The sequence below is a fragment of the Schistocerca americana genome, chromosome 6 (genome assembly GCF_021461395.2).
Source record: "Schistocerca americana isolate TAMUIC-IGC-003095 chromosome 6, iqSchAmer2.1, whole genome shotgun sequence".
NCBI classification, from domain to species: domain Eukaryota; kingdom Metazoa; phylum Arthropoda; class Insecta; order Orthoptera; family Acrididae; genus Schistocerca; species Schistocerca americana.
Window position 1 is genome coordinate 107552758 of NC_060124.1, and position 144179 is coordinate 107696936.

At 42.2% G+C, this 144179-nt stretch overlaps 1 protein-coding gene across 1 annotated transcript; it reads right to left on the minus strand.

The window, feature by feature from the left end:
• Positions 1-31819: 31819 nt before the first annotated feature.
• LOC124619996 lies at positions 31820-97098 on the minus strand. The gene is made up of 4 exons (XM_047146661.1): positions 97006-97098; positions 83762-83916; positions 36115-36340; positions 31820-32149 (listed from the first exon to the last, which is right to left on the minus strand). Exons 1-4 carry the CDS (start codon positions 97096-97098, stop codon positions 31820-31822), a joined length of 804 nt encoding a protein of 267 aa, XP_047002617.1.
• Between the last annotated feature and the right edge of the window lie 47081 nt (positions 97099-144179).

Below are 144179 nucleotides of genomic sequence, written 5' to 3' on the forward strand. Positions count from 1 at the left end.
GTGCGCTGATATGAAACTTCCTGGCAGATTAAAACTGTGTGCCGGACCGAGAATCGAACTTGGGACCATTGCCTTTCGCGGGCAAGTGCTCTACCATCTGAACTACCCAAGCACGACTCACGCTCCGTCCTCACAGCATTACTTCTGCCAGTACCTCGTCTCCTCCCTTCCAAACCGGGTAGCTCAGATGGTAGAGCACTTGCCCGCGAAAGGCAGTGCTCCCGAGTTCGAGTCTCGGTCCAGCACACAGTTTTAATCTGATCTGCCAGGAAGTTTCATACCAAAGACTTATCGAACATTTCTGCGCAGCCTGCCTCCACGCTGACAAAGTTCTCCCCCCCCCCCCCCCCCCCGCAACCGCCTTTACCGTTGTCTGTTCTTTTTTGCGGACTTGGTTTCCCCTTTTCTTGTGTCTGCTTCCCCTGGTGATGTCCCTGTCGTGTCGCGATGACTGTGCGGTGGCGGGATCGGTATGTGTCGGCAGCTTGTGGATGATACAGTCTGGAACCGCGCGCCCGCTACGGTCGCCGGTTCGAATCCTGCCTCGGGCATGGATGTGTGTGGCGCTTAGTTTAGTTAGGTTTAAGTAGTTTTAAGTTCTAGGGGACTGATGACCTCAGAAGTTAAGTCCCATAGTGCTCAGAGCCATTTGAACAATTTTTATCGCAGGTATGATTTAGTGTTTATGTCAGTGAATAGGTGTTATGACAATAGTTTGCAAAAAGTATAATATATTTTGTAGCAGCACCATGTTGCTATTGTGGTGTACGTTTGGGATGGGGTAAGAGGGGTGGGGGAAGAGAAAGAAAGCTCGAAACATTCGAGTACAGCGATCCATGGTGGCATTGCCTTCAGTAATGTATGCCAAGTGGAGTTAGTTAGTTGACCATTACACTGGTTGTTATACTGGATGGATAATTTAGCAATTTTCTGTCTTTCTTCATCTTACGTCAACGGTATTTTTGGAAGTCCTTCCCGCTCAAGAGCCTTTGATTTGTGTGTCGTCAAGTGCTGTGTAGGAAGAGATCAGGGTTTTGTCTCTTGTTTCTGCCGACAGAAATGTTTCCGGAAATTTGTTCTAGCTGAAATAAATGCACCAACATTTACACACATTTTTCGTGTGCATGATACTCTGAATCGTTCTCCCCCCCTCCCCCCGCCCCCCCCCCCCCTGCCCCGACGGAAGTTCGAGTCCTCCCTCGGGCATGGGTGTTTGTGTTGTCACTAGCGTAAGTTAGTTTAAGTTAGGTTAAGTAGTGTGTAACCTTAGGGACCTTAGCAGTTTGGTCCCGTAAGGTCTTATACAAATTTCCAGTTTTCCTCAGAATCGCTGCTGTATTGATTTCCAGAGGTGGTCACAATCTCGGCTGATCAGTCTGGACGCAGAACACTTTCTGCCTCCACGGAGAACAGCCCCACAGCCAACTACGCACACCCTGATCTGTCTGTAGCGGAAGTGAGCCTCCACACAAATGTGGAATCTCAACAGCCGCCGGATAGGGGGCCGCCCAGCGCCTCAGACGCCCCGGAGTCGAGAATCCAGCCGCGGAGGGGACGCGAGGCGGCGCGACGTGCCGAAGACAGCCCGGGGCCCATTTATACGGGCTGTCTCGGTGGCGCTTTTTTACCGCCGCTATCCGGCGGCCATCTGCAGCTGGCGCCAGCGGCCACCTCGTGAATAAAACACGCACGCCGGGCGGCATTCCACGCGGCTGGCCCCCAGTTATTCACGGGTCGGGATTTTATTCCAGGGGGGAGGGCGCGGCGCCATCGGCGGGCGACGGGCGCCAGAAGCGCGGCAGCGACGCGGGGTCAAGTTGTAACTCGCCGCCCGATACCATCTGCAGTTAACAGCGGTAGCCGCGCTCTTGTCCCCGAATACCTGTCGTCCCGCCCGAGAACCGGCCGCCCCAGCGGGCGGGCCCTTTCTGTGGCGCTGCCCGCCCGAAAGAGGTGACGCCGAGTTGGTATTCTGCGGACACTTGGCAGTTTTAGGTGGCGGACGTTTCGAACTATGGAAGCCGGGTTTCCACACCCAAAGAAGTGACGCCGCAGCAAGCTGCTAGACGGCTAGTACGACAGTGGTGCTCGTGCTGTTGTTTCCAGATTCTCCCGTGAAAATTCAGTGTCACTAATTTTCAATGTACACAGCTCTAAAGGATTATGGGCACATTACTTTGGGAATCTGCCATCTGAGCAACAACTGAGGATTGGATATGATACCTAATTATACCTCCATCTTTCATAAATTAACTAGAAATACAGTACCTTTACATCTTCGTGCAATTAAAATGGTTCAAATCGCTCTGAGCACTATGGGACTTAACTGCTGAGGTCATCAGTCCCCTAGAACTTAGAACTACTTAAACCTAACTAACCTAAGGACATCACACACATCCATGTCCGAGGCAGGATTCGAACCTGCGACCGTAGCGGTCGCGCGGTTCCAGACTGTAGCGCCTAGAACCGCACGGCCACTTCAGCCGGCGTGCATTTAAATAACAACTGAAATGTCCGACAGGCGTCGGTAACAAAGTGGTGACATTCATCCCGTCATCGCGCATGTCTTTCATTGGACTTTGACAGCTTCAGTAACTTGTATGTCCTTCCTGAGCGTTTGAATCCATCCGACATCTACCTGGCATGAGCCGTATAAGTCGACAGACGGCACTCTATGGTATCCGTTCCCATTTGTCAATGAGAGCCCTTGAGAGTTCTCAGAGGGTCTGTGGTCGAACAGGACCACCACAAACACAAGTGTTAAGCGTGTCCTACACATGTAATGTATTGTGAATACATAGAAAGAAGGATCCTTCATTGCATGATTACATGATAGCGGAACAAACGCTGGTAGCAGTTACTTCTGTAAAATACCTGGTAGTATGCGTACGTAACGATTTGAAGTGGAATGATCATATAAAATTAATCGTTGGTAAGGCGGGTGCCAGGATGAGATTCATTGGGACAGTCCTTAAAAAATGTAGTCCATCAACAAAGGAGGTGGCTTACAAAACGCTCGTTCGACCTATACTTGAGTATTGCTCATCAGTGTGGGGTCCGTGCCATGTCGGGTTGACAGAGGAGATAGAGAAGATCCACAGAAGAGCGGCGCGTTCGTCGCAGGGTTATTTGGTAAGCGTGATAGCTTTACGGAGATGTTTAGCAAACTCTAGTGGCAGACTCTGCAAGAGAGGCGCTCTGCGTCGCGATGTAGCTTGCTGTCCAGGTTTCGAGAGTGTGCGTTTCTGGATGAGGTATCGAATATATTGCTTCCCGCTACTTATACCTTCCGAGGAGATCACGAATGTAAAATTAGAGAGATTCGAGGGTGCACGGAGACTTTCCGTTAGTCGTTCTTCCCGCGAACCATACGTGACTGGAACAGGAAAGGGAGGTAATGACAGTTGCACGTAAAGTGCCCTCCGCCACACACCGTTGGGTGGCTTGCGGAGTATAAATGTAGATGTAGATGTTTTTTGGTGTTTAGGTAGGACCTCACCGCTGGCAATTCCATTACTTCAATGTCCAGGCTTCGCAAGAGATGCCTGGTGACGCCCACCACAAGGGCCCCGGCATTATTGTGCATGAGAAGGAATTCAGGGTCATCATCGGATGCAGCAATCACCACCTGGATCAATAAGATGTGTTAGATGTACTGCCTAGCAGTAAGGTGGCCATGGAACGACAAGATCCATGCGGCTGTCAACAATGATGCCTCACTCACACCAGCACGGAAAAATGTCAATTTCGTGGACAACATTTAGTACGTACCGCTCACCATGATGTCTTCCCGCATGCACACGGCTACCACTATGCTTCGGAGAAAATCTGGACTCGTCTGTCAACAATACGTCAGTGACGAAGTTGCCAGTTGATACGGAAACGGCAGAACTGAAGGCGACCTTTGAGATGTTGTCAAGCGGGGTACTCGAAGAGGACGTCCTTACAATCTAATACAGTTGCCCTTCGGAGAACGTTTCGCAGTGCTCGTGCCCTGGCTGTAACCGAAACTCAGAGATCGCCCGATATCGGGCTTTACGTGAACTGTAATACGTAGGCGATCTTTTCCAACTCGCCTTGTGTATTGACCTGCCCCCCTGTAGCACGTCCACAACCTACGGATGACAGATGAAGAGACATTGACATCTGCAGCAGCACAACATAAGGTTCATCCTTCTTAGATCCAACAGGCTGCCCTTGCAACTTGCACTTCATAAACATGTCCCACTGTGTGTGAGTGGTTGAATACAAGATTCACAAATGGCAACTGCTGTCTGCATTCCTCACTAGAGAACACTGCGACACCAGTACTCATTTCCTTCTGAGCTGCCACGTGATACTGTGATACATAACATAGCCGATAGATGGCGACTGACTTTATTGTCGTATACATTGAAAATGAAAGTCCCAAGCAATTCAATAAGACCTTGAGTGCCACCTGTATCAAAATAGATTGAACATACCGGACGTTCACACATTAGTGCCCCTAATACATTTGAGCAGTGTATTAAAATTTGAATTTATCTTTCAAAAATCTTTTAATGCCCAGACAGCATTTAGATAAGATAATTAAGACAAGATGATTACCTAGTTTCGGTTGTAAGTAAAATCATTTTCATATCACGCTTATACTAAATGCATTTGGTATATGCATGATCTGAAGATGGTATAAATGTAGATGTAAATGTAGATTTGATTTTATGCCTTTAACATATATTGCCGGATGCTGAACATGTTAACTTCGGGCTTGACAACATGTTAAGTGTTCTGCAATACGTGTTAAAGACATAAATACTTCAAATTTGCATAAAAGCCCGAAAACTGGGTTGTACTTAAATAAACAGTACAACAGTCAAATGACAGTGTGTTCCTTTAAAAAAATAATCATTTTAGCTTGGCAAAAAATAACATGAAAAACATTGTCACGAGTCCGCCAAGTGAGTAACTGAAAAGATGGCACAAATAGTCGACCGTGGCGTTAATGTAGGAACCGTCCGAGCATTTGCCTGAACTACGAGGGCATGCTGAAAATTAAAGCCCCCCAATTTTTTTTATGTGAGAACTCTTCTGGCTTTTTAAATAAAGAAACGTTACTAATATTTTGTGTCTTTATTCTTCATGCCTTAATCTTTACTTCTCAACGTAGTCACCATGGTGACGAATACATTTCTCCCAACGAGAGACCAGTTTGTTGACACCGTCACTGTAGAATGTTTGATTTTGATGACGGAGCCGCAACCTCGCCTCTGCTTGCACCGATTGGTCACCATCAAAGTGAAGTCGTCGGAGGACGCAGTTGAAGGAAGCAGGTGAAAATCAGACGGGGCCAAGTAAGAACTATACGGAGGATGACCGATGGCAGTGAAGCCAGGGAGTCGGATTATCGCAGACAACACAGCGCTTGTGTTTGATGTGACATTGTCACGATGAAGGAGAGGGTGCCGCATGTGTGGACACACTCTTTAAATTCGAAACTCGATTACAGCACGCTGTTTCTCACGCACCGATGCAGTTACGTTACACACTCTCAGGTTACACACTACAATTCGGAGCCAACGAGCTGCAGATGGTTGCATCTTCCAGCCACGAAGCGCAAAAGTCGATCGAGTACTATGCATGATATACACTACTGGCCATTAAAATTGCTACACCAAGAAGAAATGCAGATGATAAAAGGGTATTCATTGGTCAAATATATTATACTAGAACTGACATGTGATTACATTTTCACGCAATTTGGGTGCATAGATCCTGAGAAATCAGTATCCAGAACAACCACGTCTGGCCGTAATAACGGCCTTGATATGCCTGGGCATTGAGTCAAACAGAGCTTGGATGGCGTGTACAGGTACAGCTGCCCATGCAGCTTCAACACAATACCACAGTTGACCCAGAGTAGTGACTGTCGTATTGTGACAAGCCAGTTGCTCGGCCACCATTGACCAGACGTTTTCAATTGGTGAGAGATCTGGAGAATGTGCTGGCCAGGGCAGCAGTCGAACATTTTCTGTACCCAAAAAGGCCCGTACGGGACCTGCAACATGTGGTCGTGCATTATCCTGCTGAAATGTAGGGTCTCGCAGGGATCGAATGAAGGGCAGAGCCACTCGTCGTAACACATCTGAAATGTAACGTCCACTGTTCAAAGTGCCGTCAATCGAACGAGAGGTGACCGAGACCTGTAACCAATGGCACCCCATACCATCACGCCGGGTGATACGCCAGTATGGTGATGACGAATACACGCTTCCAATGTGCGTTCACCGCGATGTCGCCAAACACGGATGCGACCATCATGATGCTGTAAACAAAACCTGGATTCATCCGAATAAATGACGTTTTGCCATTCGTGCACCCAGGTTCGTCGTTGAGTACACCATCGCAGGCGCTCCTGTCTGTGATGCAGCGTCAAGGGTAACCGCAGCCATGGTCTCCAAGCTGATAGTCCATGCTGCTGCAAACGTCGCCGAACTGTTCGTGCAGATGTTTGTTGTCTTGCAAACTTCCCCATCTCTTAACTCAGGGATCGAGACGTGGCTGTACGATGCGTTACAGCCATGCGTATAAGCTGCCTGTCATCTCGACTGTTAGTGATACGAGGCCGTTGGGATCCAGCACGGCGTTCCGTATTACCCTCCTGAACCCACCGATTCCATATTCTGCTAACAGTCATTGGATCTCGACCAACGCGAGCAGCAATGTCGCGACACGATAAACCGCAATCGCGATAGGCTACAATCCGACCTTTATCAAAGTCGGAAATGTGATGGTACGCATTTCTCCTCCTTACACGAGGCATCACAACAACGTTTCACCAGGCAACGCCGGTCAACTGCTGTTTGTGTATGAGAAATCGGTTGGAAACTTTCCTCATGTCAGCACGTTTTAGGTGTCGCCACCGGCGCCAACCTTGTATGAATGCTCTGAAAAGCTAATCATTTGCATATCACAGCATCTTCTTCCTGTGGGTAGAATTTCGAGTCTGTAGCACGTCATCTTCGTTGTGTCGCAATTTTAATGGCAAGTAGTGTATAATAGATCAACCTATAATGAAATCAGAATAATTTAGTACCGTCAGTATGTAAATATTTGTGTATGTGAACTGTTATTTTTGCTGTTCTTGAGCTGTAATACGATGACATGTCCAATATCCCTGTGAAAGTGATCTCGAATGAATGAAACTAGTACCATTATTACTAAGCTTTCACAAGCAATCTTGGCTGACTCATTTTATTTGCGTTAGTTTAGTATTTCCTTTTTTATCTTTTTGGTAATTCTGCAATAACTGACTTTCACCCGAATAGTTAACCATTAAACTGAGACACACTCTCTCTCTCTCTCTCTCTGTCTTTCTCATATCAGTGACCTCAACCTAAAGTTAAAACATTATGGTGTTGATAACTCTTCCAAGTTGCACTCAGGTGCTACACTACAGGAAGGAAAAGGTGCTTTGACTTCATAGTAAATTATTTAGTTGAGTTCAAGACATTTGTTTCTTTATTTATACAATTAATACAAGAGATGAGTGACAATGTTCATTTTTTATGCCATTATGTAAAACATTATGAAGACAATCCGACAGCGCGTGCAATTGTTGTGTGTGGCATCTCACTAGCTCAGTCTGTAATTGTATGCTCGCTACTTCACTTACATATTAACTGCAACAATATATTTCGACGTATTTAAGTACAAGCTTCCATTAATCTAAGAGCATTTTTGCGTGCTCAGTCTTCTTGCTGATTTTAGCAAACAGTAACATTCATAAAAACATCTTATTCTATTATTACAGCAGAAAGACATCAATAGTTACAACACCGCAAGACTAGTATTTTACCAGTAGTCTAATAACTCTTAAAATACGTTTCCCTTACAGCGACAGTTTGTGTTTGGAATGTATCTACAACTACAATATTTATAACCACAAAATTTGTAGTTTCACAGCCATTTATACGAACGAGAACATAAAATTAGTAAAATTACGTTATTATAAATATGAATTACGTTGTTTCATTACGCTACCTCGAAGCATAATCGTTGTATTTTATAGGACGAAAAGCTTACCTAGTGCTCGGCACAGTTTGAAGGTTTCATTCCGACAGTTACGCGCTCATTCTTACAAGATAATTAATTTACAACGCTCAGTAAATATAAAATGGCAGTAGGTACTACTAATTGTATGACAAGTGTTCTTTCTATAAAAACACGCACTGGTATCAAATAAGTTTCCTAAAATAAAGATAAAGGCTTACTTTTTTTTAGCAGATTGTAACATTACACACTTACTTCAACCACAGAACAGATTTCAATGGACTTGCCATAGTTAACCATTACTCTACACGAATGGAAAAAGATTAGAAGTAGTGCTGTGGATTCCGGTGCCAGGAGATTTGAGGAAATCGAGAGGAAAATATGATGATTAATACTCTCCAGAATAGTTTTTCTTGAAGGATATTCGGCTTTTGCCGCGTGTTGTCGAAAAATAGACATGATCAAAAACATCCGTACCTAAACATATCATTCGTTAAAAAATACATAAAAATTTCATAGTCGCACTTCATCGGAGAACAGAGAGCAGCAAGAAGATTTTAAAACGGATTTATGCTAAGGCGCCACAAATAATGTTGATTAAATAAAGGAGAAAATGGATAACACGCGACAATCGTACGGAATAGTCGTATCATTAGGCCGAGACAAGCCAACAGTTCCTCAAGTAGAAGGAGAAAAGAGACCCAGCTGTTAAAATTATCAGTACAGACGTATCGAAAATATAGAGATACAGGGCAACTTTAGCTGCGTAAATCACGAGAAAATAGAAAACTTATAATAACCATATAAAAATTTACTGTCCTTTTTACCAAAATACATATTAGGTCCCGTGATGAACGGTTCGACAAGTATGTCCTAGTACTGTTTCTACACCTTTTAGTAAAAACAAACTAATCTGAGTGTGACAAATTATTCGAAATAAAAAGCTCAGTGCGAACATGGTCATCAACAGCAACTGATTTAATGAGTCTGTGGGAATTTAAGATAATGGAAACAATAAAAAAATAATTTGAATGTATATTGGGTTTTAGTAACTGTAAACTCGAAAGAAGAATAGCCTCGAACCGACAAATCATTTGACTCTGTAACTCAAATACAGCACTTTACTTCAAAATCATGAACACAGGTCAATATAATTTTCTGTTCACTGAAGTAAGGAAATAATTATATAAGACTAAGGAAAACTTGGAACTCCGCAGGAGAGTGACCAGATTAGCAAGGAATAACAGTGTGTCCGTTAATACGCCGGTACCGCAGAAATTCTTGCACAACAGTAACAAAATTTTTTCAAGATAAAGTGGTAAGCAAATGAATTACGATTATGACCCTTGTAGACCCAAACAGCTGATAACGACGTATATGGAATTTCTTCCTTTAAATGCTTCTTTCTCGAGAGAGTTTCTGCTTTATTACAGAAAACGAATAAAAGAGTTATACGATCTACAGATTGACAGTACAGATAATATGTAGCAAAGCAATAAAAATAAACTGAACTTATTAACCAGGACTGCTGTGCTTACGTAGATTTTTGCTATTGAACAGACAGAGTGGTCGCAGCAAATTATCAAAAAATTATTAAGTTAGTATCTATTGAGTACAACAGATACATAGGCATTTACAAAGAACATAATATGTTACGTAAATGTTAAGTTTTCCACCAGTGGGGAAAGGTAACTGTCTGTATAATATATCACACTTTCCTTGGCCACCCCAAATATCTTCTTGTCCAGTAGTAAAATAGAGCAAATGTTGTTTAGCTGCCACGGAGACATCAACCAGCTAGTTTCTTCTTTAGGAAGATATGACCAGCAGTACGTCATTTTTTATTCGGTGGTTTACTTCCTCTCCATCCAGCTGCACCCCATCTAGAAAAGCAGTGAGGTTTCTCCGCGAACAAAATTTCGAATATTCAACAGCAACCGAAACTCAGCGTTCTGTACATGTATGAAACCTGAAAGGTGACAAAATCAATCACCAACAAAATACAGACTTTTACAAAGCTGTGCTTATCAAAAATCCTGAGAGTATTCTAGGAGAACGCAATATCCAGTGAAGAGCTGTAGACCCGCACGAACGAGATTGCTGTGGATATAGAGACAAAGGCAAGAAAATGGAAGTGGATTGGACAAACGGTGCACTGCAACCAGATGTCAACAGAGAGGGAATTTCTGAATTGGAATACCAACGGCCACAGACGAAGAGGAACACCGAGGATAACATGCAAGAAGACAGTGGAGAGAGAAGTAACAGAAGTAGGAAGAACTTAGGGCAAGTGAAGGCAATGGTGCAAAATCGAGTCCACTGTTGACCCTTCGTCGAACACCAGTGTTCCAATTATTGGAACGTAAGTCAAGTAAGTCAATTACGCTAGTTAATGCGAACCATCCCCCCCCACCCACACACGCCTACGTCCGGTAAGTAAACAATCCGCTTAACATTTTTTTTTAATTTGCATCCGGTTCAAAAAGTTATTTGGGACACCTTCGACACCGTACCATTCCCAGCGGCTGTTCACTGTTAATAAGTGTAACGAGTGATTATTTTGCTTCACTGACCAGCAGCAGAGAAAATTTAATAGTCTCCTATGGAATGTATAGTATTGATACCACAAGGAAGCTTCTTTAAAAGCTTTTTCATTTTTAGACAAATATGTCCCTTTGTTACACCACTACTCACAATCAGCTCAGTTTCTTACGGTACCAGAGTACAGAGATGTACTGGTTTCGTGAATGATTGATCGAAAAGCTCAAATTATAGAGCGTTGTTAATGAAGTTTACAGTTCATGTTAGTGCTGGTCCGGCACGGATATTTAATCTGACAATATAGGTTGTGGTTCCATTTGTCGTACAGTCGTGTAAGATGACACGTCACGTAGTTACAACACAATACTTTGTAACTGCAGAACCCAAGGTTGGATGTCGTCTTATTTGTATCTGCGTACGCCCGAGAACGAGAAGTGTCTAACTATACACAAACATTAAACATGTCAAACGCAGAAAGGCACGAACACAATAAGCGTACGGGCAAGCGTATTACGTATTTTTGTAGCGCTAAAGCAGGGACCACAGTATACGGTGCCTCTACGAGTCATCTGCACATCTCCAACGTAGACGGTGTACGCCGAAGCCAGTGGAAGCTCTGCCGAAAGGAGGACTCTGTGTAGGGCTGTCGAATCAGGCGTTGGTTGTTTGGCTGCTCTGCGAGTGAGGCCTCCAGGCTTGCTGTGCTGGCGAAGCAAGGCCAACTTCACGAAGCTGCCGACACCTGCTTCACGGCGAAGCCATACACCGGCACTGCTTCACTCGCTGCACGCGCCTTCTCGAAATCCTCGCGGGAGAGCCTCCCTCACCTGTCAACAGCGGGAGGCAAAGTCAGTGGTGTGGAACATTCCATTTACAGCAATAAATGTACAGCCTGCAGCGGAGTTTGAGCTGACCGATTAAACCTGTCTACCAGACCAGGACGCGGTTCCAGAAGGTTTGCTTTTTGTGGGCAATTGCTTTTTCAGAAGTGCTAGTCACGCAGTGTATGCTGCAGAACTTAAGTGATAGCCAGGTAGTAGCGCAAGTAAAGTGAATTGCGCCTGAATAGCTCAGTCAAAGGTCTGGCTTCTAGTTCTGGTCCAGCCAGGAAGCCTCAACATTCCAGTTATATGGCTGTGCAGTAGTCTTTACCAAGTTGCTGTTATTTTCTATTTACATAAATGATCTTTTGGATAGGGTGTATAGCAATGTGCGGCTGTTTGCTGATGATGCTGTAGTGTAGGGAAGGTGTCGTCGTTGAGTGACTGTAGGGGGATACAAGATGACTTGGACAGGATTGTGATTGGTGTAAAGAATGGCAGCTAACTCTAAATATGGATAAATGTAAATTAATGCAGATGAATAGGAAAAAGAATCCTGTAATGTTTGAATACTCAATTAGTAGTTTAGCGCTTGACACAGTCACGTCGATTAAATATTTGGGCGTAACATTGCAAAGCGATATGAAGTGGAACAAGCATGTAAAGGCAGTTGTGGATAAGGCGGATAGTCGTCTTCGGTTCATTGGTAGAATTTCGGGAAGATGTGGTTCATCTATAAAGGAGACCGCTTATAAAACACTAATACGACCTATTATTGAGTACTGCTAAAGCGTTTGGGATCGCTATCAGGTCGGATTGAGGGAGGACATAGAAGCAATTCAGAGGCGGGCTGCTAGATTTGTTACTGGTAGGTTAGATCATCACGCGAGTGTTACGGAAATTCTTCAGGAACTCGGGTGGGAGTCTCTAGGGGAAAGGAGGCGTTCTTTTCGTGAATCGCTACTGAGGAAATTTAGAGAACTAGCATTTGAGGCTGACTGCAGTACAATTTTACTGCCGCCAACTTATATTTCGCGGAAAGACCACAGCGATAAGAGAGATTAGGGCTCGTACAGAGGCATATAGGCAGTCATTTTTCCCTCGTTCTGTTTTGGAGTGGAACAGGGAGAGAAAATGCTAGTTGTGCCCTCCGCCATGCACCGTGTGGTGGATTGCGGAGTATGTATGTAGATGTAGCTGTAGAAGTTCCACATCCAATTTTTATTCCCACCTGTCAGTTTGTGCAAAATTGCACGATCTGTTGAGTAGTATCCCGACATCCTTACCTAAAGCGGAGTCGGTCACAGTATGTAACAAGAGGCGGACTCTCCAGTATAAAAGGAGGCAGGGACCATTTTGCTGTCGGTAGAGAACCAGCAAGAGCAGAATGGATCAGTGAGGAAACTTTGGTGACTCAGAACGTACTCTAGTCATGGCCCCCGAGTAACAAATTCTTTGGAAACACTTCAACCCCACTCAACCTGCCCAAGTCGACTGTTGTGATTGTGCAGCGGAAACGCAAAGAAGCAATCACAGCTAAATCAAGACCCGGCAGTCGTATGCTGACGGATGGGGACTGTCGATCATTACAGAAGGATGTTGTGTAAAAATTCATGAAGTCGGTGGAAGGAGTCACTCGTGAGCTCCAAAGTGCCACCATTAGTCAAGCTAGTACAATTTCTGTGTGTAGGCAGTTAAGAAGAATGTGGTACAGAGGTCGAGCAGCTTCTCATAAGCCACACAGTGCCAAACGACGCGTGCGGTGGTGTAGAGAGCGAACGGTGCCTGCCATCATATCCCAACCGTGAAGCACAGAGGAGGTGTTTACCGTGGTTGACTAGTAATCGCCTTATAGCGCTTAAGAAAACGCTAAATGTAGAAGAATAGGAAGGAATTTTACAACACTGTGTATTGTGTACAGTAGAGGAACAATTTGGAGACTGTTTGTTTCAGCATGACAATGCATCCTGTCATGAAGCACCATCTGTGAGTAATGGTTTGCGGACAGTACCATTCCTGAAGTGGACTGGCCTGCCCACGCTCCCAAATTTGAACCCAATGGAGCATCTTTGGGATGAGTCAGACCTTCGACTTCGCTCCAGACCCAGCGTCCAACATCAGCACCTTCTGTGGTTTCGGCCTTTCAGGAATAATGGGCTACCCTTCCTCCACAGACATTCACACCGCTCATTAAAAGTGTCACCATCAGCGTTCAAGTCGTCTTAAAGGCGGGAGGTGCTCGCATCCCTTATTAGTAATCCGTTAATTGGTGTCCCAATAGTTTTGGAAAGGTCAACTTCGGTCCTTGCGAGAACGTGTAGAGCGAAATCGACACGTCGTTGTGCATCCTGTGGTGCAAGCTGCTGTACGATATAGATCTTGTACGGATACCGTTTGAGAATGTTTCGAAGCACCTTCCGTGCAGTGGACCACGGCATGTTCAACTGCCGTGACACAGCACGAGCATTGCCTGACGATCGAGAATTGCAAGCAGCGTTGTCTGCCATAGCAACGGCGATTTCATCAACCACCTGCGGTGCAACCAGTCGTCGGCCTCTTCCCGGAGCGATGCCCATTTTCCCAGATGATTCGAACTTTTTTATCATGCTCCGTACAGCAGGTGGAGAAAAAGCACCCTTCCGTAATCCTTTCAGCAGCTGCAGCATTACTGTTGTTCTGGTAATACAGCTTCACCAACAATGCTCTTTTGTCCAAGCCTATGTTGACACCTCAACAAGTGCCCTGTGACTAAGGTGAGTGAGACTATGAATCACGACGACTGATCGCGGCCATAGTTGGAACTGGACGCTGGTGCTGTGACGCATGGAAACCATGCACCACATACCCTGGCCATTAATGCTACCAAGTTTGGTACTCGTACAGTAATTAGTTACCTTGTTATAACGTGTTAAATAGAGAAGTTAAATTATAACCTCACAGTATTTTCTTCAAATCTGGGACCAGCCTCAATCCCAGTCTATTTACATGCGATGGCACTCCAGAAACAGTACGAGTAATTTTCAAATCCGACAAAAATGCTGCTGACACTACATTTGGTTGACGAGAAGGTTCATATTCGCGGTTACCTAAATGACTGGGCGCACGAGTTGTAGGAAAGACCTTGCAGAGATGATGAACAGTAAGCGCTGAAACACCAACATATCAAGTAACTTCATTGGCTGTATGATGTTCACACCCGAACACGAACGCCTGGCCCTTCGTCACGTCTCCAAGTTTATCCGTATTACTGCATTGAATCCACACAGCCGACTGGCACACTACTTCATTGTCGTGACACACATCAGAGGCGTTAGGTCCCATGATTGCCTAGTACCAGTTCACATCATCCACAAAGCTGCAAAGCGACCACTGTGTTTTTTAAAACGACTATCTCTACTTGAGTTTATGTATCCTGCAGCGTAATGTTTTTTCAGTAGCTTATATCCTTCTTGGATACTACATGAAGTAGATGACTACTAGCACAGACACTGCTGAGTCACATGATGACGACCACTTTTCTATAGCGTGGTTACTACCATTCCGAACACAATACAGCAACGTTTTCGCACAGCAATGATTCGACAAGTCTTTGGTGGATTTCCGGAGGTATGTGGAGCAGCTATGTAGCAAAGGTCTAGCAATTCCCGTAAACTACGGGTCTGTTGATTGCGGGTGCGAAACTGGCGCCCGATAGCGTCTCAGATGTGTTCTGTCTGGATCATATCAGGCGTATTTGGTGACCAAGAGATCAACGTCAGTTTACTGTCACGCTCCTCAAACCACTGTAGTACGATTCTGGCTTTGTGACACGGACAGTCGTGCTGCTGGAAGATGGCATCGCATGAGGGGATGCTGGTGATCCGCAGTCATGTTCACGTAATCCACAACTGCCATTGTGCCTTTGATTACTACTACAGATCTCATGAAAGTCAAGTGAATGTCCCCCAAAGCATGCTGCCCCCACCACTCTGCGTCCAAGGCGCGGTGCATCTTTCAATCAGGCCTTCACCTGAATTATGGCGAATCCTGATGAACAAGACACGTGATTCATCCAACCAGGCAAAACGTTTCCATTGAATCATTGTCCAAACTCAATTATCTCGTGCTCTCTGCAATCGTAATTGACGATGTCGTTGGGTCAACCTGAGGTCACGTAGGGATCGTGTGCTGTAGAGCATCATGTTTAACTGTGTGTGGTGCACAGTCGTGTCTGCTCGAGCTTTGAATTCTGCCGTCAGATCTGCCACACACTGTCCCTTTCCTGCTTCCGTGATGAGGCGTTGATACCCAATATCAGTCGCTTTCTTGCATTTTCATCGTCACGTTGTAACATTCTGCCTACTCCCAAAGTCGCTTTCGTCAACGAATTTCATCAGTAGCGGACCGTATCGTCATACACAGAAAGAGTAAAATGTATAATAAAATAATCGGAAATATGCAGACAATTTGATATGTCTGTAAAAGCACAACAATGGTAAACAAATACTTTATTTATGGTAATTTACTGAAATATTGTCCAGTAGCATGTCTGCAGACCTCAGCCAGTGTGGGATATACATTGTTTGAAGTGCGGTGGAATGAAAACGAATAATTGTCGTAACTGCAGAAATTTATTGGCCTGGATGACGAGATGTAAACTTGCCACAGAGATGACGCTAAAATTACATAACGTCCACATCAACAATGCATCAAACCATTTATGTTTGTCAAGAAATATTGCAAGCGGATTATTTCTGTATCTCTTTCATCATAAATTCAAATAAAATAATTGCAATGAACTCGCTTTCTTTTATTCTACAATCTGCCACCACAAAAGTGTAGTAAATTTGGCATTTATAGACGATCAAAATGGATCCAGGAAAGTACATATCCTTTGCAATCATGTAGTAGATTTCATTAGCAGCACAATACCTTTGACTTTAGTACCATTGTTGCCTATTCGTGATTAGTGATATGCTTCGGATGCATATGTGCATGATGGATTATTACTATTATTATTATTATCTGCCATATACTTATTTTGCAATGTTGTTATACTTTATGGTAGGAAAGTGTGTCAGAAAAACTGCTTTCGTCAACCTATCATTTATCTTGTTAAGCAAAATCAGTTTCTCTCTATTTTTAAATTTTAATTTCAAATTTCTGCCGTTACGCTAAAATATGAGTCCTTATCTCTGCGTGCTTGAGCAATATCGTTATAACAAGGTGTGGGGTAGGCTGATGCACTCACCATCACATTTTATTAAACATGACAATGTAACAAAAAAACTCGACAGCATCAGTATACATGCTGACCATATGGGACAGGACAGTTATTAATTATAACAATAATTGCAATAGTAATTATGATAAATTGGCGGGGTTGGTGGGAGGCCGAATATTTGAACTGATCGCGACAATAGTAACTGGCTATAGACAATGCGATAGCCAGGGCCATAGCGGGAATGAAACAGCTAGGTGCAGATGCAAAATAATAGCTAATGAGATAAAACTAGAAGTTTTTAGTGAAACAGAAAACTGTAACGACGGCAATTAGGAAGCAGGTAAAATCGGAACTGGAGAGTATTTTAATCGAGATCGAGGAGGAGTAAAGTTTTCATTGATGGACGTAAAAAGAGAAACAAAAACTATGCAAAATAGTGAAATTAATGAAACTGACGAAGGTAGCATTAGCAATGAAGTACGAAATGCAAACCTCAAACAGAATGTTGAGTGGGAATACCCAATCTTCAAACTGTAAAATAGACGTACAGGGATCGGAAATACACTCAACGAACAGTAATTTAGTATATTTCTTAAGTAAAAAGATGGAAATTTTACATGGGGAGACAGGTACATTGCATGAAAAATACTGATATTGGAAACGAAAATGTGGACTCATTAGAGGACAAAGCCGATCGCGAAATGAAAGCAGTAGATGAAAAACTTAAAGGGCATAAAAGCGAAGTTGTTACAGCACTTGCTCAGTCTGTAAACAAACTTCAGGAACAGACACCTGGCGGAGAGTAATACTAGCGAAAAACGAGTTGATGAAAAGGTAGGCAGCAAGGTGTATGAATGGTTCAAATGGCTCTGAGCACTATGGGACTTAACTTGAGGTCATCAGTCCCCTAGAACTTAGAACTACTTAAACCTAACTAACCTAAGGACATCACACACATCCATGCCAAAGGCAGGATTCGAACCTGCGACTGTAGTGGTCGCGCGGTTCCAGACTGTAGCGCCTAGAACCGCTCGGCCACTCCGGCCGGCAAGGTGTATAAAGTTAAAACAGATGTTGCTGGAAGAAATAAATAATTGGAGACTTTCATCAACATTTGACTTTTCGAATTGAAGGTCCGCGAGGTAGAAAAGTTAGAAACACTTCACAAATTTGAGAGACAATAGAAAACTTAGAAAACTGTCGTCAAATGCGGAATAGTTTTACGACTAGAGTGGCATGTTATAGGAATCGATACTGGAAAATTTGACCCAAAGGAATCTCTCAACCAGTAATTTTCGTGGTTTCATGTAGGAAGATGATTCCACAAGCATATTCTGGAGCTGACAAAATCAGAACTGCAGAACTGAGGCTTAAGGGAGACGAACGAAGCTGAGCTAATTGAGCTGTTGTGGGATGTAATGCTTTGGAAAAACATTAGGAAATATTTATAGCAATACGTACGTCACAGGATAGACAGATAGCAATGAAAGTGTATTGTGAATATCTATGCAGGAAATTAGAGCAAGTTAATATACCAGTTCCTGGGGAACATTTGACGGTGATAATGCTTAGAAAATTACTATGAAGAGCGAAGAGATATATCGTGTTGAGAATCATAATTTTGAAACATTTTTGAGAAAAATGGGGGATGCAGACAGTTGATACCGAAGTGCTGATAAATTTTTCATTGTTATTCTGGGGGGCTTAATAAATGGAACCAAAACCAAGAACATAGCTTACATATGACAGGAGTAAATAGAAGGAGAAGGGGAGGAAGCGATACATGTTAGAAGTGATCAGGAAAACAAGGAACTACAACAGTAACGAACCTCACTGTGTCGGGTATGAACACAGCTATGGAAAATTGTGGGAATAAAGATAGATGTTGTGGACTAGGTGGAGTAAACGACAGACAAATTGTAGTTCAAAGAAAGTTCAGTTTCCAAGAAGGAAAGACGAAAACAGAAATAAGAACTGAGGTTGCTGATTTAATGAGAGGGATTATCTTCAGTTGAGTAGCAGAAGGGAGAATAGAGTGGTCTGCAGCAATAGAAAAAGTGAGGACAAAGGTGAATTGACTTAAAATCTAGATGAAATAAATAGGGATTATGATATAAATGCCGTTAGTACCAGAGTAAATCTTTCCTCTTGTATGATGATGTGTAATGAGTGTTTGTCAGAAATGTATATGTTAATTGATGGTCTTAAGGAATATTCATAAGAAAGGGGAGAAGTAAAAAAAGGCAGGTTTGAAGATGTGTGGTTGGCAATATTTAAGAAACTGAAGACAATAAAGTAGAAATGGTAGGGTGTAAGGAATTTAGTGATAGCAAGGAATAGTCTGAAGTAGACATTGAAGAAGAAGGTAGGTAGAACAATGAAGTAGGATGTTATACTGACACTGGTGATGGAAATGAAAGACAAAATATACTAAACACGAAGAAGTTCAGATTACCTTGTGATGAGCAGAAAAATGAGATCAATATATTCTGGATTATGAAGAGAGCAGATCAGTTGGGCGAAAAAGATTGTTGGTGCATAGAATCTGTGTAAAAGGAGGAAGGAGGACATGAACCAAGACAACAAGAATATAAATACAATTTACAATGAAGTGTAAATAATATCACAGAAATGAACAGTGTAGTGACATATAACTGGATAACAGTGGCAATTAAACAGGATACGTTCATGGTGGAGACCCAAGGGTAATTATATAGAAAGCGGAATCCACAATAACGATTGACATTTATGTCTTACCAGAATGGATTTTGCCTGACAGAAGGAGTGAAATCACAGCACTGTCAGAAGCATTATGGGAACATTTAAAGAGAATGAAATTCTGTATATGCCTGTACTTGATGTAAGGTTGGTCACTGCTATAGGGAAATAGAGTAAAGTAATAATGATACAAGTTTACCTGACATTTGAGATTGAAGGATGTGAAGTAAAGTACCAATTTTTAGTGGTACTTGACTTATGTTGAAATATGGTTTTAGTAATGAACTTTATGAACATGTATAATGCGAAAATTGATTGTGAAAAGGAGATGACTAAATTTTAGTACAGTGTTGTTGAAGCACCAGCAGGGTTCAATAAAAAAGTAATGGATTTGGATAATCAAATAACTATTATGTAAGTATCTGTAATTATTATTATCTAGTGGAGTGTTATGACGACTATACTGACTCATACATTGAAAAGGTTAAATTATTAAAGGAGAAAGTAGATGAAATTCAAGACATTAGTGAACATTAGAATTGCGAGTTATATAATATATTAATTAACAATGACAAACTATTTTCTGATGAACTAGGGAGATTGAAGAATGTCGAATGTGAACTAAATATAGAACCACACATTTCATTTTTATAAGAAACAGAATGTATTTAAAATGGTACAAGCAGAAGGCTGAGTGAGGCAGTTGATCTCAGGAGGATTCACAGACTTTCTGAACCATATGCTTGGCAATCACAGGGCTCCAAGCCATGCAGTGTTCCTTTCCAATTCTATACCTTTCTACTGTGTTCTCCTTTCATTTCAGTCTCTTGAAATTATATTTCAGTATCATCACTCTCTTGCAAGTGAGATTTGATGGCGGTGTAGTACGTAATTAATTGTGTAGATGATGTTTTTAAAGTGTTATCAGAGTATAATGGAGGTCTTTTATGTCACTGAATTTTTCAGTCTGATTCAAATTTATCAATAGAAAAGGGTATTAATTCGTTATATTCATACATATAGTTCTAGATGTAAGATGCTGTTATTTTGTACATGTACCTTAAATTATGCACTTCAAATGAGCAAGGAAATGTTTACTCACTAAATCATTATATGTTTTATAAATGAAGTCATTATATGAGGTAAGATGAGGCCAAGGGTGCAGAAGAAAAGTTAATGATTAATTGTACATAAATTAGCTGTGTACAATATTTGATTACTAACTTTAACATTGGATTTTAGAAGATATTATGTTTCTGAATATAAAGGAGAAGAGGAAAGTAGAAAAATCGGAAACGTTCTTGATCAGTGTGATTTCACTTGATACAAAGTACATGCTGTAGTAAACACACTCTATATAGTGTGGTAAGACTATGTCAACATAAAAGTGCTGTGCAGTGCCGATTTGATTATGCCAACAGACATTAACTGTTGTAATTATCTATGATCTAACAAAATGATACTTTTTTTGCAAACTGAACGTTAACTGAATCGTTTATAATATCGTAAACCTGTATATAAACTAAATGTGTAGAATATTGGTCTCTGCAATTGCTATTCAAAGTAGGGTGAATAACTGAAATGACAAAGTTACACAAAATACAAATTATAGGGAATCTAATTTTGTCACCAAGGACTGATACCAACTTCTTTCAAATAAGATGAAATATTATTTGAAACAGTTGGCTAAAATGAATGATCTGCAGTAAAGGACAAAGTGGCAGACAAGTGCAAAAAGGAGGAGCTGAGGGAGGCCACAGCCAGGAGGCATCAGAAATCAGTGTTGGGCTTGAGTTGCATATTGAGCAATTAGTAAATGACGCAAAAATGATTTGAAAATGTAGAAGATAATTCCATTTAACTACACAGGAGAGTGAAAGGGTTGTCCATTGTGAGACATGACAAAAAAAGAGTAGACTAAAGGTCTGAGAATTAGCAGTAGCAATTGAAACTAACTGACAAGTATTTCCTATTTCAGAAACGTAAATACATAATTTTGTGTACACTTCTCATGAACAGTATTAGATAAGAAAGAGTTGAAAAAATTTTGTTATTTGTTCAGTATATGGAGGCCGACACAACACTTTGTCTTTTATTAACTTTTTTCAAAATATACTTAATTCAATTCACATCTGAATATGATATTAACAATTTGCAAATAAGTGACTCATTCCATTTCAAATACATGAATTACACTGATGCACTAGTTTTCACATGAAGTAGTGTTATGAGACTACAGCAACATTTATGTAAATGTTCTTGTATTTGAAATGATAGTCATTAGTCAAATACTTTGATATAAAAATAACAAACAAATGTTCTTATTTCAGACCTGTAGATTAACTGGTGTTTATTCTCATTTTTTTGGAAAATAATGTGATAAATAAATATTTCCACCTAAATATTCATGTGATAATATATAATGAGATGCATACAGTGATGTTCTCCTTTCGTTTATAGATATGGATTTTGAATAATTTGTTCCTACTAACATGCATTAACTTTGATCACATGTAAAGTTGTATGATTGCCATTCAGTTCCATAATTAATTAGTTTGCTATATTTATAACAAATGCATCATGCATGTGATATTTTTTGTACTTATTTTACTATGTAATATTAGGATCAAAATTTGCCATACAACACAGCAAATACACATTTCTAGGACTGCCTATAAAACATTGAAATATCAATGCTAATTATCTTCAGCTGGTGTCTACTCCTTAAATCACACCAAGTTTAGTATTGTAGTATTATATTATTAACTGGAGTTTTCCAACTAAGTATAATCTGTCAAACATATGTGTAATCTCAATTTTACTACATTAGAAGATAAATCCGCTATTTATTTGTTAAAGAAAATTAGAACACTGATTTACAGGAGCATCTGTAACATCTGAAACACTTATACACTTATGCACTGTCTGAGGCAGTTATGGCAATGGTTTGTCTCGAAAATTAATGCTAAGCCAGAGGGGTATGCATAATGACATAGTTCAGTTAAAACATCACCTTTCAAAATATAAAGACACAGCATAATTTTTTTGTCTTGCTTTTGGATTTCTTTTAATGATTTAGTGTGAAGTATTTTGATGTTTGTGCCAAAAATGTTAAAGTGTAACAAGTAAGACCATCTTACAAAAGCATGGAGAACTGTTTGCATAAACACTGTCATTTTCTTTCCGCGTACAGTTGCAACTGCACATCAGCAATACATTGAACCAATGATATTTGACAACAATTATAAACTGCAGCTTCCAATTTTTATTTCTGTATTTAATGCAGTGCAGTGAACTCGCTATCACCATAAATTAGTAGCAAATGTGGCAGTAGAGACGTTCAAAGTAGCTTCAGGAAAACATATAGTCATATCAATGAAATAGTAGATTTCTTTAGCTACACAGTATCTAGCAGCGCCGTTGCCCATGCATTATTAATAATGCACATTGAGTGCTTGTGTGCATAAATGTATTATTATTATCATTAATATTACTATTATTGTTATCATTATTATTTGTTTTATGCTTACATTTTGTCGTGTTGATACGCTTCGTGGTGGAAAAGAGTGTCTGGAAAATTGTCTTCGTAAGTCTTCCATTTTCCATGTTAAAAAGAATACATTTTTTGGAATCTGAAGCAGTATGAAAAAGTGGTAACTCGACAATGTTTCAGTTTAACTTCAATGTTTGTGAATACTGAAAAAGTTTTCTTACATGTTTAACATAATGCAGCAAAGTCATGAAAAGTTACTGTTTGTATTCTTTTACCGACCAGTTCCACGTAGAGGAGGTCGAGGTGGAATGGACTATCAGAAGAGAACTGTCTCGGTTATTTAGCCTCCTCTTGATTCCCTAGGATGCGCTCAGACTGACAGTCGTTTAGCAAACCAATGTCTTTAATGGTTTAGTAAGGTTGCAACTGTTGAAAAACCTGTATTTTTTTCTTCAGAATCAATGTTTATCCCACTTAAATCAGTATGTTCTTAGCTACCTTTGTATACAGCGCAGCTGGAAAAAAATTGTGTACTGAGTTTACCGAATATTTATTCAATAGATACAAGTACGGGTCTGAATGGTCTACTGGCATACTCCGTTCCTCCCCGTTCGTCTTTCATTCTTCATTTGACGAATTCTACCGTACGGTTTGCCGTGCTCGTTTGCAGATGGTACGTCATACGTGCGAAAAACGGCGAGGCGAAATTGGTCCACGAAAAACATGGAAAAAGCTGTTGAATCCGAAATTAATAAAAGATGACCCACGAAAAAGCGTAGAAACATTTTGTCGTGTCTTTGACTACTTTAAAACGATATGTAAAAATGAAAAAATACAATCTTGTTTCAACAACTGACAAAAATGCGGAAAATACCTGTTTGTTTTCAATACGGAGCAAGAGTTAGCACAATTCAAACATCATAACTATCTGAAAAAGTGACTATCAACCAACCAACAGCGAAGATTAGTATATGAATTCCCAGAACGATACGGATGCTGTCATTGAATAAATAAATAAATAAAATAAAGACGGTGCCCATACGTTATTTTATGTTATCTTCATTTGCAAATGTTATTACAAAAATGTTGTTCAAGATTTTCTCCAAACGTTAGGCGGGCAGTTTCGCCCTGGTCTCCCCTAAAGCCTTCTTCCCCAGCAAAATTCCTCCTATATCAGTGGAGGACATATTATTTCTTTACTCTGCAATCAGAGTACAATGAGGAGGAGATTAGTGTTTAACGTTCCGTCGACAACGAGGTCATTAGAGAGGGAGCGCAAGCTCGGGTTAGGGAAGGACGGGGAAGGAAATCGGCCGTGCCCTGTCAAAGGAATCATCCCGGCATTTGCCTGAAAGGATTTAGGGAAATCACGGAAAACGTAAATCGGGATGGCCAGAGACGGGATTGAACCGGCGTCCTCCCGAATAGAGTACAATGAAATAATCTATTCAATGTCCCTCTCTCTCTCTCTCTCTCTCTCTCTCTATATATATATATATATATATATATATATATATATATATGTGTGTGTGTGTGTGTGTGTGTGTGTGTGTGTGTGTGTGTGTGTATGTGTGTGTCTTTCCACATTTGTGGGAACAGAAAATATGGTGTCTGGTTGCTCTCAGAGGCAGAAACGACGGAGCCAGAGATATATGAAGCCACCCTCTCCCTTGACCACGCACACACATAAACAGACTCTCTCTCTCTCTCTCTCTCTCTCTCTCTCTCACACACACACACACACACACACACACACACACACACACACACACACACACACAACTAGAGGGCTGCTAGACGTGCAATTCTTTGGCGGTAGTGCTAGCGCCACTTCGCTGCGAAAATAAGACTTGCTGCGGGTCATTACTCATCAGAGATTTCTTTTGCAGGTGAACTAGAAATACTATTTTAACGATGTTGTTAATAGGCCATTAGAAGCTACATTTTGCACGAAATATTGCTGTTAGTTCTTTGCCTTATTGCGACTGGTGGACTCATCCTTAAGCATTTAAGGGTTTTCTTTCGTAGCTGAATTAGAACAGTTACTTTTTGCATGTCCGCTCACATGCCATTAGCAGTTACAGCTTGCTCGAAATATTGCTGTTCGTACTTAAGTGCACACACTTTAAGCGTTTTGAACCGAAGGTCACATACAAGATTATTTGAGGGACAGGCAATAGAAGTTGCTTTAATTACTGCGTAATAATTATTTGCGTAACATAGGATATGGTAACACAGAATAATATGCGCTTTCTCCTCAGTGTTTCAGAGAACTTGCCCCCTGTAAGTATTCGATATGAGAAATGACTGACAGAAGCAAATACCACAAATCAAATACCACAAATCAAATACCACAAGTCATTTCTTTCTCAAGGATATAGTCATTTTATATGAGGCGATTTATTATTCAATATTCGGTACGAAAATGTACTAAGTTCTAAAGAGCTTTTCGTGGAGAAGTGCAATATCTGTTAACCCACTGTGTCCTTTCTCCAATGGGAGAGCCTTTTAACAGCTGATTTAGGATGATGGATGCCATATTTTGTTAAAATTTGGCAGCGACAGTGTACGAAGATCTAATCATACAGTAAATTTTAACACCAAAATAGGACTATAACGTTTTTATTAGATTTTTGACGGAGTTATGCAACACACCCCAGGAATGTTTTCTAGTGAATATTTAAGTGGTATTTGGGGTGACATCTCATGACATTCTGGGAGGTGAGAGCTATCGTGCCCCCTAGCTTTCTCGACTGCCTCCCCTCCGCCCCCCTCAAGCTGCGGCCACTTTCTGGCCACTCGACTGCAGTGCCATTACAGCACAGTACGCCCAGCTGCAGTGTGAGCCAGCACGAGCTACCACTACCAGCAGGCCAACATGACATATCATGGACATCCTGATCGAAATGAAACGCAAGACATTTCAGATATTAATGTGATAAGAACAGTTTTTTTGGCAACATGTTAACATTTAAGATACTTGAAGGAAATGTGGACTGTGGCAATAGAGCTCTGTGCAAGCTGCAGACACTTGCCAGCAGCCCAGTTTATGCCTATCTCCTGTGCCCACCAACTTTCCTCGTGAATCAGTCTATATATAAGTGAAAACAGTATCAAAATCCATACACTACTTACTGAGAGTAGTCTTTATATACAGACAGGAAACAAGGGATGAGGGGGGACTTCACCATCAATCTGAATGAATGATTCGAAAGAGTTCTACCATTCAGTATCATATGGAGATGGGATCGTTTCCAAAGTATTCGGTGATTTTAATTTATCACAGTTCAGTAAATTTCCACAGAATATTTATAATTACTAGTATTTTTCCCATGGCTTTGCTGTGTATGCACTTGATACATATATTGAATACAACTCCTGCTCCCTCTCTCCATGTCCAACACTTTCTTTCTCTGTCTCTCCATTTCATCCTCCCACCTCTATCTGTCTCATTCCTCCTCCCCACTCTTTTTATTTCTCCTTCTCCCCCCTATATTTGCCCATTCCTACACACCTTCTCCCTAACCATATCTTCTTCCATTCTCCATCTGACCATATCCTATCTATATTGCTGTTAGATATGGTCATACTACACTTTCCACCTCCCTCATGCATCTCCTCCTCCTGCCCCCTCTCTGTCCATTTCTTGCTCCCTATCACTCTGTCCATAACCTCCTCCATCTATGTCAACATCTACCCTATCATGCTCATCAGCATGTGTAACCCATGCAACATGGTTCAATAAAGCAGGCTGATACTACACTCACAACTTGTTTGTTATGCAGAGCAGGCTACATATCAGGAGTTTGAAAATCATTTGTTTACCCCTTATGTACAGGCTGCAGTGCAAAGCAGGTCATAAAGCAGGCCAATACTATTCCAATGCTCTTCATGCAGGGCAGTCTAATGTCGGGGGACCATAAAACTGTTTCTTGTCCCTAATATGTAAGCTGACCTGCAAAGTAGGTTGATTTGGCAGGCCAGCACTATTCCTAAAATATGCCCGTTGTGTAGGGCAGCCTATACGCCAGGGGCTGGAAAAATACGTTTTTACCAGCATCTCCACCTTTATTCAAGCTAGGAGGTTATACATACCACAATGCTGATACTCATGAGGGCTGCTGTTTCTGTGCCAAATTTGGTTGTAATCGATCCAGGGATTTTGTAGGAGATCCCAGACATACACGCATACCTACACTGAACTTCATACATATGAATTAGTATTTAACTCGTTACAGTAGTTCCTGACATCAGCTTGAACATACAGACAGAATCTGTGGTGTGGGACTATAAAATGCATATGTATAGATAGAAAGAATACATGTAGATTATTGTTATTATTATTATTATTATTATTATTATTATTATTAAAAAATGCAGAGACACTGTCCATATCTTCCAAAGACGACGGGAGGTTCAAGGAAACTGAAGACTCACTTGACGATCACAAAGCTTTGTGTGGAGGGGTCTTCAACAGAGGGAAGAGAGTGTAAGAACATGACCAGAATGTGAGCATCTGCCACTGTCACACACAGACCAATTATGACATCTAGATCCAGGATGCTGTAATCGACACCTCTCAGAATTTCTTTCGCCAGGACAGGAATCGATGCTCCGAGGTGTGGTGCACATAGTGTGGGTACTGATTAGCGTCACTGCCGAGTATGCTGCGGGCCACCAGTTAAAACCTCGAAATTTCTTGAAATGTCATTGCAATTTCTGTATATAAAACGACTCATCATCACCCAGCCTAAACGCTAAAGACAGAAACTTGAAATCTGATGTGGGTATTCATCTTACACTGCAGGTATCGTTTAAGGATGGAATTTCAGAAATTCCAGCCCTGAAAGGGTGAAACAGAGTGCTAAAGGTTCTGCAACCAGAACCACGAAAATTGGTTTTTGGTTTCCCAGTCAGAAATTAAAAAAACGTGTTTCAGCAGTTTTGCAAATTCAAACCCTAAGGGGGAGAAAAAGAGGATAACACGTTTCATAAAAATAATATGAAAGCATTCTTAAAGCTAGGTCCATGAAAATTTGTATTTGTCTTCTCAGTTAGAAATAAAAAAATACGTGTTTCGGTGGAATGTCAACCATAAGGGGATGCAGTAGGGCATAAATGTTTATGAAATATTTGTTTATATTAAAACATTTCTAAAGCTGAATCTATGAAAACTGGTTATTGACTTCTCGGTTAGAAACAAAGCAATGCATATTAGGATACGAAAGTTTTTAAGGAAATATCACCACAAGAACTCAAAAGGCAGAATTAACAAAAACTTTCGCGTTTCGGTCAGAATTACATTCGGAAAAGACATTGCTTCTACGGTTTACTTAGCATGAAAATTTTAGAAGGTGTTGCAATTTGTGAACTAATTCAAAGGAAACTATTTAATAGTCACCACGACAAATCGGCTTTATCAGAAATGCATAGACAAAGAAATGGGCCTTTAATACATTACTTTTTGCTGTTTCGAAGTTTGTACAAACAGCGGCAGTCTCCGTCCAGGAAGTCAATTGTGTTCCAACTATACGTTGGGGTCAGTAATAAACATTCTTTGAGTTGTATGTAATGTGCTTCACCGACGACCCTACGTTCAGGTTTTGCTGTGACAATCGTAAATTTTGTCAATATACTACAGTTGTCATGTGACTTGTTGCAGGCAACACAGGAACAGGTTATGTAATTCATAAGTTCAAAAAGTAATACTCCGTAGGTTTTCCGACCGGCGTTTTCGTCTGTCGGAACCTCCGGGCTGACAGGCAGTAATCGGTGCATGAAAGCACTCACTAACGTTTGGGTCCCCCTGTAGGGAACATCTTCCCATGAAGATGTCTTTTGACTGTGTTTCATCACTGAAGGCCACCACAAATTGGAAAGGAACTTTGAGATATGTTTATGTTGGGCCATAACATTTGCATATTGTCGACAATATATCACGACCATGTTGTCCAGGAACATTGTGGCCACACAAATTGGGGCCACTAGTAGTACATCATGCTGGACACTACTGCCCAGAAATGTTTTCGGCAATATGTTTCTGGGCCAGCAGTTTTTCAAGGAGCCACACTTCTGCCACTGAATGGGGGAACACGAGGAAGTGGAAGTGAGTGTGGCTCTACTGCATTTAGGCCTACATCGCATAAGGGAGGGTCTCTGATAGAGACATGTCATTAGAAGCCAATGACATGTAGTAACATTAGAAAGTACATGTGATTGTGTTTCTTTATGGCTGGTGCTGGATACATACCTGAAACAGAATTTCGCAACACTCTTTGGACTATCTCGTAGACACAGCTGATAAAACCGATACAAATATACAAAAGGTGTACACCCGACTGGCAACCACCTTTCGGTTTTTACCTGCTGGTGAGTAATGTACCTCTTTAAAGCCTCGTGGTACCAGAAGGATGCTGTGGTTTGGGAAAATAATTGATTTCATTAAGGAAGTTTAAAATTAGAACACTTTTTTTTCCCGAGCACATACAGTTGCTTACACTATTATTTCCTATTTCAGGTGACAGCAGCTCATAATGTTACGGTTAGCGTTGCTGGCTCTCAAGCATGTGGCACCGGGTCCTCTCCCGGCCAATTCGGGGTTTTCTCTACTTGGGACTGGAGGTTTGTGTGTTGTCCTCATCATCGTTTCATAATCATCGACGAGCAGGTCGTGGTGCGAGTTAAAGTCTCGCTCCCGATGGCCGAACTCTCCAGAAGAGAACTCTCATCCAGAAAAGCCACAGGTACGTTTCTTTTCCTGCTTCAGATACATCTCGAGGTAGTATAAAACTCATGGTGTCTAACGCGAACCATGTGGACAAAAGGGCACCTGCACTTCCACTCTCCGTTTGCAACATTTTTGCAGCGGTTTTGGTATAGATTTAAAGACTTCGAAATTTTTTGTATGCTTCATCAAGCGTGAATCTGAGTTCATCGGCAACCGCTTGCCAGCTCTCTCTCTGTCTCTCTCTCTCTCTCTCTCTTTTTTTTTTTCTAGTTACGACGTCCGTTAGCTCTGGTCGTAGATGAATGGTATTTATGAAACTTACAGTTCTCTCGTTTTTCTGCTCCACTGTTGCACACAAAAAGCTCACGACAACAAACAACTACAAAACATGTAGCTATATACCATGATGAAAAGAACCGATCAGCTGTGAGATAAATCTTTATTTGTGATCCAACTAGTTTCGCGGTACTAGTGCCACATCTTCAGGAAGGCACATGATTTCATAATTTATTTCAGAAGATGACCCAACATTCTTGGCCCAGTTGTGGTCAAAATCTTCAGCCGTCAAGAGGTCGATGGTGCAATTTAAAATACGGCAGGAACGAGGGAACATCATCCCGATACGAGAAATCAAATGCGTAGCATCATTGCGACAACACGAGGCCTACTGTGACCACCTGGACGACAAAGTGTTCACTGCAGGCTTCATGTAGCCACAACGATGCTACGCATTTGATTTCCTCTATCAGGATGTAGTTGCTTCATTCTCCGTATTTTAAATGGCACTGCCGATCTCTTGACGGTTTGTCACCATTGAACAAAGAATTTTGGGTCATTTACTGGCTGTCGTTTGAAATAAACTATTGCCACGCGGGATCAGCCGAGCGGTGTAGGGCGCTGCAGTCATGAACTGTGCGGCTGGTCCCGGCGGAGGTTCGAGTACTCCCTCGGGCATGGGTGTGTGTGTTTGTCCTTAGGATAATTTAGATTAAGTAGTGTGTAAGCTTAGGGTTCAAATGGTTCAAATGGGTCTGAGCACTATGGGACTTAACATCTATGGTCATCAGTCCCCCTAGAACTTAGAATTACTTAAACCTAACTAACCTAAGGACATCACACAACACCCAGGCTAAGCTTAAGGACTGATAACCTTAGCAGTTAAGTCCCATAATGTTTCACACACATTTGAACATTTTTTAAATAAACTATTAAGTAAACATGTATCCCTCAATATGTGGCTCTAAAGCAACGAAGCTAATTGGATCATAAATAAAGATTTGTCATACAGCTGAAACGGTCTTTTTCATCATGGTACAGTTATATAGCAGTGGATGCCCACCATACAAAATTTGTTGCAGTGTGGCTATATGTACACGAGAAAATTTTCGAGCTCAGGTGAAACGATATTGTTTTGGCTCAGACATGTGATTGCAGCTCTGTCGGTGAGAGAAGTCAGAAACAAAAGTGCGAGTCTGACAGAAGCATTTACAGACAGGGAAAGATATAGAAAGTGCCTTGTAATATGAAATATTCTCTATCCTTGGCGGATAACACAGGCATCCCCTCGGCAATCCATTGGTAATTATGGTTCAAATGGCGCTGAGCACTATGGGAATTAACTTGGTTCAAATGGCTCTGAGCACTATGGGACTTAACTTCTGTGGCCATCAGTCCCCTAGAACTTAGAACTACTTAAACGCCACTAACCTAAGGACATCACAGACATCCATCACCGGGGCAGGATTCTAACCTGCGACCGTAGCCGTCGCACGGTTCCAGACTGTAGCGCCTAGAACCGCTGGGCCACTCCGGCAGCAGCAATATTGCCCAGCCATACCGCAGAATTGCCATCCAGTGTAGCCATCTACATTTACATCTACCTACATACTCCGGAATCCACCATACGGTGCGTGGCGGAGGGCACCTCGTACCACAACTAGCAGCTTCTCTCCCTGTTCCACTCTCAAACAGAACGAGGGAAAAATGACTGCCTATATGCCTCTGTACGAGCCCTAATCTCTCTTATCTTTGTGGTCTTTCCGCGAAATGTTAGTTGGCGGCAGTAAAATTGTACCGCAGTCAGCCTCAAATACTGGTTCTCTAAATTTCCTCAGTAGCGATTCACGAAAAAAACTCCTCCTTTCCCCTAGAGACTCCCACCTGAGTTCCTGAAGCATTTCCGTAACACTCGCGTGATGATCAAACCTACCAGTAACATGGCGGCAAGCTATCACGGCCATAAATGACGTAAAATGGTGCCCGTCTAAACGCACCTTTAATGAATAGGTTCACGCATCGACCACTGCCTCTCCGGCTGTGAGTTTTAATAGGAGGCGCAGCAAGTGTGCAGGAGAGGCGGCGACGGTACCTGGCGTGGGGGTGGTGTAGGAGGGGCAGTGCAGCGTGACGGACAGCCAGGCGGCCCTCTTGGGGCGGCACTGCGCGCAGGAGGCGAACGCCGGCGGGTAGTCGTGCGGCCGGCGGCCGGCGCGCCACGCGTGCACCTTGGGCACGTAGAACGAGTTGCACTGGCCGTAGCAGAAGCTCGTCACCACCGACTTGGACACGCAGCCCTCGTCGCGCACCTTCTGCACCAGCGGCTCCGTCCGGCACCAGTCCTGCAACGCCACGGGTCGCTTCGTCACACACAAGCACGCACAGTTTTGATCGTGCTATCGTGTTATTCAGGCAGCTGTGTACATTGAGCTTGTATTTTTGATTAATTAATAATGCACAAAGAAATCACAGACATTGGCTTCCAGTGGGTATTGACTTAAATCGATAAGGAAAGTTGAAAATTTGTGCCGGACCTGGATTCGAATTCGGTCTCCTGCTTAGTATGCAGATGCGCTGAACATTGCACCTCCTGGACACAGTGGTCATCGCAACTGCACAGACTACCCTATCACGCCTCCCGTCACAGCCAAATTCTCAACTCATCCACACGCCACTAGTGTATTGCACCTTGCTCATTAGCCTGATTACTTGCGGTATTTCGTCGATTCCCAAAAGAGTTCGAGCTTTGCCTGCAACTGCACTGAAGTATTGGCTGTCCTTGCCTTAATGTTATATGCATATATACGACGGTTGTCCAGAAAGTAAGTTCCAATCGGTCGCTAAATGGAAACCACAGCGAAAATCAGAAACATTTTATTTGCAAGAGTTAGCTACACTTTCCAGATACTTCTTAGTCGCCGCTCCGACTTAGACATTTGTCGGAGCGTTTCATGTGAACAGAGATGATACTCAGGACGAGCCAATTAGGGCTGTGTTGTGGGTGATAGAACACTTCCCATCGAAAAGGCTGCAGGAGCGTCTTCACTGCCCCTGCAGAGTGCGGCTGAGAATCGCCATGAAGTTGGAAGTGCGTGGCAGTTGTGTTAGGTGGGCTGCATTCATTAAGGCGAAGCGTCTCAGTGAGCCCTCCTACTTGGCGGGAGACATCGTTGTTCTAGGCACCTTTACTCGCTCACAGTGCGCTCACAACTGAAAAGAGCGTCTTGATACTAGAGACACAACCCAACACATCTGTGCATAGTTTCATCGGATTCTCACTGTGGTGTCCATTTTGCAACCGATCGGAACTTACTTTCTGGACAAGTCTCGTATATAAGGTGAGGATGACCAATGATTTATATATATATATATATATATATATATATATATATATATATATATATATATATATACGTGTGTGTGTGTGTGTGTGTGTGTGTGTGTGTGTGTGTGTATGTGTGCGTGCGTGCGTGCATGTGTGCGTGTGTGTATGTGGTGTCTGTGAATTTCGCTAAGTGGGATGACCTGCCTGCCTCAAGCTCTCGATGGTATAAATAGTCCTACTGTAATGGCAACCCCATGCGCCAGTTGGTTAGTTAGTTACATATTCCATAGACCATTTGAACGACTATCTTATAGAAATAATATGGTGCGAGTAAGTTTATAGGATATGTACACATAGCAATGAACACATTATTTTCTAGTCCTACTAACGTAATGACACACATAAACAAGTTTTATTTTTTATTTTCTTAACAGACTGCCAGTTTTTGAACAGAAAATCGTCCATGGAATAGAAGTAGTTGACCAGGAGAAATGATTTTAGGTTAGATTTGAAACTGCTTTGTATTTTATGTTACTAGACGAATTATTTTACATTTTTGATGCCGTGTGGTGAACTCGTTTCGGAGCCACTGACTTCTACAGTAATGTGTAATAAACGTCGCTTTTTTCTCTAGGGTAGTAGGTATGGATGGCACTTTCTCAAATTGTAGTCGATCATTTATGACGAAATTGACTAGAGAATGAGTATACTGTGATGGTTTAGATAAAATACCTAACTCCTTGAAGAGGAACGTGCAGGGCGACCACGGGAGAACACCAGTTATTATTTTTACTACTCGCTTTTGTGCAATCAATAATTATTGGCTGATTCGTTAGTTTCCAAGACTAGCAAATATATGATGCAAAATAGCTAACTTAATTGTTTCAGAACCTTCTTCTAGTTGACGTTTTCATCAATAAGTACACCCAAAAATTTGGAATATTTACCCTGTTTACCAGCTCTTGTTCGTGTGCTACTCAACTTTTGTTGTACAGGACTGAATATAGTGCGTTTTCTCAAAACTATGGGTGAGTCCCTTTTCATGGAACCACTTAATAATTCTTTGAAAAACATTATTGACAACTTATTCTGTTTCTTTCTCTCTAATGGGATCTATTATAACACTAGTATCATCTGCAAAAGGTACCAATTCTGTCTGTTGAACATTAAGTGGTGGAAGATCATTTCGTCATTCACATATATAAGGAACAGGACTGGACCCAAAAATGAGCACTGTGGGACTCCCTTTGACTACTTCTAAGTCACTAAAATTTTCTACCTTTCTAACAGTGTTTGAATTATTCAGCACAACTTTTTACTGCCTATTCTTGCTAAAAATGGGCATTTACCTTGCAATTTGCTGACCTTTAACTCAGTAATCATTTTCTATTCATACTTGCTGATCTTGGGTTCTTGCTTAACCACTGAGATTTTTTACCTTAAGGCTTTGTAGCATTGATTACGTTCAAGTTACAATTGTGAACAATACATCAAATGAAAGAGCAAGTCAAATTGTTTTGTTTGTATACCTGTGTGCATGCTATTGTCTATAGCTGCAGTTTACGTAGCACCTTTGCAAACAAAATTTTGCTATATGACGACGAAGATTATCTGCAGCATGTCGTCTTCAGCGATGAATCGACATTTCACCTGAACATAAATTTGAACACACGTAATTTGCGCATATTGGAGGTCATCTAATCCCCACGAGATGGTACAGTTGCAGCAAGACTCCCCTAAATTGAAGATTTTTTTGCCGTATCCTGGGACAACCTAGGCTACCTTTCTTTTTCGTAGAAGCAACTGTAATTGGTGTTTCTTCTCTTGAACTTTATTTGGCAGCAACATTGTACACCGCCTCACTGGTATAGATCAGTCAGTGATTAGTTAAAAGACATTGTAGCTGTCTACCAGATTGGTCGTAGGGGGCCAGAAGACAGAGCTTCCTGCACATGGTCTCCACATTCACTTGATCTGATGGCATGCGATTTTTGCCTTTGGGTGTTCATAAAGGATCGTGTGGGTGTGTGTACGTCTCTGCTACCAGCTGATCCATCCGACTTAAGAAACAGAACTGAAGCAGCAGTTACAGCAATTACTTAAAACACATTGATCAAGGTTTGAGAAGACCTTACCTATCTACTCTGTGTGTCCCATGTGACGAATAGTGTTCTCATTGAACACTTGTAAGTTAAACTGTTTGAGTCGCTGTTTCATGTGATTATTTGTAATCGTAAGTAGTATGCAATAAATGTTACAAAGCCTTAGACGCCCAATATTCATTTTGAAACACATCCGGTATTCATTTTGAAACACACGGTACATAAGAGGAGCATAGACAAACATGGAATCACTCTATTGTGAATACCGACAGAAAATAGGGAACTCCGCTGACATGAATACATTGACACAGGGGTCATTCATATGGCCTAGCGCCAGAAAACGAGTATCTCGGAAACAGGAAAGCTGGTTGACGCCTCACGTGCTACTGTAATCGACGATGTACTTTATATTGTGATGGGACAACAGTGACAAATTCATAGTTTTATTATCTGAAGTTTTATTATCTGAAGTTTTATTTTATGATAATATGGAGCTGTAAATGCTTTTAACAACCTCATGATACTCTGTCGACGAAACTGGTTGTTAAGTAAAGAATTATATCGGCATCTCGTATCAGTAATCATGACTTTTTTTTTTAAATACTGAAGTGCTGTGGGGTCCCCTCTCCTGAAAATATACCGGCATGACATATGTCTTTGTGGGGTGAAAAACTATAGTGTTTTGTTGTCCAATATTGTTTCAGTATTATGGTACCAATATGTAATCATTAGTGAATATGACCAGCGCCTGTCATCACATAATCTAACACTGACGCTTCTTCTTCCTGGTCCTTCCTTTGTGTTCGCCTTTTGCTCAAAGAAACCTATGAAGGAGATGAATGTCTCAACTTTCAAAACATTAACGTTCTTACGTCGTTACCTTCTTCAGGCGCTCCTTGTTCGTAATGGGCATTGCGCGATCATCTGTCTTGAGGAAAGCGTCTCCGTAGCCGTAGTATTGCGCCATTAGGCGCATGAGCTCCGTGCGGTTGACAGCCCTGCGTGCGCTGGTCCCTGGAGCCAATGTAAGTAACACCAGCACCAGAGCCAGCCAACCGAAACACGCCGTGGACGAGTCGCCCATTTTGTAGTCAGGCACGCCAACTCTGTAAAAGTGAGACAATGTCACGTCAAAAACGTCGGTCTGTGAAGAGTCAGCAGCCACACAGTGAAAAGACTTTGAACACAATCCAGTCATACACAGATTTTTGCTACTCTCACTATCAGTAAATTTCCTGTAGATCAGCTGAACAAGTGCTCTCCATTTCGCCTTGAGAGATAAATAAATAATTCACCAGTATAGCGAGACAGAGAATACTACTGTAACACAAAGAAGAATATTTTACTCATAATAGAGAATCGTGGAATTGTCACATACATTCAACTAAGACAGGTGAAGTTAAAAGCATGTTCAATTTATTAACAAAGCACTATAATGAAAATACATAGATTAAACTAAGACGAGTGAAGTTAAAAACATGTTCAGTTTATTAATAGAATACTTGAAACCAAAAAGTCACGAATGCAGCAGCCATAAAGTTAAGCCAGCATTAATTACACTTCTGTTACCGGAGCCTTTCATCACTTACTCCAAATGAATAGATAGAAAAATGAAAATATAGTATTATCAAAATTACTTGATGTCATTGCCTAAAGTGATTTTCAATCACTTTACACTGAAATACTTCAAAAAGCACAGTAGAACTCCATTATTCAGTATTTACAGAACTTTTGAATTAATTCTGAAGACACAGGAATAAAGTGTTCCAACACAGAAAGTGAAAAGATATTGCATGTCTTGTCCACACAGTTACAGTATGCATCACACGTGAGTCGTTGTTCGAATATTTTTATTAATAGTTGCAATTCGGGTTGTGAATGTTTTAAATGGCTCTGAGCACTATGGGACTTAACTTCTGAGGTCATCAGTCCCCTAGAACTTAGAACTACTTAAACCTAACTAACCTAAGGACATCACACACATCCATGCCCGAGGCAGGATTCGAACCTGCGACCGTAGCGGTCGCGCGGCTCCAGACTGTAGGGCCTAGAACCGCATGGCCACCCCGGCCGGCTGAATGTTTTATCCGTCAGTTCTGTCAGAGGTGTACTGCACTACGATAGTGATATCCTAGAGGTTTATTTATTTCTGTATACAACAACAAAAAATTCACAGTAAACAAAAATGCGAACTGCACTCTACCTTTAGCACAGAAACTGATCATTACAACTGGAGGGAATGCAAAGTTACATGAAATAAAATAAAACCAGATTGTTTTTTGCAAGATAGTTACGAGTAGCGACGTTAACTACAAGAACTGAAATACATTTTTCTTAATCCTTCCATGTGTTCCCAACGTAAACTTGGTTTCAATTGCGATTTTGTTAATCCCTGCAAAATACATGCAGTTGTAGCAACTTAACAGTGAAGAAATCAGGCCGCTAAAATACAAACGTCACATCTCATCAAAATGCTTCGATGTAAGACAAAAGAGTAAGACACTGACATTTTAAAAGACAAGAAATTATAAAAGCACCATTTATCGTTTTACTATTTCTCTTTATTTTAGACTAGCAACAAGATTCTGAATAGAGGTCTGTCGGCAATATGTAAATTTCCAATCGTCGGTTGTGGTTAATCGAATTCATAGATATTTAGAATATATTAAGTATAGAAGGTTAAGTTGAGCGATCAGACATCATCGTGATAGTTAAATAACGCACCAGTTCAGTTGCGGAACGGTGAGAAAAACAAATATCCTTGGTTCCACCTGAAGTTTTTTAGGAAAGCAAAAAAATTTTAAAGGTACTGGCCGGCGATGATTTCAGTCCTGCCTTTTCAGAATTTGAGCCTTTTTTTCTTCAACCAAAATGTCACGTTACTTGCCATGTAACATATGAGGTCATAAGAACCTAAGGTAAATCCCATTCTATACATACTCTGTTCGGTACACTATAAGATGAAACATCAGATAGTACGGAAAATGTAACCTCTCTCTCGTTATCTCAGCTGAATACAAGACAGAATATCATTAGTACCGAAAATGCTGAAAATGCTATTGTATACAGAAAAATACACTAGTGACTGCATAGGACTGAGATCAAGATGAATTTGTGAAATTTTCCACATAGAGAAAGAACAGCACCCGTAGGTAAAGCACCCATAGGGGTGAGTGGTTCACTGCTAATGTCATGTACCAAGCGTACAGCCGGCCGGTGTGGCCGAGCGGTTCTAGGCGCTACAGTCTGGAACCGAACGAGCGCTACGATTGCAGGTTCGAATCCTGCGTCGGGCATGGATGTGTGTGATGTTCTTAAATTAGTTAGGTTTAAGTAGTTCTAAGTTCTAGGGACTGATGACCTCAGAAGTTAAGTCCCATAGTGCTCAAAGCGATTTGAACAACCAAGCGTACAGTCGACGAAACGAAACTGTTCGCACTGAAAATGGCTAAGCCCCTCATCGGGCATTATCGGCGTGTACGGGCGTGTCACACATTGTAGCAACACTTCCGCCAAGTCAGGGCCCATGTTGGGTTGTAGCGGCCAAAGATACTAGTATAGGCATGCGAATTCAAATACAGAGATATGCAAACAGGCAAATACGGCGCTGCGGGCGGCAACGCTTATATAAGACAACAAGATCTATTACTGCTGCTACAATGGCAAGATTTAAGTGAGTCTGAACGTGGTGTTATAGTCGGTGAACGAGCGATGAACTGGGGATTTTCCCGTACGACCATTTCACGAGTGTACCGTGAATATTACGAATCCGGTATACCATCAAAACTCCGCCATCACTGCGGCCGGAAAAAGATCCTGCAAGAACGAGACCAACGACGACAGAAGAGAATCGTTCAAGGCGACAGAAGTGCAACCCTTGCCCAAATTGCTACAAATTTCAATGCTGGGCCATCAACAAGTGTCAGCGTGCCAGCCATTCAACGAAACATCTTCAATATGGGCTTTTAAAGCGGAAGGTCCTCTCGTGTACCCTTGATGACTGCACGACATAAAGCTTTACGCGTCGCCTTGGTCCGTCAACACCGACGTACCTTAATGACTGGAGAAACATATTGCTTGGTCGGACGAGTCTCGTTTCAAATTGTATCGAGCAGATGGACGTGTACGGGTATGGAGACAATCTCATGAATCCATGGACCCTGCATGTCCGCAGGGGACTGTTCAAGCTGATGGAGGCTCTGTAATGGTGCGTGGCGTGTGCAATTCGAGTGATAAGGGACACGTCTAGATGCGACTCTGACAGGTGATACGTACGTATCCTGCTTGATCGCCTGCATCCGTTCATGTCCATAGAGCATTCCGATGGACTTGTGCAATTCCAGCAGGAAAATGCGACACACCACACGCGTCTAGAATTGCTACAGTGTAGCTCCAGGAACACTCTTTTGAGTTTAAACACTGCCATTGGTCAGAAATCTCCCCAAACATGAACATTATTGAGCATATCTGGGATACCTTGCAACGTGCTGTTCAGAAGAGATCTCCATCCCCTCATACTCTTACGTATTTATGGACAGCCGGCAGGATTCACGGTGTTAGTTCTCTCCAGCAATATTTCAGACAATAGTCGAGTCTATGACACGTCGTGTTGCGGCACTTCTGCGTGCTCCCCGCAGTCCTATATGATATTAGGCAGGTGTACCAGTTTCTTTGGCTGTTCAGTGTAGAAACATTGAGTTAAGATTTCGTCAGGAGTTTGATATACAATATCCAAACAACGGAGTAATTGTGAGTCCACATGTTATCTAGCCAGCTTTCAAAATCAGCAAGCTGCATCAGCGGCCGGCAGCTCTGGTAGATTCAGCAACTGGCGCTTTCAAGTAGCTAACATTGTCTCCATACTCATAACGTTTGAAGCCACTGAAAGAGAAGAAAGTTGTAGCGGAATCATACGAAACAGAAGTGAAAGTTTTGTTCTTAAAAAAGGAAAAGATAAAAAAACACCATTAATATAATCTTCCAATCATTCGGAGTCACAAACAAATTTACTGAGAACAGCGCTGCACGTGTGCAGTCTGAAGAAGAAGACACTGAATGTATATTCTGTAGTGGTCGTTTCTCATGGCGAAATGGGCACAGGACATGCTTAGGCTGTTAAAGAATGTGAACTTGAAAAAAGAGCTTTTATATTCCCTGACTGTACTTTTGCACAATATGCGCGGAAAAATTGAAGAGGCATTAAGGAAGAGAATTTTATTATTTTACATTTATCACTTCTTATATAGCTCGATATTGTTTTCTCTGAGTGTACCATTTTAGGACACCATGTCTATTTTGATTTAAATTCATTTGTTCGCGCTTTTCTCAAATTAAAATGTGTCTTGTTTTAAGTAGCAGGAAGTCAAAAAATAAAATCTAAAGTACAATGGTTTCACGTAGACTTCCATTCAATAAACATATTGTTATATCAAATATTGTAATATAAAATAAATTTATGTTAGATGAGGGAAGTTTCACATCTGGGATGAGTCTAGTATGAGGTCCACCCACTATTCTCATCAATAACCTGCCTCATCCAACGAGGCATATATCCTATCGCCCAAGAGTCTCTAACTGTATGCAACGCGCGGTCCCACAGCAGGTCAGGTGTGCGTAGGGCGGGTGTTGGGCAGTATAAGTCTATCCGACGCTTCACTTTGGCCCACAAATTTTCAATGGTCGTTCTGACAAGCCGGTCGATCAAGCCGACGTCGACGTGTTGCGAAAACCATTGCTGAACGTGAGACCTGAGTTTCTCCTGGCGTATACAATTTCCAAACAACTTACGGGTATTCAGCCAGGTAATATTTTCAGCGACCGCCGATATTTCGACGGTAGTACACCACGCGTAAATATCGACGCTCGCTGAAAATACCCGCAAGTTGTTTGAATATTGATGAACGATTCGACACGTGTGAGCCGGCGAGTAGTCCAGCTGGAACTGGATCACTCCAATGGAATAGTCCATCCTCACACTCGGCACCGTAGTACTTTAATGATGGACGTATATGTCTCGCGGCAAGATGATCATGAATTCCACGAAGTATCCCTGTCCTATCTGATGACACCCTACTCCACCATGAGAATGTGAAACGGCCAAGATGCGAATGTTGTCCCACGTACTGCGTATCGTAAGGTTCTTCACGTGGCCGTAGCCCACGGACCATCACAGTACCCTTATTCACTGAGCTTAATATTGACTCACCTAAAAATATAAGGTGTTTGAGCCATGGCTGGCTCATGCTATGCGTTAGATTAAACCTTGGTTGCTATTCTGTGTTTAGTCTTCCGCGATTATCACGATTATGCTGTTGTCCTCTCTTTCCGCGGGTGGCAGCAGTGATGTATATCGATATCCGCACCTTGGACTGTCTTTGGCATGACGCTTATAGTTTCCAGCTAGGCTGTGTGGGCAGTTAGTCGGTTGGCGTGGAGCAGCGAGGAAATCTCCACCGCGCGTAGTTTGGTCTGGCCCGCTGGCGGCCTATATGCGGTGTCGGAGTGTGTGGTGCTTTTCCCATTGCTACAAGGTTCGTGGCTCACCGATCCCGGACATAAAAGATGAGTTTTGACTTAATCTACCAGCAAGTCACGAATGATCACATTGTGTCGTTTGGAGTTCGTTGTTGGCTGTTTCGATATTTCCATGAGCAACAACTTGTGTTTTCAAGTTGGCAAATTTTAGCCACCCTCCAGTGGTGTTTAACTTTACTTGGTTATTTGAATTGAAGTGCATCTGTGGAATCTACTGCCTTGTAGCCGTTAACGTTCCGGTTACCTGCCCTGGCCGTTGACGTAAATTCAGGCAGTGCATCATGTCACTGTCCAGCACGTTGCGTAGTTTGACAGCTCAGTGTATAATTGGTTGTGGGCGCCAATACCTTCTACATTGCTCCACTGAACTCCCTATTGTGTGTTGGTCGGGTGAAGCGGAGGTTATCTTGTCGGTGGGTCCATTGACTGTCTGTCGGTTGGGATGTCGTCGGAATGACAGTGGTTGGGCTGACTGCCTGTCTCACCTAAGCGAGTGTTAGTGTTTGAATTCCAGGCCGACCCTCGGAACTTCTGAAGGCCCTTGGGTGTAGTACCTTTTCTTGTTTGTTCTTGTTTTTTGTACTTGTATGGCTTCTAGCCGATTTTTAGATTAAAGTTGTTTTGCCCTTAAGGCGTCAGATGGTTTGGGCCTTCAGCCTAATTTAAGAACTGTTTTACCTAAAGCCTTTGGCATTTTTAAAATTAGTGTTATTGAGTTTTAAGTGTCGGGCCTTCAGCCGATTTTGAATTTCAGTTGTTTGCTCTTATGGTGCCAGATTCTTTGTGCCTTCAGCCTAATTAAGGCTTTGCCTTTTAAATTTCTGATTTTGGTTGAGATTTTAAGTTATTGGCTTTCAGTTGTTTTTAAATTAAAATGGTTTTGCCCTTAAGTCATGAGATTGTGGCGCATTCAGCCGCTAATTACGTTCCAAAACTAAAGCTTTGTTTTTTTTTTATTTTCTTGGCTCTTGTAATGTTTGATCAAATAAAAGGTTGTATGTTCGAGTGTAACTAACAGCCGCTTATTTTGGCTCCTTTTTACAACTTAAACTACCTGTCCTGTCCTCCAGTGGAAGCAGGGCATCTCAGTGGTGTTAGTCACGGTCTACATTGTATTAAGAGAAGCCAAGCCTATAAATTTTATGATCGTCAAAGACGGGCCTTTTATTAGCAGCAGTATGGGCTCTATGGCCTGCATCCCGTAAGCGGTTGCGAGCGGTTTGCGAGCAGCTCGGGAATTTGGCCTCTTTCTTGAGGTGTACGGCTATTAGAAACGGAAGTTCCATACAAGTCTCAACTAACACGTTGCCTTACTGAGGCGCTGAAACTTTTTCTAAGACTGACCCCCGAAGCCTACCAAATACCATCGCTTTACCCATTTCTGGGCACAGAAAGATTTGAAGACTGCAACTGACCGCCGCTTGAAGCGCGCTCATACAGTCATACTGGACGAGTTCTAGGAAGCTACCTCTCTTGGCCTGCATCTACCGAGACATTCTGGTAGTACATGTCTGTTTGTCATACCCGTAAGCAGAGCAGAGTGTCATCATGTTCGGTATACCTCGGCTGTATTCGTGTTACGCTTGCAACACATCAACAAACAATACAATGTTAAAAAGAAATATTGTGTCGGTGAGACGAACCCTGTTTATGTCAATACACTTCCACACTCTGAAACTCTGCCACGCAGCTAGCACTTATCTTCACAGATTTGTTCTTATTTTTTTTATTTCAGCGGAAGCATCTCGGCTTTTCAAAAAATGGTTCAAATGGCCCTGAGCACTATGGGACTTAACACTGAGATCATCAGTCCCCTAGAACTTAGAACTACTTAAACCTAAGAAACCTAAGGACATCACACACATCCATGCCCGAGGCAGGATTCGGACCTGCGACCGTAGCAGTCGTGCGGTTCCGCACTGAAGCGCCTAGAACCGCTCGGCCACCGCGGCCGGCTCGGCTTTTCAAACAGATAAAAGTAAGCATTATAGTGTATGTACAGCATAAAACAATATGCGTGTAAATATACGTAATCACGGTAAATCAAACGGGTCTATAAGTAAAATCATTACTATAAGAAGGGAACAAACATACTGGTAATCCGTTGTTTTCTAGGGCAGGCAACCACAGCCAAACATCGACATTTTTCCAAAGAAAATTCCGTACTGGCTGTATCAATGATTTTTATTAAATCTGCGACCGGTTTCAGACCACTTATCTGCGCCTGAGGATGCACCGATAAGTGGTGCGAAACCGGTCGCAAATTTAATAAAAATCATTGATACAGACACTGGTAATCGCCGGCCTTAGTGGCCGAGCGTTTCTAGGCTCTTCAGTCTGGAACCGCGCGAACGCTACGGTCGCAAGTTCGAATCCTGCCTACGGCATGGATGTGTTTTCTGTCCTTAGGTTAGTTAGGTTTAAGTAGTTCTAAGTTCTAGGGGACTGATGACCTCAGATGTTAAGTCCCATAGTGCTCAGAGCCATTTGAACCATTTTGAACTGGTAATAGGGTGGTACAAGTGGTTCTGCCAGCGTTGCTAGTGCTTGTTGCTTTACCACTGATGCGAGTTGTGCACAGCCGAAGACAGACGAGCTTATCAAGAGTTGTGAACAATTTTGTTCTTTCGGCTGTACATTCCCCTTATCTATGTAATAATACATCCAGTGGCGTGATGTGTAACAGAGACATTCAGTACAATATACAATGGACGACCTAAAAGTTCCCGTTTGACGGCGTTACTGCGGTATATATGCAACGTAACGCAATACCGATGCGGGTATGTAAGTACCGACATGCAGGCAAGTCATCAGTGCGACATTCATGTCTTTACGACGTGCGCGCGGCAAAAGGGGAAACGGACTATGGCGACGTTATTACCAAAGTCGTCCAAACAGCACCAACGTCCTGTTAAACTTTTGTTGGCTGACAAACCACAAACACTGCTAGACAACCATCGGAGAATGAAGAATGTGTTTGTCGAAAACCACCATTGTGGAATGGTGCGGTAAGGGATACTGCTGCTTCATGATATCGCAAACGTCGTAAAGCAGAAGTTACGCCAGTTCAAGTGAGAGACACTGGAGCACCCGCCCTATGGTACTGATCTCTCCCCATGCGATTCTTACATCTTCGGTATCTTAAAAAGGTCCTTGAAGGGTCGACGATTCTTTCACGCAGCCGGACACAGTGTTTTACCAAACGGCAATCTTCAACCTGTTGCATCAGTGGGGTCACTGCCTCAGTGCTCACGGCGATTTTGCCTCGTTGGCATACCGATACTGGAACGCAAACTTTTTGACCGGCTATTAGAGATGGACTATAAAAAGTATTTAAACAAGAAATCTTGTGGAAGATCCTTGTGTACTGTGTGAGATGCCGATGGCTGGAGAAAAGGGAAGGACAAGAAACTGTATTAAATGAGAATTAATTGAAACCCTCAGCTGCCGACAGGTGTTGTTGACATACCTCGATGGGGACAGCTAAAAAACTGCGCCCCGACCGGGACTCGAACCCGGGATCTCCTGCTTGCATGGCAGACGCTCTATCCATCTGAGCCACGGAAGACACAGATGAATAGTGCGACTGCAGGGACTTACCCCTTGCAAGCTTCCAGTGAGACATTCCCAACTGTCCGCAATCTACGTATGTAATGTACCTAATAGATATTTGCCCATCCACTCATAGTAACTTTTCTCGAAAGAACAGATACCATTGATGACCGTGCAGTCGCGCTATTCATCTGTGTCCTCGGTGGCTCAGATGGATGGAGCGTCTGCCATGTAAGCAGAAGTCGCGGGTTCAAGTCCCGGTCGGCCCACATATCTTCAGCTGTCCCCATCGAGGTATATCAACAACACCTCTCGACAACTGAGTGTTTCAATTAATTATCATTTATTCTAGAGAAGCTGCACGGTCATCAATGATATCTGTTCTTTCGAGAACAGTTACTATCTTCATTTGTATAGAAACTGTATTGCTCCTGCGGTAACTAAATATTGTCCGAAAAATGGGCAGGACGTGCAGCTGGCATGCTTGAATATCTTACGGCCAAAAACAATACTCATGGGAGGATCTGAAGGAATACGTCTGCTGGGCAGACACAGGAAGTGAAGGATGGACGAAATCCTGTAACACCCATTATATCTTTGGCTGCAATCGTAGGGGATGTAAAATGCTCAGTAGCACTCACTAATGGCAGATTGTGAGGTCGACTCGTAATCTTCACCATCGATAACGTAGCATAATTACAACTTCTACAGAAATCGGGTGGCAGTTATAAGACTCGTAGAACATGAAACGGAAGCAACAGTTGAGAAGGAGTGAGAAACTCTTGTAGACTATTTTATATATTTAGTATGTAGATTGAGCAAGCTGTAATGGAAATCAAGGAGAAATTTGGAAAGGGAGAAGGAACAACTTTGAAGTTTGCCAGTCACATTGTAATTGTGTCATAGACCGCAAAAGACTTAGAAGAGCAAATGCAATGAATGGATACTATCTGAAAAAGGTATTAGGTTGAATACAAACAAAGGTAAAACAACAGTAATGGGACGTTGTTGTCGTCGTCGTCATTGTTGTTGTTGTTGTTGTGGTCTTCAGTCCGAAGACTGGTATGAAGCAGGTCTCCGCACTACTCTGTGCCGTGCAAGGCTCTTCACCTCCGAATAACTACTGCAACCTGCAAATGTGAGGGGTACACATCGTAGAGGGAGACCAAGAGATCAATACAGTAAGCATATCTTTCTGAATCTGCTTCCTGTATTCATCTGTAGGTCTCTCTCTACGCTTCCCTCCAGCACTAAATTGGTTATCCCTTGATGGCTCGGTACGTGTCCTACCAATTGCTTTCTTCTTTTACTCAAGTTGTGCCACAAATTTATTTTCTCCCTAATTCTGTTCAGTACTTCCTCATTAGCTACTTGATCTACCCATCTAATCTTGAGCATTCTTCTGTAGCACCACATTTCAAAAGTTTCTACTCTCTCTTTGTCTAAACTGTTAACTGTTTACCTCCCCCCCCCCCCTCCCCATGTTTCACTTCCACACGTGGCTACACTCCATACAAATATCTTTAGAAAAACTTCTTAACACTTAAATCTATATTCGACGTTAGGAAATTTCTCCTCTTCAGAAACGTTTTTATCGTCATTACCAATCTAGATTTTATATCCTCTCTACTTCGACCAACATCAGTTATTTTTCTGCCCGAATAGAAAAACCCATCTCCTACTTTAAGTGTCTCGTTTCCTAATCTAATTTCCTCAGCATCACCAGACTTAATTCAACTACATTCTATTACACATGTTTTGTTTTTGTTGATATTCCGTACAACTGCTCTTCTGAAACCTTTCCTGTATCTGATAGAATTACAATGTCATCGGCAAACCTCAAAATTTTTATTTCTTCTCTCTGAACTTTAATTCCTCCTCAAAAATTTTCTTTGGTTTGCCTTACTGCTTGCTCAGTGTACAGACTGAATAACATCGGCGATGGGCTACAACCCTGTCTCACTCCCTTCTCAACCACTGCTGCCCTTTCACGCCCTTCAACTCTTATAACTACCGTCTGGTTTCCAAACAAGTTGTAAATAGCCTTTCGTTCCCTGTATTTTTGCCCTTTTAACCTTCAGAATTTCAAAGATGGTATTCCAGTCAGTACTGTCAAAAGGTTTCTCTAAGTCAACAAATGTATGTTTGCCTTTTCTTAAGCTATGTTCTAGGAAAAGTTGTAAGGCAAATACTGCATCGCGTATTCCTACATTTCTGCGGAATCCAAACTGCTCTCCACCAAGGTCGGCTGCTACCAGTTTTTCCACTCTTGTGCAAAGAATTCGTGTTAATATTTTGCAACAATGACTTAAACTTATAGTTCGGTAATATTCACACTGTCAGCAGCTGCTTTCTTTGGATTGGAGTTACCACATTCTTCATGGAGTCTGAGGTTATTTCGCCTCTGACATACTTTTTGCACTCCAGATGGAATAGTTTTGTCATGACTTGGTCTCCTAAGGTTATCGGTAGTTCTGATTGAACTAAAAGGCGATGCTGATAGTATTAGATTAGTCAACGAGGCACAAAATAGATACGATGACCAAAGTACACAGGATCGAAAATGCAGACTGGCAGTAGCAAGAAAAATATGTCTTTAATAGATAAATAAGTCTGAAGTGAGTCTCCTGTGGATACTAAATAGGCAAGAGCAGAACAGAAGGTTGTGGTTGTAGTGCTGCAGGCGAATGCTAGAGATTAACTGTGTGGATTGGATAACTAATGGGGAAAAAATACAGCACATGCTGACTAAAAATACGTATCGGTTGACTGGACACGATCCTAAATATAATGAAATTGTCAATTTTGTAATGGAAGGAAGCGTAAAAAATGTAGAGGGGAACCAAGATTCCATCAATACGGCATGGAGGTTGAGATGGATGTGGGTTTCAGTAGTTGTGAAGAGGCTTCCGCATGATGGACCTGCGTGGAGAGGTGCTTCATATAACTAGAGTCCACAACAACAACAAAAAGAAGCAAGCACAGTCATCGTAAATCTTATTACGTATATCCAATTGTAGGGCGTGTCGTGGAATATTAAAAACCAGTTCTCACAGCGAAGATCCTTAGTTTGGACGCACGTCCAATAAATCAGAGTAATAATGTGAAAAGAAGTCAGTATCGTAAAAGAGGCACACTGCAACGAGGATTCCAGAGCCACTATCGCCTTCGACATCTTAAGATCTCGTGACGTTAAGGAAGGGAGGAACGTGCAGAGAGATGTAAACATATCTTCATCTCTCCAGCTGAACCAGTAAATGGGACAGAAGAGGAAGTGAAATATATGGCGCCAGTTAACCTTTCACACGACGTACAGCTGCTAACGCAGTGTGAATGGAAGTGCCGTAATGGCGGATAGGACGTATATTTACCGAAATGGCTCCATTGTGAACGTCACGCGGCCGGGGACAGATGACTAAGACGCCCATTTGAGAGACGGAGCGATTGTTATTTGTGTTGCGTCGGGACGTGACGGCCGGGGCGGGCGCGGAGGGCCGAGGCGCATGAATGGACAGCCGGCCCTGGCCGTGACACCTCGCCCACCGCGTGACGTCAGCTGGGCGCGTCGCCTCTCGAGCAGCGCGCGTCAGCTGCGGACTCATCCTGCCAGGATAGCTGCGCTCCTGCAGCACGCCCGGCGGCGCCACGGTTTCCGCGTCGGTGCAGGATGAAAAAGCACTATACTTGCCCCCAGCTGGTAATTCAATACTACACGGCTAAGCGAACTGTGAACCTGTCCAGGGTGGCAGCACCGTCTTGTTTACATCTAAGAACAGAGAGGGAGGGTAGTCGGGAAGTAAGAGGGGGTATGTATAAGGTTCTACATCTACATCGACATCCATACTCCGCAAGCCACCTGACGATGTGTGACGGAGGGTACCTTGAGTACCTCTATCGGTTCTCCCTTCTATTCCAGTCTCGTATTGTTCGTGGAAATAAGGATTGTCGGTATGCCTCTGTGTGGGCTCTAATCTCTCTGATTTTATCCTCATGGTCTCTTCGCGAGATATACGTAGGAGGGAGCAATATACTGCTTGACTCCTCGGTGAAGGTATGTTCTCGAAACTTCAACAAAATCCCGTACCGAGCTACTGAGCGTCTCTCCTGCAGAGTCTTCCACTGGAGTTTATCTATCATCTCCGTTACGCTTTCGATATTACTAAATGATCCTGTAGCGAAGCGCTCTGCTCTCCGTTGGATCTTCTCTATCTCTTCTATCAACCCTATCTGGTACGGATCCCACACTGCTGACCAGTATTCAAGCTGTGAGCGAACAAGCGTACTGTAACCTACTTCCTTTGTTTTCGGATTGTGCTTCCTTAGGATTCTTCCAATGAATCTCAGTCTGGCATCTGCTTTACCGACGGTCAACTTTATATGATCATTCTATTTTAAATCACTCCTAATGCGTACTCCCAGATAATTTATGGAATTAACAGCTTCCAGTTGCTGACCTGCTATACTGTAGCTAAATGATATGGGATCTTTCTTTCTATGTATTCGCAGCACATTACACTTGTCTACATTGAGATTCAATTGCCATTCCCTGCACCATGCGTCAATTCGCTGCAGATCCTCCTGCATTTCAGTACAATTTTCCATTGTTAAAACCTCTCGATATACCACAGTATCATCCGCAAAAAGTCTCAATGAACTTCCGATGTCATACACAAGGTCATTTATGTATATTGTGAATAGCAACGGTCCTACGACACTCCCTTGCGGCACACCTGAAATCACTCTTACTTCGGAAGACTTCTCTCCATTGAGAATGACATGGTGCGTTCTGTTATCTAGGAACTCTTCAATCCAATCACACAATTGGTCTGATAGTCCATATGCTCTTACTTTGTTCATTAAACGACTGTGGGGAACAGTATCGAACGCCTTGCGGAAGTCAAGAAACACAGAATCTACCTGGGAACCCGTGTCTGTGGCCCTCTGAGTCTCGTGGACAAATAGCGCGATCTGGGTTTCACACGATCGTCTTTTTCGAAACCCATGCTGATTCCTACAGAGTATATTTCTATTTCCATTATCACTTCGAATAGGTCAAGTTACGACTGCGAAACTTGGGGATTGTGTGTGTAATTTACTGTGTATTGAAGTGGGAACCTAGAAACGACAGAGAGACTTCATCCTGCCGTAGCCCTCAGTGGTACACAACCCCACAATAGACCAAAGTTGTCCACCCACCCCACGGCCGCCCCACACCGAACCCAGGGTTATTGTGCGGTTCGGCCCCCAGTGCTCCTCCCCCTCCCGGCAACGTCTCATACCAGACGAGTGTAACCCCAAATATTTGCATTGTAGAGTAATTATTGTGTACACGTACGTGGAGACAGTGTTTGTGCAGTAATCGCCAATGTAGTGTAACTGACGTGGTATAAGGGGAACCAGCCCGCATTCGCAGATGGAAAACCGCCTTAAAAACCATCCACAGACTGGCCGGCACACCGGACATCAACACTAATCCGCCGGGCGGATTCGTGCCGGAGACCGGCACGCCTTCTCGCTCGAGAAGCAGCGCGTTAGATCGCGCGGCTAGCCGGATGGGCAACTTGGGGATGGTTTTAATCCCTCTCTACATATTCACCATTCAATGCGATACACTTTTACTAATGAGAGACGACTTCATAGAGACTTTGATTTTAGAAGTCTGCATATGGGTTGTTTAGAAAACATTTCAGTTCGAAATTACCCGTCGCCATTGTGGGAACGCCTCCCATACAACTGTACTCAGTTTCCTTCTCCATATAAACCAGTAAATTCATATTGTGACATGTACTACTGCTAGTTTTTGAATGGTAACTCGCTGTTAAGTCGAAAGCACTGAAGATGGCTATTTCTCCCTTAAATCCGGATATGCAAGAATAATAAAAAGACAATGGGATTGCGACTGATTGACGTGTTCCTTCACATCGGTTCCTGATTGAATCAAAGTGGGGCATTTCCCCTTCTCACCGAAAGTTAGCTAAAGGAGCTGCCCAGGAGGGCATTCTCCACAATCACTTTCCATGCTCGCATTGGGAGGTACATAGCGACTCCAGAAATTAGGTTACACATGTCATGCTACGCTAAGAATATTGCGCACTAAGAGTGGCGGATTGTCAGCGGAGTGTACCAGTTCCGGGCTTCTGAGGTACAGATAAATTGAGCATCATAGTGCGGGAATGATATGACGCGGCAGCTCGAAACGTACTTGAAGTTCCCAGGATAGTACGGTCATTGTGGGTGAAACGTCTAAATTGCATACAGATTCACCACGAAATTCTGGCTGTATACGGACCAAACGCAATGTCGCGTACAGTCGTAGTGAAATGATGTCAAACATTTGAACAAGGCCGCACAGACATAGGTGATTCTGATCAGTAAGGAAGGAAGATATTGCACCATGTGCTTTTCTTCTTTGTGGTAAGCAGAAAGATCATCTGGGGACAAAGGGATTTTCCGACGATGAAGGCGTTCACACGGCGTTCCTTGTACGGCTATATCATGAAAGTTTGGATATTTTTCGTCGTGGAATTGAACGACTGGTAAATCGTCTCAACCGTTGTATATAGAGTCTCTGTGTCACTTTGAAGAGTAGTGCAGAATTCAATAAAAGTTTCTTTGCTTCCCACAATAATGCGTCAGTTACTACAAGTCATCTCGTGATGATGATGATGTTTGGTTTGTGGGGCGCTCAACTGCGCCGTTATCAGCACCCGTACAAATTCCCAACCTTTGCTCAGTCCAGACTCGCCACTTTCATGAATGATGATGAAATGGTGAGGACAACACAAACACCCAGTAATCTCGAGGTAGGTGAAAATCACTGACCCCGCCGGGAATCGAACCCGGGACCCCATGCTCGTGAAGCGACAACGCGACCGCGAGACCACGAGCTGCGGACACGTCGTCTCGTGACAACACACAACACATTGTACATAATTATGGAAATGAATTTAAAAATGCTGGTAAATCGCATAATTAAAACAGATCCAGACAGTATTGAGTCCTCCATTGTGCTCATGACGCATTTCGAGCGAGCCGGCCGCTGTGGCCGAGCGATTGTAGGCGCTTCAGTCCGGAGCCGCGCTGCTGCTCCGGTCGCATGTTCGAACCCTACTTCGGGCATGGATGTGTGTGATGTCCTAGGTTAGTTAGATTTAAGTAGTTCCAAGCCTAGGGGACTGACGACCTCAGATGTTAAGTCCCATAGTGTTCAGAGCCATTTGAACCATTTGCATTTCGAGCGTAGCCCATCATCAGATGACCTGGTGACAACTAATAAAGTTGTTGTTGGTGTGACCTTCAGTCCAGAGACTGGTTTGATGCAACTCTCTCCATGCTGCCCTATCCTGTGCAAGCTTCTTCATCTCGACGTACGTACTGCAACCTACATCCTTCTGAATCTGCATTGTGTATTCATCTCTTGGTCTCCCTCTACGATTTTTACCCTCCACGATGCCCTACAATACTAACTTCGTGATCCTTTGATGCTTCAGATCATGTCCTACCAACCGATCCCTTCTTCTAGTCAAGTTGTGCCAAAATTTCCTCTTCTCCCCAGTTCTATTCAGTACCTTCTCATTAGTTACGTGGTCTATCCATCTAATCTTCAGCATTCTTCGGTAGCATCGCATTTCGAAAGCCTTTATTCTTGTCTAAACTACTTATCGTCCATGTTTCATTTCCATACATGGCTACACTACACACAAATACTTTCAGAAAAGACTTCCTAACACTTATAGCTATACTCGATGTTAACAAATTTCTCTTCTTTAGAAACGTTTTCCTTGTCATTGCCAGTCTACATTTTATATCCTCTCTACTTCGACCATCATCAGTTATTTTGCTCCTCAGATACCAAAACTCTTCTACTACTTAAAGTGTCTCATTTCCTAATCTAATTCCCTCAGCATCACCTGATTTAATTCGACTCCATTCCATTATCCTCGTTTTGCTTTTGTTGATGTTCATCTTATATCCTCCTTATGAGATACTGTCAATTCCGTTCAATTGCTCTTCCAGGGCCGGCCGCGGTGGCCGAGCGATTCTAGGCGCTTCAGTTCGGAATCACGTGGCTGCTACGGTCGCAGGTTCGAATCCTGCCTCGGACATGGATGTGTGTGATGTCCTTCGGTTATTTAGGTTTAAGTAGTTCTAAGTCTAGGAGACTGGTGACCTCAGATGTTAAGTCTCATAGTGCTTAGAGCCATTTGAGCTCTTCCGGGTCCTTTGATGTCTCTGCCAGAATTACAAAGTCATCGGTTATTTCTTCTCCATGGATTTTAATTCCCACTCCAAAATTTTCTTTTGTTTCCTTCACTGCTTGCTCAATATACAAATTGAATAACATTGGGGATAGGTTGCAACCCTGGCTCACTCCCTTCCCAACCACTGCTTCCCTTTCATGCCCCTCTACTCTTATAACTGCCATCTGGTTTCTGTATAAATTGTAAATAGCCTTTCGTTCCCTGTATTTGACCTTCAGAATTTGAAAGAGAATATTCCAGTCAACATTGTGAAAAGCTTTCTCCAAGTCTACAAATGCTAGAAACGTAGGTTTGCCTTACCTTAATCTAAGATAAGTCGTAGGTTCTGTATTGCCTCACGTGTTCCACCATTTAGGGCAGCACTTCTGATTACGTGTAAAATAGAAATATTAAAATGAAATAATAAAAGTTCAGTCAGCATTAATGTGCAGGAAGGTCAGTTTAAAATACAGTATAGTAGTACAAGGTATTCCATTTACAATAACATGATATAGAATCACATTTTCTGACTTGGTGAGAATTTCAGTAAGGGACATCAAATAAGATGCATAGTTTTTTTAAATCATTTTTTTTTTTCAAGTAAGGCAACCTCAATTAAAATTATTTCATTCTTACCAGCAGAGTTGTGCAAGAAAGTGAACAGTAAAATACAATGCGATACCACAGATTTAGCAGAACAAAAGCACTGTTACATGCCATCTTTACGTCTGCAGTTCACTAATAAAATTACACGTAGTCATTAAAAAGTCTACAAAACATAGCGAAAGTTAAACGAAAATAGCCGGATGGGGATTGTCTTTTCCTCTCCACAACTGAATCATTGAATAAATGAAACAACCACATACAATTGCTCGAGATCTGCCCCTTTATTAGAAGTTCTGGGTCTACCTCATTACTCACACATATTTCAGTTTCTTCTAGAATGTCGAGTACTCTGCCCTCTAGCGATAAGAGTTTACGTTATGGCTCCGTTAGCGGTGCCTCGACATAGTAACTGTAGTCAGCTACTGGTTAGGTCTGCTCTCTGTACACATGCTTTGCTTGACATTTGTACGGACATTACTCAACGTCATTGTCAATGCTTGAAATGAACTTAAATGGTATGTACTTGTGTTCTTCAAAAATGTATACAATTAGTTTCATCTGAGGTTCGTATAATCTCATTTATTGTATGATATCGTTATTTGCAGTTGTCTTTATTATTTGTCACCAAGACATCTGATGATGGGCTAAGCATAAAACTCGTCATAAGTGGAATAAAGGATTCAATACCATCTGGATCTCTGTGTTATTTATGCGACTTATCAGCATTTTAAATTCACTTCTTAGTTACTGTTATTATGGTGGCACACCTCTACTCCGATTTACAACATTGTACGTAGTCACGTGACCAAGATAAATCCTGCTACGGCAGCGTCAACACGTCGCTTTGTCGAGTAATCACTTGTAAATGAAAGTAAATCGTCGATATAACAAGAACCGTTTTGTCACGAATATCAGCGCCAGAGATAATCAAGTTAGCAAAGCGACGGTGTCCTGGAGGGACTGAACAGTCAGAACCCAGCCTAAAATAGACTGCTTTTGGATTGGCTTGGATAAAGTGTACACAGAAAGCTGTAAAATACCAAATAACTCTATGGTAAGTGCATTCTTCGATAGTTTAACCTTCTTGCTACTCATAGAAACCACTATCTTAACAGCTGAGTTACTTGTTATGTCAGATACCATGCTGCATGCAACCGAACTAGCAGCCGGCTGAGTACTGATACGTGCCCTATTGTTCCTTAAGGACGGAAATTGACGGAAAAACTGCAAACAATCCAACGCAGGACCGCCTACGGTTCTTAATAACCCGAATCATTTATAAGAAACTATCTGGTTTGAGTCAGTATCCGGCCACAAGAACGTAACGTGCAGCGAAGTTACTGGCCAGCATATGAAAAGCGTACAACTCACAACATCTGTAATATTCCTTCTCGACTGCCACAAATATCGATTTTTTTTTTTCGGTTAACTCTACGTAACGGGGATACTACTGTACAGGAACTTGCCGCTCATATATCTAACACAACATTCCACATCACCCATGGTTCCTTAATTCCACTCTCAGACTTCAAGGAAATTTTCACAATTAACAAGTTACGAGCATATCTCTTGATTACCAACTAAACCCTCGAAATTTTCCATTCCGTGTCTCATGATAGCAATAGAATGTACGAATTACTTCGACATGGCCTACGCCAATTCGGCGACAAACGTCTCTTGTTGACAATATTTCTTACCGTAAAGTGATAATGTGGTAATAGCTTGGAACGACTCTTCGTAGAATGTTCGCACACCAAACACTGTATGCAAGTCGTGTTATATCAACAAATGAGGTGGCGCATTGGTTACCACAATCGACTCTCACTTGCGAGGACGACGGTTCAAATCCGCGTTTGTCCATCCTGATTTAGGTTTTCTGTGGTTTCCCTAAATCGCTCCAGGCAAATGCCGGAATGGTTCGTTTGAAAGGGCACGTCCGATATCCTTCCCTGTCAGTAAATCAGTTCGAACTTGTGCTCTGTCTCTAATAACATCGTTATCGACCGCGCGCTAAACTCTACTATTTTTCGTATTGTGCTGTTCATTATCGGAGACAAAGCACATCCATCTGAATTGCTCTGAACGTGCAGGCACACTTTTTTGAGAGTGCGGGTTCATTTTTTCTCCCATTGCTCATTGGATTTCGTGTGAACTAAAGAGTAATGAAAAAGAGTTTAAATTGTCCATCTTGATCGCTATTTATATTTTGATTTTTTTAAAAATATCTACCGGAACGCGTTTCGGCCACAGCCAATATCACAATCTGTTAGATAAACAGCACAAATGAGGAGTAATATTTACATCAAATATACAATAATACTGTGGTATGGATAGTTCCGATGCCACAGCGTAGGTTGGCACTACGAGAGCGGAAGATCTTCGCCGACCACAGCGCCCTCTAGATGAGGCTGTGCAGCTCTACGAGCGCCGCTCCACTTTCGCCCTGTTCATGAAGAGCAGACGACAGAGAACCATCGCTTTAGCTTAATTTGCTATTGAGGCTTTCTTATCTGGACTTTGGCTGCACACCTACGTGCTCATCACCTAATGTTATGTAATCTGTTTGCCTATGTTTATACACTAGTAAACCCCTTTTACTTACTTGCAGTACCGACGTGTTTTTATCTCACCTGCTCCTACTCGCTTCCTTCATTCGGCCAGCCTTTAAGATTTCAGGAGCAGACTCATGCGCCGCCTTCCAGACTGGTTACAAAAAATATATTGTATCGAATATGACGAAGACGTACCACATTTAAAATTTAGATACATAGTAATTCGTCAGTTCACTTGTACCCTTGTCCGTTACTAGTGTTGTTTAACGAGGCAGTCTGCCTTAAATAATTGTGTGTGGTCGTTAGGTGACGTTAAATGCTACTGAACTTGTCAGCTAAAACAAATATGGGTACGTTATGGGAAAACGTTTAGCAAGAACTTCGGCCAATAAGTTTATTAACGAACTAGAGAACAACCTTTCTGAGTGAAATCCATAATTCACAGACTTATCTATTATAGAAGAAATGTTGACAACCTCATACTGCTCTTTAAAGGTGATAAGGACGTCTAGGCGAAAAGATGAGTGCAATGCAACCAAAAATTAAATTTACAGTAGAGCTCGAAAGACAGAGTAACATCAATATTTTCGTTCCAGTACTGTCCAAGAAAGGTGGCAAACATTTATTTATAGCGTTCAGATACAATTATAATCGTCGACTCTAGCCATCCTCGTAGATACAAATGTGCCCATTTTAGAGTAGCGGTCCGTATTACCTATACACTTCCATTTGAAAATGACAAAATGGAGAAATAAGGCATAATCATGGAAGTGGCGATATACACAGCAAGTGGCAATATATGCAGCTGTCAACACGGACAGTTATAAAGAAAAAAAAGGTTTTCGAAAAAAAACTCGAACTATGCAGTCAAGATAGTGGTGGAAAACGTATTCGCTTTGTGTTTTTTAACACTCATTGGTTGAACAAGTTAAACAGCGTGTTGGAGATCAATTTTTTCATTATTAACACCACTTTCCTGATTTTTTTTCAACTTAATAACGGAGATAACTTACAGCTATACGTGCTGTATCCTAGCCAATTAACGAGTTCCCCAAGGCCACACATAATAACAAGATTCTGCTATTATTGTTGTTGTTATCCTGAGTCCGAATATTGGTCTGATGCAGCTCTCCATGCTACACTACCATGTACAAGCCTCTTCATCTAAAAAATAACTACTGAATCTAAATCATTTTGAACCTGTTATCTGTATTCACCCCTTTGTCGCGATCTACAGTTTTTACCCTCATACTTAATTCCAGTATCAGACTGGCGATTCCTTCATGCCTCAGTATTCGGGAGGACGACGGTTCAAACCTGCTTCCGGCCATCCTGATTTAGGTTTTCCGCCATTTTCCTACATCGCTTCAGGCCAATGCCGAGATGGTTCTTTTGAAAGGGCACGGTCACTTCCTTCCCCATCCATCCCTAATCCGCTGGGACCGATGACCTTGCTGTCCGGCGCCCTCCCCCTAATAAACCAGCCAACCAACCATGCCTCAGTATACGTCCCATCAGAAAAACTCAGAGTTTTTGTTTCTTCTGTATAAAATTTGTCTTGCTAGCACCTTTATAAAATTATAATTGGTTTAGATTGCTCAAGTAATCATCTTCACCTCTATATTTTTCAGAGAAAATATTGTTCGTAAAAAGTTCAACCTACGTGCAATGTATAGTGGGTAACTAGTCGCATGTCGTACAAGCACGTACCGTCATGAAAACTAATGTGCATATTGTGATCGTACTGTTAAAGATACAAACAAAATCTACTAGGGGGCTCAACAGTATGCACACTAACATGATTAAATTTATGGTATAGAAAAACAAAATTTAACAAAATAAATAGAGAAAGAGTATTGGCAGTTTAAATGAAAATAATAAAAGAATTCCACAAGTGATAATACTGAAATGTGGGAAGATTATGTGATAATATACCGGGTGATCAAAGTCAGTATAATTTTGAAAACTGAATAAATCACGGAATAATGTAGATAGAGAGGTACAAATTGACACACATGCTTGGAATGACATGAGGTTTTATTAGAATCAAAAAAATACAAAAGTTCAAAAAATGTCCGACAGATAGCGCTTCATCTGATCGAAATAGTAATAATTAGCATAACAAAGTAAGACAAAGCAAAGATGATGTTCTTTACAGGAAATGCTCAATATGTCCACCATCATTCCTCAACAATAGCTGTAGTCGAGGAATAATGTTGTGAACAGCACTGTAAAGCATGTCCGGAGTTATGGTGAGGCATTGGCGTCGGATGTTGCCTTTCAGCATCCCTAGAGATGTCGGTCGATCACGATACACTTGCGACTTCAGGTAACCCCAAAGTCAATAATCGCACGGACTGATGTCTGGGGACCTGGGAGGCCAAGCATGACGAAAGTGGCGGCTGAGCACACGATCATCACCAAACGACGTGCGCAAGAGATCTTTCACGCGTCTAGCAAAATGGGGTGGAGCGCCATCCTGCATAAACATCATGCGTTCCAGCAGGTGTTTATCAGGTAGGCTGGGGATGATGCGATTCTGTAACATATCGGCGTACCTCTCACCCGTCACGGTAGCAGTTACAAAACCAGAATCACGCATTTCCTTGAAGAAAAAATGCCCGATAACGGTAGATGTGGTAAATCCAACCCATACCGTGACTTTCTGGCCTTGCAATGGAGTTTCCACGACAGTTCTAGGATTTTCGGTAGCCCAAATTCTGCGGTTGTGGGCGTTGACAGAGCCTCGGAGCGTGAAATGAACTTCGTCGGTCCACAACACGTTACTTAACCAATCGTCATCTTTCGCCATCTTTTGAAACGCCCACACCGCAAATGCCCTCCGCTCCGCTAAATCGCCAGGTAAAAGTTCATGATGCCGATGGATTTTGTACGGATAGCATCGGAGGGTACGCCTCAGTGCCAACCAAACAGTAGTGTATGGAATGCCGGTGCGACGTGCGACTGCACGAGCGCTGACTTCCCCGTGCATAGACGAACCCGCTACAGTCTCCATTTCTTCCTGAACTGTCTCAGCAGCAATACGCCTTGTTCTCGGTCAGCCACTACGGGTTCTATCGTCTAAACAACCCGTGGCTTCGAACTTCGAAATCATTCTCACCACAGCTGCATTTGTCAACGGACCTTTACCCGTTCGAATCCCCTTCCTATGGCGATAGGATCGTAACGCTGAACTAACCCATTCCCCATTCTGATAATACTGCTTCACTAAAAGCGCCTTTTCAGGTAACGTCAACATGCTGCGACTACTGGCGCATCTGATTCTCTCTCTCATTACAGCTCCTTTTATACACGATTGTCATGCGCTGTCACTGACGTTGTGCTGTCCGGCACCATCTGTCAGACATTTTGTGAACTTTCTTTTGGTTCTAATAAAACGCCATGTCATTCCAAGCATGTGTATCAATTTTTACCTCTCTATCTACATTATTCCGTGGTTTATTAAGTTTTCAAATTTATACTGACTTTTTGATCACCGGGTAGAACGCCATAAGTAAATTATGAAGTAATTTGACAAATAAACGATAATGAACTTTAATTCCCTCCTCAAATTTCCCCTTGGTTTCCTTTACACCCATCGATAGGTTCTGTATAGTCTCAAGGCAGAGCTATTGAAACATTCTGCGATCTAGATCCCGAGCAAGCGTGAAGTGTAAACCGTTAAGATTTTTAAATTTAGCTCTGCTGCCCAGAAGACAATTCCTGCAAACAGCGAGCACAGTACCTCGAGCTGCGCGCTGGGGCAGACAGTCTGGCGGGCAGAACTGCGCGGCAGGTTCTTCCCCTTCGCCTTCCGGACTGCTGATTTATCGGCGCGCTCGCCCGCGCTGCGCACCGCACCACGACCAATTGGAGCGTCTGGCCGGATGGCGCGACAGCGACACAAAAACCATTCCTCCCTCCCTGCTCCGCCTTTTGGGTCACCTATTCTCAGGAAGTAACAACTTGCCGCTATCACGAGAATACATGATTTAATTTTTCATCTCCTGGCTTTCTACAGATATTCACCTCAAGATTACTCTGCACCAGACCAAAACAGAATCTCTTTCGTTTTGGCTCTCTCTGCGTTACTGCTATATTTCTGGCAAGATAACCAAGTTAAGTGTGCACATTTATTTCGATGTAGTCGTGAGCTAATCGCATTTGTGTACAAATTACTGAGATTTTCCGGAGTGATATACCAAAACTGTGTAAGAATTAACCAACTTTGCATTTAATGAAGGCATGACTGCATTTTTGTCGTCATTATACTCGCATTTGACCGTCAGTTTAACTTCACTAGCTGTAACTGTTCTTTCCACTTTGCGGCCACTCTCAAATGGATGATTTAGTGCCTAAACACATGTTGTTTTTGTTGTTGTTGTTGTTGTTGTTGTTGTGGTCTGGTTTGATGCAGCTATCCATGCTACTCTATCATGTGCTTACTGCTTCAGCTCCCAGTAGGTACTGCAGCCTACATCCTTCTGAATCTGCTTAGTGTATTCATCTCTTGGTCTCCCTCTACGATTTTTACCCTCCACGCTGCCCTCCAATGCTAAATGATGCCTTGATGCCCCATAACATGTCCTACCAGCCGATCCCTTCTTCTTGTCAAGTTGTGCCACAACTCCTCTTCTCCACAATTCTATTCAGTACCTCCTCATTAGTTATGTGATCTACCCATCAGATCTTCAGCATTCTTCGGTAGCACCACATTTCGAAAGCTTCTATTCCCTTCTTGTCCAAACTATTTATCGTCCATGTTTCACTTCCATACATGGATACACTCCATACAAACACTTTCAGAAACGACTTCGTGACACTTAAATCTATACCCGATGTTAACAAATTTCGCTTCTTCAGAAACGCTTTCCTTGTCATTGTCAGTCTACATTTTATATCCTCTCTACTTCGACTATTATCAGTTATTTTGCTCCCCAAATAGCAAAACTCCTTTACTACTTTAAGTGTCTCATTTCCTAATCTAATTACCTCAGCATCACCCGAGTTAACTCAACTACATTCCATTATCCTCGTTTTGCTTTTGTTGATGTTCATCTTATATCCTCCTTCCAAGACACTGTCTATTCCGTTCAACTGCTCTTCCAAGTCTTTTGCTGTCTCTGACAGAATTACAATGTCATCGTCAAACCTCAAAGTTATTATTTCTTCTCCAAGAATTTTAATACCTACTCCGAATTTTTCTTTTGTTTCCTTTACTGCTTGCTCAATATACAGCTTGAATAACATCGGGGAGAGGCTGCAACCCTGTCTCACTCCTCCCCAGCCACATGTTAAACGTTGGAAAACCATAATTTTTTACTTGTGTGTAAGCACAGAATCTGCAACTTCAAAACGACCATGAAGTCATGATTTGTAATAGTGGTGATTGAAATTAAACAAACAATCGAAGACGAAAATATTGTCGTTCTAATATGTGGGCAGTCAAACGAAAACGAGACAAATGTAAATAAGTAAGTAAACACGCATTATTATTGCAAAAGTAATCGCCTTAAGTGTCAGTAAACGGTTCAAATGGCTCTCAGCACTATGCGACTTAAAATCTGATGTCATCAGTCCCCTAGAACTTAGAACTACTTAAACCTAACAAACCTAAGGACGACACACACATCCTTGCCCGAGGCAGGATTCGAACCTGCGACCGTAGCTGTCACACAGTTCCAGACTGAAGCCCCTAGAACCGCTCGGCCACTTCGCCCGGCAAAGTGTCAATAAATTTATCTCAATGCGAGACAAGACGGTCAGTGCCTTCAGGCAAAAATGTTTGCAGGTGCCTATGCCAGAGATAAGTCCCTGCAGTCGCACTATGGTGGCTCAGATGGATAGAAGCATGAGATCCCGGCTTCGAATCTCGGTCGGGGCACACATTTTCAACTGTCCCCCGTTGATTTATATCAACGCCTCTATGCAGCTAAGGGCATTCATTTCACTGTAATTTCATCCACCCATATGTTTTCAAGGTTGTTTAAACTATGCTGCAGAAGTTAGGCTGGGGGCCCTTGCACATCTTCCTCTCCCCATGCGATTTCTATATTTTTGAAGCCAGGAAGAAAGACACGCGTGGCCGACAATTTGCTACAGATGAAGAGGCACATGCCTGGGTACAATCATGCTTACGTACGCAGCCGGAAACATTTCTCCATGAAGGCATCGACCGCCTTGTCTCACAGCGGGATAAATGAATTAACAGTTATGGCAATTACGCTGGAAATAATGACGGCTCACTTACATTTTTCCTATCTGTTTCGTTTTCATTTGAGTACCCTTTAGAGTTCTACAACACTGTGAACACCGTATAAGAAAGACTTAGTAAAAGACACATTGTTTCATAAAGTACAAAAAAACTTACTTAATTTTAAGATGGTTGCCTTCTTGTAAACTTTATTTTCAGGGACAGACTGGAGATCAAATGATTAGCGTTTCAGTGTAACAGTACAAAGCATGAAGGAAAAACGCCATTTACATTGTCTGTATGAAAATATTACGAAGTGGGATTCTGATTAAGAAAAAGGGTTTGAATATTAGTTGTTTGTAAGAAGAGCGTGTTATACCACGTGGAAGAAGCACCAGCACACATCGAAGTTCGAGAACACTACGAGTGTGGCCTACTAAGACTTCAGTTTATTGTTGCGCGATATTTCTTCACCTGTTGTTCGGGATCGCACAACAACAACGCGAATATAGCCATACGAAATCTCATCCGCCCCACGTGACTAGCTCCCGAGAGGACAGACATACTTGGTGTAACATGTATAAGTGCAGATATTTTATATGTGGTATCTTAATATGTACACACATCAGTATCCAGAATGAGATGTTCACTCTGCAGCGGAGTGTGCGCTGATATGAAACTTCCTGGCAGATTAAAACTGTGTGCCCGACTGAGACTCGAACTCAGGACCTAGCTCAGTTGGTAGAGCACTTGCCCGCGAAAGGCAAAGGTCCCGAGTTCGAGTCTCGGTCGGGCACACAGTTTTAATCCGCCAGGAAGTTTCACACATCAGTATGTTGGCTTTTTTTTCTCTGTACCTAACAGTCTTCCCACAAACACGTCACAAACTTTTCCTGCACAGCCGCACCAGTAAGTGGACTACAGTTGTCACTATAGAGTAACCTTTTTGCATCCACGCGTACAGGGAAAATAAGACTAATAGCTTGCTCTTACCACATGTATTTGAAGATATTAACCAACCTAAAAATACACGACTTGTAAGTAGCTGTAATTATTAGTCTGCATATTACGTAAATACAGATGTAACGTTGTTCGGTACCCGGTCCTCGGTCAGCATAGAAACATCTACAGCTTGTATTCTTCGATCGGCTACACACCATCTCACATAACTTGAGTCAGGAAATGGATTTCTTTGAAGCAAGACAAGTACCCTCACAAACAGTGCGGCGACATCTGAGACATCCAGGGCTGTCAGCTAGGCATCCATTGTTGCAGCTTTCTGTGACGTGACAGCACAGAAAGAGGAGCGTCGACGGTGGCACGACCAGTGACATTACTGGACACCACAATAGCGTCACTACGTCGTAATTTGAGGGTACTCACAGTTCTGCGTACAACGTCATGATCGATTCATCCTCTTGTGTAGGCTCCGAGGATAAGTACCATTGCCAGATTGTATTCGTCATCGTCATAAGGGTCCAGCAAACTTATCTTCGAACACAACAATGACCTCTGGTGCCAATAGCGCGTAATTTGGACATTTCTGTTAATGTTACCAGCTGTGTTCTCTGTTAAAAGTTCCTGTGACGTTGATTTTAACAAGACAACAAAGAAAATATATTTTCCCGTTCTGTCTTGTCCTACCTTGATATCTGTCCGTCCGTTGCCCTATTAGTACGTTCCACACATATCCAAGGGAAAAAATTTGATCATGAGTCGCCGAGAGGCCAATAAGTCACCACTTGTCAGTCTCTATGGCTTATGAACTTTGGCACAGAGGTGAAGCATCAAGGAATGATGTGCTCATACTTGTCATCGAACATCAATTTGACACGGTGTCCAGCCGAGTTAGAGCCTCTGCTGCCGCCATAAATGGCACCTTGTGCACGCCAAAGCTACCTACAATTTCGTTCATGTATTCTTCTTATTACACTAAACTGAAGAGCCAAAGAAACTTGTACATCTGCCCCCTATCGTGTAGAACCCTCGCTAGCACGCAGAAGTGCTGCAGCACGATGTGGTATGGACTCGACTAATGTCCGAAGTAGTGCTGGAAGGATTTTACACGATGAATCCTGCAGAGCTGTCCATAAATCTGTAAGAGTACGAGGGTGGAGATATCTTCTGAACAGCACGTTGCAAGGCATCCCAGATATACTCAATAATGTTCATGTCTTGGAGTTTGATGGCCAAAGGAAGTTTTTAAACTCTGAAGAGTGTTCCTGGCGCCACTCTGTAGCAGTTCCGGACGTGTGGGGTGTCGCATTGTCCTGCTGGAATTTCCCAAGTCTGTCGGAATGCACAGTCCAACTGCACACGCCCCACACCATTACAGAGCCTCCACCAGCTTGAACAGTGCCCTGCTGACATGCAGGGTCCATAGATTCAAGAGGTTGTCTCCAAACCCGTACACATCCATCCGGTCGATACAATTTGAAACGAGACTCGTCCGACCAGGCAACAGTTTCCAGTCATCAACAGTCCAATGTCGGTGTCGACGGGCCCAGGCGAAGTCATTAATGGTAGACGAGTGGCCCTTCGGTTCCGAAAGCCTTTGTCGATGATGCTTCGCTGAATGGTTCGCACGCTGACACTTGTTCATGGCTCTTTATTGAAATGCGCAGCAATTTGCGGAAGGGCTGCACTTCCGTCACGTTGAACGATTCTCCTCTGTTGTCGTTGGTCCAGTTCGTGCAGGATCTTTTTCCGGCCACAGCGATGTCGGAGATTTGATGTTTTACCAGATTCCTGATATTCACGGTGCACTCGTGAAATGATCGTACTGGAAAATCCCCACTTCATCGCTACCTCGGAGATGCTGTGTCCCATCCCTCGCACGTTCAAACTTACTTACATCTTGATAATCTGCCATTGTAGCAGCAATAACAGATCTAACAACTGTGCCAGACACTTTTTATCTTAAATAGGTGTTGCCGACCGTTTACATATCTCTGTATTTGAATACACATGTCTATACCAGTTTCTTTGACGCTTCAGCGTGCATAAGCTCAATAAGTAAAATTTCCTGATATAATTATGTGTGTTACAATTTTGATGGACGTAAGTGGGCATCTTCGGTACAACATGCGCACTCAATTAACCGAGAGAAATTCTTCTCTTGTTCACTAGACGTTTGCACCTATGTCTTCATTTTATTTATGAACCACTGACGGCAGCACGCGCACTACAATTAATTTAGCACTTTCTACGGTATTTCGAATTGTATACACCAACAAAAGTTTGTATCACTCCTTTATTTCGAATTTAATGGCACAGAAAACAAAAATTGGCTCGGAACCTTGCTTATACTGATTTGCAATACACCCGATTCACCTGATTAGAAGAAATAAAAATAAAATCTCTAACGACAACATCGCTTTTTTCACACGGCGATTTTTTTTTTTTCACAGTACTCCTCAGCTTGATCGAATACAAACTTGACTCCATCGTGACTTACCAGCTACGAGACCATCGAGCTAGCCTGGTCCAAATTGTCCCTCCCTTCAATGCTGATTCTGCTTAAGTCGCACAGAGCATGTGGTCGATTTCAACGTCCAAAAACATGTCGTTTCAACCCCATACATGTTCCACTGGATTTATGTCCAGGGAACATAAAGGTCACTTTATTCTTATGATCCTAGCATGCTGAAGGAACGTGTTCGCAAAAACATCACGATGAGCAGGTGAGTTATCATCAACGAAGATAAAATTTTGATCAAAGCTTTGGCGATAATGTCACACTATTGACTGCAAAATCTCGTCCCTGTACTATAGAGCAGTGAGATTACCCTCAATAACCACGACAGGTGTACCTTGGCCCTATGAAATGCCACCCCAAAACACCATTCCACTACCACTTTGTTGCAGATGTGGGACACATTGTTGCAGGCGTTCGATGTTACCGGGTAGTCTCCAAACACGATGTCTGCTATTATCCGGGTACAATTAGTCCCGTCCGTAAACAACACTCGATGTGTACAGTCTGCATGAGTTTTTGCCCATCTGTAAAGAAGTCCATGGTGTTACGGTACACCTCGTAATGCTCGCCACGGTCGTTGGAAATGAAGGTTCGCATCGTGAAGTCGTCTCCTAATCGATTGATGTGATGCGTAACTTCCTGTAGATTCTTCGAACATTGGATTCAATTCCGGAACACTCAGAGCACGGTACCTTTAACTCAAAAATCGTAGATGTCGATCACCCTGTGCACCTGTCGAACATGGAGGGCCTGTACGGTGTAAGTCCTCAAACCCACCTGTCAATTGAGGGTGAAGCTGGTTCCTGCACGTGGTGCCCCTGCGTAGGTACTTGGAATCCATTTCCAATACTGAACTGAGCATCAGCATTCCAGAAACAAACATAAACTCAATTGGAACCTATTCCATGTTCGCACCACATCACTCTGACTCAGGTGAACACGTCGAGCAATTTCCCCTCGTTCACAAGCCTTTGAGTAGCGCGCTGATGCGAACCTAATCATTGGTCGCGATTGTGCTCCGTGGTGTGATGAAAGTTCACTTTACCACTCCACAAACGTCTCTCATTCATCTTACTAGTGTTTTACGTTGAAATGAAATGCCTCAGTCCTTTCGAGGGCAGCGTTCCGCCCATAGGAAACGCTCATGGTAACTCTGTGTATGTTTACAAATAACGTCAGGGGATATCTTTCGATCAGTACTGGAACAATCACGATAGTAACCCACCTGCGCAAAATACCCGGGTGATACAACACTTTTGTCGATGTTTATCCTAATTAAAATCAAGTACTATGAATTACGAGAATAATAATAGAGGAACTAGCTGGCTCCATATGTTGGTGCGCTACGATGGATAGTTTGCAGTTCGTGGACGAAATTATGAAATGAAGTAACAAATATGACCTAACGCTTTTACGGGATTTATAGATTTTTAGAAAACTAATGACTCAGTTTCAATGAAATCGACACCAACAGACCAAGAAAACACAGGACTGATTCAAACTATATGAGTTACACTCAAGTACGTATGCACTTCAACGCTACAGGACCCAGTGCACATCGGGACAGTGATTGAGAATCTATCCAGGGTTCCGGCAAGGATATAGGTTACAAACTGCAAATATTGCGAACTAGTTGATATCAATACGGCAAGCATGGACGCTTCATTACACGTGTTACCTTTATCTTCAGGCACTATAGCTATTGACAGTGGTACTTCGAACTGCCTGCACCAAACTGACAGCTGGTGCCCTGTCAGGAAACATTCTTCCCAAATACTAAGGAAGCAGCTGTCGCCAAAAAGATAGGTATACGAAGCTGACCGCGAAATGCTTATATGTAGCAACGCAGCTTGAAAGGGATCAAAAAGCAACGTAGAAAATCCTGGCATACAATGTAAATGTCGTGTGACTAGGGCCTCCCGTCGGGTAGACCGCTCGCCGGGTGCAAGTCTTTCGTTTTGACACCACTTCGGCGACTTGAGCGTCGATCGATAGGGATGAAATGATGATGATTAGGACAACACAACACGCAGTCACTGAGTGAAGAAAATCTCCTACCCAGCCGGGAATCGAACCAGGGCCCTTAGGATTGACAGTCTGTCGCGCTGACCACTCAGCTACCGGGGACGGACTTGGCATACAGTACGTGATATATGTAGGTACGTAGAAAGAGAGAGGAAAAAAGTAAACAACATCTGACCTATAATCAGACTAGCTTAACGCCTACTGCTTCGCTCGCGTAAATCGTACGGTCTGCACACAATTTTTTTCTTTAATCGAATTTGTACGTTGTTACGCCCATTAATCATGTGTAAATACACACATTATAAAAGCGTTAGTAGTACTTTATGTGGCTGCTAATCTTTGCCTGATTAAAGCTTTCTAATCAGTTTCATTTAATTTCCTACAGCGAGTTAACAAAGACAAATCGGATAAGTTGAACTGTAGTTACTAGCGTCAGTCTTACATCGAATACTGAACTCTCTCTCTCTCTCTCTCTCTGTCGTACACACACACACACACACACACACACACACACACACACACACACACATACACTCCTGGAAATTGAAATAAGAACACCGTGAATTCATTGTCCCAGGAAGGGGAAACTTTATTGACACATTCCTGGGGTCAGATACATCACATGATCACACTGACAGAACCACAGGCACATAGACACAGGCAACAGAGCATGCACAATGTCGGCACTAGTACAGTGTATATCCACCTTTCGCAGCAATGCAGGCTGCTATTCTCCCATGGTGACGATCGTAGAGATGCTGGATGTAGTCCTGTGGAACGGCTTGCCATGCCATTTCCACCTGGCGCCTCAGTTGGACCAGCGTTCGTGCTGGACGTGCAGACCGCGTGAGACGACACTTCATCCAGTCCCAAACATGCTCAGTGGGGGACAGATCCGGAGATCTTGCTGGCCAGGGTAGTTGACTTACACCTTCTAGAGCACGTTGGGTGGCACGGGATACATGCGGACGTGCATTGTCCTGTTGGAACAGCAAGTTCCCTTGCCGGTCTAGGAATGGTAGAACGATGGGTTCGATGACGGTTTGGATGTACCGTGCACTATTCAGTGTCCCCTCGACGATCACCAGTGGTGTACGGCCAGTGTAGGAGATCGCTCCCCACACCATGATGCCGGGTGTTGGCCCTGTGTGCCTCGGTCGTATGCAGTCCTGATTGTGGCGCTCACCTGCACGGCGCCAAACACGCATACGACCATCATTGGCACCAAGGCAGAAGCGACTCTCATCGCTGAAGACGACACGTCTCCATTCGTCCCTCCATTCACGCCTGTCGCGACACCACTGGAGGCGGGCTGCACGATGTTGGGGCGTGAGCGGAAGACGGCCTAATGGTGTGCGGGACCGTAGCCCAGCTTCATGGAGACGGTTGCAAATGGTCCTCGCCGATACCCAAGGAGCAACAGTGTCCCTAATTTGCTGGGAAGTGGCGGTGCGGTCCCCTACGGCACTGCGTGGGATCCTACGGTCTTGGCGTGCATCCGTGCGTCGCTGCGGTCCGGTCCCAGGTCGACGGGCACGTGCACCTTCCGCCGACCACTGGCGACAACATCGATGTACTGTGGAGACCTCACGCCCCACGTGTTGAGCAATTCGGCGGTACGTCCACCCGGCCTCCTGCATGCCCACTATACGCCCTCGCTCAAAGTCCGTCAACTGCACATACGGTTCACGTCCACGCTGTCGCGGCATGCTACCAGTGTTAAAGACTGCGATGGAGCTCCGTATGCCACGGCAAACTGGCTGACACTGACGGCGGCGGTGCACAAATGCTGCGCAGCTAGCGCCATTCGACGGCCAACACCGCGGTTCCTGGTGTGTCCGCTGTGCCGTGCGTGTGATCATTGCTTGTACAGCCCTCTCGCAGTGTCCGGAGCAAGTATGGTGGGTCTGACACACCGGTGTCAATGTGTTCTTTTTTCCATTTCCAGGAGTGTATATATATAACTCAAACGAATATTCCTGTACAAGGAATCGCCGTTAAACGTGCCGTCAATTTTTTCATCAGTAATGATTAGTCTGCGAAGTAACTACAACAGAAATAATTTTATAGATATATATTAGTCTTTCTGAAAGAATAGTATGTGAAAGATCCGTCTCTTTTTCTATGTAATTTTGACAAAGCCAATTTGTCGTAGTGATTATTAAATAGCTTTCTTTGATTTAGTTCCCAACATCCAACACCTAAGTTTTTCACGCTAATTAAGGCCTGACTGTACTTCTGACTGAAAAGGGATTCTGCTTTCTTTAATAATGATGTATTTAAAAAAAAGTATTTTTCTCCTACTTTTTCACACCCTTAGGGGCTGTCTTTCCAAAAATGTTGAAACACTAATTTTATTTTATTCGTGATTAAGAAACCAAATACCAATTTTCGTAGTTCTAGCTTCAAAATTGCCTTAATAGCGATATATTTTCAAAAAAAGGTTAATTCATTATTTCAACCCCTTAAATGTTAAATTCCTAAAGGATGCCTACAGTATAAGATAAATATACTCTCCAAATTTTAAGATTTCATCCTCTAAGGTTTGGGCGGGGTGACGATGAGTCGGTGAATCAGTCAGGACATTTCCTTTTATATTCGAATATAGAGATTTCCTTTTCTGTTCCACTATTGCAATAAAAACGACGAGTCAATATTGTACATTAGTGCATCTGACGCCAAGAAATATGTCACTCCACAGGAGACCGCAAAGATATATGAATTCACGATTTCCGCTGTCTATTTCGGATCTGATATACGCAGTCTACTAAATATCACAAATGCCTTCGATTCCGAACATTAATCAAAAGTATTCGCCGTTACTCTTAATACATTTATCTCACTGTGAGTCAATGCCTTCACGGAAAAATATTTGCAGTTTCCTGCGGAACCATGATTGTACTCAGGCGTGGAGGTCTCCATCCGAAGCAAATCGACGGCCACGAATTTCTTCAGGGCTGAAAAAAATATGTAAATCGGATGGGGAGAAATCGAAGCTGTATGAAGCACGTGTAAGGACTTCTCAATGAAACTTCAGCGGCGTAGTCGAAACAACAGGCATGCCAGATCCGGAAAAGTCAAGACGACCTCCTTTGACTGCAAGGGTCCGTTGATCATTGACTTTCTGGAACACTGCGCACAATTAATGCTCAGCGGCACGTGGACGCTTTGTAAAACTTGAAGGGAGCCATAAAGTCCAGACGACTAGTATGCTGAAAGAAAGCATCATTATGTTGCAAGATAAGGCCTGCCCACATGTCTCCAATGTTGTTTTGCGAGTTTGAAAGAAATAACTAAAGGAAGTTAACTGGAAGACAGTAACATTTTATTCTAAAAGAAGGACTCAGGCTCTCATTTGAGCCTTTCTAGAGATCACACTTATGCAGTGGTGACAGTGTTCTGGTGTTTACAGGCGGATTGTTTACCAAAAACACGTCACACTTTTTATCAAATTCAATGTCACAGAGCCTAAAGGAGCACCTAAATATATTTTAAACCATAATGGAAAGAGATGATATGTGCGATAATCTTTCCCTAGATAGTAAGTTACTTAATGGAGTTTTGGAATCTTCTCTGAACTAATACTCTGATTCCTTTCATTAAAGAAAGTGACAGAGAGAGAAATTGTTGATAACACCATCGCTCAGCTTCCCAAAACAGGTTGGAAATACGGTATCATCTAGTTGTATTGTATTACAAGATAAATACGTCGAAAACACAATTTATGCACGTCTGAAATGTTTAGAGTCTACGACATTCTCGTAAAATGTGTTCTGCCCAATTGCGAACCCCTGTGCTTCTTGCCGCAGCAAGCTTATCCCAACTTCCTAACAGTTTCACGCCACTACTTTCACAGCTTGCGACTGTAAGGCACACATGTGTCTCAGTGAATGGTATGAATGGATGCACAAGGCATGTCGCTGTATACCATGAGAGTATAATTTGGAAATTATCAGCCTTCCACTGAATTTCATGAGATAGAAGAATGAATAGAAGCAGCAAATAAAAGTGTACATAAATCTCATTCCAAGATGCGTAATACAACTCGAGAAAGCGGAATAAACTCTTTTTCGAAACACTGCAGGAAAAGATTTTGCGACGAAAGCAGTTTTGTTAGCTCCGTAAAATCTGTTTCATAAAGAAGATGTCGCCAAAGGGGCACCGAGAGTCTGACAAGACAAAATAAGAATAACGGCAACAGTTTTACATACGTAATAGCATATTGTAGTCCTTCAACAACAATAACATTATGAAAACTGAATGAAAAAAATCGTTTCTGGAGAGCAGCACACATTTTGACATATTATGGTACAGCGTGAAGTTATTAGATTCGAGTATACTTTGTCCCAAATGATTTAGCGTTTCCTCTCCAAAACATAAATAACGAAGTTCAAATTTGTAACAACTACGTCGTTTGGTTCTTTTTTGAATTAGTCTCAGATAGCTAGATCCACACTCTTCATTGTTGTTCGCATTACTGATACGAGGGTAATCCCAAAAGTAAGGTCTACTATTTTTTTGTAAGTGCATAGACCTGTTTATTTCTACAATGGTCTACATCAGTTTACAGGTTGAACATTTAGCTATTTTTAGACATAATCACCATTTCTGGCGATGCATTTTTGTAGACGCTATGGCAGTTTCTGTATGCCCATGTCATACCAGCTCTCCGCCATGCTCTTCAGAAAGTTCTGAACCTCTTCTTCACCTCGTCGTCGAAGCCGAATCGCTTTCCGGCCAAATATTCTTTTAACCTAGGGAACAGGTGAGACAGTCACTGGGCGCCAAGTCAGGACTATAGGGTGGATGACTGATTATGTTCCACTGAAACTGTTGCAGGAGAGCAACAGTTTGCAGAGCGATGTGTGGGCGAGCGTTGTCACGGAGAATGTGTACGCCCTTGCTCAACATTCCTCTTCTCCGGTTCTGAATTGCACGTTTGAGTTTTTTCGGAGTCTCACAGTACCTGTCAGAGTTAATTGTGGTCCCAGCGATTCAGCTCCGACGACGTCGTGAAAGAAGAGGTTCAGAACTTTCTGAACAGCATGGCGGCGAGCTGGTATGACATGGGCATACATAAACTGCCATAGTGTCTACAAAAATGCATCGACAGAAATGGTGATTATGTCTAAAAATAGCTAAATGTCCAAGCTGTAAGCTGATGTAAACTGTTGCAGAAATAAACTGGTCTATGTACTTATAAAAATATAGTAGGCCTTACTTTTGGGATTACCCTCATATAATAACGTTTCCTCCCTCAACTGTAATTGTTCTGTATTATCACCTACTGACCAATGTTGGCTTACATACTATTTTTAAAGGGTATCTGACATGCATGATGATAAGTCAGCAAGCTGTCTGGGTACATTATATGGTCGATAAATACAGTTCCTGATAAGATATGTGAAACACCCAGAAGACATGTTCAGATGTCGATGTAACTACGTACACGTACACGCCTACTGCGGATATGTAAATGATTAGACCTGCTGTTCCCTGTGAGAGGTAGAATGGCCACCAGAGTGCAATGGTGTTGTTCATGTGTAGAATTGTTTCCAGGTCAGGTATACCATAGAAGGGGTTTGAACAGCCTCAGATGTTGAACGATCACTGTGAAGAACACAGAGATGCCACATACCAGTCTGAAGCAGTGTTAACACCATAACACAATCGGCTGCGTTTGGAGTGGCGTGCCGGCCGAAGTGGCCGTGCGGTTAAAGCCGCTGCAGCCTGGAACCGCAAGGCCGCTACGGTCACAGGTTCGAATCCTGCCTCGGGCATGGCTGTTTGTGATGTCCTTAGGTTAGTTAGGTTTAACTAGTTCTAAGTTCTAGGGGACTAATGACCTCAGCAGTTGAGTCCCATAGTGCTCAGAGCCATTTGGAGTGGCGTCGTTTCCAGGAAGTACGGAGTGCTGATGAATGGCGTCGCTTTATGTTCTGCGATGAACCGCGGTTTTGCATTGCCTCGAATGACCATTGTAGGCGAGGCTGGCAGCAACCTGAAGAGAGATCCCATTGCCCCAAAGATGTGGAGAGACTTAGCGTTATAACCCCGGGCGTCATGGGGTCACTTCACGAGGTCCTCGAGATAGACAGGCCGTGGGACGCACGTCACAGCATGTGAAACTGCAGGGCCAGTGCTTCCAGCCGTCTCCGGCGAGAGCGAGAAACTATTTCAGACGAGTTTAATACACTCCTGGAAACACCGTGAATTCATTGTCCCAGGAAGGGGAAACTTTATTGACATATTCCTGGGGTCAGATACATCACATGATCACACTGACAGAACCACAGGCACATAGACACAGGCAACAGAGCAAGCACAATGTCGGCACTAGTACAGTGTATATCCACCTTTCGCAGCAATGCAGGCTGCTATTCTCCCATGGAGACGATCGTAGAGATGCTGGATGTAGTCCTGTGGAACGGCTTGCCATGCCATTTCCACCTGGCGCCTCAGTTGGACCAGCGTTCGTGCTGGACGTGCAGACCGCGTGAGACGACGCTTCATCCAGTCCCAAACATGCTCAATGGGGGACAGATCCGGAGATCTTGCTGGCCAGGGTAGTTGACTTACACCTTCTAGAGCACGTTGGGTGACACGGGATACATGCGGACGTGCATTGTCCTGTTGGAACAGCAAGTTCCCTTGCCGGTCTAGGAATGGTAGAACGATGGGTTCGATGACGGTTTGGATGTACCGTGCACTATTCAGTGTCCCCTCGACGATCACCAGTGGTGTACGGCCAGTGTAGGAGATCGCTCCCCACACCATTATGCCGGGTGTTGGCCCTGTGTGCCTCGGTCGTATGCAGTCCTGATTGTGGCGCTCACCTGCACGGCGCCAAAAACGCATACGACCATCATTGGCACCAAGGCAGAAGCGACTCTCATCGCTGAAGACGACACGTCTCCATTCGTCCCTCCATTCACGCCTGTCGCGACACCACTGGAGGCGGGCTGCACGATGTTGGGGCGTGAGCGGAAGACGGCCTAACAGTGTGCGGGACCGTAGCCCAGCTTCATGGAGACGGTTGCGAATGGTCCTCGCCGATACCCCAGGAGCAACAGTGTCCCTAATTTGCTGGGAAGTGGCGGTGCGGTCCCCTACGGCACTGCGTAGGATCCTACGGTCTTGGCGTGCATCCGTGCGTCGCTGCGGTCCGGTGGCAGGTCGACGGGCACGTGCACCTTCCGCCGACCACTGGCGACAACATCGATGTACTGTGGAGACCTCACGCCCCACGTGTTGAGCAATTCGGCGGTACGTCCACCCGGCCTCCCGCATGCCCACTACTGTATACGCCCTCGCTCAAAGTCCGTCAACTGCACATACGGTTCATGTCCACGTTGTCGCGGCATGCTACCAGTGTTAAAGACTGCGATGGAGCTCCGTATGCCACGGCAAACTGGCTGACACTGACGGCAGCGGTGCACAAATGCTGCGCAGCTAGCGCCATTCGACGGCCAACACCGCGGTTCCTGGTGTGTCCGCTGTGCCGTGCGTGTGATCATTGCTTGTACAGTCCTCTCGCAGTGTCCGGAGCAAGTATGGTGGGTCTGACACACCGGTGTCAATGTGTTCTTTTTTCCATTTCCAGGAGTGTAATTCCTGACTTGGGTGTTTAAATCCATGCAACTTCTCGACAGAACACGACAAAATAATGATCTTTAGTGGGTACCTTTCCAATTACAAGCTGATATTTCGTGTCCCCTGCACGAAGCCGAGCGTTCACGAAGAATGGCCAACAAGTGTGACGTCATAAGTACGTTGCAGGGCCCCTATATCTTGTTTTCCCCGGTCACTTCAGGTAACCGCTGAGAAAACTCCGACGGCTCAATGGTACGTCATAGAGATTCTGCGCCATCATATGTTACCTCTCACGCAACAGTATCGTGATGCCACTTTGCAACAGGACAGTGCTGGTCCACGTGCGGTACGTGTGTCTATGAACTGTCTGCGTTGTGTTGAGGTATTCCCGTGACTAGCACGATCCCCAGATTTGGCCTCGATACAACATGTTTTGTCATCAACTCCGTACTATTGCCAGTATTGAGATTATCATTGACAAGTTGCAACAGATGCGGACCACATTTCCTCGGGAGAGGACACAATGGCCTTATGACACTCTTCCCAATCAAATCGGTGCATGACGTTTTTTAAAATGTGGATTTGTAGTTTTTTTTTTCGTTTCCCTTTGCAGTTTGTGGTAGAGTTTAATTCTCTGGTCGAAAATACCGCTTAGACATTTTTGTTTAATTTTTCACGTGACTTGTAAGTAAAATTTGGCTTCTCTTCCATCATCATAAATGCGTTTATTGTTAGGATAATAATTACGATTTTTTCTCTTAATAGACGTACTGGATTCGCAGATGTACTCAGATGTGCCGTTAGAATCCCCCAGTCTCTAAATAAATTTTTCAAATTAACCTGATTGTTATTCTTACTGCACTTTTCTGTAGTTTGCAAATTGTGGCCGTATTTTGTGCTTTGATATTACAGATAAGGACTGACTCCACATTGAAATAAGTACGAGGCAATTGTTTTTATACACAGAACTCCAAAGGTATAACATGCTGCTGGCCTTCCCTTTGCTAATCTTGGTGTGCTCTTATCAATTCAACTGACTGTCAACATTCATCCCTGCAAATTTTCTGTTTGTTAGGCAATCTGTGGAATTATCATCAGCGGGTCAAAGCGGGTACAACGTCATACTAATCGACTCGCAAACAGAGCGAGGGAAAAACAAATCTATATGCCTCCTTATGAGCCCCTAAATTTTCTTACTTTATATTCGTGGTCCTTATGCGAAATGAATAGTGTTCGACCATTAGCCCACCCTACTGACGTTCTTACATGTTCGTTCCATTTCCTGTCGCTTTCCAAAGTTACGTCTAGATATTTAACCAACATGACTGTCTCAAGTAGCAGACTACTAACGCTGTATTCGAATATTACGGGACTGTTTTTCCTACTCCTCTGCACTGCCCGTCAGATCACTTACGTAGACAGAGAACAACAGCGGTCCTCTCACACTTCCCTAGGGCACTCCTGACAATGCCCTTGAACACTCGCCATCGAGGACATAGTACTGGATTCTATTACTTAAGAAGTCTTCGAGCCACTCACATATCTGGGAAACTACTCGGTGTGCTACTCCTTCGTTAATCGTCTGCAATGAGGCACCGTGTCAAACGCCTTTTGGAAATCTAGGAAATAGCCTACAGCCCTTCATCCACAGGGTTGCAGGATATCATGTGAGAAGACGGCAAGCTGAGTTTCACACGAGCGATGCTTTCTAAAACTGTGCTGATTTGTGGAAAGAAGCTTTCCCGTCTCAAGGTAATTTATTATATTCGTACTCAGGGTATATTCAAGAATTTTACCAAAAACCAATGTTAAGAATTCTGCGGGTCCGATTTTTTAGCGTTCTTATATATAGGAGACATCTGCGCTTTATCCCAGCGCTCGGCGGGAGATACGCGACAAATCCAGTAAGGGGCCAAGCCGTACAGCACACTTTGTAAAACCGGAAAGGACTCCATGCGGACCTGGCAACTTATTAGCTTTCAACTCTTTCAATGATGCCAATTGCTTTGTCCTCCATACCGGAGACTGCGCGATTGTCAAACGACGGTATGCTTGTATGGGCCTCCTGTGTGAACGATTTCTTACAAGCATAATTTAAAACTTCAGATTTCCTTTTGCTATCTCCTGTTGCGAACCAGAATGGTCAATGACTGGGTAGAAGCCTTCGACCCGCTGATGATAATTCCACAGATTGCGTGACAAACACAAAATTTGCAGGGATGAATGTTGACAGTCAGTTGAATTGATAAAGGCACACCAAGATTATTAGCAAAGGGAAGGTCAGCAGCATGTTGTACCATTGGAGTTCTATCTTCTGTGTGTAAAAACAAGTGCCTCGTACTGGCATATTATTTCAATGTGCAGTCAGTTTTTATCTGTTTTATCAAAGCACAAAATACGGCCACAATCTTCAAACTACAGAAAAGTGCATTAAGAATAACAATCAGGTTAATTCGAAAAACTTATTTAGAGACTGAGGGATTCTAACGGCACAGTCTGAGTATATCTGCCAAACCCGTACGTTCATTAAGAGAAAAAATCGTAATTATTATCCTAACAAAAAAATGGTTCAAATGGCTCTGAGCACTATGGGACTCAACATCGTAGGTCATAAGTCCCCTAGAACTTAGAACTACTTAAACCTAACCAACCTAAGGACATCACACCCACCCATGCTCGAGGCAGGATTCGAACCTGCGACCGTAGCAGTCCCGCGGTTCCGGACTGCAGCGCCAGAACCGACGGCCATATTATCCTAACAACAAATGCATTTATGATGATACAAGAGAAGCCAAACTTTACTTACAAGTAAAGTGAAAAATTAAACAAGAATGTCTAAACGGTATTTTCGACGAGGGAACCAAACTTTACCACGAACTGCACAGGGAAACAAAAAAACTAAAAAACCGCATATTAAAAAACGTCATTACATTTCACTCTCAAAAAACTCAATTTACAGAAAAGTATTATTTAAATAAATCAAAACATAGACTGGTAACAAGAATTGGGGTTGGAAAAAATTAAGAAATTAAACACCTCTGTCATTCCTCAAGATACTTTCGGAGGAAAATGTACTTTACTCGAAAACTGTATGCTCGGTGTCTGCAACGCAAAACGGTAACTTTCTTGCCTCATACAGAGTTCAGGGATTCTCAGTTTACTCAGTTCTTTTTAGCTACAAAAATATGAATGCGCAAAGAATTACATTTAGAACAAGCAGTATCATCGTGGTCCTGATTTCAGCGGAGAAATGTGTGCGTAGCGCACTCTGTGAGTAAAATGTCTGCATTCACTCGTAACGCGATGTGAACATATTGTGCAATATAGTTTTGAAGTACACGAGCCTTGTTAGTAATTATGCGCCTCCTTTTTGTAAACTTTTAATTAAGATTAGATCTTGTACTACTACGTCTAAAATCATTGAGGAACTGATTTTTGGATGAATACACGATTAGCTAACTAACTAGTTTTAGCTGCTGACAACTATTTATGCAGACTTATTCATCTCAATTATTGAACAACAGCCACTAAATGCTTACGAATTTTTCGTTAAGTACTCGCGATGGTATTTAATAAAAATTGTCTTTCAACTCTGAAGAAACATTTCACCCACTCGAGCATAATTTAGGCTAAAAATTAAACTATAGCAAAACGATCCTGGTAACACTCCGAGGAACAAACTGCGCCACAATTGGTTAAAGCTAGATGGTATCAAAGCTTAATGTCAATGTACTTAAACACACTGTGACTGACTCCGAGGCAACCTTCCGTTAGAATGTGCAGTTTGTTTAAAAGATGACAAAAATTTTCCAAGGCCTGCAGCTGCGGTACTTGACCCAAAGCAAGGTGATCAATGAGAAATTATGTTAATCAGGAGAAGTTGTATGTAAGTTCAGAGGAGACCAATTTCCTGAAAAAGTCATTACTGTAATGATGCAAATGCATGTTGGTTGCTGGATGGGAGTTTGGTGCAAGTTGCTTTGACCAGCCAGAATTGTAAGGTGTCTTAAAGACGCGGCTCGCCTCCATATTTTACAGATGCACTGATCTTAGACAATTTCAAATTTCAGGAAATATGCACTTTTGTTGATGGATCTGATTAAATACAGCCTTAAATTAGATAATGCAATGAATAAGCTACACTGTTTTTCATTGCATTTATTGGGAATCCTTCAGCTCTACTTGAACTTAAGCTTTTTACCAAATTGTTAATTCCTTTGGAAAAGTATTATTTAAATTAACAACTTTTAAAGAGTAACGTTAGAATGTGTTACAGAATATGAAACTAAAAAGCTAATTAATAGTGTTCCCGTACCACTCAAGTCATTCTCTTTATTTCTCCACCTATTCTGCCCTTGTAATCTCGTTTTGCAGCGTGTATATATTCACCAAACGTTTTCGGGCATTTGACCGCACAGTCATATTATTTAGACCAACGTTTCGGCCACTTTTGCAAACGACCTTTCACCAGAGCGATGCATTTACTGATGAGCCAGACGTTACTTGATGGTTATTGAATAATTTGAAGTTTCATTACATCACATGCCAAAACCTACACTTTAAAAGCTCGGCTGGACGACAATCCTCACTGGCGCAAAATCTCTAAAAGCCGAAGCCTACGTCACAAACGAATAACGAAGTCCCTTCGTAATACTGATAAATAATGTAAGTAGAACTAGCGTATACATGACTTACTTAGCGAACCATGCATAAGGAACAGAGGGAAGATACGACGCCTAAAATATCCAGAAACGACGAAAACTCTGCAAAAAAAGAGAGAGAGAAGACGATGGGTAGGACTTCTGCTCAGCTCGAGCCAAAGAATCTTACTTTCGAAAGTCCCTTATTCACATCGTTTCAGCGAATACCACCATTGAAAATTAACCTAGAAGCTGCGGAATCTGGTAGTACGTATTTAGCTGATCGTCAAGGATTCCGCCCATGCGTCGTGCCTTACCTGACTCGAGTATCGCTTTACAAGATCTGAACTGTCACTGGCCCAGATGTAAACGCACCATCTTGATGAAGGTAACTTGAACAGGGGCAGAAACGTTGACCAAATACTGAAGCACCGAAAAGTCACGGTCGGATGTCAATGTAAGTACGCACACGTACACGCCACTGGCGGATTTGTAATGGATTAGAGTTACAATTCTATGTGACAGATAAAACATCCAACAGAATGCATTAGTGTTGTTCTTGTTTATTGGTGTTATCACAGCTGTTGAGGTGTATAAAGGGACTTCAGCAGCGTCAGATGTTCTGTGATCACTGTCAAAGACGATAACATTCCGTATACATGTGTGAGACAGCGTTTTCAGCACCTTACAGAGTTTGGAAGAGGCTTAACTGTGGGCCCCATTTGGCTGTCTGGTCCAGTCGGGAAATATCCAGATTTCTGGGGCACTCAGATGTGAACTGGTTCGATGTTGGACTGCCTAGGAACGTTGAGCACGGTTATACTCGTCGTCAAAGTTCCGCTGATCATCAAAAGGTATGATCCCCGTGTTGTACATCGAGCTCACTGTAACCCCTTAACGTATGGGCCTCCTATCCGAGCACCAAGACCCTGCAAACTTTTGTGTCATCCAGGAGACTAGCAGTAGGCGCACAAGGGCATCAGCGTTCCACGCATAGGATGCCGTTAACACCACAACAGACACACATCTGGGTTTGGAGTTCTGCCGTGACCTGAAAGCGTTGAGTGCTGATGAATGTAGTCAGCGATGAATGGCGGCTCTGCACTACTCCGGATGACCACTTTCAGCGACTTATGTTGGCGATCGGGAGAGATGTCCCATACTCCCAGTATTTTAAAAAGTTAGAGCTATTACATTACTCAAGTTTGCCAAGATCGCTCGTAATTATTTTTGTTACATTACCGATTTCGAAAGAGCTACGCTGTCATCGTCGGATCTTGCAACATAATTAGATGTACATGTACTTGCACATCTAATGTTAATGTAGATCCGATGTTGACAGCGTAAATCTGTCGAAACCGGTAACAGTAATAAAAAGAATTACTAGCGATCGCTACAAACTTGATAATTCAAGAATATATAACCTACGGTATTTAAATTCCGAGAGCGTACGTTTCTAGAAGAGTGAAGCAATATTTTGCTTCCTCCAAAGTGTAACTCGTGAGAAAAACGTGAGTATAAAATTGCGGTGATTCGAGGTCACACGGAGGCCTACCAATAATCGTTCTCTGCAGGCACCATTCACGTCTGGGGGGGGGGGGGGGAGGCGACAGTGTAAAGGACAGTGTAAAGTTTATTTCAGTCACTGCTCTAGGAATTATTTAGTAGCTGTAGCAGATCAAACTTAATGGTCAATATAAACAGGCCACAAATATTTCTAGACCGTTGACTGCGTCAAAATATGGTGGGAACCAACGCACAGCGCCCGAGGAGGAATGGTCGGTGTTCAGGTATATGACAGGAACCATTATTCGAACAAGATAGTCCTGTAACCATGGAATCTATACTGCATACTTTAAGAGAGATGAGTACGTCTGCATTATCGATACCATGAGAGAAATGTCTTCTACTGCAAGCTATTTGCTTTCCATAATTTGAGAGCTGATAGTATGGACCAAAACAAGAAAAAAAAATTCCCGGTAGACATTGTGTCTAAAGTGCATACCTTGGTAGCTACGTGCACTAATTCATCTTCGTTAGTTTGAAACACACCGGTCCTATTGAACAAATGCTCATGCATTTTACGGGCCATGTGTACTGGACAATTTTTTCTTGTTTTTCGCAACACTACCTCCTCCTAAAATGTCGAAAGCAAAGAGCTTGCAGTAGAAGAGTTTTGTCTCACGGTATTGAAGGTTGAGAAGTGCTCACAGCTCTTCAGGTATGCTGTTTAGAGCCCATGTTTACTAGACTTTTGCCTCGAATAATCGTTCCTATCATATCCTTGAACACTGGCCATTTCTCGTGGAGTACCCTGTACTTCACTGCGGCTCCTACTCGAGAACATGTTTTGACGTAAGTCATCGACCAAGCGGTATTTACCTGCTATTGACGATGTCAATAAATCAGAAACTGGTAAAGCCACTAAATTATTTTATTGAATGAAATAAACCTTGTAGCGAAATTTTAAAAATAGTATTGTAACAGTCGTTATTTTTATAGCTGTTTATTTAGGCTACCAGTTTCGACTCCTCAATAGAGTCACCATCAGGCCCTGTACTGAAACCGACGAAAAGCCTCGAGTCGTATAAGTATGTAACAGGGAGCTAGTTTCTGCGCCTGGTTTTCGTAGAAGACTTCACCAACAGTGTGTGCTCTTCATACAAGTAACAACAGTGGAAAGCTGTAGTTACGTTAGTAAAGAGCACAGTCTTCTGCGGAAACCAGGCGCAGATATTGGTTCCCTTTTACATACTTGTTCGAACCGATGTTTTTTGTCGTTCATACTGCAGGGCCTGATGATGCCTACTGAGAATTCGAGTCTGGTAGCCCAAATAAAAGGCTGATGGGTGTTGCCGGCCAACAACTCGGTAAATATGGGAGTGACAATTGTACACAAACTGCCCTCGGCGGCTCTCGGGTTATAGAATTGGATATAGGTTAGCACACACTCGAAAGACCGACACTTTCTGATTGAGCATTCACGACGCACACTACGCATGCTCTGAACGGTTTAACAAACCTCAGCGGCACCCATCAAACACTAGAGAAGATCGCGAAGCGGCCTAGAGCTGGCGTTGCGTTTAGGCAAACAGGGCGCCGGCAGGTACTCACTGTGGAGTCGCTGGTGGCGGCGTGCCGGCAGCGCGAGCGGCCGTCCTGCGTCTGACGTCTGGGCGTGCGTCCGCGGCGGCGGGCGTGGAGACAGTGGCGGCCAGGCCGGCGGCGGCGGCGGCGGCGGCGGCGGCGGCGTCGCGGTGGAGGCGCCCCTAGCGGCCGCGCCAGCCCCGCCCCCAGACACACCTGGCCCCGGCTCTGGCTCTGGCGCCACCCTCAAGGTCGCCTGCCGAGGGGCGGCGGCACCGTGTCCCTCCTCTGTCTGCCACGGCACCGGGAGCGCGTCCGCTCGGGCACGCCGTGTAAATTGTAAAGCAGCCTCTAGATGGTCAATAATATTGTGCAATATTATTGTCATTCTGTCAACCTGGCCACGCTTTGCCGCTGCTCAGTCTGCTTAACTGGAAAAGAAAGAACAGAGAAATCACACGTTTCTAATATGTATGGCAGTTGGATACATGTCCTGATCTCCCGCTCTCCCCGTCTCCGTCTATCTCCCCTGCCCCTTTCTTTGTCTATATCCTCCTCCTTCACCTCCTTCTGTCCACCCCTCCTCCCTCTGTCTCCCCTCTCTTTCTGCTCCTGTCCTACTCTCTCTCACTCTCAGTCCATCACCTCCTCGCACCTTTCTCTGTCTGTCTCCTCCTTCAACCTCTCTCTTTCCATCACCTTCTTCAACCTCTCTCCCCCCCCCCCCCTCTGTCAGTCCATCACCTCCTCATACCTTTCTCTGTCTGTCTCCTCCTTCAACCTCTCTCTGTCCATCACCTTCTTCAACCTCTCTCTGTCTATCACCTCCTCCCCCTCTCCCTGTCCATCTTCTCCTCCCCCTCTGTCTATCCATCTCCTTCTGTCCCCTCTCTCCCCCCCCTCTGTCAGTCCATCACCACCTTACCCCTTTCTCTTTCTCCTCCTTCCACCTCTCTCTCTCCATCAACTCTCCCTCTCTCTGTCCATCTTCTCCTCCCACCTCTCTCTGCCCATCTCCTCCTGCCCCCCCTCTCTCTCCCCCTCTGTCGATCACCTCCTCACCACTTTATCTGTCCATCTCCTCCTTCCACCTCTCTCTGTCCATCACCTCCTCTCCCTGTCAATCTTCTCCACCCCCTCTCTCTGTCCCTCTCGTCATGTCCCCTTCCTCTTCCCCTCTGTAATCCATCACCTCCTCCACCTTTTTTCGTTCTTTTTCTCCTCCCCTCTCTATCTCCTCTTGACCCCTCTCTCTCTGTCCATCTCCTCCTTCCTGTTTTATGTCAATTTTCACCCATCCCTTTATCCATCTCCTCTTGTCCCTCCCTCCTCTCTGACCTTGAGCTTTGTTACTGCAAATTCAGATTCTTTAAAAGTATACTGAAGATAAACTGATGATTACCTGTGGTCTACGCATAGTGTCTATGATTCAAAGGACATCAAAAGTAGACTGGCACTGGCGAAAAGGGCATTCCTGGCGAAGAAAAATCTACTAGTATCAAACATAGGCCTTAAGATGAGGAAGAAATTTCTGAGAATGTATGTTTGGAGCACAGTTTTGTGTGGTAGTAAAACATGGACTGTGGAGCAGAAGAGACTCGAAGCATATGAGATGACAGACGACAGTTGAAAATTAGGTGAACTTGATAGAGTAAAAAATGAGGAGGTTCTGGGCGGAATCGGGGAGGAAGGGAATATGTGGAAAACATCGACAAGGAGAAGGTACAGGATGATATGACATCTGTTAAGACGTAAGGCAATGACTTCCGTGGTACTAGAAGGTACTGTAGAGGGCAGAAACTGTAGAGGATGACAGAGATTGGAATACAGCAAGTAATTGAGGACGTAGGTTGCAAGTGCTACTCTGAGATGAAGAGGTTGGGACAGGAGAGGAATTCGTAGCGTGCGGCATCAAACCAGTCAGATGAGTGATGACCCAAAAGAATTAAAAAAAAGAGTAAGCCATCAGTCCAACTTTCCAGTTTGCTAACAAGGTTTCATATTGCATGTTTTTTACACACACTAAAAGGTATATACTTTATACGTGTCTAAACGGGTCCAGGAAATCAAACGATGGACACATCTGGCGACACCGTCTTTGGCGTGCCGCTAGAACTAGCGCACAACCGCCTGATTGGCTAATTTCAATGCTAATTAGCTCGGAAACGGTACATCATATCGAATTCTTTTCTTAACAATTATTTCTCAGTACAGCCTACCTTACAAGCTTTTCATAGTGATTCTGACCACCCCGTTCATACTTATATTGCATTTGCATTAATTAAATTTTAAAACACATCTTCTTTCATGGCTGTTCTCTGTATTTTTTGAGCAACAAATCATACGATTCATCATTCTTAACTTCTGTACTCATCCGCCCTAATATCCCACAATGCCGGCAATGATTTATACATAATACTAACGCTCTTCCGTTTTATGTCGAACTCATTTTCCACGCTACAAAAAACCCAAACTAACTTAAATTTCTTCCTCTGTGTAGCACGCAAGCGACTGTCAAGGATATTGTCAATAGAGCCCACAGACAGGACAGTATTTCCGGACAGCACAATATCTTTCAAAAGTATTGCGCAACCTCTCAATCTCATCCCTACACTGCACCGGGAAAAATTCCGCAATATTATTGACCGTCTTGAGGCCGCTTAATGCAGGAAGCACATAATTCCGTCGACGTCTCGTACTTACACAAGAAAGTGAGCTATACGCACGGCCTCAGAGCGAATTAACTTGGTCACCTCGCTACAACTACTTATATGTATGTACTACGCAAGCAAACATGTGGTGCATAGTGGAGGGTACTTTTACCATTCCCTTTTCTGTTCCACTCGCAACTGAAGCGAAGAAGAGACGACTTTATATACGCCTCAGAACGAGCCCTAATGTCCCTCACCTTCTCTTCGCGGTCAGCCGCAAATTCTGGTTCTCTGAATTTGTTCAATAGTATTTCGCAAAAAGAACTCCGTTTCTCATGCAAGGATTCTGATTTGAGTTCCCGAAACATCTTTATATTCACTTGTTGCTCGAACCCGCTGGTAATAAATTTAGCAGTAAGCATCTACATTGCTTCGATGTCTTCCATTTAATCCGACGTGGTGGGGATCTCAATCACTGGAGTGTTACTCAAGAATGGGTCACACAAGCCTTCTGCTCATGGTCTCCTTTTATATGTGAACTTCCTTAGAACTCTCCCAATAAACACAGATCAACCATCGCCTTCCCAACTACCTACCTTACATACTACTTCCATTTCACATCGCTTAGAAACGTAACGATTACATATATAACGGACATGATTGTGTCAAGCAGCAGACCACTAATACTGATACGAACATCACAGCATTATTTAATCAATTTATCCACGTTAACGTGCACTTTTCTATATTTAGAGTCGTCTGCGATTCATCACACCAACTAGAAATATTCACTAAGCCAACCTCCATCCTCCTACAGCCGTTCAACGACAATATTTTCCGTACACTACAGCGTCATCAGCAAACAGTCGCAGATTGCTACCCACTCTACCTGCAGGATCGTTTATGTGTACAGAAAACAAGAGCGGTTCCAATTCCAGTTCCCTTATCCATGGCAAGGTACTGGGTTTTTTGCTTTATAAGTATTTGAACTACTCGAAGATTCTATTCCGTAAGGTCGAGGCTTCGTTAACAGTCTTCAGTGGGGCAGTCTCCCTGGTTGTTGTACTTGGATTGCGTCTGCAAGACGTCTCAGTTGTAGAAGTTAAATGTCAACAATGATTGTCATACCTATGGGAAGCAATACATAGTTTCACCTCTTGCATGATATTATTTATTGCGGATGCGCGCAGTTCTTTGTTCGGGGAGCTGCTGTTTTGTTTGGGATCAACGATTTCTTTCTTTTCCTTACGTTAGCTTAAAGCTGTTTCGCCACCAGTAACGATACAGGGTAGGACTGGTCAGTGTTGTTCATGAGCCATCTGATCACGAGAAAGCAGAGACATACATATGGCCACCCGCCTATTTTTGTGGTTTTGGCTTAGAGTGTGCGGTACCCATACACCCGATCTTAGAACCTTCCTTATTGCGTGGTGGAATGGTCACATTTCTTCACATTTGTCGGCTCTCGAGTCCACTGACGTAGGTCATTGTAGAGTAACGCATTTAAACGATCTCCATCAAACTCCGAAGATCTTCCCGAACTTGGAGAGTCACTAATGGCAAAACGGTGCTGCTTAACCGAGAAAACCTTGTTCTTGCAGTGCTCTGTCCAATCGCATAATCCACGTACCCAGCGTAAATGTCCCCGTCTGCATCCGCTGCTCTCACTCCTCTACTGAACTCAAACAGAAGAATACGTCGGAAAAATTCCAATTTCTCCACTTAACAGCCCATTTTCTAACATCCACTGCTCCACTCGCTATCTCCAAATGACAAAATGACAATATCTAAACCCAGATAGCAGCAGTGAATCACAAACACAAAATGACATTCAATAAATAAACCCATAGCAATCGGAATACTAACATGCAGAACAAAAACGCTAGGAGCTTCGCATCAACCTAATGCAAGCAGCGAACGTGATTGTATACTTAAGAGACATAACAGGACCTCCTCACAATCATTTAAAACTAATGTGATTTATGCATTAGAAACCCAGTGCTTTATCTTCTCTTATATGGAGAATTACATGGTCTTATTCCCACCTACTTTGTGCGGTAACACTAAAATGGTAATAATTTTCGTATCCAAGTGTATACTAACTTGCGAAACACTTTAACGTTTGTTATACGTAGCATGTCGTGTTGTCATTTCAGTAGCGAAAAGTGAAAATCAAGAAGGTCAGTAGAGACGTGAACTTCTTCATTTTTTATGGTGTCACCAGTCTTCTCGCTCTTTTTTTTTTTTGCGATTTGCTACGAATTTCTCTCCTCTGCTAACCTCTTCATCTCAGTGAAGAACTTGTCACCAAGTCCTAACCATTTGTTCGAAATATCGGATGTTAGGGATATAAGTGCAGATATTCTTATTGGCGACTGACGACAGTATATTGAGCAACATTGAGCAACATTGAGCAACATTGAATAGGATTGGGGAGAAGAGAAGTTTGTGGCACAACTTGATTAGAAGAAGGGATCAGTTGGTAGGACATGTTTTGAGGCATCAAGGGATCACAAATTTAGCATCTGGGTGGGCAGCGTGGAGGGTAAAAATCGTAGAGGGAGACCAAGAGATCAATACACTAAGCAGATTCAGAAGGATGTAGGTTGCAGTAGGTACTGGGAGATGAAGAAGCTTGCACAGGATAGAGTAGCATGGAGAGCTGCATCAAACCAGTCTCAGGACTGAAGACCACAACAACAACAACAACATGCCAGTACTTACGTTCATTTGCAAACTAACAACTACAATTATTAGGAGTAGTATGTCTTTTGGTCGGTTAGTATCTCCACGTACATGTGGCAAGAGCAAGCCGTTAATGATTATTTTCCGCTGGGCAGCAGGTCATATGATGAATGGTGGATGTATAGACGTAAAACGGTAGTCTATAATGATAAACGTATTCCACTTGGTGGTGCAGTTACGACCGTGCATGAAACATCGGGTAGTAGATTATGTAATGTATTTGCTGAAAGATTTTTAGACGCAGAGAAAAAAAAAGCAACTAACACATTGAAGTGAGTACATATTAAGGGACCAATGATCACAATATCTGTAATTACACCTCTAACACTCTGTAACCCCATCTCTGTCTTCACCTACAGTTTCTTCTCTCAAGTAACATGGAAGTTTTTCCTTGATATCTGTCCATTCTTCTTCTCAATGTTTTTCACATGTTCCTCTTTTCGCCGATACTGCGGAGAACCTCCTGATTTCTCAATAGTTCACCTAATTTCAACATCCTTCTATATCAAATTATTCCATTTTGTACTTTTCCAATTTGTCCACGGTTCACTTCCAGACATTACTGTGCTCGAAACATAGAAGGTGTGTGAGAAAAGTAAGTATACTGATTTTTTGTCTAAAAAAGTTTTCTTCTTTTCCAGAGAACGATATCGTCCCCCGTAAAGTAGTTGCCTTCGGTAGCTATACACCGGCGGAGACATTGTTTACAGTCTTAATAGCAGATCTAAAAGGCTTCAACTGGTAGAACCTTTAACGTGTAGGTCACAATCTTTTTCAGTGTTCTCCAAAGTCCCAAAATGATGTTCTTTAAAGACATTTTTCAATTGCGAGAAAAGAAAAAAGTCAAGAGGCCTATCAGTCGAATATGGGGACTGCGGAGCAACAGGAATGGTCTTTGAAGTCAAACATTCCGTGATGGAAGTGGCCACGTGACATGAGGCGTTGTCATGAGGCAGCATTCACTTAAGTCACGCTTTTTCTGAGCCTTTCAGGGACACCTTCGTAAACCATCTGGTTGACTGTTTGTCTCGGACGAACAATGCCACAAGAGCACGCACAGGTTCGACGTTTTCATAGGTTTTAGAAGTTGCAGGCCTCCCTGAACCAGGTTTATGTTCAACATTTTTTCGGCCTTCCAAAAACGATTTCTGCAAATGAAAAACTTGTGCTCTTATTGAGGAATGCTCTCCTTAGCCCTATTTCAACTTTTCAAAGGTCACATTCATTTATTCTCCAAGTTTAACACAAAACTTGCCGCCATAACATTGCTCTAAATTCCGCTGTTCCATTTTCGTTACACACAACAAGACCACAGCTTCACTGATGTTGCTCTCACAAACCATGTGACAGCAGCACGGAGCTGAAATTCAGACTGCGTATCTGAAACAGACGAACACACCAGTTTACGTAAGTAGCAACACAGTGTTGTCAGATCTCTCGCAATGTTGTCTATCTCATTAGTCTTCTAACACATTTTGAACTTTCTCAGAAATTTTGTTCATCAAGGCCGATGTTTAATTCCACTAGACTTCTTTTCACCGGCAATGCCATGTTTACCTGTGATAAACTGCTATTATTCTCCTCTTTGCTTCGTCTGTAACGTGTTATTTTTCTCCCAAGAAATTTCTCCACTTCGTCTACTCCATGGTAGGCGATTTTCACGTCAAGTGTATCGGAAATCTCTTTTATGCTGCTCTCATTTCTTTCATCTTTCTCCAGTTTTCCCTCAAATCATATACGGTACTCATTAGAATGTTCATTCCATTCCACAGATCCTATAATTCGTCCTTACTTTCACTGAGCACAGCAATGCCTCAACGAATCTTATCATTAATGTAATTGCACTTTGAAATTTAATTCCTCATCTAAACCTTTCTTTATTTCCGTTATTGCTTTTTCAGTACATAGATTTAATAATAGGGATGAAAGACTACATCCCTGCGTTACAGCCGGCCGATGTGATCGAGCGGTTCTAGGCGCTTCAGTCCGGAACTACGCGTCTGCTACGGTCGCAGGTTCGAATCCTGACTCGGGCATGGCTGTGTGTGATGTCCTTAGGTTAGTTAGGTTTAAGTAGTTCTAATCCTAGGGGACTGATGACCTCAGATGTAAAGTCCCATAGACCTTAGAGCCATCTGAGCCTGCTTTACACCCTTTTCAAACGGAACCCTTGTTTCTTTGTTTTCCATTCATATTTTTCCTCTTCATTTTTGTGCCTACAGCATATTAATATTGCTCGTTTTTCCCAATAGCTGACACAAATTTCCCAGAGGATTTTAAACTTCTTGCACGATCTTATATTGCAGAACGTTTTTCCTGGGTCGACAAATAAAGTCTTTCTCTTCAGTTTTGCTTTCATTATAAAGTGCAACAGCAACTACCTCTCTGGTGTTTCCACCTTTCTTAAAACCAAATTCATCGTCCTTAGTCATATTCTCAGCTCGTTTTCCCATTCTTCTGTGTATTATATAAGGGGTAATCAACTGAAAACCGAACGCTCGCCATAATGTGGCCACGTAATGCTTCCATTCAACAGTAACCAAAACACGCGTTGAGACATTTACCCCACTGAGAGATGAAACGATCAATTCCTGTTCCGTAGAAAGCGGTCCGCCACTGTCGGATCCACAGTTCACCCGCTCTTGCACTTCATTATCCGACTAAAATCGACGCCCACGCGTGTGTTTTCTCAGGTTCCAAAGATGAGAAAATCACACAGTGGAAGATCCGGGTTGCATAGGCGATATTGTCAGTGTTTTACAAACAAATCGCTGCAGCGCAGCTTTTGTCCCATTGACAGTGTGGGGTATGGCTTTGTCGTCCAACTGGATTTTTCTGCCCACCAGTACTGCGACAGCCCGAGGGTGAACGACAAAGCCAACAGTGGAAACATCCCACAACTCCCCCGCCAAAGTTATCCAAAGCTGTTCACACAAGTTCCTATAAGGTCATGGTGATCTCCTTCTTCGACTGCAGCGACCTTCTGCTCTTTGAGTTCTTAGAGCACGGAAGCACAATCAATGCGCAGCGCTATTAAGACTGCAAAAACTGCGACGTGCCATAAAGTCAAAACGCCCAATCTGCTCAGTTCTCACGGCTGGTACACGACGCTGCCCCCACACGGCAGGCGGCTTGTTTGACATGGTCTTCATGTAGATATTATGGGACAGTCGTCGCAGCCGTTTTCATCAGTTAGGGCTTTCACCACAGCACCAGACATCAGGCCACTCACGTTATTCGGACGAAACATTTACAAGTTTCAAAAGTAATGCTGTGTTTTCACAGGGTATCTGCACATTTGACATTCAAAGGTGTTGATTTTAAGGGAGTCCTGCCGGTACGACACATACCAAAGATGGACACGTAAGTTTTAATTTTCACAATTTCTGAGGGTATCGCGGGTCGGTGTCGACCATTCCACCTTGTCAATCGTAAAATACAGCAGCTACAGGTAACAGCAATAGATGCAACTAAAACTGTTACGAAATCTGTCTTCTGTTCCTCCACCTACACAAAGGCTTGTTACTGGACCGTCTGCAAAAATAACAATCCGGGACCACTAAACTAAAATGTGTAATCTATCGATAATTAACGTAACTTTAGTTACAGCAGGTAGTAGCAGAAATGTGCTGTATAATCCCGTGTAATATACACAAATGGGATATTCTTTCAATTTTTGCGAAGTATTAAGCAAAAGTATTAATACAGGTAAATATTATTAAAATTAAATACATTATAGTGATTGACACCCTATATCATCAAGCCCTTATTCCTATCTGTTGTCTGATATACCTATAAAACATCGTTGAATTCGCCCTTGATCTCCAGTGAAACTGGACCACTAGGCGTTCTTTTTGTAACGCGAAGGTATTGATGGTTTCACTGACATCAAAGACTCAGACTCTCTCACTTTCGATACTGAGCCCGCTGAGTATACTGTCTTAGAATTACGCAGATAGTTACTTTGTAAGTTTTAGCTTCGAAAATGAGCATTCAGACGAAGAAACAATGGCCGGCCGCTGTGGCCGAGCGATTCTAGGGCCTTCCGTAACCGCGCTGCTGCTACGGTCGCAGGTTCGAATCCTGCCTCGGGCATGGATGTGTGTGATGTCCTTAGCTTAGTTAGGTTTAATTATTTCTAAGTCTAGGGGTCTGATGACCTCAGATGTTAAGTCCCATAGAGCTTAGAGCCATATGAATTTCTGAAGAACCAGCAACAGCAAAACTTAAAAATAGCCAAAATGCCGTGCATAAGTCTTCAGCGCTGGCAGCTAGATTGAAATCTCTATTATAGTTTTGTTAATCAACTGCAGAGTTTTTCAGAGCGTTTTTAAACCTATTACCTGGTCTGGGAAATCTCAGCATAATTTCTCCTCTTACTCGATTTGAAGAATTATTTGTTCGCCGTGAATATCTTAGTCAGAAACAGAATTCAGAAATTTTGGGAAAATAATTTTGAAGATGTGCTTAACATTACGCATGCACCCAAATCTGCTTCTTAAACTGTCTACAATAACGTCCAAGCAGTGGTTCTCAAATACGTATTTTGATTCACTAGCCGATCGTCCTGACACAATCCATCCATTTTATTCGCTTTACGAATTCTTTTAAATTCAAATTGTGGGGAAATGGCCCATTTTTTGTCAAAGATGTAATTGATGACAGTGATTCTTCGAAGTTTTATCGACAACAAGATAAATTATCAGCTTCATTCTGACACGATTTGTCAAGCTCTACATTTTCCGATTGCATAGTTTGAGATGCTAAATTAGTAAATTCTAGAATCTTTGATTGCAGCATTATCTGAAAAATGAATTCAAATTTCTGTAACTGGTTTTTTAAAACCACTTTGTTCCAGGCGCGACTGTGTGCGCTGGTAGCCCGCAGCTCGTGGTCGTGCGGTAGCGCTCTCGCTTCCCACGCCCGGGTTCCCGGGTTGGATTCCCGGAGGGGTCAGGGATTTTCTCTGCCTCGTGATGGCTGGGTGTTGTGTGATGTCCTTAGGTTAGTTAGGTTTACGTAGTTCTAAGTTCTAGGGGACTGATGACCATAGATGTTAAGTCACATAGTGCTCAGAGCACTATTTTTGGATTTCAACGAAGTCATACAGGAGTTCGCTGATGGCAAAACCAAGAAAACATCTGCAGTATATGGTAAGTTTATATTTATCATACATCACCGTCCGTCATCTGCTTCTCGGTGGACTTTGCATCATCGGGCATGTTGTTATCTTGTGGCCCTATCCGAGAGAGTACGGTGCCGCTTCTGGCGCTTCCGTGGGGTCTTTTGTTTACGTACTAGCTGTTCTGTGCCGGAATGATAGCGGTTGTCCATCGCCTGCTTGTCAGATACAAGGAAGGCAGAAATCGGTACAACGCCAGGCGTCAGATCCGTGTTGCAGTCAGCCATACGAGGCAGGGGAGTGTCTCCTCCCGATAGTGCCTCTGGTTGCAATGATGTGAAATGTCTCCACGACGGTATTCGTCACCTGACCCGGGTCGCATGGGCCGTCCGGAAGAGCGGTAGTTGGTGCGGTGACCGCGGCGTAGGTGACCGGAAGAACTGTGGACGGCGCAATGGAGACGGCGTCGTTGATTTTGTCTGCACAAGCCGGCGATGGAGACAGTTTTGGGGGACATTCCCTTCCTGGCCGCAGCCAGCGCAGGTACCGGGCTGTCCGTCATACATAATGATGGTCATGCATCCTCCTATAACCAAGTAAGACGGCACATGCTTCACCAATTCAATTTTCACTTGATGGACGTCGTTGAGTACAATGTAGGTCTCAAAGGTTTTCCATTTGTCTGTCAGGTGACTGAGTACATTACAATACGGTTTAAAAGCCGACATGACGCCGTCTGACGAGACCTCGAACCGGAGCTCGAAAACTAGGATCGGACGCAGGTCGAAAGCCGCCTCGTCAATCACTACACCACCTTTGGGTCCGTCGTGGTACTTAAACTTGAGGTGTCGCGCGTGGCGGCCCACAGTTTCGGTACACAGATCTTCGGTTCGCATCTTGACATATACGAGGGTTCTCCAGAAAGTAATTTCCTATCGGTCGCGAAGTGGAAACCACAGTGAAAGCCAGAAACTTTTTATTTGCAACAGTTAGGTACACCTTCCACCTACTTCTCTACATATTCGCTGATCCAACTTCGAGTTTTGTCGTAGTGTTGTATCAGCTTTCCAGTATCCTCGTCATAAAAAACAGCCGCCTGTGCTTTCGGCCAGTTATGATCACTGGTCTGCAGCTCGTTGTCTGTGTAAAAATTTTGTCTTCATAGCCAGCGGTTCTTGTGAGCAGAAATGAGACTCAGGGAGAGTAAATTACGGGCAATATTGCGGGTGATCAAACACTTCTCATCGGAAACGCTGCAGGAGCGTCTTCATTGCCCCTGCAGAGTGCGACCGAGAACCGGCATGAAGAAGGAACAGCTCGACAGTTGTGTTATGTGGGCTGCGTGACACCAGGCGAAATTTCTAACCAGGCCCTCATAGTCGGCGGGAGACGCTATTCCCCACGCATCTTTACTTGCTCACTGTTCACTCGAAACTGAAAAGAGTGACGCGATACGATCGACGGGCATACTGGAGACACTGTCCAACACATCTGTGCATAGCTTTACCGGATTTTCCCAGTGGTTTACATTTCGCGACCGATCGGATCTTACTTGCTGGACAACCCACGTACAACGTTTCCACTGATGGAAAAGTGATTGCCAATAATGTGCTGCGGATCCAGGTGAAGATTATCCCTTATAAACTTTTCAAGTGCATATTCTGCTTGGAATGTGATCGTGATCGTTGTCCACCGGTAAGAATGTGCCATGGCTCACTCGTAAGAGGAACTCAATATACGCAACCGCGGTGAGAAGTAAACAGTGCAGATTAAAGCCGTTATGAAGTATATCAAATACACTCACAGTTGCGAATACATGGGAAACCATCAGCTGATAATGGCACTGCAATACCGTTTTTATCTGCCGAAATCGGGCAAGCCTCGCTGTATGCGAATATACATAATGTACGTGCGAGTACAGGTTAAAGTGGGAAATCCGGGTTCGGATCCCAGTCGGGCACAAATTTTCATTGTCGTCATTCCATTCTGCTCCTGATCGGTTGTCCATATTTGCGACTGCGAAAACATTTAATGTATTTCATAACGGCTGTAGCAGCGACAGTGCCTGTTCCTTTGTACATGCGTGCATATACAATATATAATATTTCAGAATAACACAGACACTGCAGTATCTTACATTTGTTTTGTCTAAAGGCAAAATAAGTTGCCAAATGTTATCCGCCTGTTGAAACTAGTTGGTGCTGTTTCACATACTATAGTGCCGGCCGGAGTGGCCGTGCGGTTTCCAGGCGCTACAGTCTAGAGCCGAACGACCGCTACGGTCGCAGGTTCGAATCCTGCCTCGGGCATGGATGTGTGTGGTGTCCTTAGGTTAGTTAGGTTTAATTAGTTCTAAGTTCTAGGCGACTGATGACCTCAGAAGTTAAGTCGCATAGTGCTCAGAGCAATTTGAACATACTATAGTCTGTTTACTTTTCCTTGTTCCCAGAGACCCATTGTTCTGCTCTGCCATAATTCGGAAGGTTTCGTGCATTTTTCAACGAATGCTGTCTACCATTGTTCACTGCAGCACAGTGAACTGTCGTTCAGTGGCCAGTGGACAGTTGTGCATTTGTTTCTTTGTCTCTGTGGAGTGCTACGAATATGCACAGCATGTTAAGATAAACATCTGTGTAAATACTGCATGCTGTTTCACAAAAACCATCTCTCCCGCGCGTCATTTGCACTACAGTGAGTAATCGGTATGAAGCGCAAACCGTGAGCGTTGGAAGCACTTCGAAAACCCTACTCACCTCTGTTCCCCGCTTGCCGCGCTCTCCGCGGCGATCATTGTGTTCCTCCCTGGGCGCCGCACGCTCACTCAGGGGATGATGAAAAGTGAACATGTTTTAGTTGTATACTCTGTGGGTGACATATCTCCATTCTGGTTGGCATAAGCAATTTTGGAGTTATACCTCAAAATGTATTCCACTGTAACCGTTTCACTTCTTTTGCATTGACTGATTTTAAAGACGTATTCGCGTCTAAGAGATGTATAGAGTATGTTTTATTCGTGGAAATAAGACGAAATGAATGAATGATGTTGTGAAAAAGGTTGACTATGTCTGAAAATGCGAGGAGGGGGAGGGGAGGTGTCGCTTGAAATTTTTCATAAGGTGAAAAAATACCTGCCGACAGCCCTGCTCTGACCACGGTATTTAGTTAACAAGCGTCCCTTTTCGTCTGTTGGGCTTAGTTATTTCCGTTTCTATTCCTAACGCACTTTGATCTTTTATTTCAAGAAAACGCAAAAAGCTACATTAATGATCATGTCACAAGGGTTTCCAGCGGCATCATGTGAAACAGGAACATACCTAAATGTCTGAGTTAATTGGTCTATTTTCATTATGTCCGGTGTTTTATCTGTACTAACAGGAGAGAAGGGGGCAGCTGTAATGTGATTAATAATTACTGTTTCGACTATACAGCATAGGACATTGTTAGTTAACTCATTTTGGAGTGAAGGGCTAAGATACTTTTGTGTATATTTTGGTTCATTTATTAGATCGCGTAGCTACCAAAAAATTTCATCACTGTGTCATAGAAAAGCAATAATATTGGATGCAGTTTTTACGTCTGATTCACAACACGCTCAAGAACCAGTTTCCATACGTTCTGACTTTTGTACATAGCACGAAAGAAAAGTCAACTACATTTCTCTTACCCCAAGAACCTCAAACAACGCATGCGTTCAAATGTGCATAAGTAGTTTCGTGTAACACTATACTTTTGTTTAGCTACTTCCAATCGCGAACCCCTTTCCTCCAAGATGACGACAATTTCTGTCCTCCAATTCTCACTTCTTCATTCTCGTTTGTGCAAAATTTAGATGTTCGTACTTAATTTTAAAATTTAACCTTTTTTTGTAAAAGTACACACACAAATACAAAAAAATTTTAAATATTAAACTGTTCAAGGCAAGTTTGAGTGGTACCACACCGCTCAACTACATACTTAACTTCACACTTGTCTGAAACTGAGTTGGCTGTTGACTGTTTGTTATTGCAACATCTTACTGGATACGGAAACTGACATTGTTGTCGAATAAAGGAGTGAAAAAAGATAATGTTCAGAAAAAATGAGTATTACACAATCTCAGATACAGTAGAGATCAAGGAAGAATAATTTTCTACCTAAATGTCATGTGTTGGTACAAATTTTCATTATGGTCAGTGATTTGTGATATCTAATATGCGCCGCTCTTTTGCGACGACCGACGAACATGCTGCAAACCAGTTGTTACAAGAGACGGCAACGGCAAGCATTGTTTAATACTCTTACAGTTGTGCTAAACTCAACTCAACGTTCATAGACTCTGCGAAACCGTTTTGATCTGACCATTTCTGTGCAGACTGGCATTCGACTTGACTATTTATCTTTTGCAGATTTGCCGGCCGGAGTGGCCGATTGGTTCTAAGCGCTACAGTCTGGAACCGCGCGACCGCTACGGTCGCAAGTTCGAATCCTGCCTTGGGCATGGATGTGTGTGATGTCCTTAGGTTAGTTAGGTTTAAGCAGTTCTAAGTTCTAGGGGACTGATGACCTCAAACGTTAAGTCCCATAGTGCTCAGGGCCATTTGAACCATTTTACAGATTTCTATATGTATATATTTGTAAATATTTTAATTTATTATATTCATTTTTAACTTTAAAGATAATAACAATAACAAATCATTTGTTTTTCTGTGGGCCTCTTAAGTGATGGGCATACCCGCATTGCAGACGCTTCAGACAGTAAAGTTATGCCTCTGCACCTACTACAACGTTCCAATCACTATGATTAATATTTCTTCTCGTTTCCGTTTATACACTGAATTAGAGGTTTAATATTCTCACATACTTTCTTTATATCTTCGGCTTCTACTTGTGACATCTTAATCACTACACCACTCTGTTTCGTAATTTTTCGAATAGATCCTCATCGTGTGGTTTAGTGTGCTCCATCTTTTCCTCTTACCTCAAACTACTAACCACGTCAGGTTTGATTTCATAGGGAAACAGTTGTGACAAGCGAGTGTGCCCATTTCAAGCTGTAAATTATACAGCAACTGCATATCTAGATTTCGGACAAAGTGTGGCCATCTTCAGTGCAGTAAATGTAAGTTAAAACATCAAAATCATTTGCATATGCACTTAGTCCCAAGTGGACTAGTCATGTAAGAGGTTGTGAACTCAATTTCTGACATGAATAGTCCAGCTAACAAAGTTTATGGTCATTTATACATTGATAAAAGAGACTGTTGTTCTGTATCTAGCGATACGTTAGTGTTAAGTAGCAAATATACGTGCAGTCCTATACAACTACATCTACATATATAATAAATAAGCCACAGTGTGGCGTGTGGCGGAGGATACCCTGCACCACTACCAGCCATTTCCTTTCCTGTTCCACTCGCAAATAGAGCGAGGGAAAAACGACTGTCTATATGCCTCCGTATGAGCCCTAATTTCACGTATCTTATCTTCCTGGTCCGCAAGCGCGAAGTTTGTTGACGGCAGTAGAATCGTTTGGTAGGCAGCATCAAATTCCGGTTCCCTAAATTTTCTCAATAGTGTTTCTCGAAAAGAACGTCGGCTTCCCTCCAGGGATTCCCATTTGAGTTCCGGAAGCATCTCCGTAGCACTTAAGCGTTGTTCGAACCTACCGGTAACAAACATAGCATCCCGTCTTTGAATTTCTTCGATGTCTTCTTCAATCCGACCTCAAGAGTAGGTCGCAACAGCGTCCTATATCCGGCCTGCATTACAGGTGAACCACTCTTTCCTAAAATTCTTCCAATAAACATTAAGCTGCGACTGATATAACATGACCGACACTTGCCGGTACTTCCACAATTCATAACTCAGATAGCAAGTCAAATGACGGCTGAGATTAACTACTCGAAAACACACTTCCAGGAGCGTTCTGCAAAAAATCCAACTCCCTGCAGATTTCTTTCCAAATCATTAAGTTCGCTATATGAATGGTCTACTCACTGACATGTGAAATCAGTACAAGAATTCAATGATTCCCACCATTCAGTAATCGCAATTGAGAGTTGCTTGTACGTATCTAGAAGGCAAGCGAGAGTAGCTGGCAGATGGACCCATTATGTGGCAGCAGAGACATCAAGGTTGTAAGGGTTTCACCACCCTGCTAGAGCAACGGTAATCTCTAGGTATTGCTCACTTGCTAGAATGACAATTCGCAGGCGCTGCCTGAGACATAAAATACCATTCCCCCTGTCAAAAGAGAGCTGCAATAGAGTCGCAGATCAGAGCAGTCTCTGACGCAGTCGCTCGCTGCTACAGTGCAGTTGCAATCTGTCGCTGGTACAGCGCAGTTTATAATTAGTAATTGTTAAAGTCACAGTGCAGAACAAATTGTAAAATTGTATTATATGGAATTGAATAATAATTTTGATCAGCCGCAGACCTAACGATACCATGGAATGAGATGATGATGAACAAATGAATAATTGTTAATATAATGAAAATCAACAGTGTAATTAAGTCAACTATCTACTGTAAGGTAAATTTTATTATTTTTAATGGCACGCGCGTAGTTGAGACACTTGTCTGAGATGTTAATATGAATTTGTTTCATTCCTTTCTTTTGTGATTCTTCAGCAACAGTTGACCCAGACTTATAATATATTCAATTTTCCCGTGTAATGGATTGTAGATCTTTATGAATAACGCAAAAAATTTTCAGAATATAATTGTTTTTACCAGTCAACTATAAAAGCATAATTTCCCCTTAAGTCATTGCCAGTGTCGATCCAGTCATTTATCGAAATTAAAATATTCCAGAATTTTTGTCAGATCATAGTCATGTGCTCTTTACTAATCAGACGACCAGCTGTGCAGCTGTGTCACTAAGTAAAGGCAGTTTTTCTAGTAATTCAGATCTCAGACAAATGTTATCCAGTATTAGTAGATAGGCCAGCATTGCACTAAACTGTGCCATTTACGAGATATATAGACAGCGTTATCCGGCGACGCCATAACGAGGTAAGAATTTTTCACTTTATTTCTCACGGACAGATTCACATTGATTTCACAGGGCCATGGCGTACAGATGCTTACGTCAAAATTTAGCAGTTTTTCATGAGTAAACATTTATCAGTTTTCATACGTCAGAATTTAATTATCCAAATTAAATTATTTTTATTTTTTATTTTCTGTTCGGGAAGGTTACACATCTTTATTTTATATTCTTTTATTTATACGGGAAGGTTACAAGGTACGAACCCCTATCTTGTGATTGTCTGGCGGCGTCTGATGCTGGCTGTGATTAGTGGCTCGGTTTCTATTCGGCCCTTGGCCTGCCACTGCTGCGACAGATCCCCAAGACAGGTGGTCCTGTCAAGTTGATGGCAGAGCGGTGGCAGCCTCATGACGCAAGCCTACATTACGGTGAGTGCCGAGACCATTACTTGCCGTTTTGATGCCCACGGACAGTATTTACATTCGGGTGACAAAAGTCATGGGATACCTCCTAATATTGTGTCGGATCTCATTTTGCCCGACGTAGTGCAACAACTCGATGAGGCATGGACTCAACCAGTCGTTGGAAGTCCCTGCAGAAAGATTCAAAAAATGGTTCAAATGGCTCTGAGCACTATGGGACTCAACTGCTGTGGTCATTAGTCCCCTAGAACTTAGAACTACTTAAACCTAACTAACCTAAGGACAACACACACACCCATGCCCGAGGCAGGATTCGAACCTGCGACCGTAGCAGCAGCGCGGCTCCGGACTGGAGTGCCTAGAACCGCACGGCCACCGCGACCGGCAGAAAGATTCAGCCATGCTGCCTCTACAGCCGTCCATAATTCCAAAGGTGTTGCCAACGCAGTATTTCGTGCACCAAATATCCCATAAATGTTTCTTCTTCTTCTGTAGCACTACAGCTCTTGGTGAGCCTTGGCTTCTTCAACAATCTTCCTCCACACTTCTCGGTTATTTGCTGCTTTTTTCCACCCCCTGACTTCCATACTGGTGATATCCATTATTACCTCGTCGATCAATCTTCTTCTAGGTCTCCCTTTTCGCCAACTGAATTGATCATACCTTTCATCATTTTCTTTGGAATTCTATCCTCTGCCATTCTCTCCAAGTGTCCTAGCCATCGTATACGCTGTGATTTCACAAATTTTACTATGTCTCTGCCTTGTATTAACTCTTGTAATTCGGCATTGTAGCGTATTCTCCAGCCTTCTTCCTTCCTTATTGGCCCATAGATTTTGAGTAGTATTTTCCGCTCAATGGTTCTTAGTGCATTTTTATCGTGTTCTGTCAACGTCCATACCTCTGAGCCGTATGTGATAACTGGACTGACTAGGGAAATGTATATTAGCAGTTTAGTTTTTCTTGTAACAAGGCTATTTTTGAAAAGTTGCATATTTCCAAAGTAAGCTCTGTTTCCTGCTTGTATTCTTTTCCTTATAGCCTTCCCAATACTTTTATCATTTGATATTAGGGCTCCCAAGTAGTTAAAAGGGGACACTCCATTGAAGCATTTCCCGTTGATGTTTAGGTTTTTAGGGGTTCTTCTGGCCTCAGATTGTGACATTACCATATATTTTGTTTTGTTTTCATTTACTATGAGGCTTCTGTTTCCATTGCCCGGGTCGCAGGTTCGAATCCTGCCTCGGGCATGGACGTGTGTGATGTCCTTAGGTTAGTTGTGTTTAAGTAGTTCTAAGTTCTAGGGGACTGATGACCTGAGAAGTTAAGTCCCGTAGTGCTCAGAGCCATTTGAACCATTCCATTTCCCGGTATGTTTCTAGGAGTGTATTGGTATTTCTTCCTACTATAGCAATGTCATCAGCGTATGCACATATCTGGCTAGTTTTCATAAATATGGTGCCTCTTTTGTTGATTTTATTTACTACACTATGCAGGGCTATATTGAATAGGACAGTGGAGGGACTATCCCCTTGCTTCACACCTTTATTAAAGTCAAAGCTTTCACTTGTTCTGCTAAAGACCTTTACTTTTGCTCTTGTCTCTGTCATCGTCATTCTGATTAGTCTTATTAATTTAGCACATATACCAACTTCTCGATCATATCCCATAAATTTTTGACGGGAGTCAAGTCGGGCGACCTGGGTGGCTAAATTATTCGTTCCAACTGTCCAGAATATTCTACAAACCAATTGCGAACAACTGTACAACTGTGGCCCGCTGACATGTTTGGAAACATGAAGTCCATAATGGCTCCAGAGGGTCTCCAAGTTGCCGAACATCAGATTTTCCGGTCAATGATCATTTTCAGTTGGACCAGAGAACACAGTTCATCCCATGTAAACACAGCCCAGACACTTATGGCCACCACTAGTGCACAGTGCTTTTTGACAACTTGGGTCCATGGCTTCATGGGGTCAGCGTCACACACGAACCGTACCATCAGCTCTTACGAACACAAATCCGGGCTCTCATCTGGCCAGGCCACGGTTTTCCAGTTCTCTATTGTCCAACCGATATGGTAGCGAGCCTAGGAGAGGCGCTGTAGGTGGCCTCGTGCTGTTAGCAAAGGCACTCGCATCGGTCGCCTGCTGCCATAGCCCGCCGTAATGTCCTAACGGATACGTTTGTCGTACTTCCCAGACTGATTTCTGTGTTTATACCACGTGCTGTTTCTTATCTGCTAGTACTGAAAACGCAAATGCCAGTGCTCTGGAACCGTGCGACCGCTACGGTCGCAGGTTCGAATCCTGCTTCGGGCATGGATGTGTGTGATGTCCTTAGGTTAGTTAGGTTTAAGTAATTCTAAGTTCTAGAGGACTGATGATCTCCGATGTTAAGTCCCATAGTGCTCAGAGCCATTTGAACCAGCCAGTGCTCTCAGTTGTTAAATGAAGGCCATCGGCCACTGTGTTGTCGGTGATGAGAGGTAATGCATGAAATTTTGTACTCTCGGCACATTTTTGACACTGTGGAACTCAGAATATTGAATTCCCTACCGATTTCCAAAATGGAATGTCCAATGTTTCTAGCTCCAACTACCATTCCGCGTTCAGAAACTGTTAATTCCCATCGTGCGGCCATAATCAATTCGAAAACCTTTTCACAGGAATCACTTGAATGCATCTACATCTACGTCTACATGGTTACTCTGCAATTCACACTTAAGTGCCTGGCACAGGGTTCATCGAACCATTTTCATACTACTTCTCTACCATTCCACTCTCGAATTGAGCGTAGGAAAAAGGAACACCTAAATCTTTCCGTTCGAGCTCTGATTTCTCTTATTTTATTATGATGATCATTTCTCCCTATGTCGGTGCGTGTCAACAAAATATTTACGCTTCCGGAAGAGAAAGTTGGTGATTGAAATTTCGTAAATAGATCTCGCCGCCGAGAAAACCGCCTTTGTTTCAGTGACTGCCACCCCAACTAGCGTATCATATCAGTGACACTCTCACCCCTATTGCGCGATAACAGGAAACGAGCACTTTCTCGATGTCCTCACTCAATCCTACCTGGTAAGCATCCCACACGGAGCAGCAATATTCCAGCAGAGGATGGATAAGTGTAATGTAGGCTGTCTCTTTAGTGGGTTTGTCGCGTCTTCTAAGTGTTCTGCCAACAAAGCGCAGTCTTTGTTTAGCCTTCCCCACAATATTATCTATGTGGTCTTTCCAATTTAAGTTGCTCGTAATTGTTGTTCCTAGGTATTTAGTCGAATTGACAGCCCTTAGATTTGTGCGATTTATCGTATACCCAAAATGCAAATGACAGCTCCGCCAATGCAGTACCCTTTTATACCTTGTGTACGCGATACTATTGCCACCTGTATATGTTCATGTCGCGATCAATGTAGAGTAATGAAATACAGGGAATACATTTGTCTAGGTAACCTATTTAAGTGATTAACACTGTAAGACCACAAGTTAATGTAAGCGCGAAATAAGCCGTTGTAAATGTGAAATACTGGTATATTAATAGCAGGTGCAGCCGCCAGAATGTTGAATGCAAGTATGCAAACGTGCTTTCATTGTGTACATGTGCCGGATGTCAGTTTGTGAGATGGAATTCCATGCCTGTTGCACTTGGTCGGTCAATACAGGCACAGTTAATACTATATGAAGATAGTAACTGTTCAGAAAGAGCAGATACCAGTGATGGCCATGCACTTGAGGGTTTCGATTAATTATCATTTCTTTCTAGAGAAGCTGCATGGCCATCATTGGTATCTGTTCTTTCGGAACAGTTACTATCTTCATGCAGTTAAAGGCTACCCGGCCATTGACCTTCTTCTTTGCGAATACGCACACTTTGCCCGAATTCTTACGTGAATCGTCACCTTAGTTGGCACGAGTAAGGAGTGAATGGGCAAACATCCTTTAGGAAATTACGAATGTAGGTTGTGGACACTTGGGAATGTGGGTCTCACGGAAAGCGTGCAAGGGATAGGTCCCTGCAGTCGCGCTATCCTCTGTGCCCTCGGTGACTGAGATGGATAGAGCGTCTGCCATGTAAGCAGGAGATCCCGGGTTCGAGTCCCAGTAGGGGATCACATTTTCAGCTGTCCCCATTGAGGTATATCAACAACACCTGTTGGCAGCTGAGGGTTTCGATTAATCATCATTTCTTACAGTTAATACTGTTTGTGGGAGACGCTGGAGTTGTCATCCGATGATGTCTCATATGTCTCCGACTGGAGACAGATCTGGTCATTGACCAGGCCAAGGCAACATGTTGGCACCCTGTAGAGCATGTTGAGTTACAACAGCGGTCTGTGGGCGAGCCTTATGGAGTTGGGAAAAGAGCCTGGAAAGCTGTTCATGAATGGCAGCAAAACAGGTCGAATCTCCAGACAGACGTGCGAATTTGCAGGGGATAACAACGTGAGTGTCCTGCTGTCATAAGAAATAGCATCCCAAATGATAGTTACAGATGTAGGTCCACTGTGTCTAGCACGCGGACATGTTGGTTGCAGGTCATTAACTGGCCTAACCAACACACGGCTATCACTGGCCCCGAGGCGGAACCAGCTTTTATCAGAAAGCACAACAGAACTTCTCCGTGCGCTCCACTGAGCTCTCGTTTGACTCCACTGAAATCACAAATGGCCGTGGTTTGTGGTCAGTGGAATGCACGCTTCAGGGCATCTGCCTCGGAGCTGTCCTTGAGGTAACCGATTTGTAACTGTTCTTTGCGACAAAGTGGTGCCAGCTGCTGCCCAAATTGCTGTTGCAGACGCAGTACTATGCGACAGAGCCGTACATCGAAGACGATGGTCTTCCTTCTCAGCATCTCAGCAGTGCCATATGGCCGTACAGAACCCGGTCTTCTTCCGACAGTACATTCTCGTGTCCACCGCTACCAGCAATGATATACACTGGCTACCTCCCCACCACGTCTTCCTGCAAAATCGTAGACGGAACATTCAGCTTCTCGTAGCTCTATTACAAGACCTCGTTCAAACTCAGTGAGTTGCTGATAATGGCGTCTTTATCGCCTTAAAGATATTCTAGACTAACATCAACTCTCCACGTTCAATCTCAAAGTAACGCTCACGACCGTTACAGTGAGGATTTAAAGTAAACAGGATTTCCATCGTTATAGTGGAGCCACAAGCGCCACTCTTAGGCGACTGGCGCGAAATTGGAATAGATGTCATCTTTCAGATGTAAAAACACGGCTGCCAACTATCGTTCATCAAGCACAATTCCTTATTTATTCTTGCGATTTTTCTCCGTAGTTGTAATTTTGCATCATTACGAGTAGTTAATTTTTGTGCACTTTTAGTTACTACTTTTTTCCCTCGTCTCTTCCGACTAATCAGATTGCAGAGGCAAAAGTCAGGACTCGCTGACGAATATTAAATTGGAATAATTATGGGTATTTCAGTTGAAACTTCGCTTATGTGTGGTTTCTCCCTGAATCGGTAACGGTATCTTAAAGCACTCAGGTTCCGTGAAGAAATTCACGTGGAATCATGTTAATGGTGAAGGCACATTTCCACATCTTATTACTGAAACAGAGCGAAGTTAATAATCATCCAACGGCAGTCAGAGAAGAGCTGCGCTTGGATGTATTATATACAAAATATAATCAAAGTTGTGTTACAGCAAATGTTGGTGTTTATCATTGGTAGTGCAAATTGGGTGAAATATTTGATTGATGTGTGAATTTGGTTTGCAATTTACGTTACAGAGTATTATTCAAGTGATACTCAAGGAAGTTTTGAGTATGAGCCAAATGTTTAACTCCCTGGATTTTGTTACCTTGGAGTTAGTTATTTTTGGAAGTAACAGCACCAGGAAATTTTCTCCAGCTGAACGAAGTCAGATTCCGATGAGAATTCTTTGGCTGCAACACTAAGAAATAGAGAACATTCATAGCGGATTTTATTCAGGTCTTTTTCTGTGTGCTACCCCCTTGAACAGCTACATCTTGAAACGTCTTGAAGTGGGTAGACCGAAGAACTTTCCCCCAGTATACGCGAGTGCTCCTTGATACGTGACCTGCAGCGTCCAGACTAAAATCTCATGAAAGTCTTATCCTCCATGTACTTTGGGTGCAAATATAATTCGGAGGCGAAGTGCGTGTATAAATATTTACAATGTTCGTTTTGGGTTCTGTATCACTGATAATTTATTTCCATTGTATTTGAGAATCGACTAATGTATGTTTCAATTACTATAAATATTAAGGCACACCAAACAATTGCTGTGACTTGCCATTCGACAACCTAGAACAGTAGCTAAGGTTCTAACTTTCATTTCAGTATGACGCAACGTATTGCATCCATAACTTTCAAATAAATATTCACCATTTTATACCACAAAATCTAGACGAACAGTAAATTATCTGCTTATGAACTCGAGTACCAAAACAAATTAATTTGCTAGGTTGATAACGTTGGCACGGTGTAGTAATACCCAATAATTTCTCTCCATGGCTGTCTGCAATCGCAACACCAGAAGAGACTGGAGAATTAGCGGAAACCAACTAAGAGAAAAAGCTGAGTTTAAAGTGCTATTTCTGGAAGTGAAAGATTGGGGAGCTCTAGCTGTTCTGTCGGTAATCACAATAATCTGTGGATATTGGTGCCAAAGGGGTAGCTTTTGTAGGTTAGACTCAGACATCAGGCACCCTGTTCTAAAAGAATTTAAAACAACAATAGAGTTCCAAAGAATGCTTAAGAATACACGGAAAAATAAAGTAGCTTATTTAATCAGAAAATTAGAGGATTTAGTAATAACATAGGAGAGATTCTTGTCACTTCGGAAAATTTAGAGAGCTCTGAAAAGATATACATCCTGTACCTATTTGAGTACCACATAACCACAGGACTGTATAAGTTAAATATAAAAGATTACACTCTAGCATCTTACTCATACAGATCTAATACGTGAAAAGGAGTAGTTGTTACATTTATTAAGACAGAACTGAAATTGAAAACATTGAAGCAAATAGATTTTGTAGTCAACAGCATATAGTTTTTGATTGTGAATTAATAATGAAAAATAGTTCCCTTTTGATTTCAAAGTATATTTTCTAAAGGATTCTAATAGGAAAAATGATCCTAAAACTTTGTTTGGATTCTGGGTTTAATCTCAGTAATTAATTTTCCAAGATGGATGGATAAAGATGGTAGGACCCTAACTGATAAAGTTTGCTTTGATGAAGCTGAGAGCAAGGAAGTAACTATTCATCCAGTAACAAATGCACAGTTACGATACACGACGTAAGCGTTACAGTACAGAGTTCCTCAGTGGAAATCAGTCAGAATAACGAATGATTTAATGACAAACAATTTTAAGAGTAGAAATGACATTTGTAATGAACCAAATACTGTCCTAAGATTTAATCTGATCGATGATAAACTCATATCATTATCCGTATACAACTTTCCGCATAAACTTGTCAGAAAGGACATTAAAAAACCGTGATAAAAATCGTAGATGATTACAGGGATCGAAGTATCTCGTGAAAGGAAAAAACGAAATCTATCTTCTTGAAGAAATAATAAACAGCCAAACCATGGTAAAATGTAACGTTTATTAAAATCCCTTGAGCATGGTCAACATTCATTAAAACGTCTTCTTCAGAAGGAAAATAGTGACAACTGGGTTACATGTTGCAATGGGAGCGCGTAAAAAATAGCCGAAAGGCGTCAGTAAATATAAATTTCAACTCGTTAATATTAAAAACATGTACAACATGGTTTTCGTCGTTAAATAGTGCGTTACCAATGAAAGGAGATTGTCGCTATTAAAAAAAGAAAAAAGGTACAGGGCTGGAGCAGCAACTGTAGGATGAAATTTTCGTGAATAAATAATAAACATTTATAGACATGAGCAGTGTCTGTTCTGCCAAACATGTTTGACAGACGAGGACTGGAACCAACATGCTCCGCTTCTCTAGACTGATTGCCTTAACCGCCTCGACCATCCGGACACACTTTCCTTCATACTCAAATTCACGACTTCCCGTTCGCCGCACCGCAACGACCCCCGCTCATTAATTACTGTTCGCAGATTTCTAATTCAAGTACAAGTTCCGCCGTTGGTTGTGCATCCGCATTGAAACTTTTTCATCAAACAGCCGTCGCACCTATTTATGAGTGTTGTCTGCTCTGTAGGACATGTCCGACAGGCCAGACACCACTAGTGATGAAGTAGAAGCGACATATACATGAATAATTGAGGTAAAAGGAATGGTAACGAAACGGGATGGAAAAGAAATAAGAAGAAAATAATGACCTGCAGCCGCACAGGGCGTTGTGGCAATGCAACAGCGAGAGGTGAAAATTTATACTGGACTGGGACTCGAGCCCAGACGTGACACTTCTGTTGAACAGTTGCCGTAACTGTCTCGGCCATCCATACACGCTTTCCGTGACCTGTCCAATAAAACAGACACCACTTATATCTATAACTCTATAGGCGCGATGGCTGTTGGATGGGAAGTTGGGAATTTGGGTCTGATGGACAGCATCTCCGGATGGCCAAGGAGGTTAAGACAACCGCTCCAGAGAAGTGGAGTGTCCAATTCGAGTCCACGTGCAGCACACATTTTCAACTCTCGTCGTTACTGTTGTGTCGGCTGCTGTGGGAGTCAGCACCAACACAAACAAGGAAGGAGAGAATTTGCGATGGCCGGTGCCTGGAATCTAGAATGATTGTACATAACACTTGCAGATTAATATAACACTTTATGTCTAAAAAGGAAAGAAAGATAACTTCTCACTATGTGGTGGCTTGATGTGCTTCCTTGACCTCCTACATGCGAATACTTTTACTAACTGTTTCTACTCACAGAACTCAGTCTAAGTATCGTCATTCAGTACTGATGCTCTCGAAGTATGTGGCCGATCTGTGACCTACCAGCGATGGACGGCTAGGTAAGCCAGCTTTGACAGGGCGGGGGGGATGGCTGAACTCTGTCTTCCCGGACGTGGGGCGCTGCCCGCTCTTTCCATCGGCATGCGGGTCAGTACCTTCTTGATGCCGCTGCACGGTGCTGCGCTGGTCGGTTTGCAGTCGATGCTTCAGAACTGCTCATTTGCACTTTCGCAATGCCTTTGCAGCTAAAAGTCATTATTTCCTTCTTGTCACTTTACCATCCCGTTTCATTTTCATTCCTTCCCCCCCACCCCCTCTCCCCAAGTATTCATGTAAATAGAAAACAGCCAACCAGTAGCAAAATGACGTAGTTCAAGGTCTATAAAAATTCTTCTTCAGAAGGAAAATAGTGACAAATGCGTTACATGTTGAAGTGGAGTCACCTTAATGCATGAGCTGTACACTGGTGAGGTACTCCTCAATGACGACCACCATGATGTGCATGTTTCTAACATTATGGAAGTGAAGTTTTATATTTTACTGAATGCTTTTGGCTATTTTTTAACATTCCTCCACTACAACATGTAACCCGGTTGTTTGTCACTACTTCCATTCTTAAGAAGACGTTTTCATAAACGCTGAAATCATGGTCAAATGGTTTACATAAACTATCCATTTTGCAACAGATTGGCTGTTTATTATTTCTTCACAGTGAATTCTACATCTACATCTACATCCGTACTGCGCAAGCCAACTAACGGTGTGTGGCGGAGGGTACCTTGAGTACCTCTATCGGTTCTCCCTTCTATTCCAGTCTCGTATTGTTCGTTTAAAGAAAGATTGTCGGTACGCCTCTGTGTGGGCTCTAATCTCTCTGATTTTTTCCTCACGGTCTCTTCGCGAGATATACGTAGGAGGGAGCAATATACTGCTTGACTCTTCGGTGAAGGTATGTTCTCTAAACTTCAACAAAAGCCCGTACCGAGCTACTGAGCGTCTCTCTTGCAGAGTCTTCCACTGGAGTTTATCTGTCATCTCCGTAACGCTTTCGCGATTACTAAATGGTCCCGTAACGAAGTGCGCTGCTCTCCGTTGGATCTTCTCTATCTCATCTATCAACCCTGTCTGATACGGATCCCACACCGGTGAGCATTATTCAAGCAGTGGGCGAACAAGTACACTGTAACCTACTTTCTTTGTTTTCGGATTGCATTTCCTTAGGATTCTTCCAATGTTGCTGTGGTTGCTGCTCCAGCCATGTATAAAATTTTAAGATTTTGGAAACGTATCTGTTGGCAAGAACACGTAAAGATCATGTAGTTGTTGCATACTACATAAGCTAGTCAAAGTAACTGAGAAAAGTTATTAAAAAAATCAAGGAACATGCAAAGTATGTCACAAATCAGTAAATACATCAATTGTATGGTATGTAGTTATAAAAAAGACAAGGAGAACATCGCTATTGATTTAAATTGAAGGGCTATAAATGACCAGTTACAGGTAGCAGATATGTTTAATATTAATTTCTTAAAATGTAGTAGAAAATGTAGGGATGAAGAGCTCCAGAAAAAATCGCTGGATTATGTTGAACAAATAACTTACATAAAATTCAATCATGTATATGCCTCACACACTTCTCCTTCTGAAATTATGAAACTTATATATTACCTCAAAAATAAAATTTCATTTGGATTTGATCGTATTTCCAACAGAGAATTAAAATCTTGTTCCCACAAAACAAGCACTGTCTTTTCTAAAATACGTCATACATCACCGACTCAGAACATTTTTACAGAGTGATTGAAATATACTATTACTAAATTACTTGATAAAGAAGGTGACAAGAAAGATGTTAATAACTACTGACCTATATCATTGTTAACATCATTTTCCGAAATTTTTTAGAAGGACATGCATTTTCGAATAGCGTCCCACATGAGCAACAATAATATCCTCAATAAACCGCAGTACAGATTTCAGAAGAATTACTCAGCAAATTTTACAGGCTTTAACTAAGAAAACAGAACCAGGTGGTACTTTCTGTGACTTACCTAAGGCATTTGACTGTGTGAATAACACAATTATCCTAGATAAAGTGAGTTGTATGAAATTTCTGGTATAGCCAACCAGTGGATGATGTCACATTTAAGCAGAAGAATGAAGAATCTTACACTTAATAATTCAAGCGATATAAGCAAGGGAGATTGTTCTGACTAAGGAGAAATCACTCACAGCGTTTGTTTCTCATGTATTAAACGACCTTCTGCCTAATATACAACAAGCATAATTAGTTCTTTTTGTAGATGATACTAGTACTACAATCAATCCAAACACACATACAGCAACATAACAAATGGTAAATAAGTTCTCAAACGTATTATTGAATTGTTTTCTGCGAAAATCCTTACTTTAAATTTTAAAAAAAAATATTGATTTCTGCACATAAAAACGTACTACACCAATGAGAAGTGTAACATACGGTGACGAATAATAACTAGTGTGAAAACTTCAAAAATTTTACGTGTCTACATTTATGACAATTTGAATTGCAAAAAACACATCTTGGAACTCCTAAAACAGCTTACTTTAGGCACATTTGTAATTCGAATCATTGCAAAGCAAGTTGACATATTTTGTGAACTTTCATTCAAAAATGTCATATGGAATAATGTTCTGGGGTAGCTCACATTTAAGAGAGCAAAGTGGTCATTGGTCAGTAGCGTACTGTAAGAATAATGTCTGGTTTTCACCCACGATAATCTTCTAGACATCTGTTTAAGGAGTTACAGATTTTGGCTAATGTCTCACAACAGAGTTGTTCCCTCATAAACTTTGTTGTAATAGTCCACTGCATTTCGAGATAAACAATGACGCACATAATTGCAATACAAAAAGAATACACTATACTCATTATTTTACGTTAAGAATGTCTTTTGCACAAAAAGTGGTGGACAGGAGTGTCATCAATGATATAAAATGACTGACAGACAGCAAAGTTAATTATTAAAACAAAATGAAAAAGTTTCTCCTCTCAAACTCCGTCAGTTCCATAGAGGAATTATTATTTTTGTAACGTGTGGAAAATGATGGGTAGGAACTACACTTTCGCAACTGTGTTTAAAATAAATAAATAAAAGATGTAGCCATATTCACATATGAATATGTAATGTGAATGTCAAACTAATTACAAATATCGTACAAATTATCTGTGGAACATGAAGCTAAGTACTTTGATAGAAAAAATACTATATTACATAGTTTTACAATGAACAACACATAAATTCAGAAATCGTTAAATATATTATAGAAGAGCTGTTACGCTTACATATTGCAATAAAAATTATTTAAATTGTGACATGAAAACTTGGGTTAAGCAAAACGAAATTTCCCATAAAAATGTAATAGACGTCTTGGTTCATTAAATACTTTTCTCCTTTAGTTTAAATTGTTAACCAACTGAAATGTCTCCTACAGTTTTTTCTTCATATACATGTGCCAGAGAAGGCTAAAGTTATGAATAATGTTTATCTTAAATTCACAAACGAATATTCTGAACACTTCGATTACATGGCAGTCGGACATTACTTACAGTGACATCGTTGCACTAGCAGATACAATGTTACTGCAGTGATGCAAGGTGATTGCATATATAACGAGCAGTTCTCAGAACTCAGCCAAGATTCAATGGACACTCAAGGCTTCGATTTCAGCCGCTGCAATAAGGATGGGTGACTGATAAGTCGTATAAATGCCGATAAAGATAAATTAACCACCTATTGTTCATGGGTGGCAGTGTATGGAAATGACGAATGAAGATGGCTGAATGCTTCCAATACAGAAAGATGTACGATGCTACTACGAACAGAACAGAAAGACTACTGTGTCAAAGGTTTAAGCAAAGTTTTCTTTAACCATTGTTTTAATGTCCTCTTATCATTATCGGGAGAAGAAGATGATTTATGGCTTTTATGGTGACTATCATTTTATATTCTTGATGTTGTTATCGTGGTAGTCTTCAGTCCGAAGATTGGTTTCATGCACCTCTCCATGACATTCTATCCTGTGCAAGCCTCTACATCTCTGAATAACTACTGGAATCTACATCTTTCTTAATCTGTTTACTGTATTCATCTCTTGGTCTCCATCTACAATTTTTATCCCTCACACTACCCTCCAGCACTAAATTGGTGAGCCCTTGATATCTCAAAATGTGTCCTATCAACCGATCCCTCCCTTTAGTCAAGTTGCGCCACAATTACCTTGTCTAGCCTATTCTATTCAGTACATCCTTATTAGTTGTGTGATCGACCCATCTAATCTTCTGTAGCACTACATTTCGAAACCTTCTGTTCTTCTTCTACCCAAACCGAGGGAACGTACGTGTTACACATCCATACATTGCTACGCTCCAGACAAATATTTGCTGCCAACAAATTTCTCTATTTCAGAAATGCTATTCTTTCCATTGCCAGTCTGCATTTTATATCCTCTCTACTTCAACCATTATCAGTTATTTTGCTGCCCAAGTAACAAAACTCATCTACTACAAAACTCATCTGCTAATCTAAATCCCGTAGCATCACATGAGTTCATTGCCTTCATTTCATTATCCTTGCTTTGCTTTTGTTAATGTTCATCTATATATATAAATTGTTCATTCCGTTACGCTTCTCTTCTAAGTCCTTCGCCGTCTCGTATTGAATTACAATGTCATCGGCAAATCTCAATGTTTTTATTTCTTCTCCCTGCTTTAATTCCTATACCAGATTTTCCTTGGTTTCCTTCAATACTTGTTCAATGTACATATTGAATAACATCGGGGATAGGCTACAACCCGGCCTCACTCCTTTTTCAACCACGGCCTCGCTTTCATGCCCCTCGACTCTTATAACTGCCGTCTGGTTTCTGTAAAAGTTGCAAATCGCCCTTCGCTCCCTATATTTTATCCCTGTTACCTTCAGAATTTCAAATAGAATGTTCCAGTCAACGTTGTCGAAATCTTTCTATAAATCTACAAATGCTATGAACGCAGGTTTACCTTTGCTTAACCTTTCTTCTATGATAAGTCGTAGGGTCATTATGCCTCGCATGTTCCTACATTTCTCCGGATACGAGATAACCTTCCCGAGATCGGATTCTACCAGTTTTTCCAGTCTTCTGTAAAGAATTCGTGTCAGAATTCTGCAGCCATGACTTATTAAACTGATAGTTCGGTAATTTTCACATCTGTCAGCAACTGATTTCCTAGGAATTCGAATTACTACGTTATTCTTGAAGTCAGAAGGTATCTCGCCTGTCCCATACATCTTGCACACCAGATGGAAGAGTTTTGTCATGGCTGGCGCTCTCAAGGCTATCAGTAGTTCTGACGGAATATCGTCTGCTCCCAAGGCCTTGTTTCGACCTAGATCCTTCAGAGCTCTATCAAATTCTTCTCACAGTATCATTTCTCCCATTTCATCTTCATCTACGTCCATTTCCCTTTCTATAATACTGCTTTCGAGTTCACCTCCCTTGTATGGGCACCCTATATACTCACTCCATCTTTTGCTTTTCCCTAATCTGCTTTGGACGGGTTTACCATCTGAATTCTTGATTTATATAGTGGTGAAATGTCCATTACGTAGACTGAATGAGAGCTTGATTGACAATGGGATATCTGCCATTGTCGGATTAACTCAAGCTTTCGATACCGCTTCGCCAACCAAAAACAACGTCACCTTTCAAGCTAAATTAGGTCTCAGCCTACGCTACAGATCATTATGTCACCACATCCTATATTCCAAAATACAGGTACGAAAATATTGGGCGCTGCTCTTCCTGTTTGCACATGTACGAAGCCACCCTCTACAACATCATTACGCCACAGAACGTAGCCGATATTAGGCATCTGTGGGTTCAGTTGACCCAATTTTTCTACCGATAGAGAAAAAATACGTCTATTTAAATTCCATGAGATTATAAGGATACCTTCATCCTAAAAGTTTCTGTGAGTCTCCTCTAGCGCACTTCAGCTCATCAACTACAGAATATTTTTGTGACGTCATCGAATCGAAGAAACCCACTAAAAATTTTATCGTTCAAAAGACTCAGTCTTGTGAAATTCATTTTGTCCTATTTCCAGATTTGAGAACTTCAAAGTGTTTCTTTTTTTCTTCAGTTGCTAGTAAATTACAGATAATTTGTTGTTTACTGTTCAGTTCACCATGTGAAGTTTTATTGAACCGCACGTTACACACAAAAAAAAAAAAAAATCAGACGCTCAGTTTGCGAGTACAAGATCTCGCTTAGTAAAAATGAAGAACCAAAGGTTAGGATTTAATGCCCCATCAACGTCGAGATCATTAGAGACGGAGCAAAAGCTCAGACTGGGGAAGAACGCGGAAAAAAGCACGCCTTGTCCTTTTCAGAGGGACCATCCTCGCATTTACGTGAAATGGTTTCGGCAAAGGACGGGAAGCCTACATTGGTATGTCCGGATGCAGAAAGGAGCAGACGTCTTCTCGAAATCAAGTTAAGTGTCTGAATCACTACTGTTATTCTAGGCCTATTAAACAGTTAAAGGAACGTCCTCTATTTTTAATACACACTAGTTTACAGGTGTAACATGACAGAGCTCAAAGTCTCAAAAGGTAATGATGGTTGCCCTCTGTTACCTTCGACTAAATTACTTGATGAAATAAAAGGACCTGCTGATTTTTTTTACACTGTCTATATCAAGACGCATTCCGGGTTTGTTTTTCAGTTCAGTTAATCCAGTTGCATATTTATTCCAAGTACAATCACTTTGCATGCTGCAACCTTCCTGTGAAAAAACTACTTCATTAGCCAACATGTTTTTTGGAATCCCCTAGAAACAATTAAGGCAATTCACTGCCATTCAGCATCCAGTCGCACGTTGTTAGGTTTGAAGCCTGTATCATATTCACCTTTACACACTTTTGTACAACAGCAGCTCAACATTGCGAAAGAGTTTATGTTGGGGGAAACACTGTGTAGGTATGAACACGGTCCAGTCACATTAATGTGACCACCGCCTGTGTTAGACGACAACGTGCAATAGCCACTCACAGACGGCAGGTGGTGGGTATATAAAGCGCGTCGGCGGACGGAAGGTTGCTAGGGGAGGGGGGAGGGGGGGGGGGGCAGCTTGTCAGGCACGGACAGCAGTGCAGTCGTTGTTGCAATTCGGAAACGGAACGATTTATATGATCTCCGAAAGTGCATGATCACTAGCTTTTGAGCCAAAGGTGGAAACATTTCCTAAATGATAAGTTTGTAAACCGCTCACGTGCCGGAGTGGTTCAGTGTAGCGCGCATTGCAAAAAGCGCTATCCAAAATGCGAGTCGAGGCAGCTGCAGTGCACTATGGGCCGTAGACGACTACTGAGCAACTAACCGTCCAGATGTACCAAGGGGCTAATTTGCACGCCAGTACAGCAAATGGGTGTCCGCTGATTGGCGACAGGTGGCTTTATCAGCTGAATCACATTTTATGCTTCAGATGGCCGTTGACGTATACGGTGAGAAACGTCTAAAAGCAAATACCCTTCTGTAAACCTCATGCCGTTGATCACTGCTGATTCTTTCGACTTTAGGAGCAGTTTCGCACCCCAAGGGCAAGAGAGTGCCCTGAACTCCTGTCCGCTACTCTTGGACAAGGCCTTTGGCAGAATGAGAGTGACTCCTTACACCGGAAGTCTTCGGCCACCAATGCTGATTATTGTTCAAAATTTAACCCAGGACCGAGGACGTTTCGATTACAAATCAAGAACGCTGTCCCTAGACCAAGGGCGCGACCGTTATAGTCTGGGGAAGGTTTTCGTGGCATCCCATGGGTGATCTCGTTACTATGGAAAGCACAGTAAATAAACACAAGTATGCCTCTATCATTGGGGACATATCCCCCACAACAAGTAGTGTGTTTTTCCTGAGGACGGTGACATCTGTCAGCACGACAGTGCAACGTGTCACACAGTCTGCAGTGTACTTGCATGGCTCGAAGAGCAAGAGGATATGTTTACCGTACTCTCAGGACTTAAACCCACTCAAGATATGTGAAAGTACCTCGATCGGACTGTTGGCATCATGTATCGTCAACCGAGAAATCTATAGCAGATAGCCACGGCACTGGGATCAGCAAGACTCCGTGTCCCACTCTGTACTTTTCACAACTTCACAGACCCTCTTCGTGCTCGTCTCTCACTGCAAAATGTGGCTGTCCAGATTTCTGACACATTAACGTGACTGGAATGTAGAATAGAGGAAAGACAATTCCAGACCAGTATGCCCGTAAAGAGGTAGCAGCACTGATTAAGTAACGTCTTACACTATTATAAGTACCATATAACTGCATAAAATAAACAATTTGTCACACAAATATATGCTAAGTGTCTTAAACACCTCCCTCAGTACCTACCATGCGCAAATACGTAATTTGTTAGGTCTTTGGTGTGTTAGAGAAATATATAGATCATTGGAAAACAGTATGCTGCATGATATTTTATTTTGATATATAAGCTTATTTCGACTTTATTGCCTTCATCAGTACATGTCTTGACGTAGTAGATGGACATATGTCAACTATGAGTAAACCATTATTGCCGTCTGTTGCACATATATTCTAGTACAACTCGTAGTACGTGACAGTTGTAGAAATTCAAGGTTGACAGCTAGTTCTTTACTCGAAGATATTATCAAACAGCTTTAAGAAGTTGCTGAAAATAATATTACAACCGAGAGTTACAGACAGAAATAGTGGTTTACTCAAAGTTGACATATGTCCATCTACAACATCAGGACATGTCCTGATGAAGGCAGTAAAGCCAAAATAAGCTTACATACCAAAATAAAATAACAAGCTGCATACTGTCTATCAGTTCATTGCATAAGGTCTCACTGTCACATTATAGATACTGTAGGTCCCACTGCAAAAAAAGAGAAATATGTTTCCAGCACTCTCACAAGGTCATTTTGGGAGGCCCCTGCACAATAAAAAGAGTATACACGTATTGTATATCAAGGTGTACCACAGCAACGTTTACAAAAAGTGATGGGTAACAATAAAAGTATTTAAAACTACAAAATGCAAGTAGCAGCATTAAGACAAATCACAGTGAACATAGAGCACAACACAATAAAACATGTGTACATACTTGTTAGTCTTGAAACTACTTTAACATCAAGGATTTATAAGAGAACGTGCCAGACATTAAAAAGACCAAAAATAGACAACATACAGTCAGAAGCTCCGCTGAACAAAGCTTGTTGATTTTTTAATATAAAAATCCTACATAAATCATATAGATGAGAAACAATCCAGTACATATGAGGACCTATCCTCATTAAAAGTAAAATGTCATACTATGTAAGGTGTCAGACGAATAACACACCTTGCATCGAACTCCTGAAAAAACTCTGACAAAATCGATATGTAATACGAGGTAGTTACGTGAAAATGTACTAATTTTATTGATAGCCAAATCGAAAAAACAAGCTGACATTTCATGAGTATAAAGTACAAACACTCACACTAGTAATTGCATGCAAGTAATTTCCCAGACCCGAGCTATGAGACGTAGTTCTGAGGAAAGGGGAATTTTACGACGGCAACGTACGTCCCATGTTGGGCCGAAACCTTCAAAGTGAGAAATTCAGCAAGCACAGTGTGATGCTGGAGCCACTACACAGGCTGCTGGCAAAAGCTGTCCTTGTCCCTATTTTTAGCGATGACCCTTCGGAAAGCCGTTTTGCACTAACACAGCTGAAGATGGCAGACAAACGCCCAGAGAAATCCAACACAAAACACTGGTGACTCACTGTGGCCACCTGTATAAAAACCCATGTGGAACAAAAATGTTTGTCTCAGAATTATGAAGCAGTAGTTAAACTCTGCCCTACGAAAGAAACAACGCCTATAGTAGGCTACAGAAATTCTAGTGGGTGGAGTTATAACAAATAAGAACGCTCTTATTGGCCAGAAAGAAAAAGCGTGGCCACCAGCTTTGATATAGCCAAATGCAGACAGAAAAAATTCGCTCTTCTCTCGCATCAAATCGTCGAGTGTTTGAGCAAGGCGATTCGCGCCACGCCGGGGCGATTGCGAGAGTAATTATATGAACACTTACTGCTGGGCTCGTCTTAACTCTTAAGGAGTTACACTGTAAAGTCTCCTAGTATGGAGTATTGCACCGAGCAGAGACACTTTAAGCTTGTGAGCGCTTTGAGGGCAACAATGTATGCGCTATTCCAGCCAAATAGCGTGTACCAGGCCAATTAACTTAGTTAGGGAACAACTAGCAGTCTCAGCTTTACCCAAGACGTAGCAAATGTATCAGACAGGTGTTCAACAGTCGAGAGAGATTTAGAATAGATTCTCAGGGTCATACTTAACTGGAAGACTGCAGAAGGTTAAAATTAACCGTACAGATAGTCTGCAAAAACCAGCAGAGTCCTCTAACTGGGGATATATCAAGAATGGTGTCCCACAGGGTTCAGTCTAGGGTCCCTTATTGCTCTTAATATATGTTAACGACTTGCCACTCTATATTCGTGAAGATGCAAAGCTAGTTCTTTTTGCTGGTGATAAAAGTATAGTAATCACGCCCAAGAAGCAAGAATAAGCTGAGGTCATTCCAAATAATATCTTTCAGAAAATTAGTAAGTGGTTCTCTGCAAATGGACTCTTACTAAATTTTGAGAAAACACGGTTTACACAATTCTGTACAGTAGATGGCATAACGCAGAATGGGATTAGCCGAGCAGTCTTAGGATAATTTAGGTTAAGTAGTGTATAAGCTTAGGGACTGATGACTTAGCAGTTAAGTCCCATAAGATTTCACACACATTTGAACATTTTTTAAATGGCATAACACCATTGATAAATATAGACTATGAATGGAAGTCTGTTGCTAAAGCAGAATACTCAAAATTTCTGGGTGTGTGCATTGATGAGGAATTGAACTGGAAGAAACATATCGATGATCTGCTGAAACGGTTGGGTTCAGCTACTTATGCTATTATGGTTATTGTAAATTTTGGTGATAAACTTATCAGTAAATTATCCTACTATGACTATTTTCATTCACAGCTTTCATAGGCATCATATTTTGGGGCAATTCGTCATTAAGAGAGAAAGTATTCATTGCACAAAAGCGTGTAATCGGAATAATAGCTGGAGCCCACCCAAGATCACCTTGCAGACATTTATTTAAGGAACTCGAATATTCACAGTACCTTCGCATTGCATATATTCACTTATGAAATTTGTCATTAATAACCCATCCCAATTCAAAAATAACAGCGAAGTGTATAGCTACAACACTAGAAGAAAGGATGATATTCACTATTCTGGACTAAATCTCACTTTGGCACAGAAAAGGGGTGAACTATGCTGCCACAAAAATCTTTGATCATTTACCAGATAATATTAAAAGTCTGACAGGTAGCCAACCAACATTTAAAAGCAAATTAAAAGAATTTCTGAATGACAACTCCTTCTACTCAATGCATGAATTCTTAGATATGAAGTACTACCTGTAAAACAAAATTAATTAATTAATTAATTAATTGTGTAAAGAAAACTTATGTTAAAGTGACACGTTCCACATCATTACGAAATGTCGTATTCATGATGTATGGAACAAGGATTAATGTATGTATGTATGTACAGCTCGCGCCGATAGCAGCCACTGCCGCCGTCAACGGAAGGTAAACTGGCGCGCTCACGCTATGCCAGCAAGTGATATTCAATTGACACTCAGAACTGCAGTCGCCTCCGTCTCTCCTATTTTTTCGTACATTCAGTCATGACCTGCAGTTAAACATATTCACGATTGTCGAGCTTAATTGAAAGGAAATCATTCAATATTTCCGATCAGCCACTGCAGAGTGCTCTACACTACGAAGTTATTGAATTGTTTTAATTGTGCAATTGTATTTGCAGTGATATTTACGTACCCTATACAACCCCATTCATTTTTACTTATTTTCATTGCGCATTTTTAGCTTAATTGATATCTCTGGCCCGAATTATATTTAACTTCTTTGTATTTCATCGAGCCCCAGACTTGGTCATCAACCATCACACTATTAAAGAGCCTTATAATAGCTAGGAATTTCGCTTCACAGTTGTGAACACCCAGTATCAATATTTTACTATTGTGTAGGTATTAAAATTATGATTGATATGTCATAAAGTCATACTTAGAAAAAATAAACCTTAATCACGAAAAACTAAGGTTTTCATTTTTTGCTAACATGCTTGAACCTGTGCACTAATTTCTGTTACCGATAACGTTTTCTTTACAGGGAGTGTAGTGGGGCCAATATTACAATCATTGTCTGATTACATCACTGTCTGTACTGCTGAACTCTTCTGAACTCTGCAAGTGTGAGATGGTGTCTTCCTAACTTGCAGGCCGTAGGTTCAACACAGGTTCCTAAAACACCCACAAAGCATCCTTGCGCAACTGTGGTAGGAACATATATCAGAACCAGTCTCACACACGTTAGAACTACAATCTATGAAGTTCATAATAATGTGCATATCTATGGCATAAGTATTATCACTACCGGTGATATATCATAATTACTTGTCAAAACATTAAAAATGCAACCTGAGGCAAAACCCAACAGCAGACAACATATTAAGCAAAAAGCGGAATAAAAAGAACACGTGAAAAATATTCACAAAATACCTTGCGAGCATATGCTATTTACCAAATCGAAGTAAAACCATATGACTTGGTGTCCCTTATATCACTTAACAGGTGGGAAATACAACAATGGAACAATCAAGGACCTCAAATCCAATCTAACTAAAGGTAGTCCTCCAAAATCTCAGCCGACATCATACTACTTCCCTGGGAGTATAATGTACCACACTAACGACCTGTCTATCAAATGACAAGCCCATCTAAATAGGAACTGACAAATAGCAAGCTTTAAGGCAGGTAACTGGCAAAGACCAACAAAACACCAAAGTATGAGCCCACTAATTAAGTAACATTATTGTGCACCAAAGGGATGCAACAACTGTGACCGAGAAAGAAGATATTAACTTGAATCACATTATAAAACAATCATGAAGCGAATAATTCTACTCAAATATAGTAACTGAAGGAGGAACACAAGGCGATGAAAGAATGTGCTGGCACATGTCTAAAGATGCACAGAATCTCAAGCCGCTTGTGTCCCACAACAGTAGCCCATAAACTCAAAACTCATAACTAACATCAGTTCGACATCAATAAGAAATCCATAAACACCGTAGAACACGTATCTGGTACGAACATCATAGCATTCCCCGTGAGCTGCATGGAGAAGTAAAAGACAAACATTGATAAACTAACCGAATCCTAGCCATGAGATGCAGTCAAGAAGTACTAAACATCCCACACGAGAACTGGGCAATGTAGCAATCTAGGTCTAAAAATATAACCTGCCAACAGGTGATATGCCAACGAAAAACCAAATCACACCATAGGGAACCAGTAAAAACTTCACCGTCCTAAGTACCAAGAAGATTCATTAATAGAAACGTACAAGCTAACAAACAACAAAAAAGAAAACATGGTCAATAATAAAAACGTGCTGCATGCCAACAGATTGGAGTGTTACAAAGCGAGATACAAAGAGCTGCGGAAACAACCAAGATCTATGATTTATCCCAATACTCACAGTAACGGGACCCAGCGTATGTCACAGCCAAAGAAATCAATGCATTACAGTAAAGGTAAAAAAGTACATGCATACTAAGAATCATAGACGTAAGATTATAGGTAAAAAAAAAGTGTAGTTTGTCGGAAACATAATGGTCAGAAACAAAAAGAATGGAATTAATAAAGAGGTGCAAAAATATAAGTAAACAAGGGTAACACCTATGAACCAAAGAAAACAACGAAATATTAATATGAAATTTACGAAAACTAAACCCAAAAATGACACGTAAAGTCCAGACACTAATGTGCCAAACTCATCATAGGTTAATCTAGCCAAATGAAATCACTAGTATAGTTATAAGGACAGAGAACGCCCCAGGAGATTACATAATGTATTAAGTAGCTAACAAACTACATAACTCGCTCACAGAACCGACTACACCATGGTAAATCTGCAATAAAGCCTAGTATCGGCAGACATGAATCGTCAAAAGAAATGACAGAAGCCTAACCAGTGACAGCAAGTCATGTATTCCAACCAGAGCTGTAAAGCCGACGCACCTTTAATGCTGCTACTTATATTTTGTAGCTTTAATTATTTTTATTATTGTTCAAAAAAAAGTTCAAATGACTCTGAGTACTATGGGACTTAACATCTGAGGTCATCAGTCCCCTAGAACTTAGAACTACTTAAACCTAACTAACCTAAGGACATCACACACATCCATGCCCGAGGCAGGATTCGACCTGTAACCGTTGCGGCCGCGCGGTTCCAGACTGAAGCACCTAGAACCGCTCTGCCACAACGGCCGGCTATTTTTATTATGCCCCATCACTTTTTGTAAAGCTTGCTGTGGTACACCCTAACATACACTGCACCCTTTTTATTATGCGGTGCCTGGAGAACCCATAATGAATTGCCGAAACTGGTAACAAGAATAAAATAACATAACTTCTCAATTGAACGGTTGTTTGACGAATTTCTTTGTTAAATATTTGACCAGCCGCTGTCCCGTGCCCACAATGGATCAAGAGAGAGCTTCTAGGTTTAGATATTTCGTTATGAGAACAAGAGCAGTAGAAAATATTGACATCATTAACTAGCAAACTGCTTTTTCTAAATCTCGGATAAATTAAAACTGAAGTTCATACTTAGTAAAATAGGAAGGCGAAAAGCAGCAAAGTTTCTGCAACGTCACTTACCTCTTTAAACTTGAAACAATATTCTATTCCAATGAATTTTATGAACAGCGGCAGTTATAGACATATGCAGTTATCTCAGACAGTTTTTATGAACCAATCGATTCACTCATCTATTGCTATCTCGTGTTTCTTTAGTGTGCAGAATTCGCAATATGGAAGACAGTGTCAAGGTAGATGGAAAAAATAAAATAAAAAGCTTGAAGAGAAGGGCAGCGGCTCGCCTGTGGAATATGTTTTTGGCGCCCGATCGATCGAAGTCTAAGAACGGCAGGAATGAAGGGCGGACAGCCCTGCGATAAGGGAGCCGGCTACGTGACGTCTGCCCCTCCGCAGAAAACCCAGCCAATACGCCACGTCCTTCTGGAGGAAATTTTTAAACCTCCGGAGACCATAAAAGTTGACATCAACGTAAAGGGAGCGGTGACTTCTGGTGTACAGCAAGCGTCAGGCTGGTTAAAATTTTTCCACGTATGAAGAATGTTATGTAACTCGAAATTAGTCCACATTTATTTTAAATACTCACCTGAAGGGTGGTTTCTGATAGAAGTAATAGCAGGTCATGTGCAATATTTTGGTGTATTTGTCTTCTGAATACTTTGACGCATTTTACTTACATTTTGTTTTATTAAGCATTCATGATGTCAGCTATTATCTTCATTTGTAATGCATATGTAACACGTCAGTACAGCAGTGCGCCTTAGCTGTAAATTCGGATGAAATGGGAGATCTTAAAACTTTGTCTTATGAGTACTACTTTAAAATACGGTGAACAGAAACGGTTTTCATCCTCAAAAGAAAAAAAAACTAATAATTTTAAAAAGAAATATGAAAATCATAATTATAGAGGATCCACTTGTAATAGATCACATCACAGTGAACAATAGGGAAATTAAAATAGTGAAACAATTTAAATACCTGGGTGAAATTATAAAACATAAATTGGACGAGAAACCTGCATGGCGAGCAAGAACTAATAAAATGATAAAAGCTCAAAAACTAACATGGTCTACGTACAATAAAAAATGTCTATCAATTAAAACAAAATTAAAACATTACAAGACGGTGGTTCAACCAGAGGTTACATACGGAAGTGAAACTCTTTTTAAAGTCACCCAGAAAAACAGAATTGACAAAATTTTAAAAGTAGAGAGAAGAATTGCTAGAACATGCATAAATAAGAAATATCAAAAAGCTGGGCAATGGCGGATAGTTCCAAATGAAGTGGTATACAGAGAACTAGAGCCCATCACTGATACTATACGAAAGAAAAGGATCTCTTTTTGTGGTCACATTCTGAGGACACCAGAAACCAGATTATCAAGGAAAATTATTGAGAAACTCTGGAATTTGAAACAACAAGGAGGATGGCTTAAGGAAATAAGAGAGGATATGGAAGAACTGGAAATAACTGGATGATTTGCAGAACAAAACGCCAAATTTAAAGAAGTTGAGGGACACAGAAATAAGATTTAAACCAAAAATTGACAAACGACATACAATGAAAAGGGTATTTACAGATAAGGAACGACGAAAAGCATCGGAACGAATGAAGAGATACTGGGCCACTCGGAAGGGGAAAATACCAAAGAAGAGGACCAGAAATGATTGACTGAAGTGGTCCAATGAGGCCGTAAAAGCAGAAGAAGAAGAAGAGGATTATGGGTCTTGTACCTAACTTTAAACTTATAATTAGGTTTTAGATATAGCTTATGCTCTTATAAAGAAAATAGAAACTTTGTGTTTCTCTTCATCCTGCAGACAAATGAATAGAAACAGCGGAACTAATCATATTATTTTATCTATTTATTAGCCTCCGGAGTGATTAGGAACAATTCAGAATCGGTTCATGATGTAGGACAGTAAGAAAAAAAATTTATCTAGTTCAAAAAAAGTTTTATTCACTACGAAAACTAAAAATATTGCGTGCATTGTGAATTTTTTAAATTCTGGTTCAGAAATAAAAATTGTTGTATCTCAAGTTACCTTATTGCGACATTAAATTGATGTACTTGTTTATTAATGCATTAAGTCATTGACATCATGTTTAAAAATGATGTCTTTGAAACTGCAGTTCGTAAGGAAGAGCTTTCGTACACTTCTTGACTACAGAATGGCTCCCAACGTGTTAAAAGAAACGTGTTTAATCGCCCTTGTTTTTTTTCAAAACAGCATCCTCAAAACTTTCGCATTCTAAATAACAAATTTGATGTGCATCCAGTACAAACGAATGCTTGCTTTTTCCGTATGCTTAAATCACAGTATTATATCCTGGGATGAGGAGATTGTTGGGTGGTTCTTTATTTCATTAAATTCTTGGAGTTTTTCCTCAAGAAACACTGATGATTTCAATTTATGTTCATCTCACAAATTCCAAAAATACAGCCTTACATTTGCAATTAGCCGAAACACAAGTCAGATTAAAGTATACTTTATAACTGAACTTTTGGTTAATGAAAAGTCATTGAAAATTTGCTTACTATATACTTAAAATTTAGACTGGCACTTACAAATACAGCTTGACGTAATAAAATTCGGCGCCACATCCGATGTTTGTCACAGACTGAACAAAACATAAACTAACGGTGTCGCAAACTTTGAAAGGCATAATTTCCCTCTTATATTGGCTCACTAGCAATCCAGGAAAATAAATCTTTGAATGATATTCCTGTTAGTTCTCTTCCGACTCGATGACATAGAACTTTAACGGGTATTATCGTTTCCATTAACCTCATTATCTCTGTTCACCCTATTTTACGGTGTGCATTCTGAAAATAACGATGTTTAAAATATTCCAGTGAATTATATAGCACGTCGTCCCATAGTAAAAGAGACACTTTTTTCTTACAGACGACCTGATTCATTGACATATTTTATACGACTTCATTATGCTCTGAATGCATAACTTGCAATTCTTATATCTCATGATGAAGCTGTTGGCAGATTAATCACATCTCAATGTGACAATCAGCTGGCGAAAACAGTAACGTGAACACTGTATTTATTAACCGATTTTGACATAATGACGTATAAAAGAAACATTTATAAGGTAGCATACGATAGTTTGGCAATGTGTCAGTGGTTAGAATTTGCCAATCGCGTCTGTATGAAGATGATCGTGACGCAGTTGTTAATCAACAATGTAGAAGAGCGCTCAACTTCTTTCGTAGTCCGGAAACACGGAATCTATTCATTCACCTACTGTTTACATATTACCAGATGTAAATAAAACAAGCGGGTTTTCCTCAGTCTGCGCTAGTTCTCTAAGAGATACTTTCTTTCCTCTAGCAACGTCTTAGTGTTCCAGTTTAAAAAATGCTATAGGATCCTGCAACAGGCGGACCCCGGCAGTGTTATTCCTTAACCCTGAGCATCCATCCTTTTACCTTCTTTGTACACATGAGTGACCTACTTTCTTTTTCATTCATGTAGAGCTGTTCGCTACGAAGAGATTCCCTACAAACATGACATGGGAAAGGGGATAATGGCGCAGCATACTCGTTGCGAACTCAAATAGGAATTCCCGCTGGGTCTAATGTATTGTTACCTTCGAGCAGACTTGTTTTCCAGTTCCTAGAGTGCGAGAGTCGCGCAATTATAGTTTACTCGTTATTTTAGTGTGTAGACTTTGAAATTGTACGTAGTCTTTGATTTTAAAGTCCATCAAAAGCCTTGAGTTTTAAGAGAGTATGGCTAGAGGAACGGTTAGACTGTAAACCAAATATGTCTTTTTCACGGGTTATGCTCTACTCACTTGAAAATGCCTTCACAGACGAAACTGCACAGTAATGTTGTTTACAGGATAAAGGTACATTTTAATTCAATTAACTACAACCAGTGCGGCAGACGATTATCAATCTAAAAACGCCACTTTGCACTGTTAATCGTCATATACCTTTGTCTCTGGTTTGGGTGTACGATCATTCCCAGCCTAGTGCGCAACAACGATCTTCAAACGAATCGTGGGGGTAATAACCGCTTTACTTTCACTTTAGTCGACTGCATGCCGCTGCACAGTGCCTTCTGTGCAGTGTTTGCGGCGCCTCGGCCCGGCTTTTCGCTTCGATGCTCAGACACTGCAGATTAATGCGGGCATACTCCGACACTGACCAGACAGTGCCAAATAGGTCATGTGACGTGGGGAACCACTTCCTGCAGGAGTGGTGTGGTAGACATGCCAAGTTCAAACACAGGAAGCGCAGTATGAGGGATAAGACAGGTCTTAACACTTGTAAACTCAAATATCTTGAAAAAAAAAACAGACGTTCAAAATACGTTACCACAGCTGAAGTTAATAGGCGTAACTCTTCGACATAAATCGTTCAGCACAGCTAGTCACAGCAACTTTTTTTTAAAAAAAGATATGAGATTTTGCGTGAATATCTAAACTAGCGAAATTCTACGATAATGCAAAGTATTCTTACACTTTAAGGCGTCCATCGGCCTCCTATCAACCGTAGCTCGCGTAGCAAGCGGTTTTCATAAACTAGTTAATGAACTGATCCCGCAGAAAATCCACAATCACGTAAAGCTTTCTCTGAAAGCCACATCATCAGCTGCCCATTAACAAATTTTATGAGGAGCTTCGGACACTAGTTTTTTCGAGGAGTTTTAGAAGCGGTGTTCACGCGAAGATGTTGCTGTCTTTGCTGTTCATAAGATGGGACAAGGGTTTCGCTACTAACTGACTTTGCTCATGACTGCAAGTGGATCTGTGTGCAGTTCGAAATTCACCTGTCACCCTTGTTGTCTTGCATAGGTGAAATCTTTTGTTCTGTACCGGTATTCAAGCCCACCACTTACAGTTACTGCTAGCTCATTGTCAAGGTTTACTCATCTTTTAACTTGAAACGACGCGATGAAATTTTTTGTGCTGCTCTGCTCCGGGATTCGAACCCAAATAGGAACTTTCTCTAGATATGTTGAAAAGTTAGTAATGTTGAGAAAAACAACGGAATATGGAACTGCATCGTCCTGGGAGGGAAAATTCCCGCGAATTTCGAAACCCTGGCTCAGATCCAATTCCGACACCAAAATTTTCATCTCAAGTTTAGATTAATGTCCAGCAGTTCATAAAACGAAATAGAATTTCTTGTGAAAGCAATTCTTATTAGTGCCATACTTCTTACTAACTAATAACGGTATAGGGAAGGAGGAGGGGGGGGGGGGAAGCATTATGCTCACTCTGGCTCTCAATTCACGGCGCAGTCCAGCTTCATTCACATTAGTGTTACCGAAGATGAAGAACGTTTACTCATGCCTGTTAAAACAGTGAGAACTAAATCTACACCTTCACCGTATGAAGCAAGCAAAAATCAACCAAACCATTTATGGTCACATTTGATTAGTTCATGATTTTGTCGTAGCGGAGGACTCCTCAGGCTACATGAGAATTGTGACATCTTGGTTCTCAACTGCTAACTGCTCCACACACTTAGTTTACTGGTTCTGTTGTAATATTATTAAACAGCATCGCCCTTTACCAACTGCTCCTACGATTCATCTCCTCCTTTCGACAGCCACGTACATCTTCACGTCCGACAATTCAGAGCATTATCATCACATCTTCCATTACATTTTCTGTCTCATGCAACTAAGCGGCAAAATAGATTTTTATGCAGTATCTACTAAGCAGTCACTGTTAGAGTTTGACAGTAACTTTAAAAGCTGCTTACGAATTAGCCATGGTGAAGCAAGATGGTGAAGGAAGAGTGGTTCTCTTATTAATCGTTTTGTGAACAGTAAGCTTTAAATTTAAGTACATTCTTCTGACGGAATTTATGACCGTTCTTTGTCGGTAGGATGTTAAGACGCTTCCTTCCATCGAAGCTTCGATAACCATTACACGTATCAGTGTGAGGCCGGTGTGGATATAGCCACCTTTTTGATACATTTCTTAGTTCGAAAAATGTCACAGCAGGATACGACTTTACCAGGATAATTTGAGTTTCATTTTGTTTATTCGAATGCTGCAACTGGCGTTATTTCAAAAAACAGTCGTGCTTTTGATGATACTTGTGTATCATTGCCCCTAAATATGAACAAGGAGTGGACCAAAAACACAACACATTAATATACCTAACGCAGTGCAGGAAAACTCTTGGCGTGCTAAACAGCTTCCAGTCGTCTCGGAATGGGTAAATACGGGTCCTGGAGGATTTTAAAGAGAATTATACCATTTTTGTTCCAAAGGAGTGGCAACCTAAAAGTAATCAAGATGGAGATAGATAGCGTTCAAGCACATTTCTATAGCGTTCACGCACCTTTCTCTTCAAAGTAGACAACAGAGGCTATTTAGCATATTGTAAGGGTTTATTTACATTCCCTTCTTTAAGTTTTGGCTATTGGCCCCCTTGTACGTTAGTTTATCGTGGGGTGCAACCTGAGTTTTATAATGGAGTAAAAACCTAGGAATCAGAGAAAAGTGTAATATAAAATTTATTCTAGCATCTTGTTGTAATTGTAAGTATTCGTCATTGCCATATTTTATATTACTTGCATTCAGCCACTTTTGACAAAGATCTGACGTTCTTTTTATCCAGGGCTGTCACTTCCTAGTATTAATGGTTGAAATGGCTCTGAGCACTATGGGACTTAACATGTATGGTCATCAGTCCTCTAGAACTTAGAACTACTTAAACCTAACTAACCTAAGGACAGCACACAACACCCTCCTAGTATTATTTCACGGTTTTTCTATTCAGGACATCACCTGATGGTGCAACGAACGTTACGAGACAGCACTTACTTTTCAAATAAAGTAACCATACAGTTGCAACGGTGTATTTACTCAACGGGACTAAATGTAACGCATTGAGCATAAGTAGGCGAAGTGATCCATTACTGTTCGATTACACCATCGGTGACAGATCACTGGTATGGTAACTACCGTAATATACCTATGAGTAACCATCTGGAGCAACCTAAAGTGAAATGAACGCATAAGGAAATAGCAGCAAAATCAGATGCCAGATTTAGATACATTGGGAGAATCTTAAGGAAATGTAATCCATTCTTGAATGAAGTAATCTGCAAAACACTTGTTCGACTGATTTTTAGTATTATTCACCAGTCGGGGTCCCTTACCAAGTTGGATCAATGGTAGAGACAGAGAAGATCCAACGAAGAACGGCTCATTCCGTCACGGGATTCCTTACTCATTTCGACAGCGTTACAAAAATGCTCAACAGATTCAAGTGGTAGACGCTAGAACAGAGGAAGGTGTTGCGCATCACAGAGAGGTTTACTGCTCAAATTTCAAAAGTGTACAGTCCACGAAGAGTTTGGCACCATATTACTTCCTATTCTAATTGTGATTGAGATATTTAATAATTATGTTACTTCCTCTCACATACATCTCGCCATCACATTGCGACGAGTAAATTAGAGAAGTTAGGGTGCATATAGAGCTTCACCAACAGCCATCCTCCCTGCACGCCTTTCCTGAATTGAATAGGAAAGAGGGGAAGATAGTGGAACGCAAAGTACTCTCCGTTACAGGTCGTAAGATGGCTTACGGAGTATAGGTGTAGATGTAGATGTATGTGTAGATGTAGATGTAGGTTTGATGAGGAGTGGAAGTCCAACATCAATTCGCTTACTTGTGGGTCCACCACTTTCCAACCACTTCACATAGATGCTCACGGCAGTAGCGTGCTCGTTCGCATGCGTAGGGCGATAGAGATACGGCCTTTGTCACAGTCGCTTATGTCAGTGGAATTCGTCACTTGCGGATCGTATCATCGCTTCCTAGCCAGCTCCGTTCGACATACATACTTTTATTGCCACGGTACGTGTCAACAGTGCCACAAGATGACAGTCAGTCTTGCGGTGGGCACTGATCACAATGTTTTGGCATATCAGTGTATTTCTGCGAATACTATATGCTCCACGCATCTTCAAAGATTTTTTTGTTGTCATCGGATTTAGAATAATCAGGTAAATATGGCATTGCCGGAACACCATGTACGACTGCCATAAATAATGGGTTGGTGCATAAATTCGTACCGTTTTCCCATAGTTTTAATAAACACAACAGATACGTGACACAGAGGCTTTAGGCATGAATAATATATTCTCCGTCACGATTTATAACTGTCTACCATAGCTGTGGTAAATTTTCGTTTTCGTGAATGTAAGATCACGTGGTTTTTAGGAAAGAATTGTTCGATAGAGAGCAGTAAAAGTGAAAATCTGAGGGCACAAAGCCAGGTGAATAAGCAGGGTGCGGAACGACTTCTCCACTCAATCGCTGCATAGTTTTTTTTTTCTTTTTTTTCAGTCTAGCAGATTGCAGGCGAGCGTTTTCGTGGAGTAGTATCACTTCATGCCGTTTTTCTGGTCGTTTTCGTCGGAATGCGTCTGCAAGACTTTAAGAAAAAAAAAAGTCAGCAATGATGGTTACATCTCGGGGAAGCAATTCGAAGTACACCATACAGTCACTGTCTCACCATATGCATAATTAGCTTTTGTGGATGCGCATAGGTCTTTGTACGGGGAGTTGCTGCTTTGTTAAAGATCAGCTATTCATTTCTTTACCTTATGTTAGCATAAAGATACAATTTCTCGTCGCCAGTAACGACACAGGATAGGAATGATCACTGTTGTTCACGAGCCAATTATGAAATGCCACACGATGGAGGATTGATTACAGTTCATCATATTTGCCAGTTCTAGAGTACAAAGACTTGCATCAAATGTGGATTTATGCTTTTAAAAGGCCTTCAGCAGACTCCGAAGGTCTCCTTGAAGGTGGAGAGTCACTGATCTCATAAGGGTCCTCCTTAAGACGAGAAAACCATTTTCTTGCCGTTCTCTGTCCAATGGTATTATCCCCATAAACGATGCTGTCACCCCTCTATTGAACTCAAACGGAAGAACATGTCCCAAATGTTCCGATTTTTCCATTTGGTACTCTTCTATTTTATAGCTTCCACGGCTCCACTCATTACCGCCAAATGCCAAAATGACAATACGTAACCTCAAACAGTAACAGTGAACTACAAGTAAAAAATGAAAATTGGTAAGTAAACACACAGGAATACCAACACGCAAAACAAAAACGCTACGATCTTATGCCCCAGCCTAATAGAAAATAATGAAAATAAATACACTACTCGCCATTAAAACTGCTACACCACGAAGATGACGTGCTACAGACGCGAAATCTAACCTACAGGAAGAAGATGCTGTGATATGCAAATTATTAGCTTTTCAAAGCATTCACACAAGGTTGGCGCCAGTGGCGACACCTACAACGTGCTGACATGAGGAAAGTTTCCAACCGATTTCTCATACACAAACAGCAGTTGACCGGTTCAAAAAAAATGGCTCTGAGCACTATGGGACTTAACTGCTGAGGTCATCAGTCCCCTAGAACTTAGAATTACTTAAACCTAACTAACCTAAGGACATCACACACGTCCATGCCCGAGGCAGGATTCGAACCTGCGACCATAGCGGTCGCGCGGCTCCGGACTGTAGCGCCTAGAACCGCTCGGACACAGTTGACCGGCGTTCCCTGGTGAAACGTTGTTGTGATGCCTCGTGTAAGGAGGAGAAATGCGTACCATCACGTTTCCGACTATGATAAAGGTCGGATTGTAACCTATCGCGACTGCGGTTTATCGTATCGCGACATTGCTGCTCGCGTTGGTCGATATCCAATGACTGTTAGCAGAATATGAAATCGGTAGGTTCAGGAGGGTAATACGGAACTCCGTGCTGGATCCCAACGACCTCGTATCACAAGCAGTCGAGGTGACAGGCATCTTATCCGCATGGCTGTAACGGATCGTGCTGCCACGTCTCGATCCCTGAGTTAACAGATGGGGACATTTGCAAGACAACCATTTGCAGGAACAGTTCGACGACGTTTGCAGCAGCATGGACTACCAGCTCGGACCCATGGCTGCGGTTACCCTTGACGCTGCGTCACAGACAGGAGCGCCTGCGATGGTGTACTTAAGGATGAACCTGGGTGCACGAATGGCAAAACGTCCTTTTTTCGGATGAATCAAGGTTCTGTTTACAGCATCATGATGGTCGCATCCGTGTTTGGCGACATCGCGGTGAACGCACATTGGAAGCGTGTATTCGTCATCGCCATACTGGTGTATCACCCGGCGTGATTGTATGGGGTGCCATTGATTATACGTCTCGGTCACCTCTTGTTCGCATTGACGGCACTTTGAACAGTGGACGTTACATTTCAGATGTGTTACGACCCGTGGCTCTACACTTCATTCGATCCCTGTGAAACCCTACATTTCAGCAGGATAATGCACGACCGCATGTTGCAGGTCCTGTAGGGGCTTTCTGGATACAGAAAATGTTCGACTGCTGCCCTGGCCAGCACATTCTCCAGATCTCTCACCAATTGAAAACGTCTGATCAATTGTGGCCGAGCAACTGGCTCGTCACAATACGCCAGTCACTACTCCTGATGAACTGTGGTATCGTGTTGAAGCTGCATGGGCAGCTGTACCTGTACACGCCATCCAAGCTCTCCTTGACTCAATGCCCAGGCGTATCAAGGCCGTTATTACGGCCAGAGGTGGTTGTTCTGGGTACTGATTTCTCAGGATCTGTGCATCCAAACTGCGTGAAAATGTCAGTTCTAGTATATTATATCTGTCCAATTAATACCCCTTTATCATCTGCATTTCTTCTTGGTGTAGCAATTTTAATGGCCAGTAGTGTAAAAGTATCGAAAACTTAGCAGTATAGTTAGAAGGCTGTTCGTCTCTTACTCACAGACAAAGCACACGTCGTACGAACAATTTGGGCCTTAACGCGGATTGTGGTTCCGTCGTTTCTGTACACTGTTGACGTACTCTGTGTGTTAAACGTATGACGTGGCTGCGACTGAAAGTAAACGTGGCCGCTACGGAGTGCAGGTCAGCAGTATTTTCGGGAGTGGTTGGCGCCTAACTGAAAAGATACTGAGCGGAAGTTTACCCCGCGCGGCGACGCTTTCCGTTTCGAGAAGCGCCTTCCCGGGAAGGCGTGCCAGCCGCGCTGCCCTGGTGACGCACTGGGACCGCGGCTGTGACGCCAGGGCGACGTGACGTGCCGCGCTGCGACCGAGTGGGACATGCGGGCCCGCACGCCGTCAAACTGCGCACGCAGATGCGCGCCTGCGGCCAACTAACGGGCGCCAACGTGCCTTGGATTCCTGCACGCTTCACACTCCTTTTTTAAGGCCCTCGTAAATGATTAAACTTGTTTGTCAAATTAGCTCTTAAGCTTCCTTTAATTTATGTCTATGGTCACAACCTTTTCTGTTTAACAGATTACCGGTTTCGGTCTTTAATGACCATCATCAGATCTGCAGCAAAAATGGGAAAAATATAATCAAAGTATCCACGGGTGCACTGCCGGTCTACAGTGTGCAACGGGCACAATATTTCGGCGATCATACATGTCCCCATCATCAGGTAAACTGACGGACTGAGCTCCTGTGAACGTGCCGGCACGGAGATCCGTACGCTATGGCTGCCCGTTGGACACTGTAGACCGGCAGTACACCCGTGGATATTTTGATTATCAAATAAGCCGGGAGAAACTCGGGAAAAATATAAATACACTCGCAAACTTTGTACAGCTTAAGAACAATAAATAGAGCATATTGAAAAGTAGTACTGACAAAATTTACATTTGTGCGCTTTAAATACGAAGAGGCATACCCGTTTCATACAAACAGAGTCCTAATGTACTGCAGCAATAGTGGCATCGTCAAATGTTAAAAGCGGAATCAGCACCAGCATCGTCAAATACATATAAATGACATCACATGCACGAGTCATGTTGCCAGTAAAACTACTGGTGCCGATTCCGCATTTAACATTTGACGATGCCACTATGGCTGCAGTACATTAGGACTTTGTTTGTATGAAACAGGTATGCCTCTTCATATTTAACGCGCACAAGTGTAAATTTTGTCAGTACTACTTTTCAATATGCTCTATGTATTGTTCTTAAGCTGTACACAGTTTTCGAGTGTATTTATATTTTTCCCATTTTCGCTGCAGATCTGATGACGGTCATTAAAGACCGGAACCGGTAATCTGTTAAACAGAAAAGATTGTGACCATAGACGTAAATTAAAGGAAACTTATTACATATACGGGTCACTGTGTTTTGTCGCGACGATGTCGCAGCTTGTGAAATTAGCTCTTATCTAGCCACGCATTTGTCATACAAGCCCATACATGTACCAACATAGTGTGTCGATTTAACCTTACTTTTGAGGCAGACGCTGTTCCTGTATGCTGTGTTTTGACACTAGAGGGAATAGCTACAAATGCAGATAAACATTTCTAACGTTGACTCTACCACTGTGTATAAAGAAAAAGAAGAAGAAAACAAGATGCTGGTCCAGGAAATGGTTTAAAATGAGGAAGAAATACACACATTAATACCTGTTAAAAGAAATGTTCCTCCCGGAACATGATGATTACATCAACTTTTTCCGAATGGACACTGTATCTTTTAATAGCTTGCTTAGAGTTATTTCACCCTCATATTAGAAAAGAAGACGCATTTAGGATAGAATTCTCTTCTACTTGGTCCTCTAATTACAGTTCATTAAAATAAAACGGCGTCGAAACCTACAGCTTTCATCGTCCGTGGAACAAAAAGAGAACGACTTTTTTTCTGTTGCTCTCCAGCTTTTATGATGTGCGTAGAATGAAGATGTTCTTCTTAATCTGTTCCTGCGAAACGTATGGCTGGGAAAGAGGGCACACATCTGCCATTTTGATAACTGCCCACGCTATTTCGTGTTTGTCCTTGATCGTAGTTTCCATAGTTGTTGGAACTCATGATTCAATGAGATAAAACGTAATCAAGCTCTTTCTCGCTAAACGTATTCGGCGAAACGTCAACACAAACAACATCCACCACGTCGTAAATTTATTTGTCAATCCAGATTTCTCTCAAAACGTCAACCATTTTTAGCAAACACCCCAAAAGCACTGTACATTGTCAATTAGTTGACAAACACAGTACACAGTAAAGTTTGACAAATAGTTTGATCGTTTACGGCGGCCTTGAAACAAACTTTTGTACTTCACTGTGTCAACGATACAACTCTTCTGCTTATAGTAGAGTTTCTATCTCTGTAACAAATTAATATCTTTTCCAATTTTTGATTGTAAGCTATGTTTTAAAAAAATGTGAATTACACGTAGTCCTCTTCTTCATCTTTCTTTCTGGAGCCACTGGACTATCGTGCCATTTAATCTGCACGCTCTTAATATTCTTTTGCAACAGTTAGTAGTTAAAACTTAATTACATTTCATTTGAAAGTACTATATTTAACCCCGTGATCCTCTAAATGGTGGAATCACTTTCTGTATTTTTGAGCCTGTTATTTTGATTGCAAATGGTCGGCTTGATGACGCAGCGAGTGCACACCACAAGCATGCAATCGTTTTCACATCTCAAGATTTGTAAGTCAAACATTTCTATGCACTGAAACCTTACATAAGACATGTTCTTGCGTCACAAAACTCGCCATTGTTCAACGATTTCTAAGTCTGATGCTTTAGCTTCACGAAGAGCGAAGGTATTTAATTAATTTAAAGTAGTGCACGCAGTAGGAGATTTTCGATAGTCTCAGCTAATTAAGAACTGTAAAGCCTACGTTTCTATGTGTTCTTGCTGTCATCAATGTCATGCAACCTTCCTTCGTGAACATTTTATTTTCTTACTTAAAATATTTAAAAAATCCACACAGGTACGAGGGAGGTAGTATTACAGCCCTAAAGCCTCTTTTACACGATGGACTGTCTTGTCCCCATCGACTATTCGAGACAAGTGAGTCTACTGCAGCACCCTAGGATTTTATTCCTGTATCGAGTGTCATCTGTCTGGCTTTGTCATTTCCGTTTACACGTCAGCGCCAAAGCTGTGTGTGTTCTCAGATCGGTCTAGTGTGCAGTTTGGCATCTGAACGATGAAAGTGATGTTACGAGAGACTACCCTTTTTTACGAAAAGAATCGAAATACAGTATCAAAATGTAGGACTAAGCAATGATAGTAGAGTTTGTTAATGACCAAATCAGAATTCGTAGGGGATTTTCTTCTGAAAGGTCGGGTTTTGAATTTTCTACGTTCCTGAGAACTGAAAGAATAGGAAAAGTGACATTCTAACAGTTCAAAAGATATACATTTATTTGCAAGAGGAGGCATATACTTGCAAACACATCAAACAATATCTAAAACACAGTAAATTTTTCTTTTTACTTTAGCCTTTGTACCTCATTTTCTTGCTAAATGCCAAATAACACCGAACATTATTTTTCTAGTCAAATAATTCTATCTCTTTCACAGTCGAAATAGTTTTCATTTATTTAGTGCTTATTTATGCATTGTGTAGACTTTTTCTCTGTAAAACGTAAATACGTTTATGTTTTCAAATACTTCGGCTCTCTTGTATGACAACACTAGTAAGAAAAAATACCAGTGTGTCACGAAAACGAAGCAAACAAGGTAACAAAGATTAAGAGGACGCGAAAGCACGATATCGAGTTCTACAATAGGAGTGAGCTGGGCCAGAATGGGTTTACCATTGACGTTTGCAGACGTCGCCAAAGATCCCCGTTTCTACGCATGCGCAGTGTGCAGCGTACTCGACAATTTTCAACTCCACTTCGGCACAATCTATATATTATTGAAGCCATAGACACACTCGAGGTTTGGTTGGTTGCTGATTTACAAGCAGGAACGAAAGGCACACGCGCTTCAAGAAGTCAGCTTTGACCACAAAGTCGACAGACTCGAGGTTTGGTTGGTTGCTGATTTACATGCAGGATTGAAAGGCACACGCGCTTCAAGAAGTCAGCTTTGACCATAAAGTCGCTTCTGTATAAGGGGGTTAGGTACGATGCACTCGAACGATTTGCTATCGCGAGCTCGCATTGTCATTTGCCCGTACGTTTCAGCAGTACATACTAAACGATGGGGCCACATACAAAAAGGCGGTGAAGCTACGAACTCGCCTGAAGGACAAGGTGGGAGATTTTGCGTGCCAACCACTGCTGTTTCGTAGCGATCTCGACTATCACCGCGAAGCAACCGTTGTTGCGGAATAACTGATCAGCGCACACTTGTTCGCAGCTCTAGGAGCAACTGGCGTCAGAGTGCCAAGCACGCAGCCTGTTTGAATGTGAATGTGTTTATTGAAAAGGTGAAGAAATGCAGTGAAATGCAGAACACTTTCTTTTGATGCTCTGCTAAATCTATAAACAGCATCTCGGACTCTCCTTTTAAAAACCGTGAGCTAACCAATGGGTGAGATGCTGGCCTTGTTGTCGTCTTCTATCCCAAGAATAGTCTGATGCGGTTGTATCCCTCTTCAGCGCTGCTTTACTGTTGTAACCAACATCCACGTGAAGCTGCTTGCTGTAATGGAGCCTTTGTCTTCCTCAACAATTTTTGTCCCCAACTCTTTCCTCTGTCACAAATTATCTATTCCTTGTTGCCCTAGCATTTGTCTTGTTACCCTACTTCTCTTAGTAAAATCGGGCAGTAAATTTCTTTTCTCTCCAATTCTGTCCACGTTCCGCTCTCATATAAACCTGCATTCTACACGAGCACACCGACCGAGGTAGTGCAGGTATTAGCACAATGAATTCACATTCCCGTCCGGTCATCCTGCATTAGGTTTTCCATGATTCTCCCTGATCGCTTAAGGCAAATTTCGGAATGGTTCCTTCGAAAGGCCGCGAGTGATTTCCTTGCCCATCTTTCCTTAGTCTGACCTAGTGTTCCATCTCGAATGAAATCGTTGTCAATGCGATGTTAAAAACTTTCTTCCTTTCCTTTCCAGGCGGACCCTTCCAGAAAAATATTCGATATTAGTATATTGTTACTTTCTCGGAAAATCTTTTTTCACTGTTGCTTTCAAAACAATATACATTGCAATTCAGGCTGACAGACTTACTTGGGCTGAATATTTTCAAAAAAAATATATTTTTCCTCGAATTTAAACATCGACAATAAAAGTTTTGAAGAAGATTTAGCCTGAATGAATCTTTCATTCGACAGCGGAGTCTTTGGGTGACGGTGAGCAAACCACCATTTGGCCTTACATCCAGATTTAATTTCCCATGGCTTCCTTGAACTTCCTGACATACTGACACAGTAACTGAAATTGTACTCCACACCGTAGTTTGGACGCAAAAACTTGTGTTTTCTGCTTACTGATTGAGTAGTTTAGGCAGGAGTCACGAACGCCCCTTTCCCCATCACAGCTTCAATTTGTATAGTGTTTGTCTCCCACTCTCCAACTTCAGAACCGAGCGAGGCGGCACATAAGTAAGATATCTGACTCATATTCAGGATGATGGTCGTCTAAATCCATGTCAAGTCATCAAAATTTAGGTTCCGCAGATAACGAGATAGCTCCATCAAACTGAACACAGTCGATAGTCTTCCCCAAACTGAGCTATTCCTCTGTCTCTAACGAACTTTGTAACATTACATATACTTCCTGCCTTCCATCATGGATAGGAATTATGCCCTATAATGGTCGCCAGTTTTTTTATGAGATCCATCCCATGAATATTATATTGTGAACCGTGTGACCCCCGTGCGCCCCTAAGAAAGGAAATCTAATTTCATGCAGATCTTATAAAAAATAATTTGGATTGCGCAGTTGGCTCAGGATGTGGGAATGTAACTTCAAATAGGATTAGTTGTTGTTTTTTGTTGTGGTCTTCCGTCCAAAGACTGGCCTGATGCAGCTCTCCATGCTACTCTATTTTGAGCAAGCCTCTTCATCTCCGAATAACTACCGCAACCTACGTCCTTCTGAATTTGCTTACTGTAAGCATTTCTTGGCTTCCCTCTACGATTTTTACCCACCACACTTCCCTCCAACACGGTATTGATGATCCCTTGATGTCTCAGAATGTGACCTATCAGCCGACCCATTCTTTTAGTCAGTTACTTGTCTCCCCGTTTCTGTTTAGTATTTACGTGATCTACACATCTAACCTTCAGCGTTCTTCTGTAGCACAACATTCCAGAAGCTTCTATTCTCCTCTTGTTTGAATTGTTTATCGCCTATGTTCCACTTCCAACATGGATACACTCCAGATAAATACCTTCGAAAAATACTTAGGTCTACATTCGACGTGTCAGAAACACTTTTCTTGCCATTGCCAGTCTGCATTTCAGTTCTCTTTTCTTCGGCCATCATCAGTTATTTTTCTACCCAAATAGCAAAACTCATGCACTAATTTTGAGTATCTCGTTTCCTAATCTAATTCCCTCAGCATCACCTGATTAAATTTGACTATATTGCATTAACCTTGTTTTGCTTTTGTTGGCGTCGATCTCATATCCTCCTTTCAAGACACTGTCTATTCCTTGTAACAGTCCTTCCAAGTCCGTTATCGTATGTCATTAGTAAACTTCAAAGTTTTTGTCACTTCTCGCTGAAAATTTATTTCTGCTCCATTTTTTTTTTTTTTTTTTTTTTTTGTTTCCTTCACTGCTTGCTTCATATACAGATTGAAAAACATCGGGAATAGTCTGCACCTCTGTCTCGCTCCTTTCTCAACCACTGCTTGCCTTACATGCCCCTTGACTATTCATAACTGCCGCCTGGATTCCGTACAAGTTGTAAGTAGCATTTTGCTCCCTCTATTTTATCCCAGCTACCTTCAGAATTTCAAAGATAGTATTCCAGTCAACATTGTGAAAAGCTTTTTCTAGTTTACAAACTATGTTTACCTTTCTTTAATATATCTTTTAAAGTAAGTTATAGGATCGGTATTGCTTCGTGTGTTCCTAAATTTCTCCGTAATCCAAACCGGTCTTCCCCAAGGTCGGCTTATACCAGTTTTTCTATTCTTCTGTAAAAAATTCGAGTTAGTATTTTCCAACCGTGGCTTATTGATAGTTCAGTAATTTTCGCACCTGGCAACAACTGCTTTCTTTTGAATTGGAATTCCTACATTCTTCTTAAAGTCTGAGGGTATTTCGCCTGTCTCATACCTCTTGCACACCAAATGGAAGAATTTTGTAGTGTCTGGCTTTCCCAAGGCTATCAGTAGTTCTGACAGAATATCGTCTACTCCTGGGGTCGTGTTTTTACTCACATCCTTCAGAGCTCTGTCAAATTCTTCCCCCATCTCATCTTCATCTACGCCCACTTCCCTTTCTATAATACTTCTTTTATGTCCCTTGTATAGAGCCTCTATATACTCCTTCCACCTTTCAGCTTTCCCTTCTTGCTTAGGATTCGTTTACCATCTGAGCTCTTGATATACAGCTGCTCCTCTTTCCCTCAAAGGCCTCTGTAATTTTCTTACAGTCGGTATTTATCTTTTCCTTAGTGTATATGCTTCTAAATCCTTACATTTGGCCTCCTGCCATTCTTGTGTAGTCATTTTGCACTTCATGTTAGTCTCATTTTTCAGACGTTTGTATTTCTTTTCGAATGCTTCATTTGCTGCATTTTTACATTTTATCCTTTCATCAGTTAAGTTCACTACATCCTGTGCTATCCAAGGATTTCTACTAAGCCTTGTCTTTTTACCTATTTGACCATCTGCTGCCTTCATTATTTCATCTCTTAAAGCTCCCCATTCGTCTTCTAGTGTATTCCTTTCCTGCGTTCAAGTCAACCGTTGCCTAACGCTCCCTCTGACAATCTCAACCACATCTGACTCTTTCAACTTATCCAGGTCTCATCTCCTTAATTTCCTACCTTCCTACAGGTTTGGTATGGTTTACGTAATAATAATAAAATATTCAGTATACCAT

Excerpts from the sequence above, each read along its gene's own strand:
- LOC124619996 (XM_047146661.1), bottom strand. The coding sequence starts at position 97,098 with ATGTTCACTTTTCATCATCCCCTGAGTGAGCGTGCGGCGCCCAGGGAG. Across the intron at positions 36,341-83,761 it reads CCGCCACCAGCGACTCCACA|AGTTGGCGTGCCTGACTACA; the intron begins GTGAGTACCTGC and ends TCACTTTTACAG. Across the intron at positions 32,150-36,114 it reads ACAAGGAGCGCCTGAAGAAG|GACTGGTGCCGGACGGAGCC; the intron begins GTAACGACGTAA and ends GTGGCGTTGCAG.